Source organism: Narcine bancroftii, chromosome 5 (genome assembly GCF_036971445.1).
Source record: "Narcine bancroftii isolate sNarBan1 chromosome 5, sNarBan1.hap1, whole genome shotgun sequence".
NCBI classification, from domain to species: domain Eukaryota; kingdom Metazoa; phylum Chordata; class Chondrichthyes; order Torpediniformes; family Narcinidae; genus Narcine; species Narcine bancroftii.
In genome coordinates this window covers 55866326-55978662 of record NC_091473.1, presented here as the reverse complement: position 1 = coordinate 55978662, position 112337 = coordinate 55866326, and the positions used below count along the sequence as shown (strand labels likewise).

Genomic DNA, 112337 nt, shown 5'->3' with positions numbered 1-112337 from the left:
GTCGATGTTAATGCCATCCAGGTTGGAGGGTTCCCAGATGAAAGATGAAGTGTCGTTCCTCCAATTTGCAGATGGTCTCAGTCTGGGAGTGCATGAGACCATGGACAGGTATGTCAGCAAGGGAATGGGATGGGGAATTGAAATTGGTGGACCTTTGGATATCCATGCTATTCCAGTGGACAGAGCTGAAGTGCTCAACAAAGCGATCTCCCAGCCTGTGCCAAAATCAGCTCTCTGCAATTAACACCTTTTGTTGGACTGAACTCCTCCCCTTGCCAGTCTTCAGTCTTTATTGTGACACCATTCTGTTCTTTGCATGTTCTTTGAAGAAGGGCTCATTCCTGAAATGTGAGCAATGTATCTTTATCTCCCATGGACACTGAAAGAATGGCTAAATTCCTCCTACATTCTGTGCATGCCATGGGGGGCTGCCCCCTTGGAGGCTACTATCTTGCCAGTGCAGCAGATCAGACAATAAAGGTCCATGCCAGGGATACTGCATGACCTGCTGAGTTTCTCCAGCACATTTGTGTATTGCACTCGACCCCAGTGTCTGCAGACTTTCTTATTTGACAGAGTTTTTACAGTTCACTCTAACATTCTGTGTGCTGACATTGCTATGAAATGAGAATTGATGAAAAAAGTGTTTGCTTGGTGTTTCCTGTGCCATGAGTTGTAATGGCTTTGCAGCACTCTCTCAGACAGATCCTCACAGGCTGTGGTCAATCAAGATCTATAGTTGCGAACAGTACTCTTCCTTTGCGGAGGAAATGAACAAGTTCTTTTTTTAACCTTTTTTTGTGAGATTGATTGAAATGCTAAAAATGCAAGTCATATAAACTAAAACCTTTCAAGAATGCACACATCCAGTGATGGAAATATCGAATGGGAGAACAGAGTGTGGAATCACAAGCAACCAATTTTCAGGGGGATTGATAACCAAATTTAACATAAACAGTGTGATAAATTTTTAACTCAGATTTGCTGAATGGATGAACACACTTGAAATGGAAAAACATGAATAACTTCTATCATTGATATCCTGTACATTAGATTTATTTAGTGTGTTAGTTCAACAAAAAAATGTCAGATATGCATATGCTTGGTGTGTGTGTGTGTGTGTGTGTGTGTGTGTGTGTGTGTGTGTGTGTGTGTGTGTGTGTGTGTGTGTGTGTGTGTGTGTGTGTGTGTGTGTGTGTGTGTGTGTGTGTGTGAGCAGCAGGAAGTTGGATACTAAATTTGTCACATTGAGCTCACAGTCCTGACATTTACTTTGAGGAAATGAAAATTCCACTCATTGAGGATTGGGAAGAGTATCTCCTCCATCAATACCAGAGCACCACAGGGCTGTGTTCTCAACCCCCTGCTCTATTCACTTTACAGCTACAACTGTGTGGCTCCATACCACAGCAACACCATCTACAAATTTGCAAATGAGGTTGTATGAAAAGGGGTGATAACTCAGCATACAGCATGGAGATTGAAAACTTGGCTGAATGGTACACAAACATCAAGCTCGTACTCAGTGTCATCAAAACTAAGGAGCTGATTGTTGACATCAGGAAGGAAAAACTGGAGGTATATGATCCAGTGATCATTGGGGATCAGAGGTGGAGAGGATAAGAACATTTAAGTTCTTGGGAGTCACTATCTCGGAGGAACTTTCCTGGACACAACACATGAATGGGATCATGAAGAAAGCACGTAAAAACCTTTACTTCCTCAGGAGTTGGTGGAGGTCTGGCATGACATCGGAAACCCTGGCAAATTTCTAAATATGTGTGGTGGAAAGTGCGCTGATTGGCTGCATCACGGTTTGGTATGAGAACACTAATACCCTTGAGTAAAAAGCCCTCCAAATGGTAGTGGACACAGGCCAGGACATCACAAGTAAAACCCTCCCTACTATTGAGAAAATTTACAGGGATCACTGCCATCAGAGAGCAGCAACAATCATCAAGGATCCACACTATTCTGCATGTGCTGTTCTTGCTGCTACAATCAGGAAAGGGGTCTAGGTGTCACAAGACTTGCACCACCAGGTTCAGGAACAGCTGTGACCCCTCCACCATCAGACTCCTCACGACAAACTCAATTAGGGACTTATTTAAGGATTTTTACTTTTGGACTTCATTGATTTTTTTTCTCTGTATTTAGTTTACAGTTTCTTTATAGTGCACGTTGAGTCAGTTTATTTTGCGCTGCCAATAAGTGATAATTCTGCCTCTCCTGCAGGAAAAAGAATCTTAGGGTCATATGTGATATCATGTATGTATGCTGACAATAAATCTGAATCTGATGGAGTGTGTTTGGGAATCTGCGGTGAATGGGTAACCACTGTTCCTGAAGCTGGCGGTACAAGACTTGTGGCACCTCTACCTCTTTCTTAATGGCAATAGTGAGAAAAGATCATGTCCTAGATCCTTGATGATTGCTGCTATTCTCTGATGGCAGCATTCTATGTAGATTTTCTCGATGCTGAAAGAGCTTTGCCTGTGATGTACTGAGATGTGTCCATTACCTTTTGCAGAGCTTCCACTCAGGTACCGGTACCCCCCATTTCAGGCTGTGATGCAATTATAGAATCTTTGACAAAGCTTCTGATGTCAATACCGAATCTTCACAAACTTCTGCAAAGTAGAGGTGCTAATGACATCACAATGACATCAGTATGTTTGGCCTAGAAAAGGTCTTCCGAGATAGTGACTCCCAGGAATTTAAATTTGCTCACCCTCTACACCTCTGATCACTATATGATTGTATACCTTTCGATTTCACTTTCTAAAGTCCATGATCAGTGCCTTGGTTTTGGTGACACTGAGTGAGATTGTTGTTAGGGTACCAAGCCAAGTTTTCAATATCCCTCCTATATGCTGTCTCATCATCCCTTTTTATGTACTGTGATTTCATCAACAAATTTGTAAATAGTGCTGTTGTACTGATCTATGAAGTCATAGATATAAAGTGAGTAGAGTAGGGCTAAGTATGCAGGTCTGTGGTGCTCTGGTTCTGATGGAGATTATGGAGATTTGCTTGTCAATCCTCAATGATTGGAGACTGGAGGTGAGGAAATCCAGGATCTAATTACACAGTGGGGTATTGAGGCCTAGGTCTTGGAGTTTGCTGATCAGTTCTGAGGAGATGATAGTGTTGAATGATGAACTACAGTGAATAAAGAGCATCTGATATCTGAATCTTTGCAGAATAGTTGTCCAGGGATTTCTGTGGACCCAGTGAGATGGCATCTGTGTAGACTTGTTTCCATGGCAGCCAAATTAGAATGCACCATGTCACCACTCAGACAGGAGCAGATATAATTCAGCACTTGCATGAGCCATACAAATGTTGATGTAACAGATCTTGAGGAATGGCAGAGCAGACTCGATGGGCTGAAAGTCTTACTCCTGCTCCTTTATGGTCTTTCTTTAAGTACAAGTGGCGAGCAGGTAATAGATTTGGTGGGAGAACCTTTTGGAAGCATCCTCTGAAATCAAAGTACTTTGAGTTTCTATACTCCCAAGCACAAAAGGTAACAGCACATGATTAAATAACATTTCTTTAGATACAACTGCATTGTTCACTTCTCTATATTATGCGAGAACAAATAATTCCACAGAATTACATATTTGCCTTGGGAGTGTACCTTAACTGAAAATGAATTTGCAAGGTTCAAATATTTGTGTTGGGATGAAATAGTTCATGTGATAGCCTAACATATTTTTAGGTTAAGTACCTTGGAGATTCAAAATATCCTTCTTTTACTGCATTATTGTGAAGGCATATTCTCAGGATACACAAACACTTCACATATTGATTCACAGAAAAAATGACCCAAATGCAGGCAAATGGTATGAGCCCAGAATTCCAACTTGGTCAGTGTGGACAATTTGGCCCAAACAGTCTGTTCTGTGGCCATGACTTCAAATTTAACTATTATCATGTTTGATGTCAAAATATCAAGCTTAGAACCTTCCTTGATCTCTGCAACAATGGTCTATGATATCTTAGCCCTATTATCAATCAATTGGCCAATGTTTAAGATAATGTCTCATGACTGTGTCACTTACCAAATCATCTTTAAGTTGCCTGCCACTGTGATCCAGCAGTCTTCTTGCCCCACCCCCCACCCCCCACAGACAGTGAGTGGTGTTTGTTTGTCCTTGTAATTGCAAGACTAATTAAAACTTAAGGTTACATTTGAAATCAGTTTGAAGACTGGTTCTCATTTTTATTAATAGATGTTTTTATGCTGGGCCTCTACCTCAAGGCCAGCTCTATCCGCAGAGAAAAATGTGAACTTACCTTTTTATGGAGCAGCTCTAAAAGGCTACAAGGCGCCACTTTTTTGAAGAGCAGCGCCTCATGGTGTTTTCTGGAGCATATGAAGGTGGGGCGAGTGGTGCTGTAGCACTGCCGATCACCATGTGGTCTAATAAATGTGCTGAGCAATGGCCCTCCCTCTTTGTTACCCATAATCCCCCACGCAGCGGGAACCACTCTGGGAAATGCAGAGCAGTTCCAGCTACATGGGAACTATGGGTAGCGATGATGGCCATTGATCATTCTTCCAGCTCTTTTGCCTGGCACTGCCCCTCTGCCTCTTCGTTCCCCTCTTGCATCCTGAGCTGATGGCAGTACTTTTATGATGTGTGGCAGACCACCTCTGAACACTAGGTTGAAGAGGGATTGGAGTCAGTGCCTTGGAGCCATTCACTGAGCATTTATGATGGTAAGTTCTGTGATGTAAGGGCGGAGAATCTCTGCCTTTATGGTGGCATTTTTTCCACTCAATAGAAGGGCCTAATGTCTGATAACCTACAACTCCTGATTGTAGCTGCTTAATGAGAGTTGGTGAGGGTCTCATCTTTGTGACATGGAGGTACCCATTTTAGAACAGTAGCCATATCTGAGTACATAAGCTCCAGCCTTGCTTCTCAGGCAGCACCACCCCGATTCCCTGACTGTGTCTGAGTTCAAAAGCACTTTTCAAATGGCAGCTGACAAATGCCGATGAATGATATAAAGCAAGCAGTATACTAAAATGGAAAAGTGAAGGGATCAAATATCTGGGAATCATGTTTGATATCAATTTGAATAGTTTGTACAAATTGAACTACTCCCCTCTGCTGGCAAAAATAGAACAAGACCAACAAAAATAGAAGGACCTGCCCCTAACGTTAATAGGGGAGAGTTAATGGTATTAAAAAAATGAAGATAATGCCAAAAATTCAATATTTGTTCCAGTTGATACCAATACATTTACCAATATGGTTTTTTTAAGATAATAAATAATTTAATAAGACAATTCTTATGGAATAATAAAGTACCAAGAATAGCATTAGAAAAATTGATATGGGATCATAAACTAGGGGGACTGCGACTCCCAGATTTTAAAATAATATATTACTTGGATGCACAGTTAAGATTTTTGGCATCTTTCTTTGATTAAAAACCCACCAAAATGGGTACAAATGGGATTACAAGGAATGGATGAAACAGTGATTAATGATTTTATTTATAAATGGAATTTAAAATTAATTAGGGAAAAAGACTTCAAATCTTATATTGATTCATATGGTAAAAATTTTACTGGATATTAATGATAATATTGGAAGGAAAACTGAAATTTTGTTAAGATCGCCATTATGTAATATCCTGATGCTACTGATAATGGGAAATAGGATTCTAAATATATGGCTACAAAAGGGGGTCGGCCACATCGCAGGCTGCTACAAAGATGGTGTCTTAATGTCATTTGAACAAATGAAGCAAACCTATGGAATTCCAAATGGCACTTGCCTTTGTTATCTGCAATTAAGAGCTTTTCTAAGAGAAATTTGGGGAAATTACATGACTCCTCTGGGAGTAAGTGAATTGGAACACACATTATGGATGGGTAATATACCCAAACATATTATGCCCTATAAATGGAAGGGAAAAAGCCTGGATTACATAGATCAAGAGAAAGATAGGAAGCAGATTTGGCAGGAAATATAGAAGAACAATCTTGGACTGAATGGCACAAAGATGGGGTAACCTCGATTATTAATGCACTTGGTGCAATACATCAATTATATTTGACCCAACAAAGACTACACAAATCAAAACCAGAAATATCAGATAGATACTTTTGATGTGAAATAGAGGAAGGGACATTTCTCCACTCTGTAGGTCATGTACAAAAGTTAATCCTTTCTGTCAAGAAATATCAGAAGTCTTAACGAGGATTACCAGAGTTAACTTTCCAGGTAACATGGAACTATATTTACTGGGAAATTTTATAGATAATAACAGCAATAGCCTCACAGAGTTTCAAATATCTTTTTATTAAGATTGCATTGGCAGTAGCCAAGAAATGTGTAGCAGTTACATGGAAGTCAGATACACCGATTACTCTGGCACGATGGATATCAGAAACAGACAGTTGTATATGTATAGAATAAGAAACAAACATGATACATTCCTCAAGATCTGGCAACCATACTTGAATTTTGTTGGTGCACAAGTACAATAATGCTGCTGTAAATCCATGGTCTTCCCTCGATTTTATATATTTTTTAATAGAATGTAGATTGTAACCTCCGACGATGGACAGAAAGACAATGTTCGACTATTTTTTTTGTGTTAAAGGAAAGGGGGTAGTGGGGGTGGGCTAGAATGTTTATTGTTGGAAAATTTTGTTTTATTTGACAAGTTTGGTTGCATTAATATGTTTAAGTAGCATTTGTTATATTAATATACAGATATTTATGAACATTTTGTATTTTTAAAGAAAAACTCATATTTTATATGCAAGCTATAAGCAGACTATTTTATTTATGTAAAAGATGTATATTTGATACATGTTTGAAAACCAAAAATATATTTTAAAAAAAGATGCTGGCTCCCTCTCCTGGGAACGCAGAAGAGAGTCTGTAGGTGCTGGAATCTGGAGCAACAACCAGTCTGCCAGGCGAATGCAGAGGGTGGTTGAGCAACATGAGAGGGAGAGAAAGAATGGCTGACATTTTTGGCCGGAATCTTTGCAAGAGAGGGGAATGATTTGAATGTGTCAGTGTTTGTGCAGGTCCTTGTATCACAGAGCATGCAGTTTAATTGAGTGTAATTGACTTCAAAAAATAGAATGACCTCTTTCTAACTCCACTTATGTTGTTTGTGTTGGCAAACTGCACTCAGAATGACACTATGAAAAGAAATCTCAATCACTCATGTCCCAAAGAACTCACTGATCTCACCATCTCATTAACAACCTGTCTTTCGCAAGCCAGGAAACAAAAGATTTACAGGTTGAAAATATTCAGCAGGCGGTGTGGAATTCAAGAAACCTAACCCTAGCAAGGTCTGACTAATTATCCTGGAGTCATCAGTTTCATTTATTAATATTAGGCCTCAAGCTGGAGAAGGCAACAATTTTTAAAAAAAATCATGTTAGCTGTGATTTCACAACGCATGTAAGAATATTTGTTAAGAATTTTAGAAAGGAAAACTGGCTGGGTTTTTTCACTATCCCCTGATGTGAATTTTGATGGTAGATTTACATTTTTCTATCCATGAACATGCATTTGTTCAGGAGTTTTATAATTATAAAGGTGAAATGATTTTCTAAAAAGTATTTGAAAAACCAGTCCTTTCTGGTGAAAGCTGTCTTGGCATTTGGAAGCAGTTGTCAAGTAAATGAGATATATTGGCTGTCCTAGGATAATGTGCCCACCTTATGGATAACACTATATCCCATAATATTATTACATTCAAAAGTCCAATATACATATTAGACTTGGTCTGTTCCTATGAATGGCAAACTCGTTCCCTCTTGCTGATTCCCACTTTTAGTAATCAGTCTCGTGTGCCCTTGAAGTGATTACAATATTCTGGGGGTATGACGACTACATAAAATGATATTTGAGTAATTTCCAACTGAGGGACACACAGGAACATGTCCACAAAATGAAACCCGTTCATTACGCACGGATGGACTGTACCAAGTGAATATAGTTGGGTCATGCCGAGTATAGGTTATAGATTGTAAAGTGAGAGGGAGGACATACTGAATACATGTGTAATTACAGACCTGAAAAAAACATGGTAGCCCATTCAGTCTTACAACAAAGAGGCAACCTATTCAGTTCCAAGTCGGCCTTAATTAGAGCAATTTTTCAGTTCCATTCAAACTAACTTCCTTTCTTTTTCAATCTTTTTATTATTATTATAATTTATAAACACATACAGTTCAAAGAGATATTAAAAATACATAGTAAGTAATGAATTAATACAGAGATATTAAACAATAATATTACAGAATAAAAATATATCATAAAAAATTTTTTAGATCAGTTTAGGGTGTGAACTATCTCTAAAAAAAAGATATAATTAATAACAAAATATGAAAAAGAGAAAAAAAATCCCCAAAAAAGAAGAAAAAACAAATCTGAATTAAAAAAAACTTTAAAAAAAACCTACAGATATAGCTAAACCACGCCGATCACTCCGATCTCATCTTACAGCCCAATTATCATACATAATCATAGAAAGAAAACAGAGCCAGATCAACTCACCACAAATGAAAATATTGAATAAATGGTCGCCAGGTTAACTCAAACTTAGAAGGGGATTCATAGACAGAGTTTCTAATTTTCTCTAAATTTAAACATAGTATAGTTTGGGTAAACCATTGGAATCAAACTAACTTCCATGTTGCCCTGCAACTTAAATAGAATCATGAAAACATGTTAAAGGAACAGACCCTTGGGACAATTTACAGTGGCTGATTATCCCACCAACATTTTTCTTCTCTCACCTGGCCATCAATTAACTCCCTTTTAATTCTTTCCCCACATCCCAACATGAAGGGGTTAATTTATGGGGACAATTAAACTACCAGTACACATTTGGGATATTGGAGAGAACCAGAGCACCCGGAGGAAACTCAGTCTCTGGGGCGGGTGGATGTACAAGGTCCACACAGAGCGCATGCAGGACTGGGACTGAATTCAGGTCACTAGAGCTCTGAGGCAGCAGCACTAACTTCTGCATCGTCACGTGTTCTGTTTGGCCACACCTATCCTGTACCTCAGTTTAATTTCTCCATAAACCTACTTTCCCTATCCTTCATTAATGATAGTTTTGAAATATGCAGTAGTCCTGGCAAAAATGTTTCTGGAGAGAATTTTCCATCAATCTTTGCATGAAAATACCTATCTGACTTTCTCCTGAATGGCTTATTTTTGTTTCTAGATTCAATTACTTTGTGCTGGTTTCCCCTGCTGCAGGGAATAGTTTCTCTGATTTATACTGTTGATCTCTCATCATTGGAAGTGCTCCAATGTTTTAGAGCAACAATTAGACCACACCTCATTTTTCAAGTTGAAAGGAACATAACCCAAATACAGTACATGGAAATTATTCTCATAAATATACATATTCTGGTGACTCCGCTCTTCCAGCGGTACAGTTTCCAGAAATGAGCACTCTGCTCCAAATGCATTTGGATCAAGGCTCCATTCAACATTGCTTGCAGTTGAATCCCAGCCCTTTTGAGACAAACATTAGTCTTACTGATTGCTGTCAAAACTTGACAAAGAAACATCTGGGTATTTGTGGGTTTGGAAGACCATTAGTGGTGGATCAGTCTGCTGCAAAGTATAGCCAATTTTCCTCACAACAGTTGAAAAGAAATTTGGGCAACTGATCCACCATTTCCACTTGTGAAGGAGGCAGGGAATTGGAAAGGGAGGGGATTCTTTCATGGTGTTTCAAGGAATAATACGAGGTGATTTTTTTTGTGTGGGTGGAAGGTAAGGAAGGAATTATTATTCCTTAGATCAGCAAGCCAAACATCACTTATTTGATTTTAAATGAAGTATTAATTGCATTAAAAGAGCACACTAAATCCTGGGGTTACAGACTCATAAAGTACAAGAGCAAAGAAATTATGATGAATCCTTATAAAGCACTGAACAGCCACGGTGGGACTATTGCATCCAATTCTGGATGCCACACTTTCGGACAGAGGTGGAAATTCTGAGGTACAGAGATTTGCCAAAATGATTCCCAATGAGTGAATTCACTTATTTGGCCAGTATTCAAAAAGGAGCTGGATATGTGTCTGAAAGGAAAGGATTTGCAGGACCACAGGGAGAAAGCAGGAAATTGGGACTGGTTGGATTGCCCTGTCATTGACAATGGGTTCTTCTGTACTCTAACCATTTGAGAACTCTGTGATCATGTAAAAGATCAACAATTCTCTGCTGCTTTGTCCACAATGTCTCCATGTATTATTCATGTCTACCAGCTGGCAAATATAGAATGTTGTTTTTGGGGTGTAGCGCTATCGATCAACCACATTAGACGGAGAGTTATGATTAATAGGTTTTAATCACCTTCAGACGTCAACACATCTCAGATGTTTCTGGCCCATTTCTAAGGCAGATACTGAGGGAGAAGTTTAGGTGTAACAGCCTTTATGGGAATTTCCAAGGGGAGGAGACACAGGTGCAAGGGGAAGCCAGCTCATACAGTACACACATACAGACAGTGCTAGTAGTTATATAGTTGTTGCACCACAGGGGCAGAAAATAAGATTGGGGAATCATTATTTTCAACAAGGGGAACATTTCCTCAAGAAGCAGTGATTTCTTTTGATGAGTTTGGATATTCTTAAATTTATTTTACATTTGCAGTGCTATGGTGAATGGCAGTATAGTAACAGCAGTCCCAAACCCAAGGGAACCATTCGCCTTTTTTACTGCTTGCTGTAGTAAAAACAAATGTGGGTCCCTTGCAGTCAGAAACAGGTGAATTGGTAATGGGGAACAAGGACATGGCAGACCAATTAAATAACTACTTTAGTTCGGTCTTCACTAGGGAAAATATGAATAATCTTCAGGAAATAATAGGGGACCATGGGGCCATGTGTCGGAAGGACTGAGGAAAATGAAGTTGTGTTGGATAAATTGTAGGGGTTAAAGGCAGACAAGTCCCCAGGGCCAGATGGTCTGCATCCCAGAGTGCTAAAGGAAGTAGTCCATGAAATAGTGGATTCATTGTTGATAATTTTTCAAAACTCTTTAGATCCTGGAGTAGTTCCTGAGGACTGGAGGGTGGCTAATGTAATTCCACTTTTTAAAAAGGGAGGGAAAGAGAAATCAGGATTTGCTTGACATCGGTAGTGGTGAAAATGTTAGAGTCAGTTATTAAAGATGTGATTGTGGCACATCTGGAAAGTGGTGAGTTCATTGGTCAGACCCATCATGGTTTTATGAAGGGAAAATCGGATCTGACTAATCTTATTGAATTTTTTGAGGATGTAACTAGTAGAGTGGATAGGGGAGAACCAGTTTACCTGGATTTTCAGAAGGTTTTTGATAAGGTCCCACACAGGAGATTACTGTACAAACTTAAGGCACACGGTATAGGGGATATGATATTGAGGTGGATAGAGAATTGGTTGACAGATAGAAAGCAAAGAGTAGGAATAAACGGGTACTTTTCAGAATGGCAGTCAGTTACTAGTGGGGAACCACAAGGCTCAGTGCTAGGACCCCAGTTATTTATGATATATATTAATAATTTAGATGAGGAAATAGAAAACAGCATGTCCAAGTTTGCAGACGACATGAAGCTGGGTGGGATTGTAAGCTGTGTAGAGGCTGTTAAGAGTGTGCAGGGTGACTGGGCAAATGCATGGTAGATGCAATATAATATGGATAAGTGTGTGGTTATTCACTTTGGAGGAAGCTGAGTACTATCTTAATGGTATCCAATTAGGAAAAGGGGAGATGCAAAGAGACCTGGGTGTTGCTGTGCATCAGTCATTAAAAGTGGGCAGGCAGGTGCAGCAAGCAGTAAAAAAGGCGAATGGTATGTTGGCCTTCATATCAAGAGGATTCCAGTTCAGGAGCAGAGGGGTATTGATGCAGTTGTATAGGGCCTTGGTGAGACCTCACCTGGAGTATTGTATTCAGTTTTGATCTCCTTATCTGAGGAAGGACATCATTGCCATGGCGAGAGTGCAGAAAAGGTTTACCAGATTGATACCAGGGATGGCGGGACTAGCATATGAAGAAAGGCTAGAACGACTGGGCTTGTACTCGCTGGAGTTTAGACGGTTAAGAGGAGATTTAATAGAAACGTTCAAAATTCTTAAGGGATTTGATAGGCTAGATGCAGGAAGATTGTTCCCAGTGTTGAGCAAGTCTAGAACCAGGGGTCACAGTTTAAGGATAAAGGGGAAGTCCTTTGGGACTGAGATGAGGAAGAATTTTTTCACTCAGAGGGTGGTGAATTTATGGAATTCTCTGCCACAGGAAGTGATTGAGGCCGGTTCCATAGCTATATTTAAGAGAGAGTTAGATTTAGTACTTGTGACTAGGGGGATCAGGGGGTATGGAGAGAGAGCTGGAACAGGGTACTGAGTGGATGATCAGCCATGATCAAAATGAATGGCGGTGTAGGCTTGAAGGGCCAAATGGCCTACTCCTGCACCTATTTTCTATGTTTCTTGATATAGTAAGATTGACTTACTAAACAATTGAACACACATTTAGTTACACACATGTACACGCACAAATACAGTTGAACACACAAATGCATCACACACAACACAGTTAAACAGAGAAGTTCATGCACACATATATAGACATGCAAACAGAGCTACAATTACATACACAAATACACAGGTAGTTATGCACACATACACACAAATACAGTTGAACACGCACACACACACATCAATGTAGTTTTACACACACAAATGTGCTACACAACAGATAAACAGACAAATATATGCACACATATGTAGACATGCAAACAGAGCTACAGGTACATACACACAAACTATACTTTCTTCACTGCAATGCTGCTGCCCACAGTTCTAATCTTCCACTCCAGGTGTCTAACCTGAACTCTTGATTGCTCTAGATCTATATCATCTACTGTATATCTAGGTTGTAAAAATTATGAGTTTTGGAGTTTTACAGATTGCTGCAGTTCCCTTTGCAATGTGGGTTTCAAGGTGTGTAGGATAGAAAGAATCTATGAATTTGTTGTATGTGTTGAGTTCTGAGGCCTATTGGGTGAGATGATCCAGCTGCCATTAATGGGAAATCATTCACTGGGTGCCACCGATGAAGTCATCAGGACACCAGGAGGCACACAAGAACTGCAGGCTCTAGAATCCTGAGCGAATGAGAGTGGAGGGACTCAGTATGTCAGGCATGGGTAGAAATTGTCAATGTTTCAGGTTGGAATTCTTTATAGAGACTCAATGAAAGTTCACTTTGTATGATTTTAAAAAAAAAACTTTGGACAACAGGGGCAGACAGCTAAGGTTCAGAGTCTTGGCTTGGATGTAGGTTTCAGCAGTATTGTTGTTCAGTATTTGAGGTTTGGGGGAGAGGTAGACTGAGGAGGGAACAGGGAGTGGTCCTAAGGAGGCAAATGATGGTGGCTGGGAAGGGGAAGGACTTAGGCAGTATCATTTTGGGAGGGAGTGAATGGTCAGGAGCTAGGCCACCTGATTGGTAGAGGGTGCAGTCATCAGGAGAATGGAAGAGGATGGGAAGGGTAAAGAAGGAGGGAGCAGAGAGGAAGGGAACTAGGGAGGGAAGGTCAAAGACTGAGTGAGGTATTTAGGAGAGTAAAGGGATCAAATGCATGGGAAAGGAAGGAGATAAAATTGATGTGAGTGAGAGGAACTGAGAAAGAAGACGTGGGCAAGATCCAACATTTCAAATGGAAATAGCAGAGTATAATTTTACAACGCTTCTTCGTCCAAACTAAAACTATTAAGGATTTTACTTTTATTTTTGAGGCCAGAGGGAGGATTTTGTTGAATGTGCACTTTTTGAGCTGGCATCTGATAGGAATGAGGGATCCAAGCCACACGTTCATTTGCCATGTGTAGAGGCACAAAGACTGGAATATTTCCCCAGTACCTTCCACTTTAAGGACGCCGTGCAACTCAGTCACTGGAAATCCCAGAGGAGAAGTTTGTTCTTTTTCTTATAAAGTGGGAGATAAAGCATGCAGCGTACCCAAGTGGTAACAGAAAGATTTTCATTGGTGCATTGTGTGAAAGTTCGCTTCTTGCCTCTTCTGCCAAGGTGCAGTGCAAAAGTTTGTTTTCTGAGCTATCTAGCCAGTCAACCCATGCATAAGTACAGCAAGTAAAATAGTACAGAGTGCAAAGATTTAGAGAATTCATCTGGAATGCAGCTTGCACTATATGATTTAATTACCATGATATACATTCAGGAGTGTGATATCAGAGGAAGAATCACTGTTTTCAACCTGGTGGTATGTGTTCTGATGAGATGATATGTCCAGATTGCTCAAGTTGTGTTAGAACATAGAATATAGATCATTACAATATAGTATAGGCTCTTCAGCCCACAATCTTGTGCCGACCTATGTAAACCTACCCCTCAATAATTTAATTTTTCCCTACCATGCTCCCATAACTCTATTTTTTATGAAAAGACTCTTACATAGGCATATTACATGAATGTCCCTATTGTACCAGCCTCCACCACCACCCCAGGTAATGTGTTCTAGGCACCCACCACTCTGCATAAAAATACTTACCTCTGACATCTCCTCTAAACTTTCCTCCACTCACCTTAAACTGGTGTCCTATGGTATTGGCTATCGTCATCTCAGAAAAAAAAAGAGCTCCTTGCAACCTTGTATACCTCTAATAAGTCTCCTCAACCTTCATCATTTGAGAATGATTTTCATTTGTGCAATCAGGCAATGGCATTGGAAGTTCTCTCTGGAACTCTGCATATCAATTCTGTTTAACCCCAGAAGTTGTGCATATGGTTGTGAATGAACCCACACCCTGTGACATTGTGGCACATAAGCAACAGGCCATAGTTGCAAATGCTGCCACAATGGGATGGTGGCTTGAAATGAAGAGCAATGAGATACAATGGGCATGGGCTGCTGATGGGTCTGAAAGAGGAGTTGATGGTAATGGCTGAGGACGCAGTGGGACCACAGGAACCCTCCAAAGCATGGCTTTATTCAACATGTGAAGAGTTTGCGATACCTTGTTTTCTTGAAGTGTGGATCTGGAACCTAGAAACAAGATCTTCAGCTTACAGTGGTGGATCTTTAGGCTCCATCCACACTAATATCACTTTTATTCTTGCATTCCCATCAATTCCAATCCCGACCACCACCTTCCCCCACAATGCACATGCACACCCTGCTGCTCAGCGGAGAGTGCCAATTCTCCTGACTCTCACCAACACTCGGGATGATTTACAGTAGCCAACCAGCACAACTTTGGAAGATCTGGAGCATCCAGGGGAAATCCACGAGGACAACGCGCAGACTGCACCTGAGGTCAGAACTGAACTTGGAGCTCTGGAGTTACAAGTCAGCAATGATAACTGTTACACCACTGTGCTATGCTTGGTGCAACTGAGTAGAAAGCCCATTGCAACGTGGAATCTGAATAATGTTTGAGAGATTGTGTTTTAAATTAATTTTAATGCTTCTGATTTTAATAGCTTATCTTTTTGCAAAAATGCAGCATGGTTAAGCAACACTATTGCAGCACCGGCAATCTGGGTTTGAATCTGGTGCTGTCTGTAAGGAGTTTGTATGATCTACCCATGACCTATGTGGATTTTCCCTGGGTGCTCTGGTTTTCTCCCACCCTCCAAACATATGGGGTTTATAAGTTAATTGGTGTATTTTTGGATGGCACAGGCTTGTGGGCTGGAAAGAACTGCTAACATACTGTATCTCTAAATTTAAATTAAAGAAATACTGCTCACTTCAGGTGCAAATTAACATCCTTGCCCGGTGTGATTGTACAGATTCTATCACCAATGTGTATATGTACAGATGGTAGTGTGATTGGCTGAGAGTGTAGCCACACCTACTGGCAGGTCTTAAAGGATTGCTCCTAGCCAGACCAGGTCATTCTGGACTGGTCGACCTACTTGTCATATGCTCCAGTCTTTTAGTTAATAAAAGCCTTGGTTTGGATCAACAAGTATTTGGTTCTATCGACGCGCTCTACAACCGGAAATTGGATTTCCCTTAATGGCACACCATCCCTGAGATGGAAACAACATATTTTGGCTGCCAAGGAATTTGGTAGAGAGGACAGTGGAGAGGAAAGCATTTCCTACTCAAAGAGACTTGCAAGTCTTGATCGTCATAACACAGGCTAGTAGGAAGGTTTTGTCCAAGGAAGGGAGGGCTGTTGTCCACAAGGTGCAATGGGCTCACTGCAAGAAGAGCTTGGAGAGAAGTGGCCACTCCATGATCATCCTCAACTCTGGGACACCATAACACTGCAAACTTATTCCCCTATCATAAACCCCGCACACTCACAGCCGTGAGGACAAATACAGCCCCAATTCCATCTGTAAATTTATGATCGGCACCACAGTCGTCAGCAGGAGGTCTGACAATGGTAAACAGGAGCATTAAAGAGAGAGGGCCGTGTGGCTTGGAGCCACAATGCCAGCAAGATGCAAAAGCTAATAGAGGAGAGGAGCTCCCTCCCTGTGACACATCAATGGTGCCTAGTTTGAACTTGTAGACAGTTACAAGTTCCTAGGGGTTTATCATCTCCAGTGACCTGGTCCACTCACGTCAATGCAATTATAATTAAGGGCACAAACCTGAGGAAATTTGGCATGTTACCAGCATCCTATCAGGGTACGTTACTTTGCAGGATGGAAACCATTGCACCAAGACTCAAGAAACTGCAGGGCATTGAAACCCATGACATCCAATTACACTCAATTAATCAACCAACCACATAGGTTTTTTGGGGGTAGGAGGAAACAGAAGCACCCAGGGAAAATCCACTCAAGGGAGAATATACTAAACTCCTTTCAAAAGTGGCGGATTAGAACCCAGGTCACTGTCAATGTAATAATATTGCACTAACTGCCACACTATCCATGCCACATATATGAGAATACTTATACTAAATATGAGCTGTCTCCTGGTCTGCAATAAAACCTTTATCACTGCATATTTTTGTATGAAAAACTTGAACACAGTCGTGTCCTCGGAGTAAGAATCCCAACACAATGGCCTCATGAAGTAACCTACACACCACTTAATATTTGCAGAGAGGAGATCCTCAAAGAACAGCGTCCATTGATCCCATCTCCTATTCCGTTGCTGCTGCTGCCACCCCGCCCCCCCGCCCCCGCCCCCGCCCCCACCCCCCAGATGCCCATTCCAACCAAAGATGAACTTCTCCCTGTTGTTTTTAAATATTGGGTAAATTGTTAACCAGCAGGATGTTCAACTCCCTTTATTAATTGCTGGAAGTGCAATGTTAATCTCATTTCAAAAGGGTTGCAGGCAGGGATGATATTTCCTTCCATTTGGGTATTGAGACTTAGAAGTAAAAGTCTGAATAAATGTTTAGTCATTTAGCTGTGAGGAAATAAGACCCTTCAAGCCTGCTCCGCCATTCAATGAGATCATGGCTGATCTTAAAGTTCAGCACCCCGTCCCCGCCTTCTCTCCGTAACACCCAATTCCCTTATACTGAAGAAATATATCTAATTCCCTCTTAAATATATTCAATGAACCTGCCTCTACTGCCCTCTGTGGCAATGAATTCCACAGATTCACTACCCTCTGGGTAAAGAAATTCCTCCTCATCTCGGTCCTAAATGGTTTGCCTATTATCCTTGAATCATGGCCCCAGGTTCTGGACTACCCACCATTGGAAACATCCCTTCCGCATCCATTCTGTCCAGTCCTGCTAGAATTTTATATGTCTCTATGAGATTCCCTCTCAATCTTCTAAACTCCAGCGAGTACAATCCCAAATTGCGCAATCTTTCCTCATAAGTTATTCCTGCCATTCCAGGTATCAGCCAAGTGAATCGCCTTTGCACTCCCTCCATTGCAAGAATGTCCTTCCTCAGATAAGGCGACCAAAACTGCACACAATACTCTAGGTGGGGTCTCACCACGGCTCTGTACAGCTGCAGTAAGGTATCCTTATTCCTATACTCAAACCCTCGATATGAAGGCCAACATACCATTTGCCTTTTTAACTGCCTGCTGTACCTGCATGCTCGCCTTCAGTGACTGGTGCACAAGAACCCCTAGATCTCTCTGCACTTCCCCATCTCCCAATCTATTGCCATTCAAATACTAATCTGCCCTCCAGTTTGTATTACCAAAGTGGATAACCTCACATTTATCCACATTGTAGTGCATTTGCCATGTATCTGCCCAGTCCCCAATTTATCCAAATCACACTGGAGCTTCCTGACCCCCTCTTGCACATACCCCTCCTAGTTTAGTGTCGTCCGCAAATTTGGAGATATAACATTCAATCCCCTCATCTAGATCATTAATGTAAATAATGAACAGCTGGGGTCCCAGTACAGATCCCTGTGGCACCCCACTGGTCACCGCCTGCCACTCAGAAAACGAGCCATTTATCCCAACTCTCTGTCTTTTATCTGCCAGCCAGTTTTCAATCCACATCAATACCTTGCCCCCAATCCCATGAGCCTTGATTTTGCATGCCAGTCGTTTATTTGGGACTTTATCGAAGGCCTTTTGGAAGTCCAGGTACACCACATCCACTGGCACTCCCCCATCTATTTTACCTGTCACCATCTCAAAGAATTCCAATAGATTTACAATTTACCTTTTGTAAATCCATGTTGACTCTGTCCGATCCCTTCTCTGCTAGTCATATGCATCCTTAATAATGGATTCCATCATTTTGCCACTACTGATGTAAGGTTAACTGGCCTATAATTCCCTGCTTTTTCTCTACCCCCCTTTTTAAATAGTGTGGTAACATTAGCTACCCTCCAATCCACGAATACTGATCCTGAGTCTATTGACTTCTGCAAAATAATTCTTAAAGCATCTGCTATCTGAACGTCCATTTCCTTAAGTACCCTAGGATGTAGATTATCAGGCCCTTGGGATTTATCGGCCTTCAATCCCTTCAATTTCCCCAAGACCATGTCTTTAGAGACACTGATTTCTTTCAACTCCTCCCTTGCATTCATCTCTATGATTCCCAACATCCTTGGGAGGTTATTTGTATCCTCTCTTGTGAAAACAGAACTAAAGTAAGAATTTAATTGGTCTGTCATTTCCTTATTCCCCATTATATATTCCCCTGATTCTGACTGCAAGGGACCTACTCTGGATTTCACCAATCTTTTCCTCTTGACATAACTATAAAAGCTTTTGCAGTTGGTTTTTATATTTGCCGCAAGCTTACTTTCGTAATTTATTTTTGACCTCTTCATTAATCCCTTTGTCCTCCTTTGCTGCATCTTGAACTGTTCTCAGTCTTCGGATTTGGTACTTTTTTTTGGCCAATTGATATGCTCTCTATTTTCCCTTGTTATCCACGGTTGAGTCACCTTTTTTTGGTTTATTTTTATGCCAAACCGGTATAAACGATTTCTGCAATTCTTCCATTAGATCTGTGAATGCTTTCCATTGTCTATCCACCGTCAATCCCCCCATAAACACCACCCAATTAATCTTACTCAACTCCCGTCTCAAACCATCATAATTCCCTTTATTTAAATTCAGGACCTTAGTCTTCAGGCTGTACAGATTGATAGATTTTTAGCTATTAGGATAGAACAACACTATTTATAGCGTCAGGTTTGAATCCAGTATTTTGTGTAAAGGGTTTGTACATTCTCCCGTGTCTGCATGGGTTTCCAGTTTCCACCCATTTTCTGTAGTTAGGTTAAGTGGTCACATTGGTGTAATTGGGTGGTGTGGGCTGAAGGGCCTGTTACCAAACAGTATGTCTAACTTTAAAACAAAATTAAAAGAAATTTACATTTAAATATTTCTAATATTAAGGGGATCAAGAATGTGAGGTTAGTGCAGGAAGGTGGAGCTGAGGAAAATGATCTCATTTTATTAACTGATGGAACGGGCATGAGAGACTTTTCCTGCATCTATTTCCCATGTTCTTACAGTAAAAGCTGTGGCAGCTTTTACTGTAAGAACATGGGAAATAGATGCAGGAAAAGTCTCTCATTGACCATTGACCACCGCCAGTGGGCTGATAACGCCTCAAACCGTGCATCTTGGCGCCTCACAGTTTGGCGGGCAGCAACCTCCTTTGAAGAAGACCGCAGAGCCCACCTCACTGACAAAAGGCAAAGGAGGAAAAACCCAACACCCAACCCCAACCAACCAATTTTCCCTTGCAACCGCTGCAATCGTGTCTGCCTGTCCCGCATCGGACTTGTCAGCCACAAACGAGCCTGCAGCTGACGTGGACTTTTTACCCCCTCCATAAATCTTCGTCCGCGAAGCCAAGCCAAAGAAGAAGACAGTAAAAGCTACATGTATGACATTACTTCCGAAATTTAGTCCATTGAAGCATCAGGGGCAAGTATTCCTCAACTTTGTCTATTCATCAGAGGTCAGTGTGGTCTGTACAATTCAGGCCTACTGTATTAGAACAGGCCAAAATGAGCTGTGGGGTCTTAAGGAGCAGTGCAGTAGTGGCATTTGGAAAAGCAGCAGCAGGTGGCAGTGTGGTCTGCGCTATTGACTGGAGTTGTGAATGCTGTGTGGGAATACAACAGCAGGGGCAGTGTGTTCATTGCTATTTACTGAAAGTGAGTTGTTGACTTGTCTAGTTCAACAGTCGGTATGCCACGATCTGCTGTTTTCTGAGGGTGCAATGTTGATATATGGGAAGTGCACAGTCAGGTATTGTGTTGAGCTACACTCTTTACTGCAGGTGCAACTTTGATAATGATGAAATATGATGCCTTGCAGAATCAACATTAAATGTGTTTGATGTCAACAGCAGGGAGTGTTGTGCTTTACACTTTTTGCTGCAGCTGCTTTTTACCATTAAGGGCGAGGCACTGTTTTCTATGCTCATAATCTCAGGTTGAATGTTGGACTTTGACAATTGCAAGATGAGGCCTGCAGTCCTAGTTAGTGTAATATTAATACATGATATGAAACAGCAGGAGGCAGTGTGGTCTGTACAATTAACTAGGTGCACTATTACTATGTGGCAATTTAGCAGGAGACAATGTGGATTGTACTTTTGACTGTTGGTACAATACTGGTGCATTTTTTCCTCTATTTCTTAATGACAATTGAGGGCTATCTTGGATATTGCAGCTAAATGATTAACCTGTTGCAGCACATGCATAATTCTCCTGGTTTGACCACTACAGGATTTCAGTGACCAACCATCACCGTTTATTGAATGGGGAGAAGTTTGTGTGCAACTTGGCTGATACAAGCGGTCAGTTGCAAGCCAATGTTAGAATTCTTGCTGCTTGAATAATAGTTAGAGTAAAACTTGTAGAAAGAACTTTTATATTAAAACTGCAACTCTTAACAAAGCCCCACTGTCTGGTGCAGTGTGATGAATACTTCATTCTTAAAGGTATCCAAATGAATTCAGACACATTCTCACATTAGGAGGAACTAACCTATTTAAAATAGTTTATTGGTAAAATGATGCTGCACTGTTTCTAACTGAACTTCTCTGCACTGCTTTTATTTTGCTTTACCTGATGTACTCAAGGTTGACCTACCTGGATATCTCATGAAGCATAGTTTTTCACTGCTCTTCAGTACATGGTTAGCAGGCGGCAGGGATAATGTATCAGTTGGTGCAACGCTATTACAGTGTCAGTGACCTGGGTTTAAATCTGCCTCTTCTGTAAGGAGTTTGTACGTTCGCCCTGTGACCTTCATGGGTTTTCTCTGGGGGCTCTGGCTTCCTCCCATGTTCCAAAGACATATGGGATTAGAAGGTTAATTTGTCACATGGCATATTGGGGAGGTGTGGGATCATGGTGGCAAAGGGCCTGTTACTGTACTGTATCTCTAAATTAAATGTAAACTTTAGTTCAATATAACCAGAACATTATTAACCATACAAACATTTATAAATTCATCAAATAACAAATTATATATCTGAGTCATCATTCCTCAGCTGGCAGTGTTCATTTAGATTTCAGATTTATTGTCAAAGTTTATACATGACATCACATACAACCCTGAGATTCCTTTTTCCTGCGGGTGCGGCAGAATTACCACTAATTGGTAGTGCAAAATTTAACTGCCCATAGCTTGCCTCTGGGCAACCATGATCACAATTGATCTCCTCCTCCTGCAGTCAGTGCTCCATCATCCTGCACCTTCTGACCCACATGCTGTTCAGCCATTGGTTGCTTCGTAGTGACTTGCCCTGAACCTTGAATCGTGGCTCCTCTTGTAATTCACAATCCCCATGTGCTATGTACTGTAAACTGTAACCCACCTTCATCATGCATCTTGAGTCTCCAGTGCTTTCACAATCTCTCCGTGACTCCACCTGGGCTATTTTGCATGGCCCATTGGTCAAAACACTAATCTTTTTTTTTCCCTCTCCTTTATGCCATCCTTTCTGGGACTTGTCTTCATCTGTCCTCTCAAATTGGGTTACAATAAATTGAGCCTTGACTACAACAACATTCATCAGCACCTCAGATATGGAATGCTCTGTGTATAAAATAGAACAAAGAACAGGCCCTTGTGCTCACTATATCTCTGCCAAACACAGTGCCAAATTAAACCCTCACTGCACATGATCCATATGCCTCCATGCCCTGCATAATCACCTGTCTATTCAAGCACCTTTTAAATGCTACTATTGTATCTGCTTCCACGATAATCCCTGGAGCCTATTCAAGGCACCAATCAATCTGTTAAAAAAAAATTCCACAACACATCTCCTTTAAACTTTACTCCTCTTGCATTGTGTGGTGCACTGTTAGTCAGAATCAGACACACACAAGGTAAAGACTTTACAACAGGCTTTAATCCACAAAGGCTTCCACAGAGCCAGGCTGGCTGTAGTTGCAGTAACTCTGAGTGAGCTTCGGGAGGCCAGTGCAGGCTTATAATCCCAGAAGGTGATTGACACCTGACTGGGTGGGAGTTGATTCCTTCAGGCCAACTGATTGACAGCCGGCCAGGTGTTGTCCTGTCCCCTTACACTCCTGCAGGTACAGAGGTTGCCCCCTGCAGTAGGCACTCCTGGCGGTGGTATACCACCACACCTTGCACACATATCCTGTAGTACTTGACATTTTTACTCTGGAGCTTTTGATAAATTTATAAACTTCAATCTGGTCTCCCGTCAGCCTCTGGCTTTTAAGAAAGAAAAAAAAGCCTTTTAGCTCATACCCACTAATCCAGGCTGTATTCTTTCAAATCTCTTGTATATCCTTGGAAAAGCCTCACCCTTTTTGTACTGGGGCAATCAGAATTGAATATGATACTCCAAATGTAGCCAAACTAAAGTTTCATATTGCTGCAATGTGACTTTCTTTCGTCTTATGACACAACATGGATGAAGGCCCTTCCAGCCCATGAAACCTGTGCTATCCAATTAACCTACCAAACCATGTACATTTTAGAGGATGGGAGGAAGCCAGAGCACCTAGGAAAAACACATGCAGCTCATGGGGAGAACCTAAAAACTCTTTGCAGATAGCATTGGATTCGAACTGGTGCAGTAATAGCATTGCTATTCAATGCTTCTATTCAATGCCATGAACAATGTACGCAAGCATGCTCCTTCTTTACCACCTGACATACTAGTGTGACCACTTTCAGAGTATATGGACTTGAATCTCCAGATCTCACTGTACATCAATGCTGTTAAGGATCCTACCATTAACTGTATACTTTACTCTTCTATTTGACCTTACAAAGAACAATGTCTCACTTCTTTTTTGACTGATAGTCAACAGTATGTCAACTTTGTCACCAGAGGAGAAAACACCCTCTACATCAATGTCCCTGGTGTGTACAAGACAACCCATCAACCCCATATGGGACCACCTATCCATCCTGCCAACTCTGGCATATAGACTGCTGACAAAATGGATATGGTCAGTTTGCAGCAAAAGCAGGATGTAACCAGAAACCATGGGTTGGACATAAAGATCTGTCCACTTCTCAGAGCTCAAGATGCACTCTTCAGGATAAGAGAAAAGTTGGCATGAATATCAATGAGGGCGAAATTCTCCCATTCAACGCAGAAGGCAAAGCATGGGGACTCACAAAGGACCCATAGCCAGCTGTGTAACAGTAGTGATACGAGATGCATCGGCAAGGCATCAGAACAATACCAAACCATAAGACAACTTGCAAGTCAACAATAATGATGCTTTTCTTCTGGACATCTTCTGCAGACAGTTTTTTTTTTAAATTATTTTTCACACTATGAACCATACTGACCAAAATACAAACATTTCCCTCTTGAATATACAGTGTCATTTTCTCCACTTTTCCCCCCTCCCTCCTTCACCTCCCCTCCCCACCCACTCGACGTTCAACATACATGATACATTAAACCCATTAAACAATGTCATCACACAATGAAAATAAACAAGAAATTTGTGTCATCTACTTTTACATACTGGGTCAGTTCATTTCGTCTTCTTTTCCTTCTGTCATTTTAGGTGGTGGAGGTCCACAGTAGGACTTCTCTGTTGTGTTCCATGTACGGTTCCCAAATTTGTTCGAATACTGTGATGTTATTTCATAATTATATGTTATTTTTTCCAATGGAATACATTTATTCATTTCTATGTACCATTGCTGTATTCTCAGGCTATCTTCTAATTTTCAGGTTGACATAATACATTTTTTTGCTACAGCTAAGGCTATCATAATAAATCTTTTTTGTGCTTCATCCAAATTGAGGCCTAGTTCTTTACTTCTTATATTACTTAGAAGAAAGATCTCTGGATTTTTTGGTATGTTGCTTTTTGTGATTTTATTTAATACCTGATTTAGATCTTCCCAAAACTTTTCCACTTTCTCACATGCCCAAATTGCATGTACTGTTGTTCCCGTTTCCTTCTTACAGTGAAAATATCTGTCTGATACTGTTGGGTCCCATTTATTTAACTTTTGGGGCTTGGTGTATAGCCTGAGTAACCAATTATATTGTATCATGTGTAACCTCATGTTTATTGTATTTCTCATAGTTCCGGAGCATAGCTTTTCCCATGTTTCATTCTTTATCTTTATGTTTAGATCTTGTTCCCATTTTTGTTTAGGTTTACAGTTTGTTTCCTTGTTCTCCTTTTCTTGCAGTTTGATGTACATGTTTGCTATAAATCTTTTAATTATCATTGTGTCTGTAATCACATATTCAAAATTGCTTTCTTCTGGTATCCTCAGCCTGCTTCCCAATTTGTCCTTCAAGTAGATTTACAGTTGGTGGTATGCAAACATTGTACCATGAGTTATGCCATATTTGTCCTTCATTTGTTCAAAAGATAATAATTTATTTCCCAGAAAACAATTTATTAATTCCTCCTCTCCTGGAAGTAATGAACCAGATTGAAGAAACACAAAACATGCCAGATTCATTCAAAACAGCAATAATTACAGTAATACCAAAGACGGGGAAAGATCCACTAACACCAGCATCGTATAGACCAATATCTCTACTTAATACAGATTATAAGATAATAGCAAAACTATTAGCAAACAGATTGGCCGACTGTGTACCAAAAATAGTAAAACTAGATCAAACTGGATTTATTAAGAAAAGATGAACAATGGACAATATCTGTAAGTTCATTAACTTAATCCATGCAGTACAAGGAAATAAGACGCCAACAGTGATGGTTGTTTAGACGCATAGAAAGCTTTTGACAGGGTAGAATGGAATTATTTATTCAAAGTACTACAGAGGTTCAACCTACCAGAGAAATATATTAATTGGATTAAAGCATTATATAAGGGACCATTGGTGAAGGTGACAGTAAATGGATATATATCAAACCAATTTAAATTAAGCACGTCAACTAGGCAGGGATGTCCACTATCTCCCTCACTGTTCGCGTTAGCTATAGAACCACTGGCATAACTGATAAGAACAGAAAATAAAATAAGAGGGATAACAATAAAAGAAAAGGAATATAAAATCAGTCTATTTGCAGATGACATCATAGTATACTTAACAGAACCAGAAATATCAATTAGAGAATTACATAAGAAATTGAAGGAATATGGAGAAATATTGGGGTACAAGATCAACGCAAATAAAAGTGAAGCGATGCCAATGAATAATGCGGATTTCACAAAGTTTAAGAAAGAATCACCATTTAGATGGCAAACACAAGCAATCCGATACCTAGATAATACCTAGATAATAATCTAGTCCATCTATACAAACTAAATTGTCAGCCATTAATGAAGAAATTACAAGACGACTTAGAACATTGGAAAGACTTACCACTAACACTGATAGGAAGGGTAAATTGCATTAAAATTAATATCTTCCAAGGATACAATACCTATTCCACTCATTACCAATTCACCTAACAGAGAAATTCTTCAAGGAGCTAAAGAAAATAATAAGGAAATTCTTATGGAAAGGGGGGAAACCAAGGATAGCACTAGATAAATTAACAGAATGATACAAACAAGGGGTCTTACAGCTACCAAACTTTAAGAATTATTATAGAGCAGCACAATTAAGATACTTATCAGATTTTTATCAAACAGATTGGACCAGATTAGAGCTAGATAAAATAGGGTAGAAGGTACCAGAACACATACTATATAAGTGGGATGAAAAGCTGGTGCAACATAGGAATTCACCAGTACTGCACCATCTGCTCAACATTTGGAAGAAGATCCACATATAAAGGAAAAAAACAAATGATCAACTACCAAAATTAATATTGACGCAATATCAACTAATCCCTCTCACAATAACCTTTCCTTTAGAGAATGGGAGAGAAAAGCGTTCTGCAGACAGTTTGACGTGAAAAACAGGCTGTCTCTATAGAAAGCACCATCTTCCCCTGAAGAACAGGCTCTTTGCAAAGGCACAATCAAAGTGAGGAGAATCTATCCCGGGTGAACCCATACAAGGCAGCAGGTTCACTGAAGACCAACTGTCGGAGATCCTTATGGAGATGTTCAATATGTCATTGCAGCAGTCTCTTCTCTCCATGGGATTTAAGGCAGCCACCATCATCCCAGTACCCAAGAGGGCAACAATAACAGGCCTCAACAACTACTATCCAGTGGCACCATTATGAAATGCTTTGAGTTCTGGTGATGGAATATATAAAAGTGTCTCTCCCAGATAGATTAGACTAATTTCAATTGTAGCCTTGTCCCTTTATTCCGTCCTGAGACAATGATGTCTCATATGCCAGGCTGCTGTTTATTGACATCAGCTTGGCATTTTATCCAAGCATACCGCAGAGCAGTGGTTCTCAACCTTTTTCTTTCCACTCACATATCACTTTAAGTATTCCCAATGCTATAGGTGCTTTGTGATTAATAAGGAATTGTTTAAGGTGATATGTGGGTGGAAAGAAAAAAGTTTGAAAACCTCTTCTTTAATTGTCCCTAATTGACTCGTTCTGTGTACGGTTTCATAACTCCAAAGGAAATGGCCCAATGACAATTTTTCTCAAGCAAAATATTTCTGTAACAATTGGGTCTAGAGCAGTGATTCTCAACTTTCCCTTCCCACTTACATCCCACCTTAAGCAATTCCTTACTAATCACAGAGCATCAATGGCATAGGGATTACTTAAAGTGGGATGTGAATGGGAAGAAAAAGGTTGAGAACCACTGCCCCAGAGACTGGTGGAGAAGCTGGCCATGTTAGGACTCAACACCCCTCTCTCTAACTGGATTCTAGACTTCCTAACAGAAAGATCCAGCATCACAGAGTCTTTTTTTGCAGATGATATGACAGTAGTTGGCAATACAAAGATGTGGAAATCTCATGAATTGGTGTGAGTGTAACAACCTGAGTTTCCGCAAAACAGGACATCATGCACTAGAGAGCTGGCTCTGAATGGGCAACTAAAGTGGCATCGTCTGCAAAGAGTAGCTCACGGACAAGTTGCTCTTGTGTCTTGGTGTGATCTTGCAGGCGCCTCAGATTGAAGAGACTGCCATCCGTGCGGTACCGGATGTAAACACCATCTTCATTGTTGAGGTCTTTATTGGCTTGTTTCAGCATCATGCTGAAGAAGATAGTAAAGAGGGTTGGTGCGAAGATGCAGCCTTGCTTCACGCTGTTGTCAATGGAGAAGGGTTCGGAGAGCTCAATGCTGTATCTGACCCGACCTTGTTGGTTTTTGTGCAGTTGGATAACCATGTTGAGGAACTTAGGGGGGCATCTGAGGTGCTCTAGTATTTGCCAAAGCCCTTTCCTGCTCACGATGTCAAAGGCTTTGGTGATGTCAACAAAGGTGATGTCAACAAAGGTGATGTAGAGTCCTTTGTTTTGTTCTCTGCACTTTCTTGGTCTATGTGTTCTATGGCGAGCTCTCCACTGACCACCGAAACAGAGGTGCACCAAAGAAGAGGTACAAGGACTGCTTAAAGAAATCTCTTGGTGCCTGCCACATTGACCACCGCCAGTGGGCTGATAACGCCTCCAACCGTGCATCTTGGTGCCTCACAGTTCAGCAGGCAGCAACCTCCTTTGAAGAAGACTGCAGAGCCCACCTCACTGACAAAAGACAAAGGAGGTAAAACCCAACACCCAACCCCAACCAACCAATTTTCCCTTGCAACCGCTGCAACCGTGCCTGCCTGTCCCACATCGGACTTGTCAGTCACCAACGAGCCTGCAGCAGACGTGGACATACCCCTCCATAAATATTCGTCCGTGAAGCCAAGCCAAAGAACAACCTGAGTTTCTACATGGACAAGACAAACGAGATGATTGTAGACTTCAGGAGGACCAGGGATGTTCACCCTCCATTACACTTTAATAGCTCAGTGGTGGAGAGAGTGGAGAACACCAAGATCCTAAAGATGTTAAGAAATGACCTATCCTGGACACAACATAACCTCACTTGTCAGAAAGGTGAAGCAGTAACTGCACTTCCTTAGAAATCTGAGGCAGGCAAGGCTACCAGTCACCATTCTGTCGACTTTCTATAGGAGCTCTATTGAGAGCATCCTGGCTAACTGCATCTCAGTGTGGTACCGGGTTGGTGTAGAGCATCAGATCAGAGGTTGCTGTAGAGTAGGGGTTCCCAACCTGGGGTACATGTACCCCAGTGGTACAATTGCACTTTTCAGGGGGTACATTGGGTCTGAGAGAATAACCACTACTGTACAATACATGGTGTTGTAATCTGCAGTCAGATTGCACAATGTCATGTTTTTTTATCCTTAATTTTTAGGGGTACACTTGAACCTATAAAAATGCCCAAGGGGTACAGAGGAACAAAAAAGTTAGGAACCCCTGCTGTAGAGCATCAGATCAGAGGTCTATCCACAGGACCATAAAAGTAGCAGAATCACCGGGGTCTCCCTCTCAATGTGATTTACCAGCATAGTTGTTTAAGGAGGGCCCACAAAATCTGTATGGACCCCTATGACCTGCACACAGTATCTTCCACCTACTCCTGTTGAGAAAGAGATACAGAAGTATTAACACTAGAACCATCAGTCTGAGGAACAGCTCCTTCCCATGGACATTGAGACTGCTGAATGACTGTTGAACTGCGAAATTAAATCCCCATGACTCATTAATAATATTTATTTTAATATATGTAATGCATGTACATACTTTATGAGGAGCTGGCCATTTGATGGAGAAAGAGAGAGAGAGATAATACTACAATTTCCTCCTGTGGGACTGAAGAAATAGAAAGAAAGATCCTTCATCTGCAGATTTCAGTGGGCTCACCACATATTTAGTGGCTAAAGTACACTTCCAGCTCTCACCGACCAACAATCTCCAACCAACAGCACTCAGACTGAGCATTTATATCATTCAACTTACTCTTACATTTACCATCACTCCATGGGCTTATACACATCATCATAGACTCTTGCTTATCAGGTCTAAGGCACTCACCAACACACTAGTTAATTAGAACCGTAGAAAACTACAGCACAGAAAACAGGCCATTCAGCCCTTCTAGTCTGTGCCGAAACATCATTCCATTAGTCTCACTACCCGCAGCCATTCCATAACCCTCCAGACCTCTCCCATCCATGTATCTATCCAATTTATTCTTAAAACTTAAGAGTGAGCCCATATATACCATGTCATTGTCTTTCTACCCTCCCAAGAAGCAACACCGCATCCTCTGTATGTACGATGGATGTGAAAAGCTGGAACATAAAGGATACCAGCAGCAGCAGCAATTTCTTCATCTAGGTGTGGTGAATTCTCTAGCCTTGACTATTATGTTGTTGTTTAATTTAATTTTTAGAGATTATAGCACAGTAACAGGCCCACAAGCCTGCACCACCCAAATACACCCATGCAACCAAACAACTTGTTAACCACAAATCTTTGGAAGAGGAGAGAAAACCTGAGCACCTTGGGAAAATCCATGCAGACTTGGGGAGAATATACAAACTCCTTATGGTCACCAGCAGATTTGAACCTGGGTCACTGGTGCTGTAATAGTGTTGTGCTAACCATAACACTACCTGTGCTGCCCTCAGTCACTGAGTTAATTCAAAACAGAGAACAGTCGGAATATGGGGGAAATACACAGAAATGGCCCTGAGGTAGATGATCACATTTGATCTTGAGGAATGGCAGAAGAAATTCAAAGGGCGAAATGGCCTCTTAATCATAATTCTTATGGTCTCATTTGCTAACTCTCTGGAAGAATGTGTTTGGCCTTTTCATTTACTTTAATGGCTTTAATCACCGGTTTCTTTTGCAGGGAGATTTTAATTATTTTCACATTTTGAGATTTTTAAAAATTTAATCAAAATTATTAAATTCCATTTTTAGACAGTTGACAGGTTCACTTAAATATTTGTTCCGACAAAGTGAAATGTTAATTCTGTTCCTTTCCGCGACACTGCTTAACCTACACTTCTGCTTCTCTGCAAATCGGTTTCAGATTTATTTATTTATTTTTAAAACAGAAACTCCATTAAAAATCTATTCCATTAGTTTTGAAAGCTGGCCATCAGGACATCCTGGGAGTGGAGAGGTGGTGGAGAAGAGAGGCCGCCTGGCAAGAGCCCTCACAGTGATGGACCATCTCAGTGGTGTGCAGATACTGAGGCTAGCAAGAGCCTGATCTAGGCCTTGAGACCAGCTGCTCACCAAACATCTGCCTGACTCCCACAGAAAGGAAAACAGGGAGAAGTGAGTAATGGTCAGTTAAGATGGGACAACTATCACACAGATTGGAAGTCGTGGAGTGGGATGGCACTTGGGCTCATGGACTGCATGAGCTGTATGTCTGCACTTCCTTAGAAATCTGTATGTACCATGCTGTATGTCTGGAAAAAAAAAATAGAAACGGACTCTTCAGCCCAACAATTCCATGCTCATTTTTGCTCATTTGCACTAATCTCATTTGCCTGCATCCTGCCTTCCATGTTTTAGTCTGTATTTGCTTCGACATCTTTCAATTAAATTGGATTGACCAGTGCAGCATTTCAGCTCATTCAGCAATTTAGCTTGGACCACATGCCCAATGAGAGAAGAATTTGAATAGATTCAATTATAGTCTTAACGACATAGCATGGTAGAATGCCCTTATCTATGAAACCCATGCCGCCCAATTATCCAACCAACCGCATGCAATTTTGAGGACGGGAGGAAAGCAGAGTAACCGGAGAAAATCTACGCAGGTCACGGGAAGAACATACAAACTTCTTACAGACACATCTAGATTCAAACCTGGGTCGCTGGTGCTGTAATAGTGTTGCGCTAACTGCTGTGCTAACCTGGCTGAATGGTGTACTAGCAACAACTTCTCACTCAATATCCCCAAGACCCAAGAGCTGATTGCGGACTTCAGGAAGAGAAAACCAGAGGTGTATGATCCAGGGTTCATTGGGGGAGATGAGGAGTAAGCAAATTTAGGTTTCTGGGAGTAAGCAAATTTAGGTTCCTGGGAGTAACCATCTTGGAGGACCTCTCCTGAACCCAACATATCAATAATCACGCTGAAGAAAACCCATTAGTACCTCTGCTTACTTATGAATTTGCCAAGATTCAGTAATGACATCAAAGCTCTTGGCAAACCTCTGTGGAAAGTGCACTGACCAGCTGCATCATGTCCTGGTATGGGGGGTGGGGGGCACCAATACCTCAGAGTAGAAACCCCTGCAAAAGACACAGCCCAATTCATCACAGGCAACACAAACTCTCCCCATGTAGAGCTCATCGAAAGAATCAAAGACTTGTTGATCCAAACCAAGGCTTTTATTAGCAAAAGACAGGAGCTCTTCACAGGTGGCCGACCAGTCCGGAATGATCCGACCTGGCTAGGGACACAACCCTTTAAGGCCCAGACAGTAGGCGTGGCTTAGCTTTCAGCCAATCGCTGTAAGCACAGTCTAGATACTGTAACTATATACACTATATACATTGGTGATAGATCTGTACTATCACACCCCACCATTGAGAAAATCTACATGGAACACGGTTGTCAGAGACCAGCAGCAATCATCAAGGATCCACAACACTCAGGGCATCCTCTGTTTTCACTGCCAGCATCAGGAAAGAGGTATAGGTGCCACAAGACTCAAATCCCTTCACCACCAGACTCCTAAACAACAAACTCTATCAGAGTCTCATTTAAGGACTCTTTCTTTGCACATTATTTCTTATGAATATTAATTTTTTGTTCTATATTTGCAGAGTTTGGTTCCATTTCTTGAGTACAATTTATTTGGACTCCTGATCATCTTTGCAAAATAGCAGTACTGCTGGAGCTACTGCCATAGGAGCTCATCAGCTGGTTCAAATGCACGGAGAGCGGGGACCCAAGACATCGTGTTCCCTGGCGGAGTCCACCTGCACAGTTCGACTGCTGTTGACTCTGTACAGGCTTAAACAGTCTGCTAAAGGAACTGACATTAGTTTTATTTAAAATGCTGGGCCCGAGACTGTGGCACCTATGATTGGCAGCAGCCATGAGGGGTTGCAGATTCTGGGGAAGCAGAAGACTGGCACAGGGATCAAGATAAAAGGGAAACCCACCCCCAACCCTTGTTTGCCACCCCCCATTTGAGAAGGAGAGGAGACAACCCATGGGACCATGAAGATGGTGACGGACCAGTGAGGGGCAGTGTGGCTGAGGAACCAAGAGGCCTGAGTGTTGGTGACTCGAGGTGAGGAACCCCACAGCTGCAGGCTGCTGGGAACTGTGGTCAAAGGATTCACATCAGGCTACAGACTATTGGAGATTGGCTGAAGAGGTACCAGGTCATGGAATCAGGATGCGAGAGGGTGCTGTGGGCACTGAAGGGTTCCTAAACGTGTTGGAGGTTTGGATTTGAAGCTCGGACTGCCGATTGGTTGGACAAGAGTGTGTGGCTGCAGGAGTGCTGGAGGTGAATTCATGGACACTTTGTGGCTCTGGGGGTCTTTCTCGCTTCTCCTTCTCTGACTAAGAGGTGCCCAGCAATTTCTGCTGATGGTGAATCTATCTGGGCTTACTGCAGACAAAAGGCAATTTCATGTAATATTACACTGTTTTATTGCATGACAATAAAGGACAATTGAATCTTGACAAGCAGAAACACTGTGGCCCACAGGAAAAAAAGAATCTCAGGGTGATGTCATTTACATAATCTGATAATAAATCTGAATTTTGAACTCTAAATTGCACTACCCTGAATGGTTGCATTTTAGCTGGAATGAGTACCAACCATAATCCAGCCAGTCTAGACTTTTTCAGTGCAGTACTGCAGAACTGCTGCTTTTTTGGACTTTATTTGAAAGCCTTTCTCAGTTGAGTAAAGATTTTTATGGCATCCATTCAGCCAGGGGGCAGGATATTGCTTCCTCATGTCCTCACAAATATCAATCTCTCAACCAAGATTACTAGAAATAAATCAAGTTATCATTGTTTCCTTTCCACCTGTGGGATATTGCTGCTGTATTTCTAACAGATTGACCACACTAAATCCTCGATTTAAGGACAGAATTAGGATTAGTGAACTTTTGTTGCAATGCTATTGAGCCTTTTGATAGACATCCGTGACTTATAAATCTCTTGTTTGATTATAGTGTATAGCACACCATTCTCCACCAACAGGAAAACTCTGTACCAAAATCCCCACAAAGCATTTTGCCCAGCCTTATTGATTTATGCAACTTGAGAATTTTTTTTCCCCAGGAATGAACTCCTTTAGTAAATGCAGAATTACTGTAAATTTTGTAAGAACTCCTGTAGTGGAAAAGAGCTTTGGCAAAGTAATGACTTTTCAAATTTATTTTCCATGATCTGTGCTTTGGAAATTGCTGAAATTTCTCATGAAAATCTGTGCACTTTGCATTTAGATTCCCTGATGTAAAGATTTTATTTCATCAGGAGAAGGTCAGAGAGCAACATCTGTACTTCTGCCACCCAGTGTGATGAATAGGCTTGAACTGCTGAGGTCAGGCCTGATAATATATCTAGCTAGATATCATTAATTTATTTCAGAGATGATTATGGAATATTTAAAATTGTTAATTGAATATAACCCCCAACCCCTTAGCTCTAGAACGCAAAAATATTAAGGGTAACATTTATTTCTAAATTCAAAGATTATCACCTTCACAAAATCACACTAGATCACAGGTTATATGAGAGGAAGGATTCAAGAGCTGATCCATTCATTCACTCAGTCCCACTCCCTGTCTTTCTCCTCATAACTCTTGATGCCCTGACTAATCAAATACCTGTCAATCTCTGCCTTAAATACACCCAACAATCTCACTTCCACAGCTGCCTGTGGCAAAGAGATCCATGGACTCACGACCCTCTGACTAAAGAAATTTTTTTCCACATCTTTGTTTTAAATTGATGGCCTTATCCTGAAATTATGCCCTCTTGTCCTAGAATTCTCTACCATGGGAAGCATCCTTGCCACATCTACTTTGTCCAGGGCTTTCAGCATTTTAAAATGTGTCTATTTGGTCCCTCCTCATCCTCTGTAGTCCAACAAGTACAGTCAAAGGGCCGACAATTGTTTCTCGTATACAAGTACTTTCAAGTAAATATTTGAACCTCTAATGCCAGGATATCTTTTCTCAAATACAACACCCAAGATTGTACACAGTACTCCTAGTGATGTCTCATCAGTCCTTTATAGAGTCTCAACATTACATCCCTGCTCTTGTATCCTATCCCTCGAGAAATGAATGCAAAAATTGCATTCATATTCTTTACCACCCACTCAACCTGGAGGTCAACATTTAGAGTATCTTGCATGAGGATTCCCAAGTCCCTTTGAACTATAAAACCATAGAATGTTACAGTACAGAAAACAGGCCATTCACCCCCTCTAGTTTGTGCTGACTATTATTTCACTAATCCAAATGACCTGCTCCCATTCCATAATCTTCCAGACCTATCCCATTTGTTAGTGCAATGCCTTTACAGTGCCAGTGATCAGGACTGGATCTGAATCCTGTGCTGTCTGAAAGGAGTTTATACACTCTCTCCATGTCTGCATGGGTTTTCTCCAGGGGCTCCAGTTTCCTCACACTATTCAAACAACTTAGTGGTGAAGGTTAATGGAGTGTAAATTGGGTGGCACAGACTTGTGGGTCAAAATGGCCTGTTACTGTGCTGTATGTCTAAATTAAATCCACGTATCTATCTGATTTATTCAGAAAACTTAAGATTGAGCCTGCATTCACATCAGATGCCAGCTTGTTCCACACTCCCACCACTGAGTGAATGAGTTACCCCTAATGTTCCCCCAAACCTTTCCCCTTTCACCCTAAAGCCATGTCCTCTTGTATTTATCTCCCTCAATCAAAGTGTAAAAAGTCTACTCGCATCCACTCTGTCTATACTTCAATCTCATAAACCTCCATCAAATCTCGCCTCATACTTCTTCGCTCCAAGGAATAAAGTCCTAACTTGTTTAATCTTTCCCTATAATTCAACTCCTGAAGACCTGGCATCATCTTAGTAAATCTTACTGCTATCTTTTTTGAGTTTAGGTGACCAGAACTACACATAATATTCCAAATTTGGCCTCACCAATGTCATAAACAACTTCAACATAACATCTTAACTCCTACATTCAATACTTTGATTTATGAAGGCTAAGATGCCAAAAGCTCTCTTTACAACCCTGTCCACCATGATGGCACCTTCAGATAATTACGTATTTGTGTTCCCAGATCTCTTTGCTCCTCTGTACTCCTCAGTGCCCTACCATTTACTGTGTATTCCCTACCTTGGTTTGCTCTTCCAAAATGGAACACCTCACACTTGTCTGCATTAAACTTCATCTGCCATTTACTGTCCCATTCTCCCAGTTGGTCCAGATTCCTCTGCAAGCTTTGGAAATGTTCCTCGCTGTCCACTGCATCTCTCATCTTTGTGTCATCAGCAAACTTGCTGATCCAATTAACCACATTGTCAACCAGATTATTGATATGGACAACAAACAACAATGGCCTCATCAGAGATCCCCAAGGCATACCAGTAGTCACAGGCCTCTAGTCTGAGAAGCAACCATCCATTACCACTCTTTGTTTTTACCCACAATTCCAATTTCAAATCCAGTCTACAACTTCTCCATGGATATCTAGGGTCTGAACCTTCTGAACTAACCTCCCACGTGGGACCTTGTCAAAGGCTTTACTAAAGTCCATGTAGACAACATCCACAGCCTTTTCTTCATCTACCTTCTTGGTAACTTCTTCAAAAAACTCTACAAGATTTGTTAAGCATGATCTACCATGCACAAAGTCTTGCTGACTGTCCTTTATCAGCCCATGGAATTTTGATTTTTTTTCCCTTTTAAATAATAGTCTGCCTCTCTATTTTTTTCTACCAAAGTTTATGCACATACTTTCCAACATTGTATTTGTTGTGAGTGAGGAAATAGGCTTGGTAGGTCTCAAAGGCAAGGACACACACACACACATACTGAACTGGTACATACAATGATCAAGGAAAAATCACTACAATGCTCCACCACCCCTTGACTCAGTGCAGGCACAGCTCCATGCTACAAGGGACACCAATTAAACATTCGCAACCTTTTTAACAGTGCACATCTTACTAACAGTTTCCCCAGGACCCTGCCACATTTCTAGGCCTGGAATGAAGCAGGGTGGCCCCAAGCTGGTAAAAAAAAAAGAACAAAGAATACACGGCACCTTTATAGTGCTGGAGGTTCCTGTCCAGGTCGTTAAAAGGAGCCAATGGCTTGGTGCCAGGATTGATCCAATTACAACAGCCAATGGCCCAAGGCCAAGTACAGGCAGGCTGGAGAGTCCAGTCCAAGTAATTTACATGGAACAATGGCAAGGTGTGCACTAATGGGTGGGGTGGAACCAAACCTTGATTGGCAGCTGGTGTGTCCTCTGATGAAATGGGGTCAGTACTAGTACATGACAACCACAACCCGTCCCAATACAGTATTTCATCTGCCACCTCTTTGCCCATTTTCCTAATTTAACCAAGTCTCTCTGCAGCCTTTCGGTATCCTCGGCACTACCTCCGCAACCATCTATTTTGGTATCATCTGCGAATTTAGACACATAATCCAAATCATGTACATGCAATATAAAAAGAAGTGGCCCCAACCTCGACCCCTGTGGAACTCCACTAGTAACAGGTAGCCAAGCAGAATAGGATCCCTTTATTCCTATTCTGTTTCCTGATGACCAGCGAATGCTTTCACCATATTAGCATCCTTCCTGTAATTTCATTGTCTCGCATCTTGTATAAAAGCCTTGTGTGTGGCCCCTTGTCGAAGGCCTTTTGAAAGTCCAAATACCCAACATCCACTGCATTTCCCCTGTCTACCCTACTTGTGATTTCATCAAATAATTGCAATAGGTTTGTCAGGCATGATTTTCCTTTCAGGAAACCATGCTGACTTGGTCCTATCGTTTCATGAACCTCCAGGTATTCGGAAACCTCATCTTTGACAATTGATTCCTTGACACTCTTGATAAATGAGTGCTTGATTATCAGCCTTCCCTATTACAAATTATGAAAATGGAGATGCAGTGAAATACACTTTCTCTGGCCTGAGGTTCTTTATTCATTCCCAATCAGCTCATCCATTTACTCCACCTTCTCACAGTCCAATCCTATCATAATTCTTCCCATTTACCACCCCCAAATTATATTCTCTCTATCTATTTTCTTTGAACCCTTTACTGAATAATAATGTACTGATTTCCTACTTTGAAAAGACTGGTGCAGGCAAACCCATTTGTATCTGCGCACGTCATGGGAGATGTGGTCAAACCTTGTTTATATGGAGCCACACGTATGTGTGACTGTGGTCATCAATGGACCATACTGCTTCTGATAATCTTCTTCACTCTTTTGATACTGTTGCAAGACAGAAGCTCTTTGTATATGTTTCTTTCAGCCGTACAATAAAGATCTTTCATACACAGTCTAACCCCTCAGATGAAGAATTTGAAGTGTGGGGGGGGTCATGTGGAACATGGGTAGGTTCATTTTCAGGAAAGGAAAATGGCAATGGAGGCTAGGTAAGAAAATAAACAATAAACATGTACAGGGTGCAAATGACCAAATAAAAAGGTTCCTATCTCTTAACCACACCTAAAATATTTATCTGATAAATCCAATTTCATTTTGTTTAATTTTTGCAGCATTTAATATAATTGATGTTAATAATTATATTGAACTAATCTATGCCTTATTTATAATGTTTGCCATAAAGTCTCGACAGAGATCTGACCATCTTTTCTCATCAATTGTAATATTTAGGTCTGCTTCCCACTTCTGTGTAGATTTATGGACACCCTGTTTAATAGTGCCTGCTTGTAATAAAAGGTACATTGCAGAAATAAATTTCTTAGTATAATCTCTCCTGATAAGAACTTCCAACTCGCTACAAGTGAACCTAATTTTTCCCGTAGGTATCTTCTCAGTTGAAGATAACAAAAAAAAGTGTGTTCTGAGTCATTCCATAATTATTGAAATGACATCAATTTTCTTGAAGATCGTAGAAGTAATAGCGCCAAGGAGTTTTAAAACATTCTTCCCAGTTATTCACTGAATATTTATTTTCATTAAATAGATACCATATCATGGTAAGTAGGAGAGGAATTCACACCAATAACAAGTGCAAATAATTGTTTTCTTTTGACACATTTGAAGAGTATGGCAAATGGAAGTAATTTGCTATTATACCAGTCCAATCTAAGGGTGTATATTTGCAGTGGAGATTACATGGTTAAAGCCATTGAGGGAAAATGAAAAACTCAGCAAATCCTATCCAGCAGACTATGCAGGAGAAAACTAAGAGATTGCAGCTTCTGATTAATATACTTGTACATGAGCAGGAGCACCTTCTGGCAAAAGCCATCCACCTTTAATTTACAATTAATTATTCCAGTACATGGCCCCAAAATCAGAACAGTGTATCTTTATTAAAATATTATTGGTGTGTTCTGGGATTTTTGAGCCTTGATCAGCAAAGTTGATAAATAAGAGAAATCAATCAGTGGAATTTCATGAGAAAGAAAAAAAAATTCAGGATTTATTAAAACAATTTTTTAAACAATCTTATGGTAATAGTTACAATGTTCCACTTTATTTTGAAAAACTCAGGATACCATTTTGGGTTCACGGGGTTTTAAAAAAATGCATGAACAGTTTTACCTGCACAAAGTAATTGGCTTTGAAATGCATGGATGGATGGTTAAAGAAAATTAAGATCCTCCTTGGGTAATGAGGTCTGAATGAACTTAACTCCATGGGCAGCCAATGTATCATTCTCCTGCACCCCCCTAACACTTTTCCTTCAATCACCTGCTCTATATACTCAGCAGGAAGAAGTCGATTGGGCAATTGTGCTCAAGTGACCCAAGCATCATTATAAATATGAGGGACTATGTAGCAGAGTGGTTATTGTTGGAGTGGACAGGCTTTGGTGAGAAGAGAGTGAGGTGGTGCAGTAGTTGAAGTAAGGGCGGGCTATCCTTTTCAAGGAACAAAATGGATACAACAGGTAGACACAGGTAAGGGCAGGTTTATATTTATCTTAATTTTTTTTCCCTCTAGTCATAGGCAATGGATATGGCAACCAAGGCAGAGGAATACTCTTCTTGCAGAATGTGGGTTGTCAGGGAAGCCAGCAGTATCTCTGATGACTTCATCTGTGAGAAATGGATCCAGCTGCAGCTCCTTACAAACTGAGATAAGGAATTGTAGCTGGAGTTGAATGAATTTTGGATCATTCAGGAGTTATAGGGGCTCTTTATCACACCAGGGTGGCAGGAGGAAAGTAAAAGTTCCATTATTGTCATGTCATACTACATTTAGATTGTAACATACATGAAATTCTTTAACTTTTGTCTACCATAAGGCAGACAGTTGCCATTTTGTCCAGTGCCCCTCACAGAAACTTACAGTACCTGGCTTTCCTGGGCTGTCTTCCCTTCAAGTACTAGCTGCTCCTGTGTCTTTTTTGCTTCTGAGATCAGACAATCCCAGATGTATTCTGGCAATTAGATGCTGAGTAGTTGTGTGACAGTCAGGAAAGAGAAAAGGAACAGGCAAGCACTGCAGGGCATTCCTTTGAATAACAAATATACCACTTTGAATACTTTTGAGGGGGATGACCTAACAGGGGTAACCCATGGTGATCAGGCCTCCAGTACAGAGTCTGGTCTTGTGGCTAAGAAGAGAAGAGAAGAGCAGGGAAGGGAAGGGAGAAGAAGAGGTGAGCTGTCATAATAGGGGATTCCATAGTTAGGGGGACAGACAAGAGGATCTATGGAAGAGATTGAGAATCCTGGGTAGTAAGTTGCCTCCCTGATGCCAGTGAATGGGATATCTCAGATTGAGTTCAAGTAATTTTTAGGAGGGAAGGAAGGTGAGCATGGTCCATTGTAGGGACCAATAACATATTTAGGAAGAGTGATGAGGTCCTGCAGAGAGAGTTCAGGGAGTAAGGCACAAAGTTGAAGTTTATGATCTCCACATTAGTGATCTCAGGATTGCTATAGCAGGTTTCTGGATCATTGGTCCTCTTCCAAGGCAGGTGACACCTGTTCTGATGGGATGTCTTGCAACTGAACTGAAGGGGGATATTATATCCTTGTGGGAAGATTTGATAGTGCTGCTCCAGAGGTGGTGGTGGTGGTGGTGGGGGGGGGGGGTGGGGTTAAACCAGATTTGCAGGGGATAGGAACCACAGTGCAAGAAGTATTGTAGGAGTGTGGATTGACATGTGTAATTCTGATGTTGTAGCGATTCATGAAACTTGGTTGCAGGAGGGGCAGGATGAATTTTTTTGGTTGTTATAGAGGGTGGGAGCGGTTGGGGTGGTGGTGAAAGTGTGATGAGTGGCGTTGCTCATTGGAAAATATCATGGCAGTGCTCAGACAGGACAGACCAGGAGACTTGTCATCTGAAGCTATATGGTTGCAGCTGAGGAATAGAAAGTGTTGACCACACTCATGAGGATGGATTATAGATCACCTAATATTGTAAGGAAATTGCAGACAGCTTCAGGAAACACAAGGTTGTGATAGTAGATTTTAGCTTTCCACATATTGACTTGGGCTCTCATATTGTAAAAGGGCTGGATGGCTTGGGGCTTGTCAAATATGTTTAGGAAAGTTCTCTAAATCAAAATGGAGGTACCAACGTGAGTGAAATACTGGATCTTCTATTAGGGAACAAGACAGGACAAGTAATAGAAGTATGTGTAGGGGAACATTTTGGGTCTAGTGGCCATAATGCCATTAATTTCAAGCTAATTATGGAGAAGGTTAGGTCTGGGGCTCAGGTTGAGGTTCTCGATTGAAGAAAGGCCAGCAAGGATTTAGAATGCATGGATTGGGATTAGTTGTTTTCTGGCAAGGATGTTTGAGGAGAGTGGAAGTCCTTCAAACGTGAAATTTTGAGAGTACAGAGATTGTATGTTCCTATCAGGATCAAAGGCAAGGCTAATAGGCATAGGGAGCCTTCGTTTTTGAAAGCATTAGAGCCCTGGTTCAAAAAAAGAGAGAGGTGTATAGCCAACATGGAGCAAATGACGTACTTGAGAAGTACAAACAAAAACAACAAAAAGCTCCAGAAATAAATCAGGAAAGCTAAAAGAAGATGGGGTTGCTTTGTAGGACTGTGAAGAAAAATCTAAAGGTTTTCTACAGGGTTATTAAGAGCAAAAGGACAGGGACAAAATTGGCCCCTTTTAATATCAGAGTGCTGGCTGGAGTCAAGAGATGGGGGGGAGATCTTAAATGAGTGTTTTGCATCAGTATTTACTTGGGGAACTGGCACAGAGTCGAGGGAAATTGGGAAAACAAGAAGTGAGGTCGAGCAAGTGCTTGCTGTCTTAAAGCAAATTTGGGTGGATAAATCCCCAGGGCATGACAAGATGTTCCCTCAGACCTTGAGAGAGGCTAGTGTAGAAATTGCAGGGGCTCTGACAGAATATTTCAAATGTCCTTAGCCACAGGTGTGGTGTCAGAGGATTGGAGGGTTTGCGTTTTAGCATTTAAAAGTGGCTCCAAAAGTAACCCAGGGAATTGTAGGCAGCTAAGCCTGATGTCAGTGGTAGTTAAATTATTGGAAGGTTGTCTTAAGAGATGGGATATACAAGTATTTGTATAGCCAAAGACTGATTAGGGAAAGTCAATGTGGCTTTGTTCATGGTGGGTCATGTTTAACCAATCAGGAAGTTACCAGGAATGTTGACAAAGGAAAGGGTGTGAATGTTGTTCACATGAACTTTAGTAAAGCCTTTGACAAGGTCTCACATGGGAGGTTTAGATGGTCGAAATACACGAGGTGGTAAACTGTATTCTACATTGGCTATGCAGGAAAAGCCAGAGAGTTGTGGTGGATGACTGCTTCTCAGACTGGAGGCCTGTGACTAGTGTTCCTCAGGGATTGGTGCTGGGACCATTGTTTTTGTTATGTGCATTAATGATCTGGATGATAATGTGATAAATTGGATCAGCAAGTTGGCAGATGACTAAGATTAGAGGTGTGGACAGCAAAGAAGGTTTTCAAAGATTGCAGAGGGATCTGGACCAGGTGGATAAAAGGGCTGAAAAATGGCAGATGGAATTTAATGCAGACAAATGTGAGGTGTTGCCTTTTGGAAGGATAAACCAAGGAATGCGGTAGAACAGGGGGATCTGGAATACAGATACCTAATTCCCTGAAAGTGGTGTCATATATAGATTGAGTTGTAAAGAGAGCTTTTGGCATATTGGCCTTCATAAATTCAACTCCTGAGAATAGGAGTAGGAATGTTGTGGTAAAGTTGTACAAGATATTGATGAGGCCTAATTAGGAGTATTGTGTGCAGATTTGGTCACCTAACTACAGGAAAGATATCGATAAGATTGAAAGATTGCAGTGACGATTTACTAGGAAGTTAACAGACGTTTTTCCTTGAAGCGAAGAATAAATGAGGGGAGATTTAATAGATAGATTTTAAATTGAGAGGTATACACAGAATAAAGGTAAGTAGATTTTTTTTCCAGAGAGTAGGTAAGATACAAACCAGAGGGCCTGGGATAATAGTGAAAAGGAAAAAGTTTAAGGGGAATATTAGGGGAAACTTCATCACACAGAGATTGGTGGGAATGTGGAATGAACTGTCAGCTGAAGTGGTGTATGAGGGCTCAATTTCAACATTTAAGAATAATTTGGACAGCTACATGAATGGGAGGGCTATGGGTGCAGTTCAGTGGGACTTGGCAGTAAAATAGTTTGGCACAAACTAGAAGGGATGAAAGGCATATTTCTGTGTTGTAATGTTATGTGGTTACAAAGCTTTATCCTACAAAACTATATGATATCCAATTGGAAATCAACAAAAATTCATGGATAATTCCAACTCGCTCCCCCAAACCCATTCTACCTCCTTTACACTGGACATCGGCCATTTACCTGCAAGGTGTGGATGGCCTTGGGTCACTTGATCTCCCTGACCAATAACCACACTAAACCAAGTGAATGCAAGTGGATTAAGGAGTCTCATAAATGTGGCCTAAAACTGGATGAAGCACAAAAAAGATTTAGCTGTACTGCTGTACTATGCACTTCTAAGTTAAATTCTATCTTCCATTCACCTGCATTTGGCCCATCTCTCTCTTAACATTTACTATCCAAGTACCAGTCTAAAGATAATGAGAGGGATAGATAAGAGTTGATGTGGAAAGGCTTTTCCCACTGAGAATAGAAGAGATGGATACAAGACGTCATGGGTTGAGAGTTGACGGGCAAAGGTTTAGGAGTAACATGAGGGGGAACTTCTTTACTCAGAGAGTGGTTATCGTATGGAATGGGCTTCCAGAAAAGGTGGTAGAGGCAGGGTCAAATTGTCATTTAAGAAAGAGTTGGATAAGTATATGGATGGGAGGGGGATGGAGGGATATGGGCAGAGTGCTGGTAAGTGGGATTAGAGGAGGGCACTTGGATCGGTGCGGACTAGAAGGGCCAAATTGGCCTGTTTCCATGCTGTAATGGTTATATGGTTAAACATTTTTTTAAAAGTTCCTATGGCAGCTCATTTCTACATACCCTCCACCCACCAAGTGAAAAAGCTTCCCCCTCAGTCCTCTTTATATCTTTCCTCTCTCTAATTTTAGAATCACTAACCCTTGGGGGGAAAAAAGACAGTCCATTAATTTTTTTCTATCTCCCTATGATTTTCATATACCTCTGTCATCTCTAGGCATCCTCCTATCCAGCCTCTTCTTGTAACTCAAGCCTTCTGGTCCCAGTAACATCCTCATGTATCTTCTCTGCACCTTTTCCATATCTTAATGATATTATTCCAGTAGCTGGACAATGAGAAATTCACACAATACATCTCACTGATTTCTTGTTCAGTTACAGCATTTCATCCCAACCTCTATTTTATTGCCATGACTGATGAGGTAGTGTACGTCAAACACTTTCCTTACCAACCTGTCCACCTGTGTTGCCACATTTGGAGAAATGTACTTGTACTGCTCAGTATCTCTTCTTCAGCACTCTCCAATACCCTGACATTTATTGTATTGCCTAAGTTAAGTTTCCAAAATGCAATAACTGTACTATGCACTTCTAAGTTAAATTTCATCTTCCATCTTCCATTCCTTGGTCTACTTTCCCTGTTGATATAGATCCTATTGTAACCATAAATAACCATTTTCACTGAGTACTACATCACTAATCTTGGTGCCATTCAGAAACGTACTTATTATGCCAACAACATTTTTATCTAAATCATTAATATAGATAATGAAGGGCCCAGCCTAGATCTCTGCTGTACACTGCTGGTTACAGGCTTCCGATCTTAAAAAAAAAACAACCCTTCACTATAATCCTCTGACTCCTACCATCAAAATAATTTTGTATCCAAATGGCTAACTCACTCTGCCTTTCCATTGATCTCACCTTCCAAATCATCCTCCTTGACCTACTTTCTTTTCAGTCCTGATGAAAGATCTCAAACTTGAATTATCAATTTGTTTTCTTTCACCTCAGATGCTGTTAAAACTTCCAAAACTGCAGAGCACTTCAAGCATTTTTGGATATAATGAACTTCTGATCAATCTTATGATCTATGTGATATTCTAGTTAGAACTCATGGTATGAAGCCTCCTCAACATATGAAACACAGCAGTTAGAATGATTAGCTTTGGGCTGGCATTTGGATGGGTTGAGAATGGTGGGACTTGACTATTGTACAGAGGGAGTGAAGCACTGTTGATGATGGTGTCCTTTGATCAGTACTGGATCAAGAACCTGCCTGCTCTTTCCAGTGGGCAGAAACGCAATGTACACATTAGAAAATGATCGGGGAATTCACTTGAGTAATATTTATCCTTTATTTGCATTATCCCAGATGTTTGTAGTCTCATTGAGCCCTAATTGTTTCCTGTATTGATAATTATTGACAGTTTATTGAAGAGTCTGGAAAAACAACCAACTGAAAAACCTCACAAAGATAAGCGTATACAGAGCCGTTGTCATACCCTCACTCCTGTTCGGCTCCGAATCATGGGTCCTCTACCGGCACCACCTACGGCTCCTAGAACGCTTCCACCAGCGTTGTCTCCGCTCCATCCTCAACATCCATTGGAGCGCTTACATCCCTAACGTTGAAGTACTCGAGATGGCAGAGGTCGACAGCATCGAGTCCACGCTGCTGAAGATCCAGCTGCGCTGGATGGGTCACGTCTCCAGAATGGAGGACCATCGCCTTCCCAAGATCGTGTTATATGGCGAGCTCTCCACTGGCCACCGTGACAGAGGTGCACCAAAGAAAAGGTACAAGGACTGCCTAAAGAAATCTCTTGGTGCCTGCCACATTGACCACCGCCAGTGGGCTGATATCGCCTCAAACCGTGCATCTTGGCGCCTCACAGTTTGGCGGGCAGCAACCTCCTTTGAAGAAGACCGCAGAGCCTACTTCACTGACAAAAGGCAGAGGAGGAAAAACCCAACACCCAACCCCAACCCACCAATTTTCCCCTGCAACCGCTGCAATCGTGTCTGCCTGTCCCGCATCGGACTTGTCAGCCACAAACGAGCCTGCAGCTGACGTGGACTTTTTACCCCCTCCATAAATCTTCGTCCGCGAAGCCAAGCCAAAGAAAAGAAAAGAATTGTCATATACATTGTATAATGTATATATGCACTGAAATCCTTATTGCTGCAGCTGAACTGGTACTTTTTATAAAAAAAAACCAAAAACCATCTCAAACAACTGCAATAATATACTTAATTGAATAAAAAGAGAAAATAAATGGAAAAATAGTTATCACAGTGTGAAGAAAAGTGTCTTTGAAATAGTATCGGAATAGCCTCTGATATGTGTTACAAGGGGTGGCTACAACAATATCTATACCTTAGAACTATTTCAGTATTGTCTTTTGTAGTATTCTGTGATCATGAAAGGCCTGCTCCATGTGCAAGTCCTTTCTTTCTAAGGTTGAACTTTTGTGCATCACCTTCCGCAAAGCTCTCTTGATTGCAGTTCATGTCCAGTGAATTGTAGAGGAATTAGGGAAAATATGTGTTCAGAGGAGTCAATCAACTGCACAGCAATCACTCAAACAACTGTACAATTAATCAGAATATATAAAAGAATCTACAGCAACTTCTCCAAAAAAAAAAACAAAATAATTTCACAAAGAAAATTAGCGGAGCTTCCATTGGACCCAAAACTTTAGTCTTCATATTTTCAGGTGTCTCTGTCACGTTTCAATTTTCATCAATGGGGATGGTTTCATTTAAAATTATGTATTTCATTTGGTTGTAGGAGCAGGATGAGTTGGGTTAGGATTATCTGATCATTGCCTGGCAATGGAAAATTAAATCAAAGGGGACATGATAGACAAGTGAGAAGGAATAAATTACAGTATTATGGGAAATTAAGGAGAGGGGTAACGGGATCGATAAGATTGATAACTGGCAGCATGGTTAGCCTAGTGGAAGCATATGCTATTGCAATTCCAGCAACTTGAGTTAGGATCCAGCATTGTCTGCAAGGAATTTGTAAATTCTGCCCATGACCTGTGTGGTTTCTTTCAGGTGCTCTGGTTTCCTTCCTCCTTCCAAAATGGATGGGGTTGATAGATTAATTGGGTGTAATTTGACGGCACAGGTTTTTTGGCCAAGAAGAGGCTTCTACCATGCAGAAAAATGTTTTAAAACAAATAGCTCTGAGTACTGACAGGAATGAAATGAGCCAAATGGCCAACTCCATGTCATGATACATAAGAAGTCCTATTATACTGAAACACTCATTGTCAGTACTCGGATATTATGTAAGATTAACATACACAAGATATATTGAAAAATTACTGTGGAGCTATTACATACCGTATATCCATTCTTAGGTGGATCACTCGGAATGGAATGTGCTTAACAATAAATTTCTCAGCCTTGATCTTCCATTGAAGTGGAATAGCGATAATCCCATCAAAAGCTATGCACAATACACATATTTGGAACCTCAGATAATCTGTATCTCAGTTTTGCTGTAACTTCTACATTGTTTCTCATTTGTATTTTAAACCTGCATTTATTGTATTTTTAAATGTTTTTTGAAATATGAGAATATTGTTTGTTGATGCTATGCATTCCTCAGGAGTATATGCCCAGAAAATATTTCTATCTTGGTAACAGGAAAGCCTTGAGGGTCTCAATCACAGCTTGTTACCACTTTTATCTTGCAACAAAACTATGTCTTGAAACATTTATGAATGAGGGGAATGTAGATCAGGCTCATTACTGTCAACCAGGTAATGAGAGGGTAAGAAAGGAACAAACAATTGTTGCTGGTTTCTGAGGAACCGAGTAAATTATGGGTTTTACTGCTTTTGAATCTTTCCTTGAGTTAACAGAATAATGGCCTGATATGTGACATATTTCAGGCATGTTCAAAATAATGAGCTTGACCTTTCTGTATACTTTGGTCTTCATTCAGTCCCAAGATTCTCTTCATTTCTGGATAAGCAGAAGACTTGGATTTCTCTTAATCAACAAAAGACAGATCTAACAGAAGAGACTCAAGGAATCAAGAAATAATTCTACATTTTTTTAAATTGTGGATGGAGAGAGAGCAATCCTACTACCTTGGTGATTTTTTTTCTTGTTTCTGAGGGACCAGTCAATAATAAGCAAACAATGTCAGGTATTAGAAGGTAGACTTTACAAGCATTGTGAATCAACTTGGCAAGAAATGGAAAATGTATCTTAATATAAATAAAAGCAATTTTTGTATCACTTAAAGTTGTCTAAATTGGAGTTTTAGAGGAGATGAAAAAATGTTTGTTCTTTGTGATAAAGCTTTCATGGAATTAATTGTTTTATCAAGTAATTTCAATATTAAACTTTAAAATTTTGTCATTTAAAAAAAGTTTGTAAAAATGTGAGGTCGAAGCATAACTAATTGCTGATTAATGGTATTTTTTCCATTGTAGAAGCAATTTGCACAAAAGTCGCCAGTTGAGCACGAAGAGAGAAATCTTAATGTACGGATTTTTAATTTAGATATTTAAATGGCCGACCAGCTGAAGACTAGCAGAATGGGAGAGCTGTGCATCTTGCCTGTGTTTGACTGGTGCATTAGCTAATAGTAAAAATTGATCCTGATCGTAATCTGAATACTGTACGAACCATCACTAACACTAGGCTGGAGAATCCAAAGTTTGCTTGCATTACCAACTTTTTGCTTGCTTGGTTCCATAGGGTTATTTAGTATCAAACAATCTGAAAGAATTGATGAAACCTGAATATTCAGTGAACATATAAATAATTCTACCAACTATCACTGTAATTGAAAGTGTTTTAAGGGCTAAGTCCATAAGACCAGAATCTCTCTATTTTTGAGAATTGAACAATGTGTTTATTTCAGGAAAAATAAATTGCGCTCTAAGTTAGAATATAGACATAGAAACAGGCTCTTCAGCCCAATGCAGCCAAACTAATCTCACCTGCCTGCTTACAAACCTATTTTCCTCCATTCCTTGCCTGTTCATGTGCCAATCTCATGTTACTATCAAATCTGCTTCCACCATTCCCCAGTAGCACTTTCCAGTCATCTACCACTCTCTGAGCTTAAAATCTTGCCTCACACATCTCCATTCAACATTCTCCCTCTCACCTGAAAACTATGGCCTCAAAATTTGACATTTTCAGCCTTGGCAAAAAGATTTTGACTTTTACCTCTCCTAAATTTATAGACTTCTATCAGGATACTACTCCAGTTCTAACACTCCAGGCAAAACAATCCAAGTTTGTCCCACTTCTCATCAGATCTCCAAATACTCTCTGAATGAGGCCACATTCTGGTGAACCTTTCCTGCACACTTGCCAAAGCCTCCACATCTTCCCTGTAATGTGATGACTAGAACTGTTCACAGTACTCCAAATGTTAAGCTGATGACTTTTGATTAGATGAAAGGTCAGTGACCCGAAACATTGACTCTAGAAGCTGCCTGACCTCCTGATGATTTCCTTGACTGTCCATGGCCTCATGCCCTGGCAAACTGAGACCACCTTCATATTGGAGAAAGAACGCCTAATATTCCATCTGGACCTCGAACTAAATGGCATTAACATTGACTTCTTCCTTGTCTCTTTCTCTTCCTCACCCCTCTGTCTGCTTTTCTCCAAATCTCCATCTTCCCTCTGTTTGGAGAGCTATCCTGTTTCCCCTGTTACTTCTCAGCTTTTTTCTCTCTATCATCCCACTCACATCCACCCATGACCTTTGGGCCTGTGCACCTCAATCTGCCCCTCACCCCACAATTTTATTCAGGTTCTGTTTGCTTATTGGTCACATCTTGAAGGACTCTGGCTCAAAATGATGGTTCTGTATTCTTTACCTTTGCTACACAAAGGACGTTGCTTGACTTTCTCCGGCATTTTTGTGTAAATGACTATTTCTTTGACCCTTGACCATTTTCAACATCTTTCACTTTTATTCCAATTTTCAAACACCTGCAGCATTTTGGTTTCGTATTTACAAAAAGGATCTTTAATGTAGCTGAGCCTCAGTAATAGAAATCTAGTCCACTGAGTGGGTTGTCAAGATATTGATAATTAGTAGTTGTCAGTCTGCGATCCTGGCTAAATTCTCTTGGTAATTAGTAGTTGTCAGTCCACGATCCTGGCTAAACTGTCTCTTGGTAATTAGTAGTTGTCAGTCCATGATCCTGGCTAAACTGTCTCTTGGTAATTAGTAGTTGTCAGTCCTGTCTCTTTGCACAACAAACACTGAAATTTGCTTTGATTTCACCTTTTCTTTCTGAACTCTTATTTTCAGCAATACTTTTCACAGCCTGAACAGACAAACTCAGTAACCTAGTCCCATCTTGACCCAATATTTACTTCATAGGGACACCCTTCTACATTTGCTGTGTTAAGGCCCACTGAGAACATATGTAACCCAAGTGGCTGATGGATAACTACTTCTGAGATTTTGCTCTCTCACTGTCGAATTTCTACAGTCTACATGGCTTGTCTACAATTACCTGTGTTCGATTGAAAACAACCATCTTCATTTGAATTGGAAGACCCCTAACATTTTTTTTGTAGGCATGCAATACAGTAACAGCCCTTTTGGCCCATGAGCACATGCAGCTCAAGCACACCCAATTAGCCTATAACCCTGCCCATGTTTTGAAGGGTGGGAGGAAACTGGAGCACCTGGAAGAAACCCACACAGACACTGGGAGAATGTACAAACTCCTTACAGACGGCGCCAATTTGAACCTGGGTCGCTAGCGCTGTAATAGCGTTACGTGAGCCGCTATGCTAACTGTGCCACCTCTGATTGAACCACTCAGCATCAAAAATGTATCAAAGGCTTTTCACCTGACTTCTGAAGATCAAATGTGTTGGGATCGAGCTTCGCCTGCCTGCACCATGTATTTGATTTCTTTGCTGTTCCAATGGTCAAGCTCATCTCTTGGGGCTGAACAGGTCCAAGTAAGATTGGTGGGCTTGCAGCAGTGATCACCTAATGTAGTGGAGCTGCCTACGAGTGGAAATTTTAGCCACACTGTGCTGATCCCAAGACCCCAACCCATAGACAGCCCTCTGGAGACTCGTGAGCGATTGCCGACGCTGGAATATGGAACAGAACAGAATCTGATGGAGGAATTCAGTTGGGGGGGGGGGAGAAGAATGGTGGACGTTTCAGATTGGAAACTTTCAAGACTGGATGAAAGGTTCTGACCTGCATCTTCATGTTTCCCCCTCCCCCCAATGAGTTTCTCCAGCAGATATTTTGTTTGCTGCATTGACAGCTCTTGTGGTTTATTCTAAATCCTGCATTTTCAATCTCCTAAATGCCTCTACTGATCAGAGACGTTAAAGAATGACGTTCCAAGGTTCCAGGCTCATTTTATTGTCATAATGCATCAAAATGTAATATACATGATTATTCTTGACTTTAGTCTGCTGTATGCCAAAGAAAGAGTCACCATGAGCATTGCCTGTGCCCTGAACAATAAGAGAAACAGAAGCAAAGGAGAGTCTGTCAAAGACATTAAGTGTCAGTGAATTCACCTCCAGGGCTCCCACAGCCTTTGCAGCCACACAGACTCCTGTTCAAGCCATTGGCAATGTGAGGGCCAGATCCAAACCTCCAATAGGACCAGGAAGTCTTCTGCACCTCAGGCCCTTCAGGAGCCTTTCTTGCTCAGCACCCTCTCGAGTCCTGATTCCCATGAGCCAGTCTCCAGCAGCCTGGGTGGATCCTTTGACTGCAAGATGCCAACCTCCCATTGCTTATGTGACTTCAGCTGCTGGGTCCCTCACTGGTCTGCTGTGGCGGTCACATTCTCTGTAGGGTAATCTCCCATACTTCTTCTTAACAGAGATGTTCTCCCCATTTTTGCTGCTTTGCGAATGCCTGCTGCAACCCCTTGTGGTACACTGCCCAATACAGGCACTGCTATGGGTGCACGATTTAACAAAAATAAACAGCCAACTCTCTAGCAGGCCATTTAATCTTGTAGAGAGCCGCTGGCATTAGAACCAGGCAGTAGGATCCTGCGGAGCAATGCTGTGTCTCCGCTCACTGCTATCTAGGGTCCGTAACAGCTACAGCTCTACCTTTACAGCAGCCTCGGCAGTGCTGCTTTAAAAAAAAATGATTAGAAGGCAGAAAATGTGTGAATATGTCGCCCCTCAGGTCCCCTTTAAATCATTCTCCTTGAATCAATATGCTTGAGTTTTAGAGTCCCCTTCTAGGGGAAAAAAGGATTGATTGCATCCATTCATATGAATAAATGTATGAAGAATTTATTGTCATGTACATAAGTACAATGTAGAGGTGCAATGATAATCTTACTTATGGTCTTAAAGTGAAGTAGAAGTTCTGTTTGGCCTGCAGGAACTACATCTCAGGATTCTGTGTAATGTTATGTATATAGTCTAACATAAATTTGAACTTTATTTGGTGGAGCAAGATGTGCTATATCAGCTGTGCAGACAGTTTTAGTTGTGTTAAGGTGACAGAAGTTCAGCAATAAATTTATGTAAATTAAATATAAACATCACAGCTGATTGCAATTTAAAAAATCAAGCCACTTGCCTTCATCTAGTTCAGTTTCTCCATTTAAATGAGTGTGATCCATATGATATACTGGCAAGTTGGGACAAATCTGGGGCTTGATATCAAGCATATCTGCCACTCAATTAAGGATGATCAGGAACTGCCTCCGACATAGAACAAGAGTTCAGTTAACCACAGAATAATACTGTTTGGAAGGGCAGCATTGGTGGAAGAGCTAGAGTGAACTTCCCTTAAATGTTTGCTCGCTACTCAGGTGCAGAGGCATGCACATGGAGCTGATCACTTTGAACCGCAAGGTTGATTTTATCCACATATTCGGCATGTTTCCATGCAAAACCAGTTTTCACTCAATCTCAACTTCATTCTCCTCACTTTTTCAAATCTCATCCCCTCTGAAAGCTCTGCCCTCCACTCTCTATGCACAATCCTCACCTTATGATTAAACCGCAGACCAGGGTGGTGCAGTTGTGGTCTGGCACACTAACCTCTACTTGCTGAGGCCAGTTGACAGCTCTCAGACACCTTCCCTAACTTGCCCCTTGTGCAAGATCCCACCAAAACATATCAAACCATCGTCTCACACACCATCTCTGACCTCATCACTTACAGTCATCTTCCTAAAAAACCATCTAACCTCATTGTTTCCCAACCTTGCAGTGCCTGGTTCAACCTCCACAAACTTAATTGACCTGGTAGATCCATTGTTTCCACGTGCTCCTGCCCCACCGAATTTGTTTCTGTAATATGGATGATCATGTGTGTCACGTGATCCAACCAGTAAGTATCTAGTCAGAGGTCACATCACCTGCAAATCAAGGTCAAACTCTGCCCACAGATTAGTGCACACCTAACTATTAGCTCATTTAATTGCCTAACACACTCTTGGGCTGGACTCTCCAGTCAACTACACTATAAAGTTCACCATGTATGCATCATCTGCCTCTTTTTTTCCTCTTCCTCTGGGATGAACTCCAGCTTATGAACCATGGGTGATGCTGGAGAGTCATTCATAAGGTATGTACTAACAGAGTTGGGAGCTGTAGTATTGTGTACATAGATATCACTGTGCCTTGTTTAGTTAAGACCCATGCTTGCACTGTATCAAGAGATGGTGGATATTGAATTGTATTCTCTGCAGGTTGTGGTGTCGGGTAGTTGTTGCATCTGATGCGATTGTATTGTGCGATCACGTGAATATAAGTGTCTATTATCATTGTTGCTACTGCCCTACACATGTGAATAAAGATCACTGTTATAATCAGCCTGTGTTTAGACTTGCTGATCTTTTGACCCCGTCAAACTTGTTTTCCATCACACAACAGTATCATCTTAATTTGATTCCAATTTGGTCCATTCCCTCCCAACCTAAATCCATGTCCTCCATCACTTTAAAAAAAAAATTCCAGTTCCCTGGAATTATTTTCACCATGGATGTCCGATCTCTATACATCCCTCTCCCCAATACCAAAGGTCTCAAAGCCCCTCATTTTTTTTTCAACAACACTCAACCAGTCCCCCTACACCACTACCCTTCACCACCTGGCAGAACTTCTCACGATCAACTCCTCCTTTAACTCATTCCACCTCCAAGTTAAGGAGTGGCCATGGGTACACACATGGGTCCTAGTTATACCTGCCTTTTTGTTGGCTATGTTGAGTAATCCATGCTACATGCCTACAGAGGAAGGCTTCTCAACTCTCTGCTTTATTGGTGCTGCCACATGCACCCATGATGAGCTCATCAACTTTATCCACTTTGCTGCAACTTCCACCCCAATCTCAAATTCACTTGGTCTGGGGATATAAGATGTCCTTTTGTTTAAAAAAAAAAGTGGCATCCCCTCTACTATAAATTACTGGAGATGTGGGTAAGCCACATTTCCTCCAGTTCCTGTACATCTGCCCTGGTTCCCTCTTCCCCTAGACACAAGGATAGGATTCAACAGCCTCCACATCCAACATATTATCCTCCGCAATTTTCACCACCTACGAAGTGATCCCACCACCTTCTCCTCCTCTCTCTGCCTACAGCATGGACCACCCCTTCCATGACTCCCTTATCCACTCCTCTCATCCCTTCCCACTAATCGCTTTCCTGGTACTTACCCGTGTAACCAGATGAAATACTATACTTTCACCCACACCTCCTCCCTCACCACCATTCGGGGCCCTTCCAAGTGAGGCAACACTTCACTTGAGAATCTGCAGTGGTCATCTACTTTAAATTTCATTCCCTACTCCACACTGACATGTCTGTCTGTGGCCTCATGTACTGCCAAGCTGAGGCCACCCACAAATTGGAGGAACAGCACCTAATATTCCATCTGAGCACTCTCCAACCAGATGGTATTAACATTGACTGTATCTGTCTCCCCCCCTTTCCCCTTCCCCCTTTCCTCCAGCTCCTCATCCACTTTTCTCTCCATTCAGAGAGCTACCACCTCCATCATCACTTCCCAGCTTTTTTCTCTTCTACCCTCCAACCTATATTCACCTCTGACCTCTTGCCTGTCAGACTGAGTTCCTTCCTGCTCCCTCCCTCCCCCAACAAATTTATTCAGACATCTCCCTGCTTTTTGCTCGTACTATGACAAAGGGGTCAGCTCATGAAATTTGGTTAGACATCTCTGTTGCCTATGAATGCTGCATGACCTGTTGAGTTTCTCCAGCCCTTTTGTGTATCAAATACTGATGACTATTTATATTCGTAGGTGCTTCCTCTCTCACCGAGCCACTTTTGCGGGTTCGTTGTTTGCTGACAATTCCAGCATTTGCGGTGTTTGCTTCACAGGAATAATAAACCTGGTTAATTTCTTTGAACTGGTGGCCATTTACTTTGTCTATCTACAGAGGTTCTCTGAAGGGAAATGCAATGTTCTGCAAAGGTTTGAATGAAACATTTGCTAGAAACAGAATAGAAAAAAATTCCTGGGGAAGTTGATGGGACTCGAGCTTGACCTATAAGGAGAAGCTGGGCAGTTTTTTCCTTAGAGTATAGGAGTCTGAGAGGGTGATTTTATAGAATTGCATAAAATCAAGGGGTAAGGATAAGGTGAAGTGTCCCAATCTTTTTCTCCAAGGTATTGGGAATCTCAAAAAAGGGGCATGGATTTAAGGTGAGATGGGAAAGATTTCATGGGGAACTGAGGGGCAGGCAGTGTTTTCACACGGAGTGATGAGCTTATGGAACAAGTTCTCAGAAGACATTACAGGGATGAAAATAATTGGCATTTGAAAATTTTTCAGAAAGGTATGTGGACAGGAAGAGTTTTTTTCTGGAGGTAAACAGAATGGTAACAGGACCTTCCAGCCCATGAGCCTATAATCTGTCAAATATACCAATTAATCTACAAACCCCATACATTTTCTTTAGGAGGGTGGGAGGAAACCCAAGCAGACGTGGGGAGAATGTAGAAATTCCTTACAGTTTTAGATTTGCAACCTGGTCGCTGGCGCTGTAATAGTGTTTCGCTAACCACTACACTAACTGTTCCATCCATAATTCGGATATGTGCCAAATAAATTTAAATGGGACCTGAATGGCCTGTTTCTGTGCTGTATTAAATCGTGTTTATCAAAAAGACAGTGGACTTTTCCTTCTCCACTGACTGATCAGTGGCCATGAGATGGTCCTCTGATACCTCATTGTCATGACTGTGGATGAATGAGATGACACTTGTGATTAACTATTTATTGGCAGGAGGAGAAAAGAACTGATGACAAATTTACTGCCCAAGGATAAAATTTGGAGATTAAAACACAGCTGGAATATTAATCATGAAGACCAGACATTCTTAATTTAATTGTGTATACCAGTTGCACAATGGGTAACTTACTGGATTAACAGCTAGATATATGAACCAAGAATCAGGAATTCAAATCCTATCCTGACAGCTGAGGAATTTAAATTTAACAAAGTTGATTTAAAAAAAAAAAAAATCCATAATTAAAAAAAAATGGTGGTAATCCTGAAACTACTGGAACCTTTTATTGAAAATCTTCAGGGAAAGATATCACTCATCCTCATTTGGTCTGACCTATATAAACAGTCTGGTGGATGGACAATAATGAGTTTGTGCCTTCTGCAATCAAAATGTTTTTTAACGTAGAAATTATGATTTTTTTCTGCTCAAAATTTTTTCCTTCCTTCCAGAGTGGCTGTTCACACATGAGCGACCAGAACTTAAAATCTCTGTTCCCTTGCGTGATTTTACACTGAATACCAGAAGTGCTATAAGTAAAGAGATGGGACTTGCAAATACAAGCTATTCATTAACCCATTGTTGTGGACTGCCTACAGTTCAGTTTAGACTGCAGGCAGCCTGCAAAACGTCTAGGGCTGCCACAGGAAACATTTCAGGACGGGAATGAGTCACTCATTTCCGTTCCAAACATTTTACATAGCCTTTATTGCAGGAATTTTGCAAAAGTTTCCCGTTTCGCAGTGGCTGTGTAAAAACCGTAACACTTAAACATGTAAATGCACTATCCTCACAACAGGATCTCGCTGTCTTTCATTCTGCATTAGATCCCCTGGACTACAAGAACACCCATGTTAGACTGTTGTTCATTGGCTATAGCTCAGTATCCAACACCATGCCAGTAAAACCTCCCAAGTTCAAGATTCTGGGTCCCTGTCTGTCCCTCTGCAACTGAATCAGAATCTGAATTAGTATCAGAATTTATTGTTACGAACAAGTCACAATATTTGTTGTTTTGCAGCAGCATCAGAGTGTAACAATAAATAAAAATAGTGCATGAAAAATCAAAGCAAAGCAGTGTCATTGGTTCACTGATCATTCAAGAATCTAATGGCAGTGGGGAAGCAGCTGTCCTTGTGCTGCTAAGTGCTTGTCTTCAGACTCCTGTACCTTTTCCCCAATGGTAGCAGAGTGAAGAGGGTGTGGCCTGGATGGTGTGGATCTTTGAGGATAGAGGATGCTTTTTTAAAGGCACTGCCTCGTGTAGATGTCCTTGATGGAGTGATGTCTTTTTCCCGTTATGTCACAGGCCAAGTTAACAACCCTCTGGAGTTTTTTCTTGTCCTGAGCATTGGCACCTTGTACCAGACAAATGATGCAACCAGCCAGAATGGTCTCCATGGTACACCTGTAGATTTTTTAGATTCTTTAGTGACATACTGAGTATCACAAAGTATAGCCATTGTTGAGCTAGATCATGATTGCATCGATATGGAGACCTCGGATTCTTGGCTTTCTCAATTTTGATCCCAATTACTGCGGATTGGCAACACCACCAATTCGTCGCTAACTATCAACTTGGGCATGACATGACTACGTGCTTAATTTCCTGCTCTATTCTGGATACAACCCTAACTGAGTGGCCAAGTGGAGCTCCAACACAATCTATAAATTCACTGATGACACCACTGTTGTTGACCAAACAATGGGAATTGATGAGTCAGAATACGAACTGGTGATCGAGAATATGTTTGGGTGGTGCCAGAATAGCAAACTTACTGTCAATAAGTTCAGGAAGCTCATTATGGATTTTAGGAAGGGGAGGCCAAAGGACCCCACACCTATCTGAATTAATGGAACAGAAGTGGAGAAGGTGAGTTGCATCAGGTTCCTGGGAATTCACATATCAGAGGACTTGTCCTGGATCCAACACATCGAGGCATTTATGAAGAAGGCACAACTACTCTTAGGTTTTCTAAGATGTCCGAAGAAATTTTCCATGTCCTTAAACATCTACAGGTGTACGGTGGAAAGTATACTGATTGGTTGCCTCATGGCCTGTTTTGGTCATTTGGGTGCTCAGGAAAGCATAAGGTAGCAAACATAGAAAGGCTTTGACATCAATGTGATAGTCTTCCTCAAGAAATCAGACAATGTCATAAAGGACCACCTTCACCCTGGTCACAACCTCTTCTCACTGCTTCTTTTGGGAAGCCTGAAGTCCAGCACCTCTTGGTTCAAGAACAATTTTTTGTTCAATGGTTGTTAGATTCTTTAACTTCCCTTTATTACATAAACTTCACTGGCACCACAAAAAAAATATCTTTCTGCCCTATTGAAACACCAGTTTTTTTCATTTCACCTCTATTATAACTGTGAATATTTAGCTATTTATCTTTTAATTTATTATCTCTTTTCGTACATTAATTTAATGTGTACTATTGAAGATGTTTTATTTTTGCAACATACCTGTATGGCTGCAGCAAGTCAGAATTTTCATGATATGTACATTGTATTTATGTGTATGTCAATAATCTCATTTTCATTATCTATCTAATTTGCATTTCTGTATGTACAAGAAACTTTGCACAAAGTACTTTGGCTTCAAGTCGTACCTATTGCTTTCACCATTGTACCGTTACTGTACAAAGAATGCACAGAAAGGTGTTGAATGGTCCAGTGAGCTGGGACCAAGGTTTCAGATTACTCCATTTGGGGATACATTTGTTATTTTTAGTGGGACTGAGCCTTGACAATGTGTGTTTGACCTTCAGGTATTTTTGCCTGTCACTAGTTTCTGAGCAGTTCATTTGTTTTCTGCAACTCTGCGCCATCCAGCAATTTTTATTTCTGTATTGACTATTTATTTTGCCCTCAAGGCTCTGTACATGAGATTGTCACCCATGAATTAATAGGTAAATGAAAAGTCTTCATGCTTGCAGAGGTCCTTAACTAATATGAATAATTTAGATATAAAGTATATATATCTCCAGGGAATGACTTTCCATGGAGTCTTTCTCCTTGTATGACCTAACTGAAAGGGTGATGGAAGCAGATTCAATCAAATACTGCATCAGAAAGTTGGTTAAATATGGAAAAAAGAAAAAAAGAGTATATGGATAAGACCAGAGGAATAAAAACTCCTTGAAAGAGAAGGAAGCAGAGTTATGATGAGCATAATAGCCTCCATTATGGTAAAATAATTGTGTAATCTATATCAGGTTCAGGTAGAATTTATAGATTGGTCTGCTTATAAACAGCAAATAAGACTTTATTTGCAGAAAATGGACACAACAATGAGTGAGAGAAAACAGAATAATATTGAGAGTACATAGCTTGGTTCTAAATAATACTAAAAAATTCCAAAACATTTCATCAACTTTGTGACTCACGCATAACACAATGTACGCCCAATACATCCATATACCTATCCAACAGCAGGATATTCTGAGGGCCCTCCTCTTGCTTCTGAATAAGAGATCCAAACAACGGCCTGCACCACCTGATTGACTTCGTCCCACCATTGAACAGCTTCAACATTTCTCACATTCTACAGAGGCTTAGCAATGGAAACTTGCATTGGCCCAAAGAATACCTTGTACTTTGTTGGCTTGGCTGAAGACTTTTTCCATGTTCTTCAAGCCTCAACCCACTCAGTATTTTTCTCATTACATTTACAACTGTCCAGGTGGTACTTCCTATATTGGTAAAGAAGTCAAAATTGTCATCATCTTTCCTAACAATCTCCACTGTTTTCATTTTCACATTGCACACATATCAGTCTCTTCTCTCTCTTCTCATTTCTATCTCCATTTCAGTGATTAGGTCAGGGACTAAGTTTTATTATAAGCATATAAACACATCTACACATCTTCCTATCCCACTTCTTAAAAGTACTTCATCCCATTTCCCTTATTTCTTATTCATTATCTGCAGTTCCCTAACCAGTGCTTTCACAATATCTTCCATTTTTAATGACTTTGGTTTTCCATTTACCTGAGCAGATGGAATTCTCAAAAGCCTTTCCTTTATTTCCCACAAGGTGAGTGTGAGCCTGAGAAAATATTGCCAGATAGATAAGTATAATGTACAGAAGGATCAAAATACTTACTTACTGTAGCCACACTGATACGCAAAATGCATCAACGACATTGTCTAAATTGTTACCACAATATGTACAAAAGGGACATTTAAAAGGCACTCGATATATTAAGATCCGAGGGTTCAAGGCTGTGCGGTAAGGAAGATTAAATTAATGTTGGGATAGGCTGATATACAGTGTCCTCCATAATGTTTGGGACAAAAACACATTTTGCCTCTGTGCTCCACAGTTTTAAATTAATAATCAAACAATTCACACATGATTAAAGTGCACATTCCAAATTTGATTCATGGTTATATATAGATTTTAGTTTGACCATGTAGAAACTACAGCACTGTTGATACATTATCCCCTCATTTCAGGGCATCATAACGTTTGGGACATTTGGCTTTACACAGGTGTTTGTGAGTACTCGGGTATGTTTACTTGCTTCTTTGGTGCAGGTATAAGAGTGTGGCACTGCTTTTAAACCTTTGATCACCTTTGGGATCTGCGGTTGCCATTTTTCAGCATGAAGACCAGAGTTGTGCCAATGAAAGTCAAAGAAGACGTTATGAGGCTGAAAAAAACAAGAATAAATCAGCAAGAGACATCGCTCAAACCTGAGGATTACCAAAATCATCTATTTTGAACATCATTAAGAAGAAACAAACAGTGTACTGGTGAACTCAATAATCGCTAAGGGACTGGTATTCCAAGGAAGACCTCCACTGCCTATGACAGAAGAATTCTCATCATATTGAAGGAATATCCCCAAAGTATGCCCTACAGATCAGAAACACTCTTTAGGAGGCAGGTGTGGTTTATAAATCACTACTGCCTGCAGTAGACTTCATGAACGGAAATGCAGAGGCTACATTGCAAGATGCAAACCATTGCAAAGATGGAATGCTTTGGATCTTGGGCAATTCCTTCATGCTGCTCTTGCTATCTCTCTGACAGGTTAATCTTGTTCTCATCTGGCCACAAGACCATTTCCCAGAATTCTGCAGGTTCTTTTAAATATTCTTGACAAATTGTAATCTGGCGATCCCTTCAGTGGCTAACTAGTGGTTTGCATTTTGCAGTGCAGTCTCTCTATTTCTATAACGCAAATAAAGGAAGAAAGTGGCTTTGTCCCAAACATGACAGACACTATAGGTCAGCACAATATTGTGGGTCAAAGCGTCCATACTGTGCAGTACTGTTTGATGTTCTAATATATCATGAGACAGAAAAAGAACTAATAACTAGAAAAAGATAAATAAAAATAATCCACAGTTGCAATTAGGGCATAATGGTTAGTGCAACACCTTTACAGCACCAGGAATTGGGACCAGTGTTCGAATCCCATGCTGACTGTAAAGAGTTTGCACGTTCTCCATGTGTCTGTGTGGGTTTTCCCTGGCGGCTCCGGTTTCCTTCCACCATTTGAAACCTACCAGCGGTATAGGTAAATTGGATGTAAATTGGGCTGCATGGACTTATGCTCCGAAATGGCCTGTTACCATGCTGTATGTCTAAATTAAAATTAAAAATGAGTAGTTCAAAATTCTGTAAAAATGTGCCATGAGATTGAAAAAGAAAATTTTAAAAAAAATAAGGTAAGAGTGCACATAAGGAATGAATTGTTCAACTGGACCTCAAGTATTTTTACATGTGTTTTAAAGGAATAAAAAGGTTAATGATTACAACTTGGATCCTTTAGGATTGAATTAAATTGAATTGTTTATTGTCACATGTACCAAGATGCAGTGAAAAACTTTGTTTTACATGCTATCCAAGCAAGTCAACCTATAATTAAATACAGCAGGTACCTCAATAATAAAAGTAGATGGTGTAATGCTACAGTTCATTAAATAGTGCAGGGTACAGTGTTACAAAGTGTGGGATGCAGAGAAACTGCAGCTAAAACAATTAAGAGTGTTCTCTTTTATCAATGAGGGGATCATTCTTGAGTCCGATAACAGCAGGGAAAAAAGCACTTACTATGAATCTAGAGGTTTGTGTTTTAAAGCTCACTCACCTTCTTCATGACGCAAGGAGGGAGAAGTGAGTGTGACCAGCGTGGTAGGGACCCTTTAATATGCTGGTAGCTTTTCTAAAGCAGCAGGATTTAATGACAGGAGAATGGCAGAATAATTAACAAATACTGTGGTTTTCTCTTCACTGAGGAGAACACTAATGACTAGAAATGCAGAAGGATGAAGTGTTTAATGAAAATAAGGAACTAATTAATGTTAGTTAAAAATAGTGGCAGGGAGATTAATGATACCAAAAGATGACAAATCCCCAGCTCATCATAAACATTATAAAAGAAGTAGGCTGTTAAATTCTGTGAGTAACTGAATAGCTCCTGCAGATTCAAGGGTGGAAAAAGTAACCCATTTAAGTATAAGGAGATAGAGGAAACATGGAACTACAGATCAGTAAGATGAATATCATGAAGAGAGAAAATGATGAGCCTATTAAAATGTTATCATTATGGGACACTTGGAAAATATTACCAGGATCAGATTGTCAACACAGATTTATGAAATAATGCCAGGTTTGACAATCCAGCTGGAGGATTCTGCATTAAAACTGCTAGAATGGAAGCACTTGCTTTTGATGGCCTTTGTTATCCTCTGGAGTTGACTAATCTAAAGCATTCTGAGATAAACTCAGGCTTTTGGTTCTCTGACATTACAAAGATGATTCTGATGTTCATTTTCTAATATGCATCCAGCATTGACCTTTCTGGCTTATGCATACTTCTGCTTGATTTTGTTTTAAATACCTCATCCTCTTTTTAAAATCCTTTCATGTTCTTCCCTTTCTATCTCTGTTCTCTGCAACTTATCAGAATCAGAATGTATTGTCACGAACAAGCCATGAAATTCGATGTTTTGCTGCAGCATCATATTGCAAACATTCATGTTCTAACCATCGAACAACATTACGATAAATACAAAAATAATAGCGCACCAAAAGTGATTTAGGTTTATTGATTATTCAGGAATCTGATGGCAACAGGGAAGAAGCTGTCCTTGTGCAATTGAGTGCTCGTCTTTTGGCTCCTGTACCTTTTCCCCGATGGTAGCAGAGTGGTGGAGGGTCTTACAGGATATAGGCTACTTTTTAAGATAGTCTCATGTAGATGTCCTCGATGGAGTGAAATCTGGTGCCTGTGATGTCGCAGGCCAAGTTAACAACCCTCTGGAGTTTATTCTTGTCCTGAGATTTGGTACCTCCATACCAGGCAGTGATGCAACCAGCCAGAATACTCTTCTCGGTACACCTGTAGAAGTTTTCAAGAGTTTTTGGTGATGTATCATATCTCATCAAACACTTCACAAAGTATAGTCGCTGGCAAGCTTTCTTTGTGATTGCATAAACATGGAGGCTCTAGGACAGATCCTCAGATGTTAACACCAAGGAATTTTAAATCCTTGACTGGGTCGTGTTCTTCTGACTTCATTCTGAAGTCCATTATCATCTCCTTGGTTTTGCTAACGTTAAGTGCAAGTTTGTTGTCATTAAACCATTCAACGAGCTGATCTATTTCCCTCCTGTGCGCTTCCTCATTTGTGGTTCTGCCGACAACTGTGGTGTCATTAGGAAACTTGAAAGTAGCATTGGAATTGCACCTGGCAACACACTCATGCGTGTATAATGAGTAGAGCAGTGGGTTAAGCACGCATCCTTGGGGTGCGTCTGTGTTGATGATCAGTGAGGAGGAGATGTTTCCAATTCATTCTGACTGTGGTCTTCCAATGAGAAAGTCAAGGATCCAGTTGCAAAGTGGGGTACAGAGACTTAGAGTTGTAGCTTCTTGACGAGCACTGAAGGAATAATAGTATTGAAGGCCGAGCTGTAGTTGATGAAGAGCAGCTGTATGAATGAATTGCTGTTTTCAAGGTGATCCAGAGCTGTGGAGAGCCAGCGATATTGGATCTGCTGTGGAGCAATTGTGGCAATAGGCGAATTGCAATGGGTCCAGATCTTTGCTTGGGTATGATCAGGCTTTCAAAGCATTTTGAAAACTTATTTGAAATATCATAGGTCATAGGAGCAGAAATAGACTATTCAGCCTATAAAGTCAGCCCTGCCATTTAATCATGAGCTGATCCATTTTTACACTCAGCCCCACTGCCTGGCCTTATCCCCATAACTTTTGATGTCCTCACTAATCAAGAACCAATCAATCTCTGCCTCAAATACACTCAATTATTTGGCTTCCACAACCATCAGTAGCAACAAATTCCACAGATTTACCACACTGGGTAAAGAAATTCCTCCACATCTCTATTATAAGTGGATGCTCTTCAATCCTAAAGTTGTGTCCTAGACTCTCCCACCATAGGAAACAACCTTTATGCATCTACTCTGTCCACGCCTTTCAACTTTTGATCTGTTTCAATGATATTTCCCCCCACCTCATTTTCCTAAATTATAATGAGTACTGGTCAAGAGCTGGCAAACACTGCTCATATGGCAAGCCTTTCATTTCCAAAATCATCCTTGTGATCCTCCTCTGAACCCTCTCAAATTTCAGAACATCCTTTTTCAAATGAAGAGCCTGGTTAGCATGACGCTATTAAAGCGCCAGTGACCCGGTTTGAATATGGCGCTGTCTGTAAGGGGTTTGTACATTCTTCCGAGGTTTTTCCTGCATGCTCCTATTTCCTCCCACCCTCCAAAATGTGAGGTTTTTGGTTAATTTGGCTGTAACTGGGAGGCATGGTTTAAATGGCTGGTATTGGCTTCTACTGTGCTGTAAATAAACTTACAAATAAAAAACTTTAAGACTGCTCACAATACTCCAAGTGAGGTCTCACCAGTGCCTCATTAAGCCTGAACCTCACATCTCTGCTCTTGTATTCTAATCCTTTTAAAATGAATGCCAGAATTACATTTACTACCTCCACCACTGACTCAACATGCAAGTTTACCTTCAGGCTATCCTGCAGGAGCATTCCCAAGTCCCTTTGCACCTGGGAATTTTCAGTTTTCTCTCCGTTTAGAAAAGAGTCTGCCCATTTATTTTTTCTACCCAAGTGCATCACCATATATTTTCTGACATTGTATTTTATTTGCTACTTCTCTGCCATTCTCCTAACCTGCCCAAGTCCTTCTGCAGTCTCCCTGTTTCCTCAACATTATCTGTTCCTCCACCTACCTTCTTATCATCTGCAAGCTTAGCCATAAATTCATTCATCCCATAATCCAAATCATTAATATGCAACATAAAAAAACAAGTGTCCCTAACACTGACCCATGTGGAATACCACGAGCAACCGGCAGTCAACCAGAATATGATCCCTATATTCGATTCCCTGCTTCCTGCCAATCAGCCAATGCACTACACACAATAGTAGGTTTTCTATAATACTGTTATCTTGTGACTTAAGTGACTGAAAATAGTGGCACAGACTTGTCTGCAGCAGCTACTCCTGATCATGGTTGCTGCAAGAATTTAGATGTTTAGAACAATGAACAACTTAAATAGGATGATAATGGACATTGGACTGAAGGGAGTTGTGTGTTGCCAGTGGAACACACCAAATGGGAGCAGATTTGGATGGATGCTGCAGTGTTGTGGAACTCACCTTATGGAGGTATGGAGCTTCAGATATGGTTGCAAGGAGGAGGCTGAGCTGCCCGCATCGTTGGAGGCCAGCAGTCTTTCGACTCTTTGGAGTGTTGTCAGAGGTGACTTTTGTCAGGCTGAATGGAAAGGACGAGCGGCAGAGTTGGAGTCGACGTCTGGTGTGACAAGTGTTGCAGAGCCGGGCCGGGCTCAGAAGTCGGGAGAGACATGCCTAGGCCTCGTGAATAAATGGAGGACTTAAAAGCTGCAATGACTGGGCCTCATGGGAGGGATGGCGCCAGAGGGCTCGGGCTGCGTGAACTTCTGACTGGGCAGTAGTTAGGTTCCCTATTGCTGGTGGAAAATGAATTGTAAGTTGCATTGTATTGTTAGACAGTTTTTGTACCAGGTAAGGGAAACACTATCTTGGTTTTAATGCTGTATGGTGTTAATTGCAATAAATAAATGATACCTGATAACCTGAAGTAGCCTCATGTATGGCAACTTGTCAAAGGCTTTCTGAAGATCCAAACACACAACACCCACTGCATCTCCTTTATCTAGTCGTCTTGACACTTATTCAAAGAATTCCAATGGGTTTGTCAAGCAAGATTTTCCCTTCAGAAAACCATGCTGGCTTTGGCCCATCCTGTCATGTGCCTCCAAGTGTTTCGTAACCTCAGCCTTGACTATTGACTCCAATATCTTGGCAATCACTGATGTCATGTTATACAGTCATATTTTCCTTTCTGCTGCCTCACTCCCTTCTTGAATATTTGAGTGATATTTGCAATTTTTTAGCCTGAAGTATCATTCCAGAATCTATTAATGCCTGATAGATCATTACCAATTGCTGCGCATTCTCTCCCAGTACTTCTTTTTGAACTCAAGGATGCAATTCATCTGGTCTAAGCGGTTTACTCACTCTTAGACTATTCAACCGTTAAGAAATCCCTTACTAATCACAGAGCACCTATGGCATAAGGAATACTTAAAATGGTATGTGAGTGGAAAGAAAAAGATTGGGAACCACTGCTATGGATGACTGGTATTAATAGAAAATGAAGGTTTAAAAAAATTAATATAAAGAACATGGAAACGATACAAGTCAGACAATTTAATTACATTGGAGTAAAATTATAAAGTAAGATAGTGAGTCATAACTTCTGGAATCTTATATCTGAATTATTAATTCAATAACAAATCTTTTCCATATTCAACAGGACATACTGTCACGCAAATACTGATCATGAGTAGGCAGGCAGCATCCTTCCATTTACATAAAATCACACCTCTTGCCAAAAGAGAGGGAAAACAAATAGTGCAAATCATTCCTTCCCATTCTACCGAGGAAGGCCACCAAAGGTTTCAGTGTTCAATCTATATTGAAAGTTTTTGATAGAGCATGGAAAACTTCTCTCCAGTATTTTTGTAGACTAGAACAAATCCAGAACAGATGAAATAATTGATGCTTCTCCATTCTTAAATCTGTCACACCAGGGAGTAATATAACATAACAATTACAGCACGGAAACAGGCCATTAGGCCCTTCTAGTCCACACCGAACCAAACACCCCTTTCTAGTCCCACCTCCCTGTACAATGCCCATAACCCTCCATCTTCTTCTCATCCATATACCTGTCCAACCTTTTCTTAAATAATACAATTGACTCCGCCGCCACTATTTCTCCCGGAAGCTCATTCCACACGGCTACCACTCTCTGAGTAAAGAAGTTCCCCCTCATGTTACCTCTAAACCTCTGCCCCTTAATTCTTAACTCATGTCCTCTTGTTTTAATCTTTCCTCCTCTTAATGGAAATGGTCTATCCACATCCACTCTGTCTATCCCTTTCATAATCTTAAATACTTCTATCAAATCCCCTCTCAACCTTCTACGCTCCAAAGAATAAAGACCTAATCTGTCCAATCTCTCCCTATACTCTAGATGCTTAAACCCAGGTAACATTCTGGTAAACCTTCTCTGCACTCTCTCCACTCTGTTTATATCCTTCCTATAATTAGGCGACCAGAACTGCACACAGAACTCCAAATTAGGCCGCACCAACGTCTTATACAATCTCAACATCACCTCCCATCTCCTATATTCCATGCAATGATTGATAAAGGCCAGCATACTAAAAGCCTTCTTCACCACCCTATTCACGTGAGTTTCTACCTTCAGGGAACGATGTACCGTTACTCCTAAATCTTTCTGCTCTTCTGTATTCATCAATGCTCTCCCATTTACCACGTATGTCCTATTCTGATTCTTCTTACCAAAATGAAGCACCTCACACTTATCAGCATTAAATTCCATCTGCCATTTTTCAGCCCACTTTTCTAAGCAGCCCAAATCCCTCTGCAATCCTTGAAAACCTTCTTCATTATCCACTATTCCACCTATCTTAGTATCGTCTGCATATTTACTAATCCAATTCACCACCTCATCATCTAGATCATTAATGTATATAACGAACAACAATGGGCTCAATACAGATCCTTGAGGCACACCACTGGTCACCGGCCTCCAACCTGACAGAAAATTATCCGCTACCACTCTCTGGCCTCTCCCTTTCAGCCAATGTTCAATCCATTTGACTATCTCAAAATTTATACCTAAAGACTGCACCTTCCTAACTAACCTTCCTTGTGGTACCTTATCGAAGGCCTTACTGAAGTCCATATAGACAAGATCCACTGCGCTACCCTCATCCACATTCCTAGTCACCTCTTCAAAAAATTCAATCAGATTGGTCAAACATGACCTTCCTCCCACAAATCCATGTTGAGTGCTCCTGATCAGACCCTGTCTATCCAGATGTTTATAAGTACTATCTCTAAGAATTTTCTCCATTAATTTACCTACCACAGACGTCAAACTTACAGGCCGATAGTTGCCAGGCTTCCTCCTTGAACCCTTTTTAAATAACGGAACCACATGCGCAATGCGCCAATCCTCCGGCACTATCCCCATATAAAAAAATAAAAGTGAGACAATTTAGCTTCAGACAAATGTGCTCCATGTTTCACTTTGAAATGTTATGGACAATGTTGAGCACATAATGAAGAGCTTTTGACCAACTTAAGAATTGTGTTCCAATCCACATCTGATATAGTCAAACTTAATTTGTAAGTCCTTATCCCACTCCTGCCTGTGTCATTGTTAACAAAATATCTACCATGACCACTGGCTATTCACCTTCCCCTTTAAGAATATTCTGCACCTGTTCAGACATATCCTGGACCTGAGCTCTGGGAGGCAACATGCTATCCTGGAGATTTTTTTTGCGGAGCCAAAATCTCCTATTTGTTCCCCTGACTATTACGCTACCTGAATTCACCCTACTTTTCTGAAGCTCAGAGAAAACCATTGGTCTTACCCAGATAGGTCACCCCCTCAGCAGTATCCAAAGGGGTATATTTGTTACTGAGGGGTGTGGACATATGGATACCCTACATTGTGTGCCTGTTCCCTTTTCCTCTCCTGACTGTTATCCAGCTACCTTCCTCCTGCCTCCTTGATGTGATTGCATCCCTGTCACTCCTGTCATTGCTCCCTCAGCCTCCCAAATGATCCAGAGTTGATCCAGCTCACTCCCTAACACAGTGCAGTTCAATGCACTTCACAGGTGAAGTCATCAGGAATACTGTTGACTTCCCTGACTATCCACATTCTGCAGCAGGAACGTGTCCACTCCCACTGGATATGAAAATAGAAAACAAAAGTTAGAAAAACCTGTCTTTACCTGTACCTCTGTGATAAACCACTGTAATGTATAATTATCTGGTCAAGCATGCCTCTTGGCCGGTTGTACTTGTGGTCCATCCCCACAGGCTCCTGTATAAAGATGTCTGTGCCGCAGCCACCTGCAACTCAGCGCAGGGCAACCAAACAGTAGGGATATGCTCTGATCTTAAGTGAATTTAAAGCCTTTTGGTTTCTCCACAATAGTCACCTGAGTGATTGATGGTGCATCAACCTCCTTGCAGAGTCCTTATGTTCCTCAATAAACCTTTTGCTCTTCAACAATCCTTTTGTTCCTCAGGAATCCTTTTGTTTCTGTATCTAAATTCCAGTTCCTGCCTCCTGTGGAGGTAAACACTCCATCATTGATGTTTATGACTTTGGCTGCCAGGGCTCAATGTTCTGAGTTCCTCTTTTAAGTATGGTGATGCACAGGAGGCAGTAACAGGAGATAGACCTTAAAACCTACTTCTTATCTGTACTAGTTGCCTTTCTATATCAATTCTATGTTAACACTTCTAAAGTCATTGATTCAGGGTCATGTATCAAAGGAACAGTCTTTTGGTCCACCATGTCCACACCAATCATCAAATGCCTATCTCTACTGATCCTATTTACTTGCACTTGGTCGATTGGTGATTCAAGTGCTGTGTGCCTTGGGTTGACTTGACAGTGTGCCATAAATTTAAATTGTTTCTCCTCTTCTTGGTGCCCTCAGTGAAGCAGTTGCAGGTGCGAGCTGAGTATCTGGATTTCTAATTTCAAAGTTTTCTCATAAATTCGCAACTCATTTTCATCTAATTTTTTAAGTTAAGCAGACCAAAGTTCTTGAAGTTTCAATGATTTTCTCAGAGAATTCTGCCTCTATTAATGTGTCTTTGCCTGTGAACTTTAGTGGCAGTGTGTTACAGCCTGATTTATGAATGGTATAATGATCAGTCAAAGGTTCGGCAATAGGTAAAGGGGCCAATTATGCATTCCTGCTTCCCAGCACAAAGTTATATAGGTTCTGAAAATGTTGGTAACTGCAAAAAACTCTGATTTCAATCTCTTTAATGGGTTGACCATCAAATGCTTTTAACTTGAGAGCAAATTATGAGTCAAATTCTTATTTAAATTGATGTAATACACGGATCTTAACTGTAAATTTACAATCAGCAAGCATTTAACGTTGAATCACTGTGACACCAAGGAACTTGCTTTGTCAGTCTTGTCATTTATCAACTCAGTCTACTTATACTTTATGTGCTACCTGTTTAAGTTCAGTTTGCTAATTATGAACCGATAATAAACAACGGTCAGTTGATTTTATTTTCTAAATACTTTGTTGCCGAATATTAATATAGCTGGGGAAAGTATGGTGAAAGGACAAATGAGCTTAGTCTTAGCAAGGCATTGATTCTAATATTCTTATGCCTCACACCAATGAAAACAGGAGGTGGTTATTCACTTCAATCACCACTGTAGGATACTTGTTCAGAACAACAAACTCTGTTTTGGTTATAACTAGTTGTTTAATCAAATACACTCTAGTTTTTAACATCACCCAAGTGGTTGAACTAAGAGGCGTCCACAGGCAAATGTATCACAACAGAGTAAACAATTTTCTCTTGCATGGTCTACCATTGGAAACTGAGTTTTAATGCATTTGATGAATTTTGTGCTGGTTACTGGGCAACTGGCACTCAAACATTTTTCACAACAGATCCTTATCTGTATCCTTTGAATAGTTTTAGGTGTGCAGTGTACTTCAATAGATCTGTTGGATCATATGGAAGTGGCCTCCCTTGGGCCTTAAAATTAAAAGTGGTGCGTCAGTCTTCATCATGGGGTATGTTCTAATTTATTGTAACCTTGTGCCCCTCAAGTAAAAATAACGAAGCGTCATTGCCCACGCCTGCAGTGAAACTGTCTCCATCCCTGATGTCGTATCTCATTCACCTTTACAATTCAATTAGATTCTGTCGGTTCCTCAGGCCCAAGCATCCTTTATTTTTTTAATGGCAAACTATCAATTAAAGAAGAGTGGGGTTTGAATCTTTTCCAAGGGATTATGACTCATATGTGAATGAACTCTCTGTTGCATCTTCTTCCTCAAAACGCTTTGATTAATTTTATAAAAACTACCATCCCAAGATCTAACATTAACTGTTAGCTACATTAATGTTGATTATACAAGAATTCCAAATTTCTATCATTCTTCATGCACGGTAATGTTTCTGAATTTTATATCCGAACTGCCTAATTCTAATGTTTCTACAATGCTCCCTTGTCCAAGGCAACATTGCCTGTCCCAATACATCAGCTCCACTAATTAACTTGGCCACCTCAATCAAATCACCCCTCTTTATCATTCTATGTTTCAGGAAGTTTTTTTTTTGCAATCTGATCTCATGATTTAGCCCTCAGAATCCAGGTGTCATTTGGTAAATCAAGTCTCCACCCACTCAAAAGTCAAAGATGAGGCAACCACACTGTCCTCAGTTCTTCAGATGTCATTCAACTGGGGGCTTGTGTGCAATTTTAGTCATGCAGTTGCAAGAAAGATAGTAATAAGAACAAAAGAGCGCGGAGAAGATTCACTAGGATTTTTCCCGGGACTTGAGGAATTGAGTTACAGGTTAAACAGATTAGGATTTTATTACAATAGACAATAGGTGCAAGTGTAGGCCATTTGGCCCTTTGAGCCAGCACTGCTATTCTCTGTGATCATGGCTGATCATCCACAATCCTGCCTTCTCCCCATATATCTTGTCTCCACTATCTTTAAGAGTTCTATCTGTCTTGAAAGCATCCAGAGAATTGGCCTCCACTGCCTTCTGAGGCAGAGCATTCCACAGATACACAACTCTCTGGATGAAAAAGTTATTCTTAAACTGTGGCCTCTTGTTCTGCACCCTCCCTCCACCCCAACATCGGGAACATGTTTTTTGCCTCTAGCATGTCCAATCCCTTAATAATCTTTAATCAGATCCCCTCTTATCCTTCTAAATTCCAGTGTATACAAGCCCAGTTGCTCCAATCTTTCAACATATGACAGTCCTGCCATCCTGTGAATTAACCTCAATAGCAAGAATGTCCTTCCTCAAATTTGGAGATCAAAATTGCGCACAATACTCACCAGACCCTGTACAACTGCAGAAGGACCTCTTTATTCCTATACTCAACATCCCTTGTTATGAAGGCCAACATGCCATTATCTTTCTTCACTGTCTGCTGTACCTGCATGCTTACTTTCAGTTACTGAAGAACAAGGACATCTCGACCTCGTTATACTTCTTTTCCTAACGACACCATTCAGATAGTAATCTGCCTTCCTGTTCTTGCCACTAAAGTGGATAACCTCACATTTATCCACATTAAATGGTGTCTGCCATGCATCTGCCCACTGACCCAACCTGTCCAAGTCACCCTGCATTCTCATAACATCCTCCTTACATTTCACACTGCCACCCAGCTTTGTGTCATCTGCAAATTTTCTAATGTTACTTTTAATCCCATCATCTAAATCATTAATATATATTGTAAATAGCTGCAGACCCAGCACAGAACCTTGCAGTACCCCAATAGTCACTGCCCGCCATTCTGAAAGGGACTTCATTTTGAAAGGGACCTGTTCATCCCTACTCTTTGTTTCCTGTCTGCTAACTAATTTTTAATTCATGTCAGTAACCTACCCCCAATACCATATACTCTAATTTTGCCCACTAATCTCATATGTGGGACATTATCAAAGGCTTTCTGGAAGCCCAGGTACACTACATCCACTGAATCTCCCTTGTCCATTTTCATGGTTGCATCCTCAAACAAGTCCAGAAGATTAGTCAAGTTGATTTCCCCTTCGTAAACCCATGCTGATTCAGATCAATCCTATTATTTCTATTTAAATGTGCTACTATTTCATCTTTTGAAATTGACTCCAGCATTTTCCCTACCATTGGTGTCAGGCTAACTGTATTCATGCTCTATCCTTTCTACCCTCCAATCAGCAGAAATTGATCAGGAATATATAGAACATTGGAAAATGATTACCAATGCATCCACAATTTCTAGAGTTACCTCCTTAAGTACCCTGGGATGCAGACCATCAGGCCCTGGGGATTTATCAGCCTTCAGTCCCATCAGTCTACCCAACACCATTTTCTGCCTAATGTGAATTTCCTTCCTGAAGGATAGAAGAATGAGAGGAAATTTGAAAGAATTTCCCAAAGTTATGAGGGGCATTAAATAAAGTAAATTCAAGCAGACATTTTCTACTGAGGTGAGGTAAGAACAACCGGTTAAAAGTGAAAGGGGAAATGTTTAATAGGAGCTTTCGGGGAGAGTGTGGAATGAGCTGCCAGCAGAAGTGGTGAATGTGGGCTCCATTTTGACATTTAACAAAAATTTGGATAGGTGCATGGAGAGAAGGGTTTTGGAGGGCTATGATCTGAGTGCAGGTCATTGGGACTAGGCAGAATATTAGTTTGGCAAGGACTTGACAGGCTGAGCTATAGTGTTCTCTATTTCTATTTACATAGCCACAACAAGATATCAATCCTCTGTATACTCCCTTATAATTGCCTCTTCTGTAAGTTGGAGGTATTGTTGGGCATGTGAGGGAGAATAGGTTTCATGGGATTGGGAATGATGGAAGTGCTGTGGCAGTCAGCATAGAATTGATTGCTGAAATTACCTCCTTTTGCATTGTAAAGAAATATGAGAAAGTGAAGATGAGAAATGGCAAGCATCCCATTTGCTTTTCTGATGATTTCTGAACCTGTCCATGGCATTTTAATGATTTATGACCGGAGGGCTTTCCCAACTCTACCTCCAGTGCTTTAAGCCAGTCACCATTTTAAAAAGTAAGTTTCTCCCTCTTGTTTCATTACAAGGAGGAGAGTCGCACATTTGTTGCATCAAAAATACATCTGCCAGTGTTTTGATACCTTCTTGAAATGTAATACTGTCATCTACACAGCATATATTGCTGTCTGTGCTTGTGTCATTTGCAGATTTAGGTGTGGCTTTCTCTCTTATCAATTAAGTCTTGGTGAAGAATTGCAACGCAAGCATCTATACTTGTGAGATCCCACTGTTCCGATTCTGCTAATTTGAGATCTGCTCATTTTCCCCAGCCTTTATCTGTTACCACTCACTAATTTCCAGGCCAGCTCAATAAATTGAGTCCAATTCTAAAGGCTTCAATTTTAGATGACCGCCTTTTATGAGGGACTCAATCAAATGCTTCTGGAAATCTATTTGAATAACACCCAAAGGCATTGCCTTAACCATGAGATTAGTCATCTCTTCAAGAAATCCAATCAATCTCGTCAGGCATGACCTACACTTCATAAACCTATACTGGTTTTCTTTCATCAGCTGAAAAATTTCAAGGTGTTCAGTCTCCCTATCTTTAATTATGCTCAATACTAAATGGTAAACTAGTTTGTATTTAATTCTCTCCATCTCCTCTTACTTTTCTTAAACAGTGGAATCATTCGAAATGATTTCTAAAATGTGTATCTCTTTTTTAAAAGAAGATCCTGTTTGGGACATTACAATATTTTATTGTAACCCTTCTCAAGACACCATCTCATCCTAAATAATTTGTCTCTCTTTAATGTCATAGTCTTCTACATTTTTTTCGTTTGCTTTAATCAACTGTCCCTGATTAATTTACTCAAGATATCCAGAGTGCTACAGTTTTCCTCTTTGATGTAGCTGCCAAAGTATCGTTTGAAAGGTCTGCAATGTTCTATTTTTTAATCATGAGGTGCATTATTATTTGCACATATTTTGATGTTATTATTTTCGTTTGTATTTTTAAGCAATTCCTGATCAGCTTTCCTCAAAGTAGCTGTAATATTTTGTTTTCATTTTGATATTTTTTCAAAAATCCCATACCTAGTATCTTGGATTCACCAGGTTCAAACCTGAAATTCCGTCCAGGGTATCCAGTGTGCTACATTAGAAACAATGTAATTTCCTCAATTAGATATCATCTAATAGTTCACGCTGTGGTATCTATTGTACTACATACAAAATATCCAACCCCCTTAATTAAGTTCCACATTTGTTTTACCCAGTAAATTATAGCTTTTTCTTTTCATGTTGTCCATGTTTAATTAAGTTGCAGGAATGCAAAATCAGTTTGATTTGCTCTCCACTGAAGAGCTGTCCAAATCCATCTGTTAAAAAGTTACTCGTATGCAGTTGTTGAAAGACGGTTGTATTCTGCTGGAAAAAAATGCCATTTGAATTTAACAGCCCTAAAGCATATCCCTAGTAATGGCACTACCATGATTTTTTAGAAGCCTCCCGAGCATTACCTGGTGAGTATTATGAGACATTGTTTGCCCTGAAGGTTTTAAAAATGGAAAGGTTGGCATCAATTGTTCATGATCCAATACAGGCTGCATTCTCACTTCTTCGTAGCTCAATCTTTCAATGCCTTATATCTTAATGAGAGAAAACTAGACAGAGAACCTGGAGTTGGAATGCTCATTATACCTGGGTTGAAGACTAAAAGTTTTGTTCAAGATTGATCCATTGTTGTTGGTTCACCAATGTTAACAACTCGTGCAAAACCGGGAACTTTCAGGCCAAAGGCACAACAAATCTACTTGTATTGAGGTTTGGTTTATCAAATTGGTCAATCTTTAGTTAATAACTTTAAACAAAATAATTTACTAAGAAAAGGGATTATCTCCTGGGATTATAATCACAGAAAAATTCAGGGTCAGTTTCATCCAAAGAGCTTGCAATGAAAACAAAAATCAAATTTGTCCTCAGGGCAATTTTATATACTCTCATCACCTTACTTCTATTTAATTTATTTGTTCAAAGCCCATACTTGGTAGTCATGATGGTATTTATTTATTAATGAGCTGAGGAGGATGTCAACTACATTTGGAGGATGAGAGCAGTGTTTGAAGTGCTCCAGGCTCCATGTTACAACGTGTACCCAGCCAGAAAGAATTCCGATCCATATTCCCCACGTTTTTATTCCTGGGGCTGACGGCAAGGTTCAGACTGAAATAGCAGAGGATGAGAATCCAGGCAAAAGGTCAGAAGCCCAGATCAAAGCAACAATTGGAGCACAAGGATTTAGTTCCACCGGTAGAGAGAGAGTGGAAGGACACTGTCAGAATGCCCAGAGTATTCAACCTGTTTAAAAACTGGTGGCACAAATCCATTTGGGGGGGCACAATTTAAAGGTGATTGCAGATGTTTGATTGAGAAGCTGCAGGAACTCAGCCCATCAGAATGAAGTAAATGCAATATATATGATACAAAAAAATGATAAGTAGGATGTACATATGTACTGAGATTCTTACAGATGAATAAGATCCATTAGCTACACCATTATAAGTGAAGTTCCACAATATGCCAAGACTGTAAGAGATTTTTTGCACGAGGCATCGTTATTGAATGAAGATCTACCGGGACCAATGCCTGAAGAGGGCACACAAAATCAGTGAACCGGTGCAGACTCGAAAGGCCAACATGGCCTGTTTCCGCTCCGTAAATGGTTATATGGTAGGATTGTTGTCACTTATTAGCTACTGGTAAGCTGCATAAGACTGGGAAATGACTTTCCTAAAGGATATTTGTGAATGAGATGATGGTCACTAATGCTGAGACAGGTTATTTATTTTTTAAAAATACACATTACTTGAATTTAAAATCAACAGGTGCCATGTTGGGAACCAAATTCACACCTCTGGCTTAATGAGGCAAAACTCTGGCTAACCGATCATTAACTTGACTACAATGTTACTCACTGTGATTCAGACATATGATTAGAGTGTGGTCATTTAAAACTAAGTGGTGTCAGAATATCTTGCTGAAGGTGGTGAATCTCTGGAAATTTCTCACCCAGTGGTTAGTGGAGGTGAGATAGTTGGAGGTGTTTAAAGAGGTAGATCATTTTGAAAGATCAGGGAACTGATTATACCAGGGATCTGACACAGACGAGGAGATGAAGCCTGGAACTGATCAGCTATGATCATATTTAATTACAGCACAGGCATATGAGGATGAGTTCCCTTCTCACATTTTCTTAAGTTCTATAGAGTACTATTGTACTGACAATAACCTCACCAGCAGTGCGAGTATAAGACAGCTTTAATAAACTAATATGTACACTAAGAGGTCTTGTCTCTCTGCAAGACAGACCTGGAAGGCTAGACTGTAGCTATGTACAAGGTCACTGGGATGACCCCTGGTGAGCTAGTGGTGTAATTGCACATCACCACAACTATACCTGCTATTTTATTAGATCTCTAAATCATTCACAATTTAGATGTTATTAATATCTATTGTCATGTTCCCCTGACCATACACCTGAAGAGCATCAGATGATCCATAGATCTCCCAGCAAAATTTTATTTGAAATGGTAAATAAACTATAATGATTCCTCAGCACTGACTTAATTGAGCGAAACTTCAGTTTATGATTTAGAAGTCGGTGCATTCAAGTTCCATTCCAGAGATTTCAGTAGAAGATTTAGCATGATACCAGTGAAACTTTAATTTAAAACCTTTTGTGGTTGTACAAAATAAATAAAATGGAAGATAAACCAATCTGTTAGTGAGTCATCCAGAAATATTGCAGGTCCACGGAATCCCTACTATCAAGCAGCTGTTTTACACGAATCTCCACAAAAATCTGTTTCCTTCCCACATTTCCCTTGACTTTATAAAACCTGCCACCCACCTACATTATGAATATCTTATACCAGCTATTAACCTATCATTCTGTATGGGAAGTGAGAGGAAACCTGAACACTATGGGAAGCACGCACAACACCAAAAATCAACATTAGACCTGGGTCATTGGAACCATCTGTTCTACCAACTGTTCATTGACAAATAAATTGTAAGCCATGACTGCCATGAAAGGCAAGACAGGTATGAGGGGGTCTAACCTTGGTCTTTTTTTGCTTCTTCTCTTGAGTGCTTGCATCCAATAATTTATCCTTCCTGGAAATGGCTTTGAGGAATGTTCAAGAATTTTGTCCATTCACAGGTACAAAAATGACAACAGTTCACAATGACAGAGTGGTATTGAAGGCTGGAGTTCCAGAGCTGAATGTAAGTCAGGCATGAAGGCTGCTACAGAAGCTATCCACTCTATGAGCATCAATTCTGTTAGGAGAGAGGCCAGATATTGTAACTTCTGTGTACAAGTCGACAGATAAGATTGTTAATGAAAGTTATCTCTAATTGATTTTTTTGTGGGAGGAATGCTTTCAAAGTCAAAATCCCACAAGAAACGACACCTGTTTGTAACTTGTGGTACTGTAACTTGTGGCGACTGTAATTTGAATTTCTTCACCAAATGAAAGACCTGCCTTCAGTGACCTCAGAAGATTTGCTGTGTTTTGAGCACATTTGGCTTGCAGTAGGGTTTCATTGAACCTTTTTATAGTATAGCTTTGTGCAGGAACATTGCACTAGTATCATTCGTTTCCACTCAGTTATTTCCTTTGAAAACTATTTCCATCCAATCTTGTTCTGATCTGAGAGATTACACACAATGAGGCTGTCAATACTCCCTTTCCGAGTGTCCATCATGTCCTCTTTATAGCATTGCTCTCACCAAAACACGAAAATGCATGAAGTTTCTCGCTAACTAACAGCACTGGCTCACTACAGCACTATCTTTCTCACTGTGATTCTCATTAGAAATTTGATTTGCTGGCCATAAAATCTCTGCAAGGCTTTGCTTTCCTCTGTGAAATTTAGGCCTGTGCTCCTTAATGTATACTGTCTGAAGCCTCCCCTTGCCCATGCAAAATTTTGGCTGGCATTTTCTCGAATGCTCACCAGTGCCAGTACTCAGTCTTGGTGACCTGCTGCTTTATTTATTAATGATCATGGTGTTTCAATGAGGTTTTATTTAAGACAGAGAGGAGGAGGAACTACTCCCAGAGAACAGTGGTTCTGTGGAATTTTCTGGCCAATGAAGCAGCAGAGGCCACCTTATTGAATGCATTTAAGGCACAGACTGATAGATTTTAAAATAATTGGGGAATTAAGTGAATGAGTGCATAAGTGGATCTGAGTCCACACTAAATCAGCCATGATCTTATTGAATGGCTGAGTTAGCTCGAGGTACCAAATGGCCTGCTCCAATTTCTTGCTCTTATCTAATGCAAAACTCTTCCTCAATACACAAGGCATGCACTTACTTCCTCACTGTCACTTTGTAATAAAGTCTTGATAATGGATTCTGACCCAAAACATTGAACTGAATTCCTCCAGCAGATAATGTTTTGCTATTAAAAAGCATGCATCCTGTTTACCTAATTTCCACGTGCACTGCAATGTGCAAACGTACTTCACACATTTAAATTATGATGGGGTTTCTTTGTGCTTCAGTACTCTTTGCTCTGCTTTCCTCTGCTAATGTTGAATGGTCAGTTTTGATTTGAAGCTTTGCTGTTTCATTGGATAACTTGCACTTCAAATTAAGTGGGATCACTCACCATGCCTGTAAAGACATGGTCTATTCCTCTCTCCCTTGATAAACAATGATACAATATTGGATCTGCTTCCAATCCGGCGAATGAAGCCAGTGATGTATAAGAAATGCTGGTTAGCTGGTCAGATCTTCCTCTAACAGCCTGGTATACATTTTGCCCAGGCTCGACTATTTATCTACCATGGTCAGGTCACCCAGAGCATTTGTTCTGACTAACTGTTTGGAGTATACCACAGGGAGTGCTTTTCCCATTATTGCTGAGGAATACTTAGCTATTGGAAAAGGAACACAAAGAGAAAAAAAACTTTACTGCAAATTATCAAAAGAAGAATGAAAATTATTTAACACCTCCCTGTTAGAGATTTTGAAGGGCAAAGATTGGTCGTGTATAAACACCATATGGATTTTGACAAGTCCTTTGCCCTTTGTATTCTGTAGCTCACAATTTTGTAAAACATTGTTCTGCATTTCAAGATTCAATTTATTGTCCTTGTAATCTTTTTCTTTTCTTTTGGCTTGGCTTCGCGGATGAAGATTTATGGAGGGGTAAATGTCGACGTCAGCTGCAGGCTCGTTTGTGGCTGACAAGTCCGATGCGGGACAGGCAGACACAGTTGCAGCGGTTGCAGGGGAAAATTGGTTGGTTGGGGATGGGTGTTGGGTTTTTCCTCCTTTGTCTTTTGTCAGTGAGGTGGGCTCTGCGGTCTTCTTCAAAGGAGGTTGCTGCCCGCCGAACTGTGAGGCGCCAAGATGCATGGTTTGAGGCGATATCAGCCCACTGGTGGTGGTCAATGTGGCAGGCATCAAGAGATTTCTTTAAGCAGTCCTTGTACCTCTTTTTTGGTGCACCTCTGAACGATGGCCAGTGGAGAGCTCGCCATATAACACGATCTTGGGAAGGCGATGGTACTCCATTCTGGAGACGTGACCTACCCAGCGTAATTGGATCTTCAACAGTGTGGATTCAATGCTGTCGGCCTCTGCCATCTCGAGTACTTCGATGTTAGGGATGAAGTCGCTCCAATGAATGTTGAGGATGGAGCGGAGACAACACTGGTGGAAGCGTTCTAGGAGCCGTAGGTGATGCCAGTAGAGGATCCATGAATCGGAGCCGAACAGGAGTGTGGGTATGACAACGGCTCTGTATATGCTTATCTTTGTGAGGTTTTTCAGTTGGTTGTTTTTCCAGACTCTTTTGTGTAGTCTTCAAAAGGCACTATTTGCCTTGGCGAGTCTGTTGCCTATCTCGTTGTCGATCCTTGCATCTGATGAAATGGTGCAGCCGAGATAGGTAAACTGGTTGACCGTTTTGAGTTTTGTGTGCCCGATGGAGATGTGGGGGAGCTGGTAGTTATGGTGGGGAGCTGGCTGATGGAGGACCTCAGTCTTCTTCAGGCTGACTTCCAGGCCAAACATTTTGGCAGTTTCCGCAAAACAGGACATCAAGCGCTGAAGAGCTGGCTCTGAATGGGCAACTAAAGCGGAATCGTCTGCAAAGAGTAGTTCACGGACAAGTTGCTCTTGTGTCTTGGTGTGAGCTTGCAGGCACCTCAGATTGAAGAGACTGCCATCCGTGCGGTACCGGATGTAAACAGCGTCTTCATTGTTGAGGTCTTTCATGGCTTGTTTTAGCATCATGCTGAAGAAGATTGAAAAGAGGGTTGGTGCGAGAACGCAGCCTTGCTTCACGCCATTGTTAATGGAGAAGGGTTCAGAGAGCTCATTGCTATATCTGACCCGACCTTGTTGGTTTTCATGTAGTTGGATAACCATGTTGAGTAAAACTGTGTCATATTACATGAAATAGATTTTTGTCTGCTGTAAGGTAGACAAATATGCCATTGGCAGAAATTGACCGAAGCACCTCTTACAGTCAGAGAAAGAGAGGCAAAAGGGACCCCCCCCTCCCCTGAGTCGCCGAGTGTCCGTAAATTTGCCTCCAGCACTTCCTTAACCTCCACAGCCACAGACTCCAGTCCGACCTGATCTCCAGATCTAAACCTCCAACATGGTCAGGAACCCTTCAGCCCCCTTGGCACCCCCTTGCATCCCAGTTCTGATACCTAGTACCCCTTCAGCCAGTTTTGAGCCAGTATCCAGCAGTCTGCAGCCTGGCGTGTGTCTCACGACAGCAGTGTCCAGCAGCCCACAGCCTCCATGAGTTCCTCGCCTTGGATCGCCAGCAGCCCGCTGCACGTATTGATCTTTCAGCCGCCGAGTCCCCTCATTGGTCCACTGCCATGGTCACTGTCCCTGTGGGTCATCTCCTCTGCTTCTCCTTCTCAGATGGGGGTGGTCTCCCAGTGTTCTGGTGCCCTGCTCCAGTCCTTGGCTCCCCTGGGAGTCTGCAACCCCTCGTGGCTGCTTCTGACCCAGAGGTGCTGCCATTTTGGATGGTCGCAGGATTTTAAATAAAACTACCGTCCGCTCCTTGAATGGGTTGTTCAAAGCCTGTGTTCAGCTGATAGCAGTTAACTGGGTGGTTGGACTCTGTGAGAGCGCTGTATCTTCACCTGTCACTCCCCACAGGTTCACAGCAGCAGAAGCTCTTTCATTACCAGTGGCTCTGCCAGTGATGTCAATTTTCTGTTGTCTGACCCATCTCTTGTATTTTACTTTTGTATTTGTTCCGATATTTATGTTGAATCATCACTGAATTGTTGAATTCTCCCTTCCCTGGCATAGACCTCTCCTGTAACTTTTCCCTCTTTAGGAATTCCACATTAACCTTTGAATTCTTAACATCTTTTAGATTTGAGGAAAGGCCACAGACTCAAACAATTGACTCCAAAAGTGAACACAGGAACCAGCGAACAGCCATGATTTCTGAAGCAATGATCCACTTTATCTGAAGAAACAACACCAGAATTGATGCTGATCTCGCCTCTTCTCAGAGCATGACATTGTTTTGAGATAGATCTGTCATCTTTACAGCTCCTCTCCATCACCAAGGTAACCATAACTAGACCCAGTGATCTCAGAAAGCTGTGCCTCTTTAAAACCTACGATCCCCAAAGATTGTAAAGCAATAAACAATAGCAGGCAACAGCAGTGTCAAAGGTTCATTACCTTCAATACTTGTAATTGATCGGGCTCATTATCTACTTTGTTTATAATGCCATTGCTTTTTACCGACGCTGATTGATAGTACTTGTTAACTCACCTGTGAGTGGGAGGGCTCATTACCCACAAATTGAGGCCCACTACTTGCAAATGAACACATTCACTATTGATTTGGTATTAAGACAATTCATTACCACCCAAAGGGTTTCTACAAGTATATTAAGAGAAAAAAGACAGTAAGGGACAAAATTGGTCCCCTAGAGGATCAGAGTGGTCAACGATGTGTGGAGTCTCACATAATGGGAGAGAGCTTAAACAGTTTTTTTTTGCATCAGTATTTACTCAGGAAATTAGCATAGTGTGTAAGAAAGGAAGGGAAGCAAACAGAAATGTTATGGAACATATGGAGATTAAAAGAGGGTGCTTGCTGCCTTTCAGCGAATAAAGGTAGATAAATCCCTGGAGGGAGACTAGTGCAGAAATTGCAGGGGCTCTGGCAGATATGTTCAAAATGTCCTTGGCCACGGATGAGGTGCCAGAGGATTGGAGGGTAGCTCACGTTGTTCCGTTGTTTAAAAAAGGCTCCAAAAGCAAACAAGCTAATTACAGGCTAATTACATCAGGCTGGTGAGCTTGATGTCAGTAGTAGGTAAATTGTTGGAAGGAATTCTGAGAGATTGGATATATAGGTAGTTGAACATCCATGCACTGATTAAGGACAGTCAGCATGGCTCTGTGTATGGTAAGTCATGTTTAACAAATCTTGTAGAATTTTTTGAGCAAGTTACCAAGAAGGTCGATGAAGAAAAGGCTGTGGATGTTGTTTACATGGACTTTAGTAAAGCCTTTGTCAAGATCCCATGTGGAAGGTTAGTTCAGAAGGTTAAGACACTAGGTAGCCATGGAGAGGTTGTAAATTGGATTCTAAATTGGCTGTATGGGAAAAATGTGAGAGTGGTAGTGGATGGTTACTTCTCAGACTGGAAGCCTGTGACGAGTGGTGTGTCTCAGGAGGTTCTGTGGTGGGACCATTGTTGTCTGTTGACTATATCAATGATTTGGATGAAAATATGGTAAATTGGTTCAGCAAGTTTGCTGATGACAAAAGATAGGAGGCATTGTGGACAGTGTGGAAGATTTTTAAAGCTTGCAGAGGGATCTGGACCAACTGGGAGAATGGACCAAAAAAATGGCAGATGGAGTTTAATGCAGACAAGTGTGAGGTGCTGCATTTTGGAAGGGCAAACCAAGGTAGGACATACACAGTAAATGGTAGGGCACTGAGGAGCGAAGAGGAACAGAGGGATCTGGGAATACAGATACGTAATTCCCTGAAGATGGCATCACAGGTAGCTTTTGGCATCTTAGCCTTTATAAATCAAAGTACTGAGTGTAGGAGTTGGGATGTTATGTTGAAGATATTTAAGACATTGGTGAGGCCAAATTTGGAATATTGTGTACAGTTCTGGTGGCCTAATTACAGGAAGGATATCAATAAGATTGAAAGGGTGCAGAGAGGATTTACTAAGATGTTGCTGGGTCATCAGGAGTTGATTTACAGGGAAAGATTAAACAGGTTAGGACTTTATTCTTTGGAATGAAGAAGAATGAGGGGAGATTTGATAGAGGCTTACCAAATTATGAGCGATAGAGACAGACTGGATGTGAGTAGGCTTTTTTTCCACTTAGGTTGGGGGAGATAAATACAAGGGGCCATAGTTTTAAGCTGAAAAGAGAAAGGTTTAGGGGGAAATTTTTGGGAAAATTCTTCACTCAGAGAGAGGTGGGAGTGTGGAATGAGCTGCCATCTGACATGGTGAATGCGGGCTCAATCTTAAGTTTTAAGAATAAATTGGATAAATATATGGATGGGAAAGGTTTGGAATGTTATGGAATGGGAGCAGGCCAATGGGACTAGTGAAATGATAGAAGCACAGACTAGAAGGGGCAAATGACCTGTTTTCTGTGCTGTAGTATTCTATAGTTCCATGGTTCCATTGCCAGCTGTGCATAATGGAGGCAGCTAATTCATTTCTGAAAATTCATAATTGAAAGGACTCATTGTTGGTAGAGAACAGACAAGACACATCACTATAATTGTGAATGATGAAACCCTAAAGCCATGAATAATGTAGTTTGCAACTATACTTGTGAGTGACAGGATCCATTTGTTCAGACATTCATTTCTCATTTAAGACAATTTGAATTTCTGTTCTTGATATCTCCGACTAGTCCCACCTTTACCCACGTCCACAACCAGGCAAATTCAAGGTGTTTATGTAAAGGCACCACTGACAACTAAGGTTTATATGGCATCTTCAAAGTCCTCATTATTCACAAGATTAAAGGAACCAATTTCTTGCGGACGCCATCAACATCATTGGCAATGACCCCACCCTACGTTTTTAATTCAAATCATTATTGAGGCCACTTATTTCCAAATAATTAATTTCAATTTATTGTGCTTTAAAGAAACAACTATTGTCATGTTGAAAAAATGAAGTAGGACAGCACAAACTCTCTAAATTAAATTAATTTTTTTAAAAAATGCCCCACTTTTTAAAACAACTTATGGGCACATTGGACCTCTGGCGGCACACTCCACCCACACTCCAGACCCTGGCTCCAGGCAGCATTTCAGACTCCATTTCCAAGCTACACTCCAAACCCCAATTGTGACCACACACCTTACCCACACGACAGGGTCTAGCTTCAGCTGCACTCCCAGCCCGCACACCAGACCCTGCCTCCTTCCCGCACACCAGACCCTGCCTCCTTCCCGCACACCAGACCCTGCCTCCTTCCCGCACACCAGACCCTGCCTCCTTCCCGCACACCAGACCCTGCCTCCTTCCCGCACACCAGACCCTGCCTCCTTCCCGCACACCAGACCCTGCCTCCTTCCCGCACACCAGACCCTGCCTCCTTCCCGCACACCAGACCCTGCCTCCTTCCCGCACACCAGACCCTGCCTCCTTCCCGCACACCAGACCCTGCCTCCTTCCCGCACACCAGACCCTGCCTCCTTCCCGCACACCAGACCCTGCCTCCTTCCCGCACACCAGACCCTGCCTCCTTCCCGCACACCAGACCCTGCCTCCTTCCCGCACACCAGACCCTGCCTCCTTCCCGCACACCAGACCCTGCCTCCTTCCCGCACACCAGACCCTGCCTCCTTCCCGCACACCAGACCCTGCCTCCTTCCCGCACACCAGACCCTGCCTCCTTCCCGCACACCAGACCCTGCCTCCTTCCCGCACACCAGACCCTGCCTCCTTCCCGCACACCAGACCCTGCCTCCTTCCCGCACACCAGACCCTGCCTCCTTCCCGCACACCAGACCCTGCCTCCTTCCCGCACACCAGACCCTGCCTCCTTTCTGAACTCTGAACTCAAATGCATATTCCTGCTTTTTGATTGACTCTGGGACATGTATGGTGGAGTCTTTGGACAGATCTTGAGTATGTTGATCTGTGGAGATATCAGCAGATAATGAGGACTTAGAATAGAAAATAACATTCCACATGGTTTTATGAAGTGCAAGTGGAAATAATTGACAACCTTGTCATTTGAGGAAATAATAGGATAGGTACGAAGTTTTACAGAGCTACATGATGGAAGAGGGAAGTTTGGAAAGGCAGAAGGAATTTGGAGAAAATTCCTGACCCAGCAGCCTAGAAAGCTTAAGGCATTTTACCAGCCTTGGGCAATAATCAGGAATAAACAAGAGTTGTAAGATCTCAGGTATCTTGGAAGATAATGGAGGGTACAGAGAGAGTGGCAGTGATAACCTGTATTCTTTGGAGCTTAGAAGAATGACAGGCGATCTTGTTGGACTATATTAGATCCAAAGGGGAACTGATGAGATAGATGAGATGTTTTCTTCAGTGGGAGAGTGCCAAATGAGAAGACTGTAAGATTAGGAGGCTGTTGATATTAAAACTGAGATCGATAGGGATTTTGTGGCAGAGGGTGGTGAATCTCTGGAGTTCATTAAATCATTGATGGTAATTAAAGATAAAGTTGATAACATTTCGAAAAATTGAGAAACTGAGGGCTATGGGGAACTGGAACAGAAGAGGCCATGATCATTTTTCATGGCGGGGTAGGATGGAGGCAGAGGAGTAGTCAGTTACTGAAGACGGGGAGCAAGAACACATGAAAAAGGTGAATGCTGTCTGAGGGGGATGGGTGGAGGGGTGATAGTGGGTGCAGTCCGAGGGGGGGAGTGGCGGCAAGCGCTTTCTGTCAGGGGTGGAGCGGGCGCCCTTGACCACGACCCACCTAACATAAAAAAAAACACAAACCTCCTTTTATTCTATGCTCCCTCTACCAGCCCTCATCCTCCAGTTTGGTCTAGTCTCATTATTAAGAGACCGAAGCCAAAAACAACACGGCAGCCTCCAAGTCTAGCTCTCGGGAGAGGTTGGCATGATTGGCGCAATTTCGCGTTGATTCGTCCCTACTTTCACCCACAAAGTTCGATCGGCCTGCTTGGCAATCATCGACCTCCTCCCCCCTCCCCCCGCCCCTTTTTTTGATACGCCAGGCATATATGGACCACTTTAGCGACCCCTGGGTTACTCTTAGATCAATGACCATTAGTCTGAAACATTGACTCTGCAAGGTGTATTTCAGATAGATGGTAGTGTTATTAGGCCACCAGCTGTTAAACAAATGAGACAAATTCATGAAGATCAACAATCATTTGCTTCTGCTTCCTACTGTGGCCTTTTATTAAATTTGAAGTAAACATTATAACTATATTTGTGGCTTCAAAGATCCCAATTTTATGAATTGCGCACACTTTGAACTTATTCCCTTTTATCATTACATCACTGGAACTAATGACTATTGGGGTATTTCGGCTCTGTTCAAATAAAATTGCTTTCATAATTCCACTTTCGACCATTTTCCTCTTTTTGACAAAGCCCCTGGGATGTCTATTTTCCTTATTTGAGGTTCTTCAAGTTGAAGATGAAATTCATCTGATTGGATAAGTATAACCTGATGAAACAGTGTTCTCCGGTCCTCGGTGCAAAGCATGCAGGAAGGACGTAGCCAGATTTTAAAGTCAGGGGAGCGAGCACATAAAAAGACACCATGTCCTTGATGCATATCAAATAATTTTAAATTTAAATAATTTAAAATTTTAAATCCATTATACATTTTAAATTTTGTATTTAACATCAAAACACAAGGGAGAAACAGTTTTAAAGTAATTCAAATTGAGACATAATGAAACATGTGTGTTATTTATTTTACATTTTAAATGTACTGAAAACAAATTGAAGCAACATGAAAATGTATGAAGCAACTACAACAGCCTCTTTCATCTAGGCTTCATTCTAGTAAAGACATCTATTGCTTTATTATAATCTCCCTCAGTGGCCAATTGTCTTTCGATGGCGACCAAAGGTAAGCCAGACAATCTATCCTCGATAAAGATAGGACTTTGTGTTTGAACCAGCTAAAGAATTGTTATGCTACTGCACTAGTTATTGGTAAGGTCAGAAAAATGTGGTGCAATGTGGACAGGTTAAGATAAATGGATCACATGACAAAGGCGATCATTGTTGATGATCAGTTTCTTGACATTTGAATTTGCCTCCTTGCAAGTGCTCATTATCTCTTTGCACATGTTTTTGAATGAAAGAAGCTCTTGTACAATTTCATTTTGACTGTTGATTACATCTGAGTCCGTGTCTGCTAAAAATTCTAATTGTTCATATTATCTGCATTGTCAAAATGCTTTGGATCTAAACAACTAAATTTGGAAGCCATATTTTTAAAATGCTTACATCTTTTACTTGTGCTGCAGTAGAATCCCGATTTAACGCAAATCTAATATAACGTGATGAGTCATTGGACTCAGGCATTGGGCTGCCTCCAGGAGTGAGTACGGGGACTTTGTGATGCCGTCAGGAGCGGGACTTCAGGCTGCTGCAGGGAGCGGAGACTTCGGGTTGTCGTGAGGAGCGAGGGCATTGGGCTGCTGCTGGGAGTAGGGATGGTTGGTTTACTAAATATTAAATTGTGTTTTAATTTGAACTGTAACTATGATTTATTGAAGCACCCATTTATTGCAACCCTGCTTTTGTCATGATGAAATTTTTGGACCCAAACTATTGTGTAATAACAGGTTTCCATTGTATTTATAACAGAATCTAAGGACACTAAGTAGGATTCAACTACAGTATGAATTTTTTTGGGGGATCAAATATTCCTTCATCTTCTGGAATTTCTTCACGGAATCTTTTTCTTTTACGTTCTCTGTACTGCTTGTAATCTGTATTAATATCACATTATCTCTCCAACTCTGTTGCTTCATTATCAATCTGTTTGAATTGAGATTCATTCTCATTTTACATGTTTTTCATATCTTTTTTCCAAAAAGCTGAATCAAATGAGCTGTTATCAGATCTAGACTACTTTTCTGTAAATATATGGATAAGTTGAAAGCCTTGTCTGTCACTTTACTCCAGAATATAAGATCAACTAAGAATTTGTAAGTACTGAGTGTTTCCAGTATCCCCTTTGTCTCAGCGAGCTGTTTAGGAATGCAGTTTTTTTTATCTCACCGCACAGAATTTGTTGCTCTATAACACAGAGCAACAACTAGTGCTGGTAAATTCTGCAAGGCCGCTTCTACTGCTGACTTCCTGGACACCCATTTTGTATCATGAAGTTTCTTCAGAATCAGTGTGAAAGATTTTGTTTGATTGCATGGTTCTTCTTTAAGTACTGGAAGACGAGGTAAACTGCCAGAAAGAAAAAGGTATACTTTCTAGCGTTCCAAAAAAAACAACTTGGTTCAAATATTGGAGCTTACTGCATCAATTAGAACAAAATGTAAGTTATGTGCACAGCAGTGCGTAAAGAGTGCATTCAGAGCAACTTCATTAATCTTTGTTTGGAGACCAGATATTTCACCCGACATAGTGCTTGCTCTATCATAAGATTGACCATAACACATAGTTATTGACAGTTTTTAATTGCTAGAAGAAGAATGTTGAAAATACCTTCAGCCCTTGCTCCAGGTAATTGTACAAATCATTCCATAGCATCACCGTTTATTGTTACATTATCACAAAGCTAAAGAACATTGATCAGTTCTTTTGATATCAATAGTAGAGTCAGCAATTATTGCAAAGTACTTTGCCACCTTGATTTCAGCTATTATCTTTGATAGAACCTGGGCTGATAGGGACTGTAACAGATAATTTTGTATATCAGGGCTGAGACATGTTGCATTTCGATCACTCAGCAATAAATTTTGCTCCAGTAATCTATCATTTTTGGCAAACACCTTAATAAGTTCCCAAAAAATGGCCTTCATTTGTATTTGGGGAACCTAAACCTTGATACTCACGATGACCACAGAATGCCAATCCATTTTGCCAAATAGAGAACTGCATCTATAACACGGGTTTAGAATCATCCTATTTTTCTCTATCACTTTCCGCCATTACAAGGCCAGCAAAGACATTTCCGCCATTCAACCAACAAAATTTGGTAAGGAAAAGCTTTTTCTCCGCTTTTATGTGACTCGCTGTTTTCATGTTTTTCAATTTTGTGTGTACTTTTAGCAAAAAAAATCTTGCAACTGGTGTTTGGATCATTCCAACTATCCGACCGATTTGATAAAAGCCAACAAGCAAATCAAAGCATGGTGTTTACACTTGGTGAGTAAACCAGCTAGTGCCTATGCATTTCACAACCACTTTTAACTTTTATCTTGTACCAAGTTGCACTAAAATGCCAAAAAGCTTCATCTTTTGGAAACCTGTCAAAATTATCTTCAAGACCTGGCTGTCGAAGGCCTAACTCAAGAAGAGCATGTACTAGATCAGGTGAAACACAAAGCAGGTGTGTGGATCTGTTGGGTATTCCATGTGTGTCAATGCTCGCACATAATCTTACTGTGTCATTTTCATCCTCTGGGCGATAGTCTGCTGACGTGGTCACGTCTTCTAGAGGCTCCACTTCCACAACCTGTGCAGCCGCAGCAGCCAGGGTGCTGAAACTAGGTAGCAAGTCTTCAGAGGGTTCCATCTCTGGTACAGCGGACATCGTGTGCTTGCCGAATGAAAAGTAGGCATCCAATCTCTGACATTTTGATGATTCTTTTTTCTTGATCTGCAACTTCTTTAATCATTTTTGGCTAGGCTAAGAGTGCTGAAGCGTTTTGGCTTTTAAACAACACAAAATTTGCAGGTAGCCTAACTATTCTTTGATGTTCTGTCCACTCTTCCAACATTATGTTGTTTTTTTATTGCACTTGCACCTTTTATCTCTAACTTATTATAATTTTCTTAACATAACATAACAATTACATCACGGAAACAGGCCATTAGGCCCTTCTAGTCCGCACCGAACCAAACACCCCTTTCTAATCCCACCTCTCTGCACAATGCCCATAACCCTCCATCTTCTTCTCATCCATATACCTGTCCAACCTTTTCTTAAATAATACAATTGACTCCGCCGCCACTATTTCTCCCGGAAGATCATTCCACACAGCTACCACTCTCTGAGTAAAGAAGTTCCCCCTCATGTTACCTCTAAACCTCTGCCCCTTAATTCTTAACTCATGTCCTCTTGTTTTAAACTTTCCTCCTCTTAACGGAAATAGTCTATCTACATCCATTCTGTCTATCCCTTTCATAATCTTAAATACTTCTATCAAATCCCCTCTCAACCTTCTACGCTCCAAAGAATAAAGACCCAATCTGTCCAATCTCTCCCCATACTCCAGATGCTTAAACCCAGGCAACATTCTGGTAAACCTTCTCTGCACTCTCTCCACTCTGTTTATATCCTTCCTATAATTAGGCGACCAGAACTGCACACAGAACTCCAAATTAGGCCGCACCAACGTCTTATACAATCTCAACATCACCTCCCAACTCCTATATTCCATGCAATGATTGATAAAGGCCAGCATACTAAAAGCCTTCTTCACCACCCTATTCACGTGAGTTTCTACCTTCAGGGAACGATGTACCGTCACTCCTAAATCTTTCTGCTCTTCTGTATTCCTCAATGCTCTCCCATTTACCACATATGTCCTATTCTGATTCTTCTTACCAAAATGAAGCACCTCACACTTATCAGCATTAAATTCCATCTGCCATTTTTCAGCCCACTTTTCTAAGCAGCCCAAATCCCTCTGCAATCCTTGAAAACCTTCTTCATTATCCACTATTCCACCTATCTTAGTATCGTCTGCATATTTACTAATCCAATTCACCACCCCATCATCTAGATCATTAATGTATATAACGAACAACAATGGGCCCAATACAGATCCTTGAGGCACACCACTGGTCACCGGCCTCCAACCTGACAGACAATTATCCACTACCACTCTCTGGCCTCTCCCTTTCAGCCAATGTTCAATCCATTTGACTATCTCAAAATTTATACCTAAAGACTGCACCTTCCTAACTAACCTTCCATGTGGTACCTTATCGAAGGCCTTACTGAAGTCCATATAGACAAGATCCACTGCGCTACCCTCATCCACATTCCTAGTCACCTCTTCAAAAAATTCAATCAGATTGGTCAAACATGACCCTCCTCCCACAAATCCATGTTGAGTGCTCCTGATCAGACCCTGTCTATCCAGATGTTTATAAGTACTATCTCTAAGAATTTTCTCCATTAATTTACCTACCACAGACGTCAAACTTACAGGCCGATAGTTGCCAGGCTTCCTCCTTGAACCCTTTTTAAATAACGGAACCACATGCGCAATGCGCCAATCCTCCGGCACTATCCCCATATCTAATGACATTTGAAAAATTACCGCCAGAGCCTCTGCTATTTCCTCCTTCACTTCTCTCAATGTCCTGGGGAAGATCCCGTCTGGTCCCGGAGACTTATCCACCTTTATATTCTTCAAAAGCCTTAAAACTACACCTTTTGTAATCTCTATATTCCCCATATTTACCCAATTTGCTTTTTTTTATCCCACATCTCCCAATATCCTTCTCCTTAGTGAATACCGAAGAAAAGAAACTGTTCAATATCTCCCCCATTTCTCTAGGTTCCACACACAGTTTTCCACTCTGATTTTCTAAGGGACCAATTTTGTCTCTAGCTTTCCTCTTACCATTAACATATTTGTAGAACTCTTTTGGATTAGTTTTCACCCTGCTTGCCATAGTTTTCTCGTACCTTCTTTTAGCTTTCCTAATTCCTCTCTTAAGATTCCTCTTACATTCAATGTATCTTTCAAACATCTCCTTAACTCCATGCTTCTTATATCTAATGTACGCCTCCCTTTTTCTTCGAACCAAGTTTCCAATATTCCTTGAAAACCACGGCTCTCTCAAACCTTTTGCCCCTCCTTTTAACCTAACAGGAACATAAAGCTTTTGCACTCTCAAAATCTGATCTTTAAAAGACTTCCATCTCTCTACTACATCCTGCCCATAAAACAAATTGTCCCAATGCACACCCTGCAAGTCCTTTCGCATCTCCTCAAATCTAGCTTTTCCCCAATCAAAAACCTCAATCCTTGGCCCTGATTTCTCTCTTTCCATAATGACATTGAAGCTGATGGCATTATGATCACTGGACCCGAAGTGCTCGCCAACACTAACCTCCGTCACTTGACCCATCCCATTTGCCAACAGTAGATCTAACACTGCTCCTTCTCTGGTCGGCACCTCTACATATTGTTGTAAAAAACTATCTTGTACACATTTCACAAACTCTAACCCATCCATTCCTTTCACAGAATGTGTTTCCCAATCTATATGTGGAAAATTAAAATCTCCCATAATTACAACCCTGTGCTTATCACAAATATCTACCATCTCCCTACAGATTTGCTCCTCTAGGTCTCAGTCCCCTCCGGGTGGTCTATAATACACCCCTACAAGTGTAACCTCTCCTTTCCTACTCCTCAGTTCCACCCAAATAGCCTCCGTGGATGTGCCCTCTAATCTATCCTTCCTAGGCACCGCTGTAATATTTTCCCTGACAAGCAATGCAACCCCATCTCCTCTTGCCCCTCCGACTCAAGGAGATAGTAAAATGCCTTCAGAGCTATTCCACCCCAGATGCGAGCAGCCACCAATCCAGCGAATCAAGTTTTTTTAATGATTTTTATAATGGTCTGCTACAAAGCTGTAAATGGGTAACTATTTAGTAAAATAATGCGTGGATTAAAATAATTATGACCATTCAGCATGTGGACCCTCAACACCAGAGGGTTTTTTAAAACAATATTTGTTGGATTTGCATTCCTGTCCTGGTCTGCCAAAATATGTCATTCTTCGTCAACACAGCATTCGTTCACACTTCACAGACAGCACTAGAGGCATATCTAGGGCATGGCAGGTACTTATGGCACGAGCCCTGGGTGGGTGCTACTTGAAGGGGGCACCACTGAGCAGTTTCTTAAAGCCAGTTCAGACGAGCCATTCTTGGATCGGGAAGGAGAAGCAGCAGTAGCAGCATGCGCTATTGCGATGCTACCTTCATGTACCATCATAACTCGGCGTAGGGGCAGGGCAGCTTCAGAGGAAGGGAGGGAGAGGTGTATGAAGGAGCCGGGTGCAGGTGAGAAGGAGCAAATATGTGGTGCGGGAGGGCCGTGGGGTCAGGGGTGCTGCGGGCTGGAAAGACAGGAGGAGTGGCCGCCTCCTCAGCTCCTCCCCTAGCTATGCCCCTGGAGGGAGGGTCCTTCTCCTAATCCTATTCTCTTGTGCTCTAATTATTAAATGGCTCTTATCTCATCTGAACATCTTTCCTGAAGGGAGGCTCTTCAGCAAATTAAGCACTCCTTCAGTATTCTACAGGAACACCAATTCAGATACACACCCAATGTAGGCTTGAAGTTTGAAACCATCACCCTTCAACACTGAGAAGGGAAAACAACCAATCAAGCAAGCTCAGATATCAGAATTACAGAATCCATTACCTGCCACACTGCTAATTGGAATTTGAATCACTACTGAAGTCACTTATTTCCAATGAGCTAATTTTACATTATCATGCTCATGTAAAAGATTTACTACCAAGTTATCTGGAAAGTATAAAGCAGCTTTAATGCTGCACTTTGTATTATCTGTATGTAGATGATCTACCTAATCTAAATCAGTCAAAAAATGACAGCCAGGCAACAGATAACTAATCCGATCGCAGTTTTATGACGGGCAAGCATTTCCTTCACTTACTGGGGATTGAATTTGGAAGGTTTTGAATATGCAAATCAAAGAAGCTGTAAAGAAGTCACTCAGTCTGCATCATGTTGAATTGTTCAATCAAAAGCCTGCAGAGGAATTGGGTTTATTGCTGAGTCAACTCCACCTGACCTGTTAATGAGAGAAAACTCACCATGGGCATAAAACAGACCACAGAAATGATGAGCAAAAATCATCAGATGGTAGCAATTCTTTCATCTACTTATGCCCAGGTTCTATCTTAGTTTGCCCCGAATAAAGGATGGCTTCACGGAAATGTTCGGATTTGCTCAAGCATTCAGGAGTTAAAGCTGGAGATGTACTGCATTCCAGGACTGTAAAAACAATGTAGCCCACTGATTCAATCATTTCAGGCAAGGGCAGGCAGTGGAAACAGGGGTCACCTTGCTCACATATGCTCTCAGCGACAGAGTAATGAGGTTCATTTCTTCATTCCTCAACACGGCGTTCACTTTTCCCTCTGCACCACTGTCAGCTTGTGCTAAGGTCATGCCCCGACTGTGCTAAGAAATGACAGGCACTGTGGGATAGAGGGAGGCAGCTGAAAATGAGCCCACCAACTGTGCAAAGGCTTGTTACATGATAAAAAGTTTAAATCACCTCACATCAAAAAGGACAAGCTTCAAGATGCCGGCTTCTGAAAGCATTGGCTTTGTTATCTCCTCAGCTTCTACCATCACATTGAAAATATTAAAATTCAACTCCTGAGATCTCACACTCAGTGTAAAAGAGGAGGAGAAGGCACGATTGATACAGCATGATATTGCCAGAGATTCGTGGTGTTTCTCTGAATTAGGATATGTGTGCGTAACTTTCTTATAAAGCTTAGGGGGAGTGTCACAGTGTCACTTGCCCTAACTGCAAAGTTGAAACTAGTTCCTCAGCAGTACATAGAGATGAGAATTTCATCTAGGCATTTTCATGATGGACTGGGAGTAAATGAAAGGGAGGTGTGTTACAAGATCAAACCAGCAACCACAAAGAAGGCATATCACACAGGGTAAAGATGAACAATTACTTTATCAACAAAAAATTCACCTTCAAACTTTAATTCAAAATCCCCCCTTTTATAACAATGCCCACAGGTTACTATGCAAATTTCTATAACAGTGTAAACCTAATAAATTCTCCAGCCTAAATATAACATATGTAATTAAAGTCTAAGTTATATTTCCAACCAGCCCACAGAAAAGCTTAGACAAAACACAAGACTCACAAAATTTCGATCTCAACTGAAGCAAAGATCATAAACAAAATTCAGTATGTTTGGTAAACTGAAACCAAAAGATCTTTGAGAGAGAGAGGGAGAGAGAGGGGGGGTGGGGAGAAGAGAGAGAAGAGAGAGAGTGCGCACAAAATTTAAAGTTGTCTTGTGTTGCTTGCAGAGAGAGGAACCACTGGGTTGGATCAGATCATTCTGGCTGCCTTTGGAATGTTCATCCTTTTTGAAATCCCAACATTCTAAACTGTCCTCCAGACCATGACTCATGCTCTGGGCCTTCTTCCACTCCACAGCACCCCCAGTAGTGGTGTGTCATCCAAGTCCAGAAATTTTTAGATCATTTTCTGCACATGCTCAGTCCATCTCCCACTCTCTCAGCAGTCCACTTTCACCTTGGCTCTCTAAGGCAAACTCTCACTTTTTAACATAAAACCACACAACACATAGGCCAATACACAACACAGAACTCTGTAACACCTTCCCTGCTAAAAAAAAATTGGTCCACAAGAACAAATTTTTAACAATTAATGGAAGTATTACATAAATAAAATAAAATAAATACTCCATTTTTTACAATGTATGTGATTAGATTCATATTTACCCAGATCTTGACAAACAATCTTCTATTACATTATCTGTCCCCTTTATGTGCATAATAATTAAATCATACTCTTGTAAATTCAAATAACCTTCTGTTCTTATTTTTCATTTTAGACATAAAAACTAATGGATTATGATCAGTATATATTATTAATGTTTTTTGAGCAGCACAAATATACACATCAAAATGTTGTAATGCTAAAACAAGTGCTAATAACTCTTTCTCAATAGTCGAGTAATTTTGTTGATGGTCGTTAAACTTTTTTGAGAAGTATGAAATATGATGTTCTACTCCATCACCATCCTTCTTCTGTAACAGTACAGCACCAACCGCTTCATCACTGGTGTCCACAGTTAAAAAGAATGGCTTTTCAAAGTTAGGGGACAAAAGTACAGGCTGATGGCATAAAATGGCCAGAAACGCTTCCTGGCATGGATCTGACCAGATATTTTTTTCTTTCTTTTCAAGTAATTTTGTTAATGGGAGTGCAATTTCTGCAAAGTTTTTACAAAATATACGATAGTAGCCAATCATACCTTGAAATCTCTGAAGAGCTTTCTTATTACCGGGGATGGGGAATGCAGTGATAGTCAATACTTTTGCTCCAACTGGTGCCACCTGTCCCTGTCCTACCACATAACCTAGATAAATTATAGTGGCATGTCCAAACTCACTCTTGAGCAAATTCACTGTGAGGTGTGCTTCCACCAGTCTCTGAAATAACTGCTATAATTCAAGCATATGTTCTTCCACGTATCCATACTAATTACTAAATCATTGATATAGGCTCCTGTGTGCTCTAAACCCTGAATTACTGCATTAATCATTCTCTGAAATGTGCCAAGTACATTTTTTCATCCCGAAAGGCATAACATTATACTCATACAATCCCAAAGTTGTAACAAATGCAGAAATGTCCCTGCCTTTCCCCGTCAAAGGAACACACCAGTATCCTTTTAAGAGATCAATCTTTGTAAGAAACTTAGCCTTTCCCACCTATCTATACAATCATCTATTCTGGGAATAGGGAACACATCAGTCTTTGTCACCATGTTTACCTTTCGATAATCTATACAAAACCTAATTGAGCCATCTGGCTTAGGCACCAGAACACAGGATGAACTCCAATTTGAACTTGATTTTAGGATGATGGCATTTTTGAGCATATAATCCACTTCTTGATCCAACAATCTGCTCTTTTCCTGATTAACTCAGTAAGGATTCTGCTTAATAGGCTTAGCATCACCGATCTCCACATCATGACAAGTCACAATAGTTCTTCTTGGAACATCTGGGAATATATCCTGAAATTTCATAAGTAATGTCTTAATTTCTTCCCTTTCTGATTTAGTCAAATGCATTAACTTGGTGTCTAAGTTTTGCAAAACTATAGAATTTTCCAGCCTGGGGCTTATCACTTTCTGTGCTCCATGATCTTCCACAAAACTTATCTCCTCCTTATTTTCCTCTATAAATAGCTCCTTGGTTGAAATCCTAGTCTCCTCCTCAGTCGTTTCCTCAAAGTAAGGTTTAAGCATGTTCATGTGACGGACCTGAGTCTCTCTTCGACGATCAGGCATCTCAATGACATGGGTGACCTGGTTAATTTTTTATTTCACCTTATATGGTCCTGAAAACTGAGTTCTCAAAGGGTTTGACTGCATTGGAAACAAAACCAATACTTTGTCACAAGGTTTTATGCCCCTAATTTTTGCTTTTTGATCATATTGAATTTTCATTTTTCCCGAGAAGTTTTTAAATTTTTCCTTGCCATCTCACAAGCCTGATGTAATGTTTTTAAATTTGAAAACATAATCCAACAGATTTGATGATATATCATTATGTATCCACTGTTCTTTCAATAATTGTAATGGACCCCTGACTTCATGACCAAACACCAACTCAAATGGACTAAAGCCAAGAGACTTCTAAGTTGCCTCTCTAACAGCAAACAATAACAAATGGATTCCTTCATCCCAATCCTTATTATTTTCCATGTAATAAGACCTCATCATATTTTTCACAGTTAAATGGAATGTTTCCAAGGCCCCTTGACTTTCAGGATGATAGGCAGATAACACAATTTGATGGGCTCCTAATTCATACACCACCTGTTGAAATATTCCAGACATAAAATTACTCCCTTGGTCAGATTGAATTTACCTTGGTAGGCCAAACAGTGTTAAAAATTTTAGGATAGCCTTCACAATCTTTGCTTTAATGTTTCTCAGGGGAATAGCCTCTGGAAACCTTGAAGCTGTGCACACGAGTGTTAACAAATATTCATTTCCTGCTTTGGTTTTTGGCAATGGGCCAACACAATCCACTATCACTTTTGAGAAGGGCTCCCTGAAACCAGGGATGCATTGTAAAGGTGCCACTGGTAGTCCTTGATTAGGGTTGCACATCAGTTGACAAGTGTGACAGGTTCTACAAAAGTTCACAACATCCTTTCTTAATTTTGGCCAATAAAACTGTTTCTTTATCTTTTCTACTGTCTTCTTCACTCCAAGATGACTTCCTAAAGGTGTACTATGAGCCAACTTTAATATTTCATTCCTGTCAGTTTTGGGAATTACAACTTGCCTTACTACCACCCAGTTTTCACTGGCAGGTATCACTTGTGGTCCCCATTTTCTCATCAATATTCCATCTTGAACAAAGTAACTTACTGGCACAGTTTCAATTTCCTGGTTAGACAGAATCTTATCTCTTATCCTAGCAAGATGAGGATCATGTTTTTGTCTAGTTATTAATTCTTCTCTTGACAACAGCAAAGCTGGATCCTTAGGTTTGTCCTCAATGCTTGCCTCCACTACAGGATCATCACAGACTTTCTCTACCTCTACCTTTTTTCTAGTCATGGCTCTAGTAATGGCACATGCAGGGTAGATTTCCAAATCCTTTTCAAATTCATAAACCAATGGTTTACTTGTGAGTTTCACCGCAGGTATGACTTTACCCTCTGCTAAATCATTTCCTAACAAAAGAGAAACTCCGTCCACCAGCAGACTTGATCTTATTCCTATTGTAACCGGGCCATTAACTAAGTCTGATTTCATCACTATTCTATGCAAAGGTATAGGCTCTACTTCATCACCAATGCCTTTAATTAAATTCACATCTCCAGTATCGGTCTCCTCACCAAAATTTAAAACGTTGTTTAATACAAGCAATTGGGCTGCTCCAGTATCCTGCAGGATTTTAACTAGCACTTGATTGGATCCTTCTTTAACTGAAAGAAACCTTCAGTCATGAATGGTTTAAAAATATCCCTAACTTTCTCACTCTGAACACAGGCAGTTGGTACCACCCCTTTCTCTTTCTTCCTTTTCAGTACAGGACAATTTGCTACTATATGCCCTGACTTCTTACAATAGTGGCAAATAACACTCGAAAAAATTTTCTTCACCCATTTCTCTTCCTCTAACCTCACTTCTAGATTTTCTTTCTACTCTATTTGAATTATCAGCAGTATTCCTTTGAAAGGTTTTCTCTGGTGTCCACTTAGGCTTGTGGGTTAAAGCATATTCCTCTGCGAATTTAGCCAATTCTTGCCAAGTTTTTATATTTTTTTCTCTGCCAAGTAAACTTGAATATCATCAGGAACACAATTTTAATCTCCTCAATTAGAATGATTTCCCTCAATAAATCAGTTATTTTCTACTTTCATTGCAGCACACCACCAATCAAAACACACAACCTTCCTACAAGCAAAATCCAGGTAAGATTGGGTTGCTGCTTTTTTAAACTCCTGAACTTTTGTCCATAAGCCTCTGGAACTAGTTCATAAGATTGGAGTATAGCCTGCTTTACAAATTCATAATCAGCTGCTTGTTGTACAGTGAGACATGAGTACACCTGTTGGACTTTCCCTTTAAGAACACTTTGTAGCAGGAGTGATCACTGGTCTGGTGGCCATTTTAAATTTACAGCTACTTTCTCAAAATGCTGGAAATAGTAGATCTATTTCAGCTTCCTCAAATGGAGGAACTAACCTCACTTCTCTACTGACCAGAAACCTCTCCTCCTGACCAGCACGTGGGTTTTGGGCTTCTTCCTCTCCTTGGGTTAGGGTCTGCCTCAATTTAGCTAGTTCTAGCTCATGTTTCTGTTCTTTCTCTCTCTCCTCCCTGTAAGGTAAAAACATCATGAGATGGGACCGGAGAAGGAGTCACCCAGTACTAAGGAGTAACAGAATGCAGATGTGACCTTGTACACTCAAGATAAGCTTTGCACTAACAAGAATGATGTACAGCAGACTAACAGAGAAGGATAGCAACAGTTTATTCATTGGACAATGTAATGGTATGATAATTTACTAAGTACGTATCGTGAGGTATAAAAAAACACCACTTGCTGATAACGGCAGAATGCGCCTTCTCCAACTAACACTGTTAGTTGCAAGTGTTACAATCCGGTAATAAAGAACAAAGAACCTTGATTTCGACTCAGTCTGGCGTCTGACTCACTCATTCATGAACAAAGCAGACCTAACATCCCTTGCAGCTGCCCTTTCCTCCATTTCTGCCTGCCTTACTGTTTGCCGTTCAGCTTTCCTTTCTGTCTCTCTCTTTTCCTCTAACTCTAGTTTTCTCAAAGCCAACTTTACTTCCTCTGAAGTTTTCTTCTAATGCAGCTTCTTCAACTACTCCCTTTCCTACATAGTGCTTAACAATTTTATTGGCAATTTTCTTTTTTTTCATCCCAGTTCTTACTGTAAGAAGATTTAACTTGCCAACTCTAACCATCAGTTCTGACTTTTTAGCCATTTTTAAATTAAACCACTGAAGGGTTAGCTAGGAACTGGTCAATATTCATAGTTGCTGGTTTTTCTGCTGGTGATTTATACACTCACCGTTTATTTTTAATTTCAAGCTGGAGGTTGAGTCAAACTCAGACGACTGATAACTAAGCACAAGTCAATCGCCCCTAAAGCTTCCAAATTGGTTTGATCCCGGACGATTCCCCCAAATTATGTTACAAGATCAAACCAGCAACCACAAAGAAGGCATATCACACAGGGGTAAAGATGAACAATTACTTTATTAACAAAAATTCACCTTCAAACTTTAGTTCAAAATCCCCCTTTTTATAACAATGCCCACTAGTTACTATGCAAATTTCTATAACAGTGGAAAACTAATAAATTCCCCAGCCTAAATATAACATATGTAATTAAAGTCTAAGTTATATTTCCAACCAGCCCACAGAAAGACACAAAACAAACACAAGACTCACAAAACTTTGATCTCAACCAAAGCAAAGATCATAAACAAAATTCAGTTTGTTTGGTAAACTGAAACCAAAAGATCTTTGAGAGAGAAAGAGAGAGCACAAAATTCAAAGTTTTCTTTGTTGCTTGCAGAGAGAGGAACCACTGGCTTGGTCGGGATCCTTCTGGCTGCCTTTGGAATGTTCATCCTTTTTGAAATCCCAACATTCTAAACTGTCCTCCAGACCATGACTCATGCTCTGGGCCTTCTTCCACTCCACAGCAACCCCAGTGGTGGTTTATCATCCAAGTCCAGAAATCTTTAGATCATTTTCTGCACATGCTCAGTCCATCTCCCACTCTCTCAGCAGTCCACTTTCACCTCGGATCTCTAAGGCAAACTCTCACTTTTTAACATAAAACCACACAACACATAGGCCAATACACAACACAGAACTCTGTAACAGGTGAAATAAAGAAGAGAACTTAAAACAACAAAGTTGGGTGACATCAAAGAGAGTGGTAACATCCTTATTGGAAACAGGAAAATGAGAGAAAAGGAAGAATTAAGATGCAGAGGAAGGGGGAGGCATTGCAAAAAGGCAAAGAAGCATCTGTTATTGTGTGGAAGAGTTTAAATATGCAAAGGGAGGATGGAGCAAGGTAAACAGGGGGCAGTAGACATTAGTGAAAAACAAAAGATAGGACTCGAAGAAATGTAAATTAAAAAAAAGCAAAGGAATTACTTGGGATGACCAGAATCAAATCTCTCAAAGCTAGAAATGCAAAATCTGGATTTGTTGGTTATCTGAAATTGATGAAGCATCCAGAGGGCAAACTGGGATTCTGTCGGTAAAATAAATGTTATAAAATTGAGCTTTGCTGTCAGAGTATCATCAGGTGCAAACAGATGAGATGGGGAATGGTGCAGGGAATTAAACTGTCCGGCAATTAGAAGCTGCAGACTGAATGCAAGTATTCTACAAAAAAGAGCATTCAATCTTTGTTTGCCTTCCTCCTTGTAAAGGAGATAACATTGTGAGTGACAAATGCTTGAAACTAAATTGGAAGTGCAATAAATCATGGGGCTTTTGTTGAAATATTGTATTTGAATTCAATTTCTTGGGATTGAGGATGACTTGCTTCCTCTTGGGTATCATGGATTCTGAGTTGATAGTTGAGGCAATTGTGTGAATGGCACTCTCTTCCTTAGACAGAGAGCCTGATATGGAGGGCAGTGGATAGGTTGTGAGGTGGGGCTCTCCTTTCATAACTTACAAATGGCTTCTGTGTGCCCCTAATGGACAGACTTAAGATTCTCAGTACGATCTTGAATGTTCCATCTCTATCTTGAACAATCTATACTCCCCTCAAATATGTATGTTTGTATTATGATGCCACTTCAATACACTTAATTTCATGACCTGTTCATGAGAATAAATCCAGATTCTGATTCTAAAAATAATCTTGGTGTAGGGATTACCCTCCCCAATTCACTGAGGTAATGAACACTCAAACTCCTGCCATGCCTGCCAAATAGAACAGAACTATAAAGTGGAGAGAACTTCTGCATTGATAACCCTTGGAAGATGTCCAAATAAACTTAAGACCATGAAAAGATTAATGGTACCTGGGCTGGGCAACACATTACAAACTATCTTCCACCTTAACCTATCATCATTTCTTGTTCCACCTGAGGAAGAGTCTTGTGGTGTTGCATTGACCTCATTAATCACCTCAAAACCCACAAAACTGGATAGGAAACAAGTTACACTTAACCTTGGGGGTCTGGAAAAGGTGTGGGTGTGTGTACGTATGTGCTGCTCCACAGGGTCCCACTGCCCGACACTAATGTTGATGGCTCCATATAGGCATTAAACGGCAGGTTAAAGGAACCAATGGAGTTTTTAAAAAAAATCTTGCAACCATGGAGGTCTGCTCCCAAGATGATGGTGGCAGAACTGGGCAGTATACTACAAGGGACTGCATACTCTGGGAAAGGAACAGACCAGCACAGGGCACTAGAAAAGGGAGAACAGGCCCTGTTGAGAAGGAGAAGCATTGGAGATGACCCCACAGGGAAGATGACCATGGCAGTGGACCAATGAGGGGTTCAATGGCTGAAGGACCCACATGGGTTGTGAGCTGTTGGCGACTTGAGATTGAAGGACTCACACAGGATGTGGGCTGATGGTGACATGGTTGAAGGACCCACACAGGCCAGGAGCTGCTAAAGACTGTTTCATGGGAACCAGGTATCAGAACCAGGATTCAAGAAGGTGCTGAGGGCAAGAGAGCTCAGAAAGGGTCTCGGGTACTGAAAGCTTCCTGATTGTATAGGAAGCTTGAACCTGGTGTTCTGGTTGGCAATGGAGTGAACAGGAGCGTGTGCGGCGGCAGAGGCTGTGGGAGCACTGGAGAGGAATTAACAGACAGTCACTGTCTTTTTCTTGTCTCTCTCTTATTGTTATGGGTGCTGGGCAATGCTCTAGGTGACTCTTTGTTTGCCTTACTGTAGACAAAAATTGAAGTATATCATGTACACTACACTTCTATGTTTTAAACCTTGAAAAGGATTATTTTACATGACTGTGCATTTGATTTTGTATGCATGTCTGTATGTATTTTGTGTGTTTATGCATATATTTGCATCTGCTTGTTTGTGTTCATGCACTTTTCCATGCTCATGAATGTGTTTGCATGCACTCATGTGTGCAGGTGTCTTTTAATGTGTGTGAGTGCTTTTGTATGTCTATGTGGATTTTGTTGGTGTTGAATAATGGACTTATCTATGTGAATGTGTGTGTGTGTGTTTGAGTGAATGCATTTATATATGTGGGTGTCTGTGAAGGTGTATGTGTGTGTGAATAAACAGTACCATTCAGGAGTTTACAGTTTCTAATATTACCTGCAGTAAATGAAACTAAAAAATTTTCTGAAGGTCTTTCATTCTGACAGTGTGATCTTATTTGAATGTGATGAAAACTGGACATGGATAGAGAAAGAAAATTGTTAATGCCAGTCTTGGCATCAGTGCTGAGCAAAAGATCAGTGTGTACTTCTAAACAGTGCTGTGGAATTCTACTGTCTAGGTGGTATACCATTCCTTCATCCAAACAGCAGGGCACAATTAGCCTAGCAGTTAGTATGATATTATTACAGCGTCAGCAAGCCGGGTTCAAACCCAGTGCTAAGTGTAAGGAGTTTGTATGTTCTCCTCGTGACTTGTGAGGGTTTCCCTAGGTGTTCCAGTTTTTTCCCGCCATTCAAAAATGTACGGGGTTATAGGTTAATTGGGTATAATTTGGCAGCATGGATCTCAATGGCCAGAATCAGCTACTTCCTTGTGAATAAAATTTGAAATGTAAAAATATGTTATCAATTGTAAAGCATTTTGGAAATTCTTGGAGATTGCAAAAGTTATAAAGGGATTCCAAGTACATTTGTTTTCATAATCATGGACTTTGACATTCTGAAAGACCCTTTGATCAGTCTCCACCAGCGTGGCAGGATGGTCTAAATCTCCTGTTCAAATGCTTTTCAATAAGCTGAAACCAGCCACGTGAAAACATTGTGCGCGAATGTTGACAATTCCTATGGTACTGCAAGAGATATTAGTGTCAGGGAACCTATCTCATCATTAACATAAATGGAGTTTCCCTCCTTGCTTAAAGGTTTCTTTCAGTTCTTTGCTGTGATTTAATAATCAACTGTTACTTGTGCCAGTTTTTTCTCCATTTGTATCCTCACACTCAATTTCTTAAAAAAATTTAGACATGCAGCATGGTAACAGGCCATTTTGGCCCACGAGTCCATGCTGCCCAATTTACATTCTATTGATCCTCAACTCCCAATATGTTCCAAATGATGGGAGGAAACTGGAGCCCCTGGAGGAAACCCACACAGACACAGAGAGAACGTACAAACTTCTTACAGACAGTAAATGATTTGAACCCATGTCCTGATTGCTGTCACTGTAAAGACGTTGCGCTAACCATATGTCAACTGTTCCGCCCACTGAACTCAAGTTTTGAAAAAAATAAATGGACAGTTTGCCAGCAGGCTGAACTCAGCTGAGTTAAACAGTGACAGCTACTCTACACCGATACATCCAAAAGACTTTGAATGCTGCAGTGTTACTACAGTAATACTTCCACATCTTTGCATTTATCCTGCTCGTCACTGATACAAATGTCTGTGAAAGGTGTTTGTGTGTGTGTCTCCATGTGTGCATGCACGTGAATATGTGTGTGTGTGTGTGTGTGTGTATGTTCATGCATGTGAATGTGTGTCCACACGCGTGCATGTGTGTGCAAGTGCGTGTGCACATGTGTGTGTGTGTTTGCATTTGTATTATGTGCTTATATTTTTGCATGTGTGTGCTTTGGGTGTGTTGAAGGAGGTTAAGTGTTCGTCTGTGCATTTTTAAAAAATGGATATGTTATCCAAAGTTAAAGTTCAAAGTTCAGGTTTGTAATGGAAGATTCTAACCTATTTTTTAACCTGTTTTTTCTTAATTTCCAGCTCCTGGTTCTGCAGAGCTGAGAACCTTTTTTTTAAACTTGCAGCTTTGGGTTCTGCAAGGCTGAAAACCTAATTGTTTTTAGAATCAGCAGACATAAGCAAAATTCCACCGAGGGGCCAGAGATGCTGTTATCTGAAGAAAGGACATCTGTGTACCAAGAACATTTAATCTTCCTGCTTGTTTTGGTCACAGACTGTCAGACTTGATGTAGAATAAACCATTGTATTCAAAATGATAAGCTGAAAATTATGTTATTTGTTAATTAACCTAGCTAGCTTGCTTGCTTATCTTTCTTGCTGTGCTGGGAATAGGTGCTTGGGTAAGCAGTTTTTGGGTAATATAAGCCATGGTCCCGCTGCTGAAGAGAGAGACTCTCCGAGAGGTGGCAACATCTCTCAGCAAGAAGAAGAAGAACTTCTGCAGTCCAGCCACGTCCCGGTCAGGGGAGGTGGAGAAGCTGCTACCGGCGCTCTGACAACCTACTACAAGTGTGCAGTCGTTGCCTCGCTTCGGCAATTGGGACCAGTCCAAGCACCGATAAGTATAGTTGGGAAGGGCTTGCATATTGTAGTGTGAAATCAGCTTTTGAATTTGTAATAAACATTTGTATAATCTGAACTGCTCTCAGTGTGTGTGTCTATTTTCTTTCGGTAGTTCAAACACTGTGACCAATCTAAAACGAACAAAGTGAGAGGTACAAGTTTACCCAAAACAAGGTTTATTGTTAGAGTACATTCGTGACATCACATACAACCCTGAGATTCTTTTTCCTATGGGCCAGGCAGAATTTCTCTTTATTGCTGGTGCTAAAATGCTGTACTCAGGAAAAGAATGAACAAAGAAAAAATGTAAATATACTAATTGTGCCATACAGAAGAAAGAATAAATATTCAGTTAATAAATAATGTTCAAAGTAAGTCCTTAAATGAGTCTCTGATTGAGTTTATTGTTCGGGAATCTGATGGTGGAAGGGTAGCAACTGTTCCTAAACCTGGTCGTATGAGTTTTATGGCACCTGTACCACTTTCCTGATGATATCAGTGAAAACAGAGCATATCCTGTGTGCTGTGGATCTTTGACGATTGTTGCTGCTCTCCAACAGCAGTGTTCTGTGCATATTTTCTCAATGGTGAGGAGAGTTTTGCCTGTTGTAACAGAGTATTTCGAGGTGGTTTGGGAGGAATTGTTAGAGCAGCTTGCACACACACATTATAAAACACAGATTATTTGCAGGACTTTTGCAGAATGCTTTTTGCAGGAGGCAACAAAGTATGGACAGGAGCTTGCCTGGGAGAGCATGTGATATTTGCAGGCAGAAGAGAACAGTTTTGCTCTCAGAGAGGGAGGATGTGAAACAGAGAGGAGACAGAAATCAGTTCCAGAAGGACAAGCTGGCAAACTTTGGAAGGCTGCCTGGTCAAAGGAGGAGATTGGTGGTCTGAAAGATGACCTGAAAGAAAGAGAATCATCTGGAGAACCCAGAAGGGGACAAGTTTCGTCAGCAAGACTGAGAAGGAATCAGTTGTGGATGTCCTGGAAAAGGAATCTCTCTCTGAAAACCAGCATGAACCCTCCTGAGTGGTAACCATTTGCCTGCTAAGCACCAAAGACTGGTGAACTTTGTTCATGCTAACTTCTGTGCACAGTACAAGAATTGCCTGTGACCAGTGAGATTGGACTGTGATCCAAAGAAGTTTCTTAATCTTAAATATACATTACACACACCTGCGCTTAGTATTAGAGGGGGGATTAAGTAGTTAGTTGGTTAAGTAAGTAGGTTAAGTAGTAAGTTAGAGTTTAATTCTGTTTTCTTGTTCAATTACAATTAAAAAACTCCTTTTGTTTAAGTAACCCTGTGTTGTGGTGCATATCTATTGCTGCTTGTTTTGGGGGTCCTTTGGTCTCCGTAACATTGTGATGTCATGGGCTGTGTCCAAAACCTTTTGCAGGGCGTTCCTCTCAGAGATATTGGTGCCCCATACCAGGCTATTATACAGCCAATCAGCATACTTCCTACTACACATCTGTAGATGTTTGTCAAGGTTTCTGCAAACTCCTGAGGAAGTAGACGTGCTAACATGTTTTCTTCCTGATGGTATTAGTAGGTTTGGTCCAGGAATGGTCCTGCAAGATCATGACTCCCAGCAATTTGCTCAAGCTCTTCTCTGATTCCCCCTAATGTCCAGTTTCAACTCTTTGGTTGAGTGCGAAGTTGTTATCAGTATACATTCAGGCAAGTTTTAAATCTCCGCTGATTGGGTCAACATACAGCCAATACTTTTACACTTCTGGATCAATAAGTCTTCAATATAGGCTAGTACTTAGATGAAGAATATGGTGTTAATAATATTTGATGTTGGCATGTACTAAAATTAGAGCATAATGAGATTCAGCAGATAAATGCTGATCAAATTGTCACAGTATGTTTCTGAAGTTTAAGTACATTTTTTATGGGATGCAATTTTAAATTCTGGGATTGGATGTGAGTGGTGGAATAAAGAGATTACCATCATGCAAATAAATCTATTGTAAGGAATTGTGGAGTGGGCAAGAATTTCATTCTTGCTCAAAAGCTAGAATGCCATGAGAACTGCGAAACTGACCCATGCCTGTTTAGTCCAGTTATAAGGTCCTCATAGCTTTCTGCAGTCAAATTTGCTTTACATTTGTGCACAAAACAGGCTCTTGTCTTATCTTTTCTCTGTTGTCAATATTAAGATATGTGATCCTTGTCAGTGGATTTTTAAATAAAGTCCTGATTTTTTTTTGTGATGATTGGCCGGAATTGAATGCGTGATGAGTATTTCTGGCATACTAATTTAACAGAGCAGTTAAGCAAGATTCTGGCCCCAGGTTTTTAATTTTGAATTGACAAGTGACTCCCAAAGGCAAAAAGAATGGTTGATGCTTTGAGCACAAGCCCTTCATCAGAACTGACGGAAGTTAGTACAGGAGCTGTGTCAAGAACTTTTCCTCAGTCTTGATGTGGTGTACCAGCTTGAAATGTCAACCTTTTTTCCCCACTGATGCTACTTGACCTGCAGAATTCCTCCAGCAGATTGTGTATGGGTCCAAATTCCTGCATGTGCAGTCTCTCTTTTTGGGAATTGTGCCTGAATCATGAATTAATCGGCTCTATCTCCTACCATAGCCAGATTCCTTAAAGCAATGGTTCTGAAATGTAGCTGAGATGGAAAGTAAAGCAACGGGACAAGTTGGGGTACAGGTCATGACACATGAGGAGAGTGTGGATGGATGTCTCTGAAGCAAATACCCGCAGAGAGAATCAAGGAGCTACAGACACTTCGTTACAATAAACATAGAAGTGGACACCTGCATAATTATCCAAACCATGTTTTCTTCTGTAATAGTCTGCCCTGAAAAGAGTGCAAGAGAGGGAAATCAGAGGTGCAGCTGGTAAAGTCACTTCTTCACAGTGCCAAAGATGTGCAGTTTAGTGGGGTGGTTAGTCACTCCAAATTGTCCATGGTGTCTAGGTGAATGATAGAATCTTAAGGGAAGCTGGTGAGTAATCGAGGAGAATAAATAAAAAGGGATTCATGTCAATGGATGGTCGATGGTTAGCGCAGATTTGGTAGGCTGAAGAGTTTGCTTCCATGTTGTATGTCTTCATGACTCTGGGATTTGCTTTCTTCACATGAAGCTCCGTTTCTCCATTCCTACTCCCCCAACCTCCACCCCCCCCCCCCACCACTCCCCACTCCATTAGAAGGCCAATCTAACAGCAGTGATGTCAATGTCACTGCTGCGTGATCAGTGCCCTTCACCCGCCTGCATCAAAGTTTTCGGACAGCGCTACCTGAGTTATAAGGTCCTCATAGCTTTCTGCAGTCAAATTTGCTTTACATTTGTGCACAAAACAGGCTCTTGTCTTATCTTTTCTCTGTTGTCAATGTTAAGATATGTGATCCTTGTCAGTGGATTTTTAAATAAAGTCCTGATTTTTTTTTGTGATGATTGGCCGGAATTGAATGCGTGATGAGTATTTCTGGCATACTAATTTAACAGAGCAGTTAAGCAAGATTCTAGCCCCAGGTTTTTAATTTTGAATTGACAAGTGACTCCCAAAGGCATGCTTTTGCCATACTGCAGCTAAACTGCATTTGCATTGCTGTCTCCCTTTTATTATCCTCACTATCTGAAACATATGTGTCCCTGCCATTCTAATTATGGTAATGATTACTGATGATATCAATTCAGTTAGGGAAGGTGTCTCACACAGATGGATGTCTTCATATGGATTGTTCCTAGAACAGAAAAAAATGTACGGAGAAGCATCAACATCTTTTAACTCTTTAAGGACTTGATCTGTAAACATGGAATATAGAACAATTCAGCCTTTAAGTCCACGTGAAGCATTGAATGATGCCCAACTAAAACTTTGCTGCTTGCACATGATACATTGCCTTCTATTCCCTGCATATTCACATCTAGCTGGAAGCCTCAGATATGTTAACTGTTGTATCTGATTCTGCCGCAACCTTTGCATTCTTTTCCAGGCACATACTACTCTCTGGGTAAAAGACTTGCCTCACACATCTCCTTGAATCTTCCCCCCCCCCCACCCCCATACACCTCTCCTTGAAACTTTCTATACCCCCCAACTTTAAACACATTGATGGTATGTGAAAATAATGCTTAATATCTTTTTTATTGAATTTAGAGATTAAAACTGTCCATCTTTTCAATTTAGTTTACATTATCATACTCTGCAGGTTTGAACTGGAAGCACAAAAAAGACTCATGGCTCTGCTTAAAATGTGGTCACTTCATTACAAATCTGCAGTTTCTTCCATGTCTGTGCAAAGGTTTCTTTTCTGCATAATACATTTGACCCTTTGGTTATTCAGAATCTTTTGTGACCCAATTCCTCATCTCTTAAATCTTCTCCAAGATGATGTGT

At 40.9% G+C, this 112337-nt stretch overlaps 1 long non-coding RNA gene across 4 annotated transcripts; it reads left to right on the top strand.

Moving 5' to 3' along the window:
• The first annotated feature begins 20618 nt into the window (after positions 1-20618).
• Positions 20619-107991, top strand: LOC138762679 (uncharacterized). 4 transcript variants are annotated; one of them, XR_011357047.1, is made up of 6 exons: positions 58446-58572; positions 83322-83521; positions 91222-91317; positions 101352-101397; positions 101814-101981; positions 107413-107991. It is a non-coding gene; the product is annotated as an uncharacterized lncRNA (long non-coding RNA). The 4 variants fall into 4 exon arrangements; XR_011357048.1 differs by lacking the exon at positions 107413-107991 and adding an exon at positions 91584-91726 and having other exon boundaries at positions 101814-102119; XR_011357049.1 differs by lacking the exons at positions 58446-58572; positions 107413-107991 and adding an exon at positions 20619-20706 and having other exon boundaries at positions 101814-102119.
• The last annotated feature ends 4346 nt before the right edge of the window (positions 107992-112337 follow it).